This window comes from Pan troglodytes, chromosome 1, assembly GCF_028858775.2.
Source record: "Pan troglodytes isolate AG18354 chromosome 1, NHGRI_mPanTro3-v2.0_pri, whole genome shotgun sequence".
Classification (NCBI taxonomy): Eukaryota; Metazoa; Chordata; class Mammalia; order Primates; family Hominidae; genus Pan; species Pan troglodytes.
The window spans coordinates 119,607,059-119,722,187 of NC_072398.2; the positions used below are offsets into that span (position 1 = coordinate 119,607,059).

General features: G+C 41.0%; 3 protein-coding genes and 1 non-coding gene across 10 annotated transcripts; 3 read left to right on the forward strand and 1 right to left on the reverse strand.

The window, feature by feature from the left end:
* The first annotated feature begins 13,408 nt into the window (after positions 1–13,408).
* Positions 13,409–95,218, forward strand: TMIGD3 (transmembrane and immunoglobulin domain containing 3). Of its 2 annotated transcripts, NM_001302774.3 has the most exons (6): positions 13,409–13,566; positions 87,803–87,909; positions 89,547–89,894; positions 91,914–91,980; positions 92,726–92,826; positions 94,809–95,218. In NM_001302774.3, the coding sequence occupies exons 1-6, from the start codon at positions 13,460–13,462 to the stop codon at positions 94,877–94,879; spliced, it is 801 nt and encodes a 266-aa protein (NP_001289703.3). In that variant the 5' UTR covers positions 13,409–13,459; the 3' UTR covers positions 94,880–95,218. The 2 variants fall into 2 exon arrangements, with proteins under 2 accessions (NP_001289703.3, XP_016804408.3); XM_016948919.3 differs by lacking the exon at positions 87,803–87,909 and having other exon boundaries at positions 13,446–13,566; positions 89,704–89,894.
* ADORA3 (adenosine A3 receptor) lies at positions 72,872–79,162 on the forward strand. Its single transcript, NM_001302775.2, is given in 2 exon segments — positions 72,872–73,988; positions 78,036–79,162. Coding segments are annotated over 2 exon segments (957 nt in total). The 5' UTR covers positions 72,872–73,638; the 3' UTR covers positions 78,643–79,162.
* Positions 88,142–88,248, forward strand: LOC112206994 (U6 spliceosomal RNA). The gene has a single exon (XR_002941473.1). It is a non-coding gene; the product is annotated as a U6 spliceosomal RNA (small nuclear RNA).
* A 4,818-nt stretch (positions 95,219–100,036) lies between the features above and the next one.
* Positions 100,037–112,628, reverse strand: C1H1orf162 (chromosome 1 C1orf162 homolog). Of its 6 annotated transcripts, none has more exons than XM_063803773.1 (7): positions 110,300–112,628; positions 104,518–104,593; positions 102,484–102,531; positions 101,682–101,751; positions 101,121–101,215; positions 100,774–100,823; positions 100,037–100,566 (listed from the first exon to the last, which is right to left on the reverse strand). In XM_063803773.1, exons 3-7 carry the CDS (start codon positions 102,518–102,520, stop codon positions 100,426–100,428), a joined length of 393 nt encoding a protein of 130 aa, XP_063659843.1. In that variant the 5' UTR covers positions 102,521–102,531; positions 104,518–104,593; positions 110,300–112,628; the 3' UTR covers positions 100,037–100,425. The 6 variants fall into 6 exon arrangements, with proteins under 6 accessions (XP_063659843.1, XP_016787593.1, XP_063659849.1 ...); XM_016932104.4 differs by having other exon boundaries at positions 100,774–100,898; XM_063803788.1 differs by having other exon boundaries at positions 100,421–100,566; positions 101,121–101,156.
* Between the last annotated feature and the right edge of the window lie 2,501 nt (positions 112,629–115,129).

Here is a 115,129-nt window from a genome sequence, read left to right on the forward strand (position 1 = left end):
GCTCTGTTGCCCAGGTTGGAGTGCAGTGGTGCGATCTCGGCTCATTGCAACCTCCACCTCCTGGGTTCAAGAGATTCTCCTGCCTCAGCCTCCCAAGTAGCTGGGATTACAGGCGCATGCCACCACACCCATCTAATTTTGTATTTTTAGTACGGACAGGGTTTCGCCATGTTGACCAGGCTGGTCTCAAATTCCTAACCTCCAGTGATCCGCCTGCCTCGACCTCCCAAAGTGCTGGGATTACAGGCGTGAGCCACCGCACCTCAGCAAATTTCTGCTATTGTTTCATAATTCATCCTCCAACTCTAGAAAAACCACTAAAAACATAAACATCCCCAAGTATTTGGATCCACATCTGATTGCCCCATGGAACTTCCTGGGTCTCAGGGGACAAGGAAAGTCTGACCTGTGTGTGGTCAGGTACCTGGAAGGGACCACATCTTGGAGCATAGTAAGAGCCTTGGTGATGCAGATTCTGGAGCTCTAGTAAAGATGTTCATCTTAGGTAACCCAAGGTTGAGTTTGTTTTCTCTCTCCCTACTCCCGCTTCCTAAAGCTCTGGCTGCAGGCCACGTGGAGGCCTACCTCCTAGTAGCTCCGTTAATGACTTTAGAGTCTGATTGAGATCAGGTGGCCTCCAAGCTGGCACCAACACCCATTACACTCTCCAAAGATAAGGAAACCAAACATTAGCTAGCTGGAGCAAACAGTGCCATAAGCACACCCACACGTTCCTCCCTCCCCTCACCCTTCCAGAGGAGCAGCAAATGCCACCCCTGTACTTATTAGGGTAGGGAAGTAAGGAACTAAATACAACTCAACTTGAACTATTTAAGTTTGCTTTAACCCAGACGGGTTCTCCTACAGAGAATGTTTTCTTTATTTTCCCCTGCTGAATCAAGTGTCTTCCTTTCTTCCTTCAGGAATTCTCCAGATGACTTTACCTGCCTGAGCACTTTAACTCCATGGTCCTGAATTATTATATATATACTTAAGTGGCACTGCCATCTCTAGTCATGATATATACAAATATAGGATTCAATTTACTGAGTATTTTCTAGCCACTTGATGTATTTGGTTTTGTGTCTTGTGTATCCAAGGGTTTATAACTCTCCTTAGGACTCAGCAACCTATTTCTTCAGTGTTGCCTGGTGTGGTCCTGTAACCAGTAGCATCAGAATCAACTGGGAGCTTGTTTGAAATGCAGACCCTAGACCCACTGAATCAGAATTTGCATTTTAACAAGTTCTCCAGGTGATCCATATGCACTTTAAAGTTTGAGATGTTCTGGACTAGAATGTCGTTTGTGGATACACTCTTTCATGATCCCAGTGCAGAGAATAGTATGCAGGGCAGGTTCAGTTTTCTCTGTCCCCCAAGGTCCTCAGGTGTAGAAAAATAATTCTACTGATTCCCTTTTGTAGGTTTTTGTGTATATTATATATTTTTCAGTGCCCTGCTCAGATATTTTTATTATTAGAAATATTTACTGAGCATTCATGTGCTAGGTGATTTATGGACATTATTTCTTCTATTGTATTAGTTTGATAAGGCTGACATAACAAAATACCCTAGGCTGAGTGGCTTAAACAGCAGAAATTTATTTTCCCACAGCTCTGGAGACTAGAATTCCAAGATGAAGGTGTCAGCAGGTTTGGTGTCTCCTAAGGCCTCTCTCTGTGGCTTGCAGATGGCCACTTTCTCACTGTCTCCTCACATGGTCTTTTCTCTGTGTGCACGTGTGCCTGGTGTCTCTGTGTCAATATTTCCAATTCCTATAAGGACACTTGGAGGTATTGGGGGTTGACTTCAACATATAAACTTGGGCAGGGGGACACAATTCATTTAGCCCATAACAACTATGAAGTGGCTAATTATTATCATCCCCATTTTACAGATGAAGAAACAGAAGCTTAAAGATGTTTAGTACCTTCAGGCTGGGTGTGGTGGCCCACACCTGTAACCCCAGCACTTTGGAAGGCTGAGGCAGGCGTATCACTTGAGGCCAGGAGTTTGAGACCAGCCTGGCCAACATGGCGAAACCCGTCTCTACTAAACATACAAAAATTAGCTGAGTGTGGTGATGCATGCCTGTAATCCCAGCTACTCGGTTTTAGACACAAGAATCACTTGAACCCTTGCACTCTGGAGGCAGAAGTTGCAGTGAGCTGTGATCATGCCACTGCACTCCAGCCTGGGCAACAGAGTGAGACTCTATCTCAAAAAAAAAAAAAAAAAAAAAAAAGAAAGAAATTCAGTAACTTAGGTAATGTCATACAGGTAGTAATGATAGAGCCAGACAGAGCTGGAATTCATTTATTCATTTACTTCACAAATATTTATTAGAATATTTACTATGTGGCTTGCATCGTAGTAAGTGATAGAGTACAGAAATAATTATTCCTTCTCTCATAAAACATATATGTTTGTGGATTTTTATTTTGGAGTCTATATGCTTACACTATCTACTGCTATAGCAATTCATTTTTTTGGGTAGCCACATATCACATAATTATTTCTTGCCAAATTCAAAAAAACAGTATAGCAGAGCCACTGCCTTCCAAACAAAACCAGCCCCTGAATTTGGCTTCCCAAAAACCTATCTGGTACTACACTTGTTTCAGGTCAGTTCCAACTATTTCCTACAGTTACTGACTCATCTTAGTTTGTCTGGGACTTTACTAGTTTTAGCCTGAAAGTGATGTGTCCCAGGAGAAGTGAAAGATCTCTACAGTGAGAATTACAAAACACTGCTCAAAGAAATCAGACATAACACAAGCAAATGGAAAAACCTTCCATGTTCATGGATCAGAAGAATCAATATCATTAAAATGGCCAAACTGCTCAAAGCAATTTACAGATCCAGTGCTATTCGTATCAAACTACCAGTGACATTCTTCACAGAACTAGAGAAAACTATTTTAAAATTCATGTAGAACTAAAACAGAGCCTGAATAGCCAAAGCAATCCTAAGCAAAAGGATGAAGCTGGAGGCATCCTGCTTCCCAACTTCAAGCTATGCTGCAGAGCTAGAGTAACAAAAACAGCCTGGCACTGGTACAAAAACAGACACATGGACCAATGGAACAGAATAGAGAACCCAGAAATAAGGCCGCACACCTACAGCCATCTGATCTTCGACAAAGCTGACAAAAACAAGCAATGAGGAAAGGACTCCTTATTCAATACATGGTGCTAGGTGAACTGGCTAGCCATATGCAGAAGATTGAAACTGGACCCCTTCTTTACACTATATACAAAAATCAACTGAAGATAGATTAAAGACTTAAATGTAAAACTCAAAACTATAAAAACTCTGAAAGACAACCTAGGCAATATCATTTTGGACATGGGAACAGTCACATATTTCATGATGAAGATGTCAAAAGCGATTGCAACAAAAGCAAAAATTGATAAATGGTATTTAATTAAACTAAAGAGCTTCTGCACAGCAAAAGATACTATCAACAGAGTAAACAGACAAAGTATAGAATGGGAGAAAATATTTGCAATCTATGCATCTGACAAAGGTCTTATTTCCAGCATCTATAAGGGACTTAAACAAATTTACAAGAAAAAAAAACCATTAAAAAATGGGCAAAGGACATGAAAAGACACTTTTCAAAAAAAGACATACATGTGGCCAACAAGCATATAAAAAAATCTAAATATCACTGATCATTAGAGAAATGCAAATCAAAACCACATTAGATACCATTTCACACCAGTCAGAGTGGCTATTATTAAAAAGTCAAGGCCGGGTGCAGTGGCTCATGTCTGTAATCCCAGCACTTTGGGAGGCTGAGGTGGGCAGATTGCCTGAGGTCAGGAGTTCGAGACCAGCCTGGCTAACATGGTGAAACCCTGTCTCTACTAAAACTACAAAAATTAGCCAGGCATTGTGGCGCATGCCTGTAGTCCCAGCTACTCTGGAGGCTGAAGCAGGAGAATTGCTTCAACCCAGGAGGCAAAAAAAAAGTCAAAAAATAACAGATGCTGGTGAGGTCACACAGAAAAGGGAATCCTTATACACTGTTGGTGGGAGTGCAAATTAGTTTAACCATTGTGGAAAGCAGTGTGGCAGTTCCTCAAAGAGCCAAAAACAGCTACCATTTGTAACATTACTCAGTATATACCCAAAGGAATATAAATTGTTCCACCATAAGGACACATGCAAACGTACATTCATTGGAGCACTATTCACAATAGCAAATACATGGAATCAACTAAATGCCCATCAATGATAGACTGGATAAAGAAAATGTGGTACATATTCACCATGGAATACTATGCAACCATAATAAAGAATGAGATCATGTCCTTTGCAGGAACATGGATGGAGCTGGAGGCCATTATCCTTAGCAAACTAACACAGGAACAGAAAACCAAATGCTGCACATTTTTTCTTATAAGTGGGAACTAAATGATGAGAACACATGGACACAAAGAGGGGAACGATAGACACTGGGGCCTACCCAAGAGTAGAGGGTGGGAGGAGGGAGAGGAGCAGAAAAAAATAATTGTTGGGTACTAGGCTTAGTACCGGGGTGATAAAATAATTTGTACAACAAACCTCTGTGACACGAGTTTACCTATATAGCAAACCTGCACATGTACCCCCGAACCTAAAATAAAAGTTAAAAAAAGAGAAAGTTCTGTGTCCCAGTAACCTCTTCAGTCCTGAGAAAACCATGATAGTTGGTCATCCTCCTATTTCTTAGCCTGGGCCTCGAAAAGATAGAGGATGTGGAAAGATCAAGCACTGCATAAATAGGTCTAACTTCAGAATCAGAGCAGATTGATGGGGTGGTGAAACTTCGGCTTCACCCAGGCCTGTCTCTACTGCTGAAGTAGAAATAATCTGGTCCAGCCTATTGCCTCCAAAGATGAGAAGTGAATCAGGGGATAAATGGAACATCTCAAGCATTGTCCATTCTCAATGTAGGCATGCACGCTGTAAATGAACAAGATGATCTCTTGAGATACTTCAGGCTGAGGAATCCTGAGTTGCAAACCTCCAAGCATCTTTCCTTAATCTCAGCTTCAATTCACAACATGTAAGAAACTTGCATGGTAGGAAGCTGTGGGGTGGCCCAGGCAATCCTCTCTGAGTTTGCCATCTTGAGGAGAAAAGACTGTTGTGTGCTTTTTAATGCAAGAGCCTTTGGAATGTGGTGAAAGAAGCTTCTGAAAGGCAGCCAAATCCTACTACATAATTGATTGCCGCAGCATACCCTGGCTGACCTGCTCTGATACCTCCCTGGTGCTGATGCATCTTTCTGCTGCCAGTTGTCTCTTCGCAGCTTGCTCAGATGCAGCTCTGGCAAGCTTCTGCATATGGAAATAGCAGGTTTCTCAGCTGCAGAGGTGCCAAGGGCACTGTGCTGCAGCCCCTGCTTTCTGTCATTCTGTTAGCTCACAAGGATTCAATAAAGAGGGTCAGGGAATAAGGAGTAATCAGAGAGCCTCATAATTAGCTAAATCTGGGAAAACTCCTGAATAAGAAATTTAGCCTTTTTAAATTACAAAAATAGCCAAAAATGTATGCCATTTTATCTATCCTCTCACCAACTTCAAGGTTATGTATGGAGTTGGGGTTATATGTTCTTCTAGCAGAATGACCTGTCCCAAACTAAAGGGTTTCCCATAATCTTTCTGATTTTAGAGATAAGGGATTTCTTAGCCATTTTTAGCCCCTCATCAGGCTTCTTGTGTTCTAAGCTAGTCAGTGAATTAACTGATATATGTTTAATTAAGAATCTGCGTGCAATTGTGGTACAATAAAAAATATATTTAGTTTTAGTCTCTTGTTCAAGTCAAGAAGTTCCTAAAACCCTTGGAACTTCCCGACTGACAGGAGTGCCTTTTGTTATTCACAAGGAACCCCTTTAACCACATCTGGATTTGTGCTAATGAGGTGACTCAGGTTGGAGCGCCTAGATATCTCCAGGATGGAGGCTGGTCACCAGAAAGGCTGAACTTTCAGTCCCATCCCCTGAACTTCAGAAAGGGTGGGAGGCAGGGCTCTTGAAATTGATTATAAAAAGTCTTGAACAATGGGACCCAGGAAGCTTCTGGGTTGGTGAACACAGGGATGGGCTGGGACAGGGTGCACCTGGACAGAGCGTGGAAACTCTGCGTGCCCTGCCCCATACTGTGCCCCAGACATCTCTTCCATTTGGCTATTCCTAAGTTGCACCTTTTAAAATAAGCTAGTAAATGTAAACAAAGTGGTTCCCTGAATTCTGTGAGTCATTCTAGCCAGTGATTAAACCTGAGGGGGAGTCATGGGAACCCTTGAATTTGTAGTCAGGCAGAAGTGCAGGTAGCCTGGGCACCTGAAGTGGGGGCAGTCTTGTGAGACTGAGCCCTTACCCTGTGGGGTCTGTGCCAGCTCCAGTAGTTAGTGTCAGAATTGAATTGAATTGTTGGACATTGCTATGGTTTGTCTTCACCAAAACTCATGTTGAAATTTGGTCCCCATGTGGCTGAATTGGGAAGTGGCGCTTGGTGGGAGTTGTTTGAGTCACGGAGGTGGCTCCCTCATGAATGGCTTGGTGCTGCTCTTTAGTGAGTGAGTTCTTGCTCTGGCCAGACTGGGTTAGTTCCTGCGGGAGTGATTTGTTATAAAGCCAGATGTCCCTCAGGCTATTCTCTCTTCATACATGTTTGCTTCCCCTTTGACCTTCTCTGTCATGTTATGACAGCACAAAAACCCTCACCAGAAGCCAGGGCCATGCCCTTGAACTTCTTAGCCTGCAGAACCATGAGTTAAATATACCTCTTTATAAATTACCCCGTCTCAGGTATTCTTTTATAGCAGCACAAAATGGACTAAGACGGACACCAAGTTGGTGTTGGAGAATTGAAGAATCAGTGTGGAATCCCTCCTCTGCCTGCTCCCCAACATTTGGCATCAGAAAATACAATGAACATACTAAGTACCAAGGAGGAGACACAAAAATAATAGATGGTTACTTACAGAGTTTGCAATCAACTGCGGGTTCAAATGCACATGAAAAAATGCACAATTCAAAGCCATTTTGATAGGTGCCCAACCTTCAACCTTGGTTTGACCTTGAAATCCCTTTCAACTTTAGTGTATTTTCACTCTATGATTCTCAGGCACACAGACAATAGGACTGTGAAATGGCTCCTTGCCTCTTACGTGGCCTCTGAGGCTTGGTTTTGAAGCCTCAGAGGATCTGCCACACTCACCAATCACGACGCTGGCATGGCAGTGAGAGCAGGGTGCTGGCTGTTTGCTCACAGGGCATTTGAGATCTCATGCCAAAATGCAGGTTAGGTTGGCACAACTTTGCCTGTCCCCTGGGACATTAAGAAGGTTCCCCTCTCTACACAGTCAGGACATAGCACTCAAGCAGTTTCCTCCCTGACGTTTTACACTTTGCTTTTATATTTTCCCTGTCCAAGTGGAAGGAATACCACAGAGGCTCCTGTTCTCACTGGGAAAAGACTTCTTAATATTTCTTGTTAATCAGAACCTTCCAGTGAGACCTTTGAATTCCTGTGTCCCACAAACATTTTGTGGATCCAAAAGTGCTAAAAAGTGGGAGATTCTAATACTTCTGAGCAGGTAGTACAGCTACATGTACACCAAACACTATCTGAAGACTCCTGGGAAGACCTCTTGGCCAAAGGTACCTCCCCATCTTAGAGAATGATTCCTTTATGTGGGCCTTGGAGACATTCACGAAGTCTTTGGAGGCTCTTAAAAGTGAACCCCAGAAACATAACAGTTTAGAACCCTGGAGTCACCCAAGTAGAAGACAGCCTAGGAATAATCTAGCTCATGTCCTTAATTTTCTAGTACAGAGACAGAACTTGATTTGCCTGGCACCTTGCACCCAGTACAGCAGCTGAGCTAGGCTATTTCTAAGTACAGTTGACCCCTGAATAATGAAGGGGTTAGGTTAGGGGTGCTGACCCCTGGCACGGTCGGAAATCCAAGTGTAACTTTTTTTTTTTTTTTTTTGGAGACGGAGTCTCACTCTGTCTGGAGTGCAATGGTGCGATCTCGGCTCACTGCAACCTCCACCTCCTGGGCTCAAGATTCCCCCGCCTCAGCTTCCCAGGTAGCTGGGACTGTAGGTGCACGCCACCATTCATGGCTAATTTTTGTATTTTTAGTAGAGACAGGGTTTCACTATGTTGCTCAGGCTGGTCTCAAACTCTTGACCTCGTGATCCGCCCACCTCGGCCTCCCAAAGTGCTGGGATTACAGGCGTGAGCCACCATGCCCAGCCTCCAAGTGTAACTTTTGACTTTCCCAAAACTTAACTACTAACAGTCTACAGTTAACTAGAAGCCTTACTGATAACACAGTCAACATAAACAGTCAATAATATGCAAAATAAAATTTTGTATATTATATGTATTATATATTGTATTTTTATAATATAGTAAGCTAGAGAAAAGAAAATGTTGTTAAAAATCATAAGAAAGAGAAAATGTATTTGCTATTAATTAAGTGGAAGTGAATCATCACAAAGGCCTTTATCCTCCTCATCTTCATGTTGAGTAGGCTGAGGAGAAGAAGGTGGAAGAGGAGAGGTTGGTCTTACTGTCTCAGGAGTGGCAGGGGCAGAAGAGATGGAGGAAGTGGAAGGGAGGCAGGAGAGGCAGGCATACTCAGTGTAACTTTTATTGAAAAAATCTGCATGTGAGTGGACCTGTGCAGTTTGAACCTGTGTTGTTTAGGGGTCAAATGTATTACCAGAACTCTTTCAGCATTATTAGGCTACCTCCCTAATGAATGAGCAAAGAATCATTAGCTAGCTGTGATTGATATGGTTGGGATGTTCATTTCCTCCAAATCTCATGTTGAAAAATGTGAATCCCAGTGTTGGAGGTGGGGCCTGGTGGGAAGTGATTGAATCATGGGGGTGGATCCCTCATGAATGGTTTAGCACCATCCCCTTGGTGATGAGTGAGTTCTTGCTCAGTTAGTTCACTTGAGATCTGGGTGTTTAAAAGAGCCTGCCCTCCTCCCCACCACGTCTGGGTTCCTCACTGGCCATGTGACCTGCCTGCTCCTGCTTTGCCTTGCACCATGAACAAAAGCTCCCTGAGGCCTCACTAGAAGCTGAGTAGAGATGCCAGAGCCATGCTTCCTGTACAGCCTGCAGAACCATGAACCAATTAAGCCTCTTTTCTTTATAAATTACCCAGCCTCAGGTATTCCTTTATAGTAATGCAAGAACAGACTAACACAGTGACTATGACCCTTGAGGGATGACTCTAAGAGTAGCCTAGAGGGGCTAAGGTGTGAGAAGGAAGGAATAAAGCCCAATGTGGTAAAAGGACACTAAACATCATTCTTGCATTTCCCCTGAAAGTATGGACAAGGAGGCACAGCAATGGCCCACTGTTTCTGGTATTCTGCTCAGGGGCCAGGCATAGGGAGAAATGGACCATGTTTGTCTAAAGATCTTTATTAGTCTGCTCAGGCTGCCACAACAAAGTACCACAGACTGGGTGGCTTAAACAACAGAAATTTATTTTTTCATAGTTCTGGAGGCTGGATGTCCAAGATCAGGGTGACAGAAAATTTGGTTTCTGGTGAGGACTCTCTTCCTGGCTTACAGAGAGTCACTTTGTCAGTATGTTCTGGCAAGGCCTTTCCTCTGCCTTTCCACTGCCCTGCAGAGGTTGGGGATTGCGGTAGGGAAGATAGAGAAAGAGTAAGAGTGACAGAGAGACACATGTATGTCTCTGGTGTCTCTTCCTCTTCTTATAAGGACACCCAACCTATCAGCTCAGGGTCCTACCCTCAGGACTTCATTTAACCTCAGTTACCTCCATAAAGACCTTATTTCCAAATACAGTTACATTTGGGGCTAGGGCTTCAATAGATGAATTTTGGGGGGACACAATTCAGTCCACAATAGAATTGTCATTTTATTCTGGGGAGAATCTCCAGCTAGTAGTACAGAGTTAATCTTGGCAGTGATGAGACTTTTAGCAAGAACTGGATTTGCCATTTAAGGCCTTTCTACTTTTAGCTGACAAAGTTTCCAGCTTCATGGGGCACAAAATATTATCCAAAACCTATTTTCTACCTAGTGTTTAAGTAATTCACGTATCTTACACATCCTGCTGGTGTAAGATACCCAAGCACCTTTCACCTCAGGTGAGTTGAGTTCTCCTCCTCTCTGCACCCACTATACTCTGTGGATAGAGCTCTTATAACTAACTGCATTTATAATGTAGTTCTACAATGACCTATTTATCTATCTCCTGCTTTAAATGGTGGACTTCTTGAGGGCAGGGCCTATGTCTGTTCTTATTCATGTTTATATCCCTATGTCCTGCTCAGTGCCCATAACCCATCAGCTGATACATATTCAATGGGTGAAAAAATATGGCCTTCTAAAACTATCGATATACCATGACGCTAATGAAGCTTAAGTGTCAGGGCCCCTCATTTGCATGAGAACCTACCTAGTGATTTTAAATTCATAATTGGGTATTATTTTACTTAAAGAGACCCTTCCTCCTCCCCACTCCAAAAAAAAAAAAAAAAACCCCAACCAACAACTATATAAATTTTAGGCTCCACAAAACCTGGGCACGCCCCTGGGTTGCTGAGATGGAGTGTGACTCTATTTAACTTATGTTCCCTGTTTGCCATTGGAGGAGAAGGAAACACCCCAAGTACATTTCTCCTTTCCTGAGATTATTTTTGAGAGATATAATCTTGTCACTTAGCCATCATCTGATCAAAGGAAATGAAAATGCTGGAGCAGTGTACCTGGCAGCATGGAATACATTGACTTCCAAAAATTATACTAATCAAAGACAAACAAGATGCCCAGGTGAAATTCCAGGAGATGTTTCTTTATTCATAATGTTTACGGTCAGGGGGAAATATGGCCACTGAAGTCAGCCCTCACACCCCGCATCCCTTTAGGAGCTCAGTCATTTGCTTGGACACCCAGCTTTGGAGGGCAGTAGTCATTTGCTCCTCAGAGCCTACAGTGTTAGGGACTGATCTTTAAGCCATCCTGTTACCCTCATTCTTCATACCTATCCAATGACAAGTCTAGCCAACTTGACCTTTCATAATGTCTCACATTAGCCCACTTCTCTCTTCTCCACTGTCACTGCCCCCGACTATTGCCTCATTTTTGCAACCAGCACTAACTGGTTTTCCTCCTTCCATTCTTGCCCCACTTCAGTGTATGCTCCACATGATAGCCAGAATGACCTTTGCAACAATCCCAGCTGGCTGGGTGTCTTCCCTCGGTAGCTCCCTGTTATACTCACAATAAAGCTCGAATTCCCTTGAATTACACACGAGACCTTCAGACCCAACTTCTGTTTACTTTTTCTTCCTCATCTCCGCCTACCTGCTTGCTGGCACTTCAGGACTCATCATTCTGAGTTATCTGTTCCTCCTCGAAGGTGCCATGCTCTCTTTGCGATCTGGACGTTGGCACATGTAGTCCCTCTGCCTTGAGGTTTCTTCTACATCCCTGGCTTGTCTCTTCCACTTTGAGTTTAGATTAGTGCTGTCCAGTAGAAATATTATGTGAGCCACATATTTATTTAATTGTAGATTTTGTAGTAGCCACATTTTTTAAAAGTAGAAGTAAAAAGTACATGAGCACTAACAAAACAATCATGAAATCTTATGGGATGCAATGACAAAAGTAGAAGTAGTCCTACCAAAACTGTAAGGTTGAATTTAAAGGAAAAATGTTTCACACTGCTTCAGTTTTATATTTAAGTTAATTAATATTAAACATTTTGTTCCCCAGCCATACTAGTCACATTTCACATCTTTAATAACCCCATTGGGCCAGTGGTCTCCTTCTGAATGGCACAGGTTTAGACTTCAGTTTCTCTGACATCCCATCTGCAGTAGGTGCCCTCCATATGTTACTACAGGAATCAGGGCTTAACCCTCTTGCAGTACCAGTTACACTGTGATATAGCTGTCTGCTTACTTGTCTCTGTTCTTCATCAGACTCAGCTTCTTGACAGTAACGCCTTTGTCTTATTCATCTCTGTATCATCAGCACCCAACAATTCTGGCCTAAAATAATTGCTTGGTTTGTTTGAATGAGGTTGAATGCCTGAAAAACAACAATCTTCTATGGGCCTATGAGGCATTACAAAATCAGGTCCCTCACTTGCTCACTCTGACCTCACCTTCTACCACACTCCCCTTTGTTCATTCTGCTCCAGCCACACTGGCCTCCTTCCCATTCTGTGAATAACCTAAGTATGAGTGAAGCTTAGGGCCTTTGCATTATGTTCTCTGTGCCTGGAAAACCCTTCTCTTGAGGGCCAATTGGCTTCGCTTCTTCCCTTACTGCATTTAGGTGTCTTATTAAATCCGCCTTCCCTGACCAACTTCTTTCCAACATAGACCCCATTCCACCAGTTAATTTCCTAAGTTTATTTTTCATCACAATGTCCATCACCATTTGGCATGTTAATTATTTAGTTAGTCTGTCCTCACTGTTATGCAAGTTTCATGATAGCAAGCATGGGGGGCTTTTTCTGGGGTGATCAGTGATGCATTCACCCAAGTAACTTTTTTTTTTTAAGAGCTGGGGTCTCACAGGCCGGGTGTGGTGGCTCACGCCTGTAATCCTAGCACTTTGGGAGGCCGAGGCGGACGGATCACAAGGTCAGGAGATCAAGACCATCCTGGCTGACTCGGTGAAACCCCATCTCTACTAAAAATACAAAAAATTAGCCAGGTGTGGTGGTGGGCGCCTGTGGTCCCAGCTACTTGGGAGGCTGAGGCAGGAGAACGGCGTGAACCCGGGAGGTGGAGCTTGCAGTGAGCCGAGATCGTGCCACTGCACTCTAGCCTGGGCAACAGAGCGAGACTCCGTCTCAAAAAAAAAAAAAAAAAAAAGAGTTGGGGTCTCACTCTGTTGCCCAGATTGGAGTGCAGTGGTGGTGCGATCATGGCTGACTGCATCTTCAATCTCTGGGGCTTAGGTGATCCTCCTACCTCAGCCTCCCAAATAGTTAGGAATATAGGCATAAGCCACCATGCTAGGCCTATACTCCCAACTTAGAATAGTTTCTGGCACCTAACAGGTGCTTGATAAATATTTATTGACTGCAGGAATGTTAAGACTATCACAGGGAAGGTTAGGGAATGGGAAAAGGCAATAAGGTACTCAGAAGTAGAGTTCCAGAAATTTCAATGTTTCTCTCATTTCAAGTTTCACAACGTCCAAATGGCTTGGAAAGCCACACAATGACCAGATTTTCATTGATTTATGTGTAAAACTTGAGGCAGGAGTAAAAGGATAGTCATGAGTTTTAGGAGCTTGAGGCTTTATGAGTATGTCCAATTCTGTACCCCCAAAACCAGGGAATTCCTGGTTCTCTAATGGCAGAAGGGTTGGATGGGTGGAATGTGGCTGTTGGAAGCTTCTGTGGCAGTTGGTAGAGACCACCAGTTGGACCAATGGAAGGGTCTCCAGCAGGACCCATTGAGCAGAAGGAGGCCAGGTGGGAAAGCTCCTGGGAAGAGCAGCCAGACTGGACACTGGGCTGCTTGAGTCCTGAGTCACAGTGAGTCATAGCAGAAAATATAGTTGCTGGGAGGCAGAGGTTGGGGTCTGAGTCTGCATACTGACCGCTTTGGAACATTTATTCATGATATGGGGCAAGCTACTTAATCAATGCTTTGTCCTAGCTTGTAAAATAGAGATAATTTGTATTCCACAGGGTTGTGAAGATGATGTGACATAATATACGTGAAAATGCTCTGTGAACTGGAAAGTGTTTGACAAATACAAGTTATTAGCTCTGGAGGCATCTTCCCATGAATTCTCTTGTCTACCTACCCTACACCTTCGCTCACTGAATTTATTGTATATAACTCAGGGCTCTTGTAAACTTTTATTTTGTTATATAAAACTCAGGCTCGTTTCTCCCGAATGTCCCTCAAGGTTCAGAAAAACAAATCTCAATCTGGCCTTGGAGAACTTAAGGAGCCACATCCTGACATTTCAAGGAATACTGTTTTCCAATTATTTCATATGTGAATGTCTTATCTCCCCAGATAGACAGTAAGCTGCTTGTTGTTAAGAGCACAGACTTCAGTACTGGGTTTATTTATTTATATATTTATTTATTTTTGAGACAGGATCTCACTGTTTTGCCCTGGCTGTAGTACAGTGGTGCTAATCATGGCTCATTGTGGCCTCAACCTCCTGGGCTAAATCGATCCTCCTGCCTCAGCCACCTGAGTAGCTGGAACTACAGGCACATGCCACTGTGCCCAGCCTCAGTATTAGGTTTAAAGTTTAGTTTTGCTCACTTACTAGCTGTGTAGGACTTTGAGTATGCTGCTTACTCTCTTTAAGCCTTAGTTTTCTCATCCACAATATTGACATTATAATAATAATTTATAAAAGGCTGTTGTGAGAATTTCAAAAGATAATCTATCTAAAGTTCTTAACCCAGTACCTGGTACATAGTAAGAGACTAATCAGTGTATCTTCTTGGCAATAGCTACCAGCACAAGGCTAAGCATCTACTTGTATTGGGCTTTTCTAAAATACTTGATTGATTGAGAATTAAAAGCAAACCAAAGAAAGCAGAGTAATTCAAAGCTAATCTTGGTTTTAGTCTTCCAGCCTATCAAGAGGAACAGAAAGGTGTATGGCCTCCTGATCCAGGCAGAGAAGTAAACAGCAATATAGAGCCAATTTATTTTCTTGGATTCACAATGGATTAATTTCATTTGAAACATGGCAGTGGGTTTAGGTAGAGGGAGGGAATATTGGCAATTTTAGTCCTGAAATGTTGGTGGGATGTTTATGGGACACAAGTATGGGGCAAGCATGACACAAATTTTCTAGGACATTTTCCACTTCCAAATCATCTGTCACATTTTCAGACCACACATTTTGATTTTTGTTCAGGAAATCTGATGGACACAAATGCAGGTGTACATGACCAATAATGATTAACATTTTATTTCTATGGTTATTTGTTTAATTTAACCACACAGACAACAGTTTTAAAACTCTTACTGAACTCTACCAACAGGTTCTAGGGGTCAAAGATAAGGTATAATTCTTGACCTCCTATTATGGTTGAGGAAACAGACACATAACTGTATTGAAATACTGAAGTGCTGTTCTAAGGGTTGTGTACAAAATGATATGGATGTGGAACATAGGGGAAGATGTGGTGGGGTCAGAACAAATTTCACAGAGGAAATGGCGTATCTGAAGAATAGCTAAGATTTGTCCACGTTGCCCACAAGAAAAGACCATCTCATAGGAAAGAAATGGCACAAGCAAAGACCTGGAGACACATATGATGTTATTGAATCACAGGGTGGGGTGGCTGTCCCAGTTGAGAAAAAAGATTGAAAAGTTAATTCGGGTTCAGAGTGTGGAGGGTTTGAATTCTATCGTAAGCAGAAATTTAAACTAGGGATGACCTGGTGTCAGTAGGGAGGGTAAATGCAGTAGGGAGAGGCCAGGGGCAAGGAGGAGATGGGGAGGAGTGTTGAAAAAGTCCAGGCCAAAAATGCTTGGCCCTGAGTTAGGACTATAGCCATGGGAATGGAGAAAGGGGATTAAATTCAGACGTACTTCTGACAGAATGGACCCAACACAGGGCCCTCTTCCAATTATACGTACACACACATATACACAAATACACACACATATGAGAGAAAGACTCCATTAAGAGACACTTCCATAAATGAGAAGGAAAAATTACCAAAAATTCTATAGTAGTGAGCAGTAGGAGAGAAGAGTAATGGCCTATGATTGAATAAAATTCTGTGACCTTCTGCTCTGTGTTTGACCTGACCATGTGGCCTTGATGTGGAGACTATGACCTCTGTATCTCAGTTTGTATTTCCTCCTCCCTTCCTCCCTCCTTCCCCCAATACATACACAATCTGCTTCTGTGTCACATGTTAATAATAGCTGCCAGCTGGTCACCAGATCCTCCATCTAAAATTAATGATTGGAGCTGGGCACGGTGGCTCACGCCTGTAATCCCAGCACTGAGAGGCTGAGACAAGAGGATCACTTGAGCCCAGGAGTTTGAGACCAGCCTGGGAAACATGGCAAAACCCCGTCTTTACAAAAAATACAAAAATTAGCCAGGTGTGGTGGTGTGCACTTGTACTCCCAGCTACTTGGGAGGCTGAAGTGGGAGGATCATCTAAGCCTGGGAGGTTGAGGATGCAGTGAGCCACAATCATGCCACTGCACTCCAGCCTGGGTGACAGAGGGAGACCCTGTCTCAAAAACAAACAAACAAACAAACAAACCAACAAACAAAATTGTGTAGGGAGGAGCTTTGAAGATGGAAAGTCCTATTATTTTCTTCTTCAGGGTATGGTCCTCTTTCAAGTCAGCCTTGTTCGCTGGACACAAAGCAAAACTCAGCCTAGTAAAGGATGGGCTTTCAGAGGATGACAGCCCTCTTTCACCTGACTTCTGGACCAGCCAGAGATCTGGTGCGGTTGTTACAGGAGGAAGAGCAAATTGGGCTACAGGTCCTGAGGCAAGAGGAAAGGCCTGGCAAGGATTTGGGAGGATGGAGAGAAATTGGCTGGATACATTTTCCCTGGTCTCTAAGACAATCAAGAAGTATTTACCCAGCCAGGTGCTGTGGTGTGTGCCTGTAATCCCAGCACTTTTGGAGGCTGCAGCTGGAGCATTAGTTGAAGCTAGGAGTTCAAAACCAGCTCTGGCAACAAAGTGGGTCCCTGTCTCTCCAACAAATGGAAAAAAAATTAGCTGGATGTGGTGAGGCATGCTTGTAGTCCCAGCTACATGGGAGGCTGAGGCAGGAAGAGTGCTCGAGCCCAGGAGTTTGAGGCTGCAGTGAGCTATGATCGTGCCATTGCACTCCAGCCTCGGTGACAGAAGACCCTGTCTCTAATTAATAAGTAAAACATTTAAAAAGTATTTATTGGATATTGTGTACCTGCTACCAAGGGCTTCTTTCAATCTGTTCCACAAAGTCTATTCATTTACCCAACAAATATTTGTTAAGACCTTAGTGAATATCAGCCCCTGCCTTAGGCCTTAGAAATACAGAAACAATAAATGAGACCAGGACCATCTACCTCTGCCCTCACTCTCCGTTCTTGATTTTAGCCAAAAGGCTGAGAACGATTGACCTCACTCTCTTTGTTAGTTCAGCTCTAAAGATTGTAAGACGAGGTTGGGCTTGTATGTAGGTGGGGAGTCTTCTCTTGTGATCTCATGTGTTTAGATAAGTATGCTAAGAGAATCCTAGACAATTTTGTCAGCCTCACCAACTATATTGTAATCTCTGAGTTTCCAGTGCTCAGTCTATTACCTAACACATAAGCAATGCTCAGTAAAAGAGTGTTGAATGAAAAAAATTGCCTCCTCTGAGCGGCAATTTTTAACTCAGTGTTTGATGTGTCAAGAACCTTTGATCTTGAAGTGTGGGACAGGACAACTGATAAGTGCTAAATCCTACTGTGAAAATTCCACTGTTCAGAGTTGCAGAAATACAAGGCATACATGAGAGTAGACTTAGTAATTTATGCTGCATCTTTGATTTCACAGTAACACTCAACACTCAGTCTCTCCCAGCATTAAGATTTGAAGCCACCTCATAGCTAGACTCATGTTATGGCTTTTAGCCAATTGAAGGAAGGAAAGTTTTAAATGAAGCAGTCATTTTATTTCCCTAAGACCAGGAAGGCAGTGATAGCAAAAGGAACATGGATGTTTTAAATATTAATAATAATAATTTTATATTTGCATAATGCTTATACTTTCCCAAAATATAGTTTGCGTCATTGGATACCATTTGATTATATCATGATAGATAGGATAGAAATTATGATCTCCTTTCCAGATAAGAAAAAGGAGGCAAAGTGAGAAAAAATGATTTACCTAAAGACACACAGCTGGGTACTGGAGAAATTGGACTGCAACTCAAATCTCTTGATGACCAGTATTATGCTGACTTCCATATTTGGTTTTGGAGGCACTAAGTTTCATAAAGAAAAGGATTTTTTTTAGGTCACTGCTGAATCATAAATGCCTAATAGTGGGTGTTCAATAAACATTAGTTTAATGCGTGAATAAATTCCTTCCTTCCAATTCTTTGAATCTGTTTTAATTGCTTTATTCCTAATTTCTTGTGTTAGTTGATTATCTCATTAATATTTGTATTTTTTCTTGCTCATATAGGCAATTAAGACTGTGCATTTCCCTCTAAATACTAGTTTAGTTGTATCCCACAAGTTTTGATATGTATTTTCATTATTATTATTTATCACTTAGTCCTAAATATTTTCAAATTCTAAAGAAGTTTAAATACATGTTTTTTAAAAGTTATCTTTTAAAACTGGATATATATTGTAATTTAACTGCATTATGTTCAGAGAACTTGGTCTCTGTGAAACTGATTATTTTTAATATGTTAGAATATAATTTATGACCTCATATATGCTTGATTTTTGTAAAAGTATACTTTTCACTTGTTACTACGTTTTACATATAATCAGTTGGATCAAACTTATGGTGGTGTTTAGATAATCCCCTGTAGATGTTTTAAGCAGCGATTCTATCAGTTACTGAAAGAGGTATGCTAGAATCTGTCACAATGGTGGTGTATTTGTCAATTTTTTTGTAAGTTTGTCATTTTTTACTTTATATAGTTTAAATTTTATTAGGTACATAAGAGTTTAGAAGTTTATATCTTCCTGGGAAATAAAAACATTGATGGTTATGTAGTAACCCATTTATTTTAGCAAAATTTTTGTCTGATAGTCATGTATTATAACTACACAAGCTTTCTTTCAGTTACTACATTGCCATTCTTTAAGTTTCAACCTTTCTTTGTCTCTTTGTTCTGAGTGTTCACCTTATAAATAGCAAATGTGGATTTTAGACAGTGCTTTTTAAAAATTATTTCCCTCCAGGTGCTTTGGCTTATGCCTGTAGTCCCAGCACTTTGGGAGGCTGAGGCAGGTGGATTGCTTGAGCCCAGGAGTTCAAGACCAGCTTGGGCAACATGGCAAAACCCTGTCTTAAGACAAAAAAAAAAAAAAAAAAAATAGAAAAATTAGCTGGGAGTGGTGGCATGTGCCTGTAGTCCTCGCTACTCAGGGAACTGAGGTGAGAAGACCACTTGAGCCTGGGACATGGAGGTTGCAGTGAGCCAAGATTGCGCCACTGCACTCCAGCCTGGGCAGTGGAGTAAGACCCTGTCTCAAAACAAAAAGAAAAAAATTTCCATGTTGACTTTTTTAACCCAAAGAGTTTGGTCTGTTTATTGTAATTACTGTTATATTTAATTTCTATTATCTAAATGTGCACTTTCTATTTCTTCTGCTTTTTCTGTTTGCTTATTCCTATTCCTTTCTCTCTTTCTTTTGGATTCAGATTCTATGCCTTTATTCAATTTTTTCCCCTTTAATAGATGTTCTATTCTTATAATGGTTACTCTAGAAATCTTAACATGCATAATTTTCTTAATACAGGCTAAAGCTATTTGATACATTTCTCTTCTAACAATTTAAGGAAGCTTAGAGTGCTGTTCCTCAGATTAATCTCCCCCAATTTTTATGCTGTCACTGTTCACATTTCTGTTTGTTTTACTTCTTATCCCATAAATTAGCTATTTTACTTATTGTTTTATATAATCAATTGTTTTTAGATTTCTGTCTATGTCTATATACTTGTCAGGCTATTTGTTTAGTATCCCTTCTAGCATCTCAAACCTTTTTTCTGATATCATTCTACTTCTCAGAATGTATTCATTAGAAGTTCATTTGGGTCTATTAGTAAAGTTCCAATTTTTAATTATCCAAAATTTTCTTTATTTTCCTCCTTATTTTTGTAAGTTTTTTTTTTTTTTTAATGGAGTCTCACTCTATTGCCCAGGCTGGAGTGCAGTGGTGTGATCTCGGCTCACTGCAACCTCCTCCTCCCGGGTTCCAGCGATTCTCCTGCTTCAGCCTCCCGAGTAGCTGGGACTACAGGCGGGTCCCACCATGCTCAGCTAATTGTTTTTGTATTTTTAGTAGAGACAGGGTTTCACCGTGTTAGCCAGGATGGTCTTGATCTCCTCAACTCGTGATCTGCCTGTCTCGGACTCCCAAAGTGCTAGGATTACAGGCGTGAGCCACCACGCCTGGCCTTCTGTAAGATTTTTAAAATATATACATTTTTAGGTAAACTTATTTTTCATTTCAGTCTTTTGAAGAAATGATGCTTTTCCATCTGCCTTCCACTGTGGTGTTGAAAAATCAGTTGTCAGTCTAAATATCATTCCTCTGTAGGTAATATCTTTCTAACTAGTCTTAACATTTCTCTTCGTAGATCTGTGGTTTTACAAAGACATTTTACAAAGTGTCTAGATATGTATTTGTTTTATGAGGGATTCTTTGTGATTCCTTAAGTTGAATATTTGCATCTTTTATCAGTTCTGAACAATTCTTAACCATTATTTTTCCCCAAGTTTTGAAAAAACTGTGGTAATATATATATACATATATATATATAATGTAAAATGTACCATTTTAACTATTTCTAAGTGTACAGTTCAGTGACATTAAGGACATTCACATTGTTGTGCAATCATTACTACCATTCATCCCCAGAACTTTTTAAAAAGCTTCCCAGAGTAAAGCTTTATACCCATTAAACACTAACTATCCACTCCTCCCTCCCTCAAGCCCCTGGCAACCCATTATACTTTCTATCCCAATTCTAAGCACCTCATATAAATGGAATCATACAATATTCATCCTATTGTGACTGACTTATTTCACTTAGCATAATGTCCTCAAGTTTCATCCATGTCGTAGCTTGTGTTGGAATTTCCTTTCCTTTTAAGGCTGGATAATATTTTATTGTATGTAAATGCTACATTTTGTGTGTCCATTCATCCATCTATACACATTTGGGTTGCCTCCACCCTATGGCAACTGTGAGTAATGCTGCTATAAACATGGGTGTACAAATATCTGTTCAAGTCCCCAGTTCCTATTCTTCTGGGGAGTCATATGATAATTTTATTTTTAATTTTTTGAGAAACTGCCATACTATTTTATATAGCACTTGTACAATTTTACATTGACATCAGCAGTGCACAATAATTTCAATTTCTCTATATCCTCACCAATACTTGTTATCTGTGTGAGTGTTTTTTTGGTAATAGCCATACTTATAAGTATAAAGTGATATCTCATTGTGGGTTTTATTTGCATTTCCCTAATAATTAGTGATGTTGAATATCTTTTTATTTACTTACTGACCATTTGTATATCTCTTTGGAGAAACGTTTACTGAAGTCCTTTGTCCTTTTTAAAAATCAAGGGTGTTTTGTTGTTGTCATTGTTGAGTTGCAGGAGTTTCTTGTGCGTTTTATATATTAATTCCTTATCACATGCATGATTTGCAAATATTTTCTCCCATTCTGTGAGTTTCCTTTTCAATCCATCAATAGTGTCCTTTGATGCACAAATGTTTTAAATTTTGATGTAGTTCAATTTATCGATTTTTTTTCTTTTGTTGCCTTTGCTTTTGGTGTCATATCCAAGAAATTGTTGCCAAATCCAGTGCTGTGAAGCTTGTCCCCTTATGTTTTCTTCTAAGAGGTTTATAGTTTTAATTCTTATGTTTAGGCCTTTAACCCATTTTGAGTTATTTTTTGTGTATGGTATAAGGTAAGCATCCAACTTTATTCTTTTGTTATTATCCAGTTTTCCCAACACCATTTGTTGAAAAGACAGTATCTCTTTGAATATTACCTTTTTAATCCCTCTTGTGGGAAGGTGAATAGATACATACATACCTCTCACTTCATTCTCCATGTTTCTTAATATTTTGTAGTTTCCATTTCATGATTTCTCTAAGCTGAATTCTGTAAAATTTCTTCAGCTATTCTTCAATTTACTAATTCTTCTGGGTGAGTCTACTATTTAACCTGTCCACAGAGTTTCAAATTTAATTATTACATTAAAAAGTTTTTTTCTGGAACTATTTGGTTATTTTTCAAATATGTCCGGTAATTTTTTTTTTTTTTTTTTTTTTTTTTTTTTTTTTTTACCGAGTCTCAGTCTGTCACCCAGGCTGGAGTGCAGTGGCACAATCTTGGCTCACTGCAACCTCAGCCTCCTGGGTTCAAGCAATTCTTGTGCCTCAGTCTCCTGAATAGCTGAGACTACAGGAATGCACCACCACACTCAGCTAGTTTTTGTGTTTTTAGTAGAGACAGGGTCTTGTCACGTTGGCCAGGCTAGTCTCGAACCCCTGGCCTCAACTGATCCTCCTGCCTCTGCCTCCCAGAGTGTTGGAATTACAGGTGTGAGTCACTGTGCCCCACCTGCCTGATCATTTTTGATAGCCTCTTTTTCTTTTCTCCTATTTTCAATTAGTTCTCTTACTTTTAAATGTGTTATATATACTTAAAAAATATTCTGTAGCCATTAATAACTACATTTAAAGTCTCGGTAGGTCACTTTTTCCTTACATGGTGTTTCTGCTGTCCCTTACTCAGGGAATTTTGTTTCCTTGTGTATTTTGTGACTTTTGTAAATTGTGAGCTAACATTCTTTGGAACTTTTTTAGATTCTTAGATTCCTGAGTAGAGAGAATTTGTGTTTGCTTTTGCCAGGGGCTTGGGGTCTACCAAACTGAATCACTTTGAAGAAACATGAAGGAAATGTGAATTCAGGCTGTAACCTTATTTGAAGTCTCACATGTGGTTACAAATTCTCAAGAGAAGACTTTTGGACCTTGTACCAAGTGCCATTATTTTTTCACCATATTCCTTTGAGGGGTATATGTGTGTCTCTTTTAATTATTCACTGAGCATATGATCCTTTGCAATCCTGGATAAATGTTTGTGTTTCTAATCTTACTTTTGAATTTGTGTAGACCTGAGACTTGTTGTCCTGTAGCCAAGTGGCCACTGAAACAAATGCTCTGGATTACTGTGGACCAGCAAATGTTCTAGAACAGCTACCAGCTTTAGCATTCATCCTCCTCTTTAGATTTGTGCCATGCCACCTTTGACTCTGGAATATTTCCTATATTTTTTGTCAAACAAAAGATGTTTTTAATTTTTTACCTGGTAGGTTTGAGAGGTTTTTAAGAAAGGTTTTTCAAATTCCTCTGTAATACTATATACCTCCACAGGTTCTTACAGTTCTAAACTCCGGGATGTTTCTAACTTGATCTATGTTTTTATGTGTGTTAATTCAATTTTCACAAGAAGTCTATGAGATAGGTATTATCATTATAATTATTTCTATTTTAAAGATGGAGAAACTGAGGCATAGGGAAGTTAAGTAATAAGCCCAAGGCCACATAGCTAATAAGTGGTGGGGATCTAAATCTGGGAATTCTGGCTTTAGTGCATATGCACGTAACCATTCCAATCAGTCACATTCCATTTCTGCTTTGTGCCTGCACTCCTCCTTCTTGCTTACAGTCAGAATGGGGAAGCAATGCATGCCCATATGGAACCACTAGAAAATAACACAATATATATTCAAACTCTTTGTATAGATTCTTAAGTTCTACAGATGTTTGCAGAAAGAGTGATCAATGAGGAAGTTTCTTGACAGTTTTGGACTTGATACAGGTGTTAAGAGATGGATTTGAGTTGACTAAATAGGAAAAAAGGGGAAAGGAAAGGAATTCCAACAAAAGGGGGTGGAGTGGAATTTGAGCCTAATGTCAGAGGTAGAAAGGAACATCACAGTATACGTGTGAAAATACTGGTCTATGAAGCAGAAAGTCTTCTTCAAGAAGAAATAGATATTCAGCTGAGTAGGTAGGAAGGAGTCTGAAAGCCAGATAAAGAAATTTAGATGTAACCAGTAGAAATTAGGTTTAAGGAAGATGCCTTTGTAACAGCATACCGGCTAGAAGTTGTCAAAAACTGAAACACTGGAGATTTTACTCTGCATGTAAGCTAAAAAGTTATCCTGTTGCATGGATGATGGTGGAAGACATGAGACTCCTGAGTCAGAGACAAACGACTCTATTAATCATAGCATAGTGGCAGCATGAATGTCAGTTTCATATCCATTCCCCATGCTCCTCAAATTCCACAGAGGTGATGCAGAATCAATGCTGTATATGTCATGAGTTTTTGCCAGAGCTGAGGAATCCCAAGCCTAGGAAACTCAAATCTTCTATAATGGAATGTGTGCATACCTGCCTGGCCTTTGCCTTGGAGAAAGACATTTTTATTATACTGTACAATAAACAAATCTGTTCTCTGCTCCAGAGGAAGACAGTCCAAAAATAAGGCCATCTGTGCCTCTGCTTACAAGATGGGAAGAAACATGAGAAATTAATGAGAAATTGTTTCCCAGCAGAAGTCATCTGAGAAATAGCAATCTGAATATGAAGTGTTTGGGACATTTCACGTAAGCTCCACAAAAGTGGAGCTCTTACCTGTTGTCAGTCTTGCTCATTGTAATAGTCCTAGAGATGAGTATATAATCTTAATAAATTTAGCTTTAATAAATGTTTGCTGGATGCATTTAGTGCCTAACAATTTTTGAGTGTTCACTATATGCAGGCCTAGTACTAATCACTTGACAAGTGTTAACTCATTTAATCCTCATAGCAATACTTTTATTATCCCATTTTACAGATGTTAAAACTGAGGCATAAAAAGTTTTAATTGGCTTGCTCCAGGTCATGCATATAGGAAGTGGTAGAGCTGGTATTCAAACACCAACATATGATTCCAGAACTGATGGTTTTAAATAGTATAATAAATTGCCTCTCAAGGCCTGCCTGGTGGTGGTAGTGATTAAGAAAAATAGATAAAGGTGACTTTTAAAGGAATAACCGGCTGTCTTTGGTGATTTTCTGGATATAGTGGATAAAAAAATGGTGAATTGTGGTCTCTGTGAAGATGGTAGAGTAAGGTACTCTGAAAATGAACTCCAACATAAAAGCAACTACAAATTTGCCAAAAATGATCAGAATCTACTTTTTCAGAACCCTGGAAATTAACCAAATGCTTGCAGCAACTCAGGGAACACGTATTCAGGAAAAATAGCTGAGTCTTCATAGGAGGGACAGACTTGTGACATTATAACTTGCCTTCGTTCCATCTCTAGCTCCCCAGCTCAGTGGCAGATAGCCACTTGAAGATAACAGCCTGCATTCTAGCACCAGTACCAGAAGAAGGAGAATGAATGTCGTCATTTGGAAATATTTGTCCTTGGTTGATTGTCTGGTCACTCTCTAAGAGATGGGCTCAAAAGTCATGTTTTATCTTGTTTCAGAGCTTGCCCAGCCCTAAAGTCACTATCTGGAGTCATTTGTTGAAAACACAAGTAAATGTTTTAGCCTTTGCTACTGAGACAATGGATAACAGTTGGGGCAAACAATAGATTAACCAAATATCTTGGGAGAAAAGCCTAAATGAGATGCTTTGGCGAATAAGGACTTTGAAAAGCTCTTACATTTCTGGGAATTTAGAAGGCCATGTGCATGCCGAGAACTGTTCACATGCTCAAGAAAGACCAGAGAAAGTCCCGATTTCTCCCCTCTAGTTTACCTGAGCAAATAGTAAGTGAAGGCCAAGGCCGAACTGTAAACCGCTCGGCTGAGTGCTGAAGGCATGCCCCAATAAAGTTGCAGAATCCCTCTGTAAAGACTCCATCTCAAAAAAACAAAACAAAACAAAACCAAAAACCACAAAACAAAGCCAAAAAACCACTGCCACTGGTAATGATAACTACATAGATAAATATAAAAGATGTTATTAATGTATTTTTGTTTGTAACTCCCTTTTTTAAAATCTGATTTAAAAGACAGCTATAAAAAGCAATAATTATAAATTTATATTGATGGAAAAGCAATGTATTAAGAAGTAATTTGTGACAGTAACAGCATAAAGCAAGAAACTGAACTATATAGGAACAAAATTGTGTATAATATTAAAAGTAAGTTGGTATTAATCCGAATTACATTGTTATAAATTAAGATGTTAATTATAATTCCCAGGGAAATTGCCAAGAAAATAGCTCAAAAGCATGTAGTAAAAGAAATGGTAAAGGAATTAAAGTGGCCCCCTAGAAAAGTGTCTATTTAACACAGAAAAAACTAGTAATGGAGGAACTGAGGTGCAAAAAAGATATAAGACATATACATAATACATAGCAAAATGGCACAAGTAAGCCGTTTCTTTTCAATAATTACATTAAATGTGAATGAATTAACTCTCAAAAGGCAGAGGTTAGAAGAATGAATTAAAAAAAAAAACATGATCCAACTATATGCTGTTTGTAAAAGTCTCCCTTTAGATTTAAAGACACAAACAGGTTGAAAGTAAAAGAATGAGAAAAGATAAGTATTTCCTGCAAACAGTAGCAAAAAGAGAGTTGAAGTGGCTATCCTAAAACCAGACAAATGTATCAGACTTTAAGACAAAAATTGTCATGAGAGACAAAGAAGGACATTTTATAATGATAAAAGAGTCACTCCACTATGAAGATATAACAATGATAAACATGTATACATCTAACAATATGGGACATTCTCCAGGTTAAACTATAAGACAGGCCACAAAGCAAGTCTGAATAAATTTTAAAATGTTGAAATTACATAAAATATGTTCTCTGACCACATTAAGATGAAATTGGGCTGGGTGTGGTGGCATGTGCCTGTAATCCCAGCTACTCAGGAAGCTGAGGTGTGAAGACTGCTTGAGCCTAGGAGTTCAAGGCCTCCTGGGCAACATAGTGAGACCCCATCTTTTAAAATGTTGGAAGTCAATAACAGATGTAAATCAGGAAGGTTCCTAAATATATGGAAATTGAACAAATAAACTCTTAAACAACAGTGGGTCAAAGAAGAAATTGCAAGAGACATTAGAAAATATTGGGGTGAATACAAATGAAAACATAACATAGAAAAATGTATGGGATACAGGGAATGTTAATGCTTAGAGGGAAATTTACAGTTAGTTGAACACCTTCATTAAAAAAGAAGAAAGATCTCAAATCAACAACATGATCTTCCATTTTTAGAAACTAGAAAAAGAAGGGCAAACTGAACCCAAAGCAAGAAAAAGGAAGAAAATAATAAAGATTAGAGTGAAAGTAAATGAAAAAGAGATTAGAAAAATATTAGAGAAAATCAATGAAGCCAGAAGTTGGTTGTTTTAAAAGGTCAACAAAATAGGCAATCCTTTATCCATGCTGACCAGAAAAATAGGGAGAAAACTGAAATTACAAAAATCAGGAATGGGAGCAGGCACCTTACTATCAATCTTAAAGAAATAAAAAGAATTATAAGGCAATACTATGAGCAATTGAATGACAACAAATTTTATAATCTAGAGAAAATGGACAAATTTCTAAAAACACACAAAGTACTAAAACTCACTCAAGAAAGACTAGAAAATCTGGATAGATGTATAAAAAGTAAACAAATTGAATCAGTAATCAAAAAACTTCCAACAAAAAAACCCAAAACAAGGCTGGCTGTGGTGCTCATGCCTGTAATTCCAGCACTTTGGTAGGCTGGGACAGGAGGATTACTTGAGGCTAGGAGTTTAAGGCCAGTGTGTGCACCATAGCAACACCCTGTCTCTACAAAAAAATTTTAAAAAGATTAGCTGAGCATGGTGGTGTGCACCTGTAGCTCTAGATACATGGGGGGCTGCTGTGGAAGGATCTCCTGAGTCCAGGAGTTTGAGGCTTCAGTGAGCTATGATTTGTCCAATGCATTCCAGCCTGGGTGACAGAGAGAGAGAGACCTTGTCTTTTTTTTTTTTTTTTTTTTTGAAACAGAGTCTCACTTTGTTGCCCAGGCTGGAGTGCAGTGGCATGATATCGGCTCACCGCAACCTCCGCCTCCTCGGTTCAAGCAATTCTCCTGTCTCAGCCTCCCTAGTAGCTGGGACTACAGGCGCATGCCACCACACCAGGTTAATTTTTGTATTTTTTAGTAGAGATGAGGTTTCACCATATTGGTCAGGCTGGTCTTGAACTCCTGACCTCAGGTGATCCACCTGCCTCAGCCTCCCGAAGTGCTGGGATTACAAGCGTGAGCCACCGTGCCCAGCCCGACCATGTCTTAAAGGGGGGAAAAAAAGGAAAAAGACAAGAAAAAAAAAAAAAAGCCCATGACTGGATGGCTTCACTGATAAATTCTGCCAAATTTTCAAATAATTATCCTTAAGCTTTCACAAAGATTTTTTAAAAAAATAAAGGGCAGGGGATACTTCCTAACACCTTCTATGCGACCAATATTACCCTAACACCAGACAAAGACAACAGGGAAAAGAAAATAACAGACCAATATCCATTGTGAATATGGATGTACAAATCTTCAACAAAATACTAACAAATTGACTTCAGTAGCATATGAAAATGATTATCTGAGGGATCTTCAAAAGTTCATGGAAAACACATATGAGAAGAGAATGCATGGATTTCAATTTTTTGCACTAAAATAAACTTGTACTAACTTATAACATGTCTGAACAAGATCTAGATTGAGGCACTAAGAAAGATAAGGCATCAGTTTGAAAACAGCCCATATCAGAGCGACATGAATTTTGTTAAAATTGAAGCAAGAACAAACATCACATTTGTAGTGAAGCTTGAGTTGGAGAATGGTGAAATCATTGGTGCTTTACAAAAAGTTTATGGGGACAACGCCCCAAAGAAATCAGCAATGGATAACTCATTTTAAGAAAGGATGAGATGATATTGAATATGAAGCCTACGGTGGCAGACCATCCACATCCATTTATGAGGAAAAAATTAATCTTGTTTGTGCCCTAATTGAAGAGGATCAATGATTAACAGCAGAAACAATAGTCAATGCCATAAACATCTCAGTTGGTTCAGCTTACCCAGTTCTGAACGAAAAATTAAAGTTGTGCAAACTTTCCACTTGATGGGTGCCAAAACCATTGTGCCCAGATCAGCTGCACAAAAGAGCAGAGCTTTCAAAGGAAATTTTAAACAAGCAGAGTCAAGATCCTGAAGCATTTCTTTAAAGGGTTGTAACAGGAGATGACATATAGTTTTACCAGTATGATCCTAAAGACAAGGCACAATCAAAGCAATGGATACCAAGAGGTAAAAAGTGGTCCATGCCAGGTGCAGTGGCTCACGCCTGTAATCCCAGCACTTTGGGAGGCCGAGGTGGGTGGGTCGCTTGAGGCCAGGAGTTTGAGACCAGTCTGGGCAACATGGGGAAACCCCATCTCTACTGAAAACACAAAAATTAGCCAGGTGTGGTGGCACATGCCTGTAGTTCCAGCTGCTCAGGAGGCTGAGGCAGGAGAATCTCTTGAACCCAGGAGGTGGAGGTTGCAGTGAGCCGAGATTGTGCCACTGCACACCAGCCTGGGCAACAGAGTGTGGCTCTGTCTCAAAAGACAAACAAACTAACAAACAAACAAAATAAGTGGTCCAGTCAAAGCAGAAGTGAACTGGTCAAGAGCAAAGGTCACAGCAACAGTTTTTTGGGATGGTCAAAGCATTTACTTGTTTACTTTCTGGAGGGCCAAAGAATGATAGCATCTGCTTATTATGAGAGTGTTTTAAGAGAGTTAGACAAAGCTTTAGCATAAAAATACCAGGAAAGCTTCACCAGAGAGTCTTTCTCCACCATGACAATGCTCCTGCTCATTCCTGTCATCAAACAAGGTCAATTTTGTGAAAGTTCTGAAGGGAAATCATTAGGCATCCATCTTACAGTCCTGATTTGGCTCCTTCTGACTTCTTCCTATATCTTAATCTTTAAAAAATCTGTAAAAGGCACCAATTTTTCTTCAGTTAATAATGTAAAAAAATGGCATTGACGTCAGATTTCCAGGACCCTAAGTTCTCTAGGGATGAACTAAGTGGCTAGTATCATCACTTACAAAAGTGTCTTGAATTGATGGAGCTTAATGTTGAGAAATTAGTTTATATTTTATATTTTTTAACTCCATTTTCACGAACATTTGAAGTCTCCTTGTACATCACTACCAAGTGGAGTTTATTCCAGAAATGAAAGATTGATTTGATATATAAAAATTAATCAATATAATATTAATAGGATAAAGGGAAAAAATCATCATCTCAATAGATACAGAAAAAGCATTTGACAAAATCCAGTACCCTTTCATGATTTAAAAACACACCAGACCAGAAAAAGAAAGGAAATTCTTCAATCTCATAAAGGTCATCTTTGAAAAACCCACTGCTAACATTATACTTAATGGTGAAAGGTTGAAAATTTCTCCCTAGTATCATGAAAAAAAAGAAAATTACTATTCTCACTACTTCTATTCAAAGTTGAAGGATACAAGACCAATATACAAAAATTAGTTGTATTTCTATATATTAGCAATGAACAATCCAACAATGAAAGTAGGAAAATAATTTGATGCACGACAGCATCAAAAAGAACACAATCCTTGGGCATTGTTCCACTTTACACTCCTTAGGATGGCTATTATTAAAAACCAAAACAAAACAAAACAGAAAATAACAATGTTGGTGACGATATGGAGAAATTAAATTCCTTTGGAACTGCTAGTAGGAATGTAAACTGGTGCAGCCACTGTGAAAACCAATATGACAATTCCTCAAAAAAATACAAATAGAATTACCATATGATCCAGCAATTCTATTTCTGGGTATATATCTAAGATCATTAAAAGTAGGGACTTAAATAGATATTTGTGCACCCATGTTCATACCAGCCTTATTCACAATTGGCTGGAAGGTGGAAGCAACCAAGTGTCTATCAATGGATGAATTGATAAACAAAATGTGGTATATACATGCAATAGAATAATATTCAGCCTTGAAAAGGATGAACATTCTGACACATGCTACAGTATGGATGAACCTTAAGGACATTATGCTAAGTGAAATAAGGCAGTCACAAAAGGACAAGTATTATGTGATTTCACTTATATGAAGTACCTGGAGTAGTCCAATTCAGAGAGACAGAAAGGAGAAGAATGATGCTTCCCAAAGGCTGGGAGAGGAAGGAATGGGGAGTTACTGTTTAATGGGTATGGAGTTTCAGTTTGGGAAGAGGAAAACAGTTTTAGAGATGGATGGTGGTAATGGTTGCACAACAATGTAAATGTACTTAATGCCACTGAGCTGTACAGTTAAAATACTTAAAATAGTTAAAATGGTAAAACAAAACACCAAACAAATTGAAACAAGAAGAGAGGAAAAAATGATGGCAGTACTTTCTAAATTGCTCTGCAGTTTTAATGTAAAACTTATAAAAATTCAAACTGCCTCCTTGTTTTTTTGCAGAAATGGACAAGCAGATCCTAAAATCCATGTGGAAATGCAAGAGACCTTGAATAACCAAAATAGTTTTGAAAAAGAAAAAATTGAAGGACTCACAATTCTGGATTTTAAAACTTAACTACAAAGCTACAGTATTCTAAAGGGTATGGTACTCGCATAAGGCTAGACATATAGACTAATTGAATTAAACTGAAAGTTCAGAAATAAATCCATCCACCTGTGGACAATTGATTTTCAACAGGTTTCCAGGACTGTTCCGGGGAGAAAGGACAGTCTTTTCAACAAATGGTGCTGGGACAACTGAATATCTACATATCAAAGAATGAAGTTGGACTCCCAGCTTACACTGTATACAAATATTAAGTAAAAATCGATCAAATAACTAACTATAAGAGCTAAAATAACAAAGCTTTTCAAAGGAAACAGGTGTAAATCTCTGTGACCTTAGATTAGGTAATGGTTTCTTAAATATGACACAAAAAGCACAAGCAATAAAAGACAAATAGAGAAGTTGGACTTCATCAAAATTAAAAACTTTAGTGCACCAAAGGGCACTACCAAGAAAGTAAAAGTACAAACCAGAGAACGGGGGAAAATATTTGTAAATCATATATCTGATAATAGTCTAGTAGCCAGAATACATAAAGAACCCTTAAAATTCAACAATAAAAAGACAAATAATCCAATTTAAAAATGAGCAAAGGACTCGAACAGATATTTCTGCAAAGAAAATATACAAATGATCAATAAGCATGTGAAAAGATGCTTAACATCATTAGTCATTACACAAATGCAAATTAAGACTACAATGAGATACCACTTCACATCCACCAGGATGGCTTTAATTAAAAAAAAGGAAAAATAAGTGTTGGCAAGGACAGGGAGAAATGGGAATCCTCATACATTGCCGGTGGGAATGAAATGGTGCAGCTGCTACGGAAAACAGTTTGGTAGCTCCTCAAAAAGTTGAAAATAAAGTTACTGTATGATCCAGCAATTCTGCTTCTTGGTATATACCCAAGAAATTGGGTATGTACCAAATTGGATATACCCAAGAAATTGGGTATGTACCAAATTGGATATACCCAAGAAATTGGGTATGTACCAAATTGGATATACCCAAGAAATTGGGTATATACCAAAAATGGATGTTCATGTACGTTTTGAATGTATAATTCAAAAACATATGTTCACGCAAAAACCTGTACACCAATGTTCATAGCAGTGTTATTCATAATAGCCTGAAAATGGAACAAACCAAATGTTTATCAGCTGATAAGGGGATAAACAAAATGTGGTATATAATGGAACGTTATTCAACTACAAAAATGACTGATATACTGATACAATACATGTTACAACATGGATGAACCTTCAAAACATTATGCTGAAAGAAATAAGTTAGACACAAAAGACTGCACATTGTATTATTTCATCTATAGAAATGTCCAAAATAGTCAAATCCATAGAGACAGATTGTAGATTGGTAGTGCCAGGATGAGGGGAGGAGGAAATTGGGAAATATGGGAAATACTCTGGAATTGGATAGTGGTGATGGTTGTACAACATTGTGAATATACTAAAAATTACTGAGTTGTGCACCTTAAAGTTGGTAAAATGCTGAATTTTATGTAATGTGGATTTGATCTCAACTTTTTAAAATAGGGATAAATCAAAGATGAGTGACTCCACTTTAGATTTTATGCCTGCGTAAATTTAGAGAATAATATTGCATTAACAGAGATGAGTTAGTTTGAAAAGGGAGCCTGTTATTTTAGGACGAATGGCAAATTTGACTTTAAACATGTTCAAATGCTTCAAACTGAAGGCTCTACATTTGATTGGAAACTATGACTTCCAATAGATGCCTAGTGAGACTTCAGGGTTAGAAATAAAATTTAGAAACCTTCAACACAGACTCTAGTAGGGACTGGGAGTATGAAATACCTCCTAAGAAGAGAGCCCCGTCTTTGCCTATCACCGTCTACTCTCTCTCTGAGAAGGCCCAATCCTTTAAAATAAACCCTTACCAACTTCAAAATGGCCCACCCTGGGATAACAAAATGAATGAAATGTAGGAGTAGGGGTAATGCTATTTTTGTTTGAAGCTGTCCAATCTGCAGTAGGGCTTCTTCCCTCCTCTTCCTCCTCCTCTTTCTCCTCCCTCTCTTCCCCCTCCCTCTCCCCCTCCTCCTCTCCTTTTTCCTCCTCTTCTTCCTCCTCCTCTTCCTCCTCCTCCTTAAGACAGAGGGCCTAATCTTTTAATGAGGAAAATCTACTGTTCATTTTCTCAAAGCATTAAGACACCTAGAAAGGATTGTGTTAACATTTTGGTGAATACTCTCCATTGGGAGTTTTCAGCAGAAGAGTGATATGACCCAATTATGTTTCTAAGAGATCACTCTGGTTGCTGAGTGGCGAATAGACGGGAGATGGTATTTGGTGAGACCAGACAGGATGGTTTTTCCCTTTTGGCAGCGAATCTCCCTGGAAATAAAATTTGTCAGTTGCTCTTTCAAAATCAGGTTCTTCTCTGATTTTAAGGTGAAATATATATATATATTTATACAACACACACAGAAACACACATGCACACCAGAGTTCACACAGAATCACTGTAGTTTGATCTTTCATCAGTGAAAATATTCTAAAAACTATACTTCATAGTTGAGTTACCAAAGAGCTGTCACCTGCGCTGTGTGTGTGTCTCTCTGTGTATGTGTCTGTGTGTGTGTAGCAGAAATAATTTCTTCAGAAATATTCCAGATTTTATAACCCACTGGGAGAATCTACAAATAGACTTTTGATTTTAGTTTCTCATGGTTATAAAACAATACATGGCCGGGCGCCATGGCTCACTCACGCTTGTAATCCCAGCACTTTGGGAGGCCAAAGTGGGAGGATCACCTGAGTTCAGGAGTTCGAGACCAGCCTGCCCAACATGGTGAAACCCCATCTCTATTAAAAATGCAAAAACTAGCCAGCCATGGTGGTTCATGCCTGTAGTCCCAGCTATTCCAGAGGTTGAGGCAGGAGAATCACTTGAACCCGGGAGGCGGAGGTTTCAGTGAGCCAAGACAGAACCACTGCACTCCAGCCTGGGTGACAGGGTGAGACTCCATCTCAAAAAAAGAAAAAAAAAAGAAACAAAAACAAAGACAAGTTTTGAATCTAGGAACTGGTCTGGATGTAGACAAACATGTCCACTATGGTTAGTTTGCACATAAGAGAAATGCTCCCTTTACAGTGTAAGTCACAGAAGAAAGGGCATTCATACTTTTGGCTGCATGAAGTCTGTACTGCTGTAAATGAAATAAAAATTTCCCACCTTCTGTTGACTCTTCCAAAATTTCATTTCTCTCCTCCAACTCCTACACAGCCCTCAACTTGCTCTCTTAAGGGCGGAGCCCAGTTTTTTACCAAATAAATGGAGGTCCTCAGGCAGCTTCCTGCTCTACCACCTCTCAGCTGGCACAGTCCTTCACCCACGTGGAAGGAGCCACACAGACACTTCTCTTTTAACTTCTTTGCTCTTGTCGCGTGTGTTCGAACCGGCAGGTCTGATCGTGAAATACGGCCTCAATATGTGCCGCCAGTGTTTCCGTCAGTACGCGAAGGATGTCGGTTTCATCAAGTTGGTCTAAACGATCTTCCTTCAAAGGATTATCCAAGGCATCTACTCAATTAAAAACATGATAGTTCTTTGTACATAAAATAAACATTTGAAAAAACCCTTCAAAAAAAAAAAAAAAGCTTCTTTGCACCACCCTGAGTTAAGCTGTTAAGAGAGGTATTCCTCTTTAAAGAAAGGAATGCTTATGGAATGAATGGTGTTCCTGGTGACACACCTCATAAAAATGCATCACCTTGCCTTTCCTCTCCAGTTGTTTCTTTTGAAGGCAGTGGATCTTTTGTTTCAATTTTGACTTAGGACTTTCTCCACCTCTGCCATGTGCAGTTTTATTGCAGTCACTCACAGTTTCTTGATACACTCCAGTTCCTTGGTCTTGGTGATGCTACTCTCTTCTGGGGTCTTCAACTTCTCAGGCTCTTTTATGGGCCCCTCGTCCCCTGTCCCTCCACTGAATGTTGGGTTTCTTAGGGTCTGCTTTAGCCTCCTGCGCTTTCTCTCTCTCTCTCTTTCTCTCTCTCTCTCATTTTCCTTGTCATCTCTTTTATTCTTGTGATTATAACAATTGAGTATGTGTGAGTGATTTCCAAATGGACATTTCTCCCAGAGTTTCAGACTATGCATCCTACTGTCTGCCAAGCATCACCACTTGGACGCTTCATTGACACCTCCAACTTGGCATGTCCCAAATTAACTCCCCTACAAATTTATTGCTTCTTTTTAAAGTTAGCCTGCAAAACATCTACTGACTTTAGTTCAGTCATCACTGTATCAGTCAGAATTCTTTTAGAGTAATCATAGAAGAGTTTAGCTTCCTTATATAGACCTTGAGCTAAGAATGTAAAGCCCAGAGCTCATCATTTTCTTTTCTGAAGTTCTCCAGCACACTTAGAAGCAATTAATCAATCCCATTATGGTTTGTATTTTCACTGAAATATTCTATAGCAGCAAATACTTGTTCATCCAAAGCTTTCCTTCTATAGCAGAAGTCAGCAAGCTATGACTCCTGGGCCAAATCTGGCTTGCCCCTATTTTTGTAAATAAAGTTTTATTGGAACATAGCCACGTTCATTCATGCACATATGTCTGTGGTTGTTTTTGTGCTACGACCACAGAGTTGAGTAGAGACAGAGACTATGCAGAGTCTAGGTGGAGTGTATGCAGCAGAGACTATGTGGCTTCCAATGCCTAAAATATTTATCATCTGTCCCTTTTCAGAAAAAGTTTGCCAACCGTCGTTCTATAGGCATTTGATTAAAGGTGTCAATGTGATAATTTGTGTAACTGTTTGCCACTGCATAATACTAGTGTCCTCTTAACCATTGGAAACAGGGCATTAGGAAAATCAGAGGATGAATTCCAAGTAACCTGGAACCTGTTTAGACAACTCATTCTTCAGGTTCTATACCCCTGGAATCTTGTCTGCTACCAAATTCTCTATCAGGGTTTGTCAGGGAAGCAAAACCACCAGAAGTTGAACCTTACACAACTGTTAGATGTGATTATCCAGTCTCTGTGAGGCTGTTGTCTTTGTGTCTCATGCTGGAGCATGAAGTTTGCATGACTGGCAGTCAGGAAGTGGGAAGACGCGTGTAAATGCAGAAAAGGAGGAGGAACAAGCTGAATCCTAGAACCACCAACCGGAACCCAGAAAGATGGATGAATCCTGTGTCAGTCTCTCTTACCTCTAACTTTGATGATGTGGGTGTCTACAGGAGAAGCTGGCACACTTTGTCTTGGAGCTAAATACTCCCCGGCTCAAGAGTTAGAAAAGCTGAAGGAAGATCCAGGAGGAGGTGGAGAAGCTAACTGCAGGACTGGCTGCTGCCCCACGCCAAGGAGATGAAGCAGCAGATAAATGATATCACGTACACGTGAGCTGCATCAGTGCCTAGTGCTCCTGCACCAACCCTTTGCATGTCAAAACATTCTGGGTACTGCTTCACTTCCACCTTGCAGAACTCACACAAAATGTCTCTTACGGTTTACCCCAGCCAGAAACATATAAGGAAGAGCAGTCTGGGAAATAGCCATTTTAACCGAGTTAACAAATTACAAACCACCATAATCACATTCCCAATTATCAATTGTAATCAAATTATTTAAAATTTTAGTGAAAATATTTAAAATTTCTAATTAAATTATTAAATTTCAGTTTCCCTGTGTATCTGGTCTCAAGTAATGGTGCATCGCTAAGTTTCTAAAGCTAGGTACCTAGATTTCTTCCTCTTAATCTTTATCATTAGTCACGCACCAAACATATTTAGGTTCTCAATGTGTTTCTAATGTCTGTCTTTTAGCAGGGAGCTAGCTAGTTAAGGCTTTCATTATCTTTTGCCTTATTGCTGTCACTGCATCACCAGCCTCCCTGCCTCTCCTTTTGTCCTGCTTAAATCCGTCCCCTTTCTATGGCTGGAATAAGCTGCCTCAAATATAAATTAACCTGCAATATGCTTTCTCCATTTACTTCTCCAGAAAGTTATGATTGACAGTGGAGACTGGGAGTAGGGGGATATTGTGTAAGGTTATGAGTAGCTTCCTTGCTTTTTCTGTAGTTCCTTGTGTTTTTTAATTGTGGTAAAATATAATAGCATAGGCCAGGCACAGTGGCTCATACCTGTAATCCCAGCAGTTTGGGAGGCCGAGGCGGGCGGATTATGAGGTCAAGAATTGGAGACCATCCTGGCCGACACGGTGAAATCCCATCTCTACTAAAAATACAAAAATTAGCTGGGCTTGATGATGCACGCCTGTAGTCCCAGCTACTTGGGAGGCTGAGGCAAGAGAATCGCTTGAACTCGGGGGATGGAGGTTGCAGTGAGCCATGATCACACCACTGCACTCCAGCCTGGCGACAGAGCGAGACTCCGTCTCAAAAAAAAGAAAGAAAGAAAAGAGATGGGAACAATAGACACTGGGACTACTAGAACGGGGAGAGAAGGAGGCAGGCATGGGCTGAAGAACATAGTTTCAGGTACTATGCTCACTACCTGGGTGATGGGGTTCTCTGTATCCCAAACCTCAGCATCACACAACATATCCAAGTAACAAACCTGCATTTGTACTCCATGAATCTAAAATAAAAGTTGAAATTATTTTTTAAAGAATTAAAAAAATAAACCTAGGTGTCTCCAAGGCAAGGACCTCTTGCTGAGGCTGGGATATCACTACCATTGGCAAGTGGGAGAGATCCTTTAGTGTAGGTCCTGGGGATCAGGCTCATTGGGGGTGTAGAATATACGAATGCTTGCAGAAGAATGTAAGTATCACATGTAATAGAGTAGACTTGGGAAATTTCTCTACTGCCAGGTGATGACTATACAGGGCATCTATTTTAAAAAGTATATAAAGTTCAGGTCATTCCAAAGGCCACTGGGCAAAAACCCAATTCCTCTGTGGTGTAATAGTCCTTTCCTGGGGCAATGCCAGAGGCCCTGTGAACCCTTTTTTATTCCCCAGTGCATTTAGATGGAAACATGCTTTATGTAACTTCAATTCTCGAATTCTTGAGAATGTTTCTCCAAATGCCTTTCAATGACTATAGATGTTGCGATTGTTTTGTAGACAATACGATTCTAAACCCAAAGGAGACTCAGTGGGCTTGGTTCCTGGCACATGAAAGGTAAACAAATGCATTTAGGACAAAATGAATAGTGGTAGATGCCCCCCATGAAGGGCCAGATGTGGGGAGTAGGCTGACTCAGCAGCCACAACAAAAGAGAGACATCCTCACCAGAACCTCCTCCTCATGCGCTTTCAGAGCCCTTAGTCACACACAGATGTGTAGTGTTTCTAAACAGTGAGCCTGGTACTAGAAAGACCTCGCCATTTCTGTAGACACATGGAGGGGAGTGAGTGAAAAACTTCCCAGCTCAAATGCCCCTTCCCTGTATGGTCAACTTGAGAGCAAGGAGTCGCCCAGGTACAACCTGGTTTTCTGCACAGGATCTTGTCCATCATATGTATTTGATAAATGTTTGATATGAGATCCAATTCCAGAGGCACAAATTGTGTTTTTTTGGTGAAACTGATGTGGTTTTCTGCACATCATAGGAAGTGTATTTTTCATGGCTGGTATCATCCATAACATCTTCCTGATATGCTCAGTTTTCTGAGGCCAACTCTTTTTAAAAACTGTGAAAATGCCATATGAGCTAACAAATAGCAAATAAGTGGTATGATATCCTAAATGCTTAGTATTTAAGGAAAGTATTTTTAAAAAAATAGTAAGAGGGCCATTTTAGTAGTAAGGGTACAGGGAGGAAAACGCCCTTAAATAAATGAATAGTAAAGTGGTCCAACAAAAAAGATCACATCTGTTTTCATCCTGGTCATCATAGCCCCCATATGTTTCATATTGCTAATTACATTGTTTTAATTTTACTTAAAATGTATTATTCTAGATTAGGTATGCCTTCAGGCTTGGTAAAATAAGATTGCTCTTTCAGAGATGTAATATTTTTATTCCTTAGCAATTATGGAGTGAATCCAGACTACTTTCTTTCTAATTCTTTAAAATAATGGGGGCACTCCTTTAAAATAATAAAAGGGAAAGCTCCTCTTTAAAGACGAAATCTCCGGTGTCCTTTCTGATGTTCTAAGATAAATTTTAAAGTACTGCTTGGACTTTTGATCTCTTTGGTCTCATTTTCTCAAAAAGGGAAATTTCTTCTTTAAAAAAGAGTGCTTTATGAACATATCTTTTGTGTCATGATTGCTGTTTATACACCTGCCTGCATCACTGAATGATGCCCTGATGTCAGATGCTCAGCAAGTCTTCACTGAATACCGTGGAGAGCTCTGTGCTGTGCTAGGAGCTATAAACGAATCCAACACAAGATATTTATCGAGCTCCTCCACTCTGTTGGACATTGGAATACAACATTTAAAAGGATAGTCCCTATGTTCAGAAAGCTCAGAATCCAGGTGAACAAATAGGCATACAGCAATTTGGACAGTCTTGTGCTAGAAGTGAGTGCCCTGGGAGGAGTAAGAGGGAGCCATTGCTCCAATGGTGGGGAAGAGGGACTTTTTAGAGAGCAGGTGATACATGACTCTAGGCCTTGAAGGATGAGTGCAATTTCACCAGTTAAAGAAGAGTTAGGTGAAAATAGTGGGGGCATAAGTTTGGGTAGCTAAGGTGGTTGCAGGAAAACTTGAAAACCAGGGGGAAGAATTTGAACCTGAATTGCTAAGTACTAGGAAGCAGTCAACTGCAGACTTCCTGATGGCATGACTGGTGCAATGTTGAAGGAAGATTGGCCAGACATAATGTACTGGAGACAGGTGGCCTGGAGGCAACCATGTAGTTCTTGCAGCACCAGTCATTGGAAGGTGAAAAAGCTTGGGCCTGGGGGATGAATGAAGGATTGGAGAGGAAAGGAAGGGACAACCACACGGAGGAACAGTGCTTGGCACAGGGAAGGAGATGAATACATGCCTGTTGAGAGAATGAATATTTAATGGGTAATTAACAGGACTTGAAGTATCAAAAAAAGGGGTGAACATGAAGCATGGCTATGACTCTAAGGATTTGAACATAAATGACAAAAAAAATGGTTTATCATTGCATTGACAGAGATTGCGGGTATGAGCGATGAAATGGATTCAAAGAAAAAGAAATTAACTCAGTCCTGGTAAACTCCTGCTGGGTACAGTTTTGCTTCCTTCTCCTGAGTATAGGACTTAGTATACAGCAATTTATCGTAATCATTAATAGGAAGTTAATAGTGCAAGTAAGTAAGGGAAATGAGGGCATGGCTTTCAATGTTGTGTCCTAAGATGGCTCATCCTAGGGATTTTCCCGAAGTGCTGCTAGGGCTTTTAGCTTCTTTGGCCTCAGTTTCCTCATCTGAAAAATGTGGAAGTTGATCTGTGTCTAGCTAATGTCCTTCTAATATTAATAATGAGTGACTCTTCTTTTTGTTGATATCAGTGTTTTTTTTCTCCTTAAAAAAAAAAACTTAAAAAATAAACCCCAACTCTTTAGGCCTATTTCTTCCCTTCGATGTGAGCAGAGAAAACGAATGTATGAGGCACAGGAGAAGCTAAAGGACTTATGAGCTGAAGGGCTATTTCTCACTGGTTTAGAGGATCCCGTTGCCATAAATGGAAGTGGTGTTTGGAGTGTTGTTTTTGCCACATCTCCTGGACTTAAATGGAACTAAATTCTCTTGCAGAGTTGGAGAAGAGAAGGGAGGAGAGGAGGGGGTGCCTGGGCTGGAAGCTGGCTGCTGGTCTGTGCACTGAAGGTCCAAGTTCAAATATGCTTGCAGGAAAGCTTCAGTTCAATGCTCTCTCCTCATACAATGAAGCTGTTGTGTGTCTGGAGGCCGGGAGAAGGCAGCTGGATTTCTAGAGCTCAATGGCCAACATCTTTTTGATTCCTTTTGATTGTTCTCTGTTGGAGACATCACACAGGACACACTCATTTCTACGTGAGTCTGGAGAGTAAAATCCTGGCCAGTCATTGTTGTAAAGTCTCAGAAACAAGCAGCACATTCCAAACAGGAGCTATCAGCCCTCATTGGCACATGTTCTCAGTGATTGCTGAGCAATATGTGAATAACACCTTTCAGTAAGACAAGGGGCAATTAAACGCTGTATCCTCACTTTAAACATTTGCTCTGCCTACGATGACCATTTTAGGTGGGCAAGCTCTTGGACTGCTGGGTCCTTTTGCCGTGTTAGTTTAATTTTGTAAACTACCCCTACAGGAATGTGTTGAACAAATGCCCATCTGATTTCAAAAGTCCAGAGGGATTCCATGCCCTCTGCTTACAGCATCTAATCAGATGGTGCCTGAAATGGCTCTGAACCTCTCCTTGGAACAATTTCTAGAGTGATACGTATATGTATATTGCACTAAGCGTCTGTGTGATATTTTTTCTGTGATTTCTCTTTCAACAGAATGAAGTGTAAGGAAGTTAGCACAAAAGGAACCTGGAGTTTAGAGGTGGGGTGGGTGGATACATTTCGATATAATAGTTGACATTTATTCAGTGCTTCTCAGTGTCAGGCACTGTTGAGGTACTTCACGAATTTAATTCATTGAATCCTCAATATTAGTCTATAAGGTAGGTGTTATTCTCTTGATCACCTTAAAAATGGGAAAACTGAGGCACAAATAGGTTGTCATGAAGCTGATAGGTAGTTGAACTAGGCTCCTAAATCTGGTACTTAGAGCTAGATACTATACTAATTTCCTGTGAGCTGGGTGTTCCCCTAACTTTTGTGTCTCTTTGTTTCCTGATAGCCATGTTGTGTTTTAGTTCGGAATACAGCTCTTAACTGTTCATTGACTTTATGCGCTGATTCCTATACATAAGATAAGTAGAAAGTGATGGGAGAGTAAATAGGGGGTGGAGAGTAAGGGAGGAAGTCAGCATTGAGTCCACACTCACACATATGCACATGCACATTCTCATACATGCACAAACACAAAACACACACACACTCACACACAAATCTGCCCCCTTGATTTTACATTTACATCATTCATGTGCTCCCTGAGGCTCCTTTCCTGCCAGGTTATACATAGACCTTCCCTGAGGGATCAGTTCTTCCCACTTCAGGTCATGGGAAGGGGCAGGAAAAAGATGACTTCTTTTCAAAGGGCCTGCTAGAAAACCGTGTTTGGAGAGAACACTTATAAAAATTGATCAATTAAACAGCAACCGTAAACACCGAACATCTAAGAGTGAGACAATGCAATCGTCAACTCTCAGATCACAGCAGCAAACCAGTCCTGTCCTTTAGGAGCTCAGCATAGACAAAAGCAAACACCAGTTCTGACCTCTCCTCTCCCTGACATTCCTACAACCCAGGATGCCAAGATTGTCGTTTTGGGACATGTTTTGTGATATGCTGTCATGTACACTACAGTTTCTTACACCTTGGATTTAAAAACAACTCCAACTCCTGCAATCATACAATTGAATGCTGTGCTGTCATTACAATGAATGAGGTTGTATTAATATTGAAAGATACCCATGATATGTTCATTAGGTGATATAAGTTTGTAGAGCAACATGCATGGCACGATTCCATTTGTATAACGAAGATAAAAATGCATGCATAATAGCAATAATAAAATATATAATATCTATATCGTTCTTATTATATAGAGGCATTATTGTAAGTGTTTTATATTTATTAACTTATCCTCAGAACGAATCTATGAAGTGGATACTAATAGTATCTCAATTTTATATGAAGAAACCGACATATAGAGAGGTTAAGTAACTGGCCCAAAGTCACCCAACTAGTAAATGGGCAAGTCAGAATTCAAACTCAAGCATACTGGCTCCAAAGTGTTTATTATTAACCAATATGCTGTACTGGCCGGACATGGTGGCTCATGCTTATAATCCCAGCACTTTAGGGGCCGAGGGGGGTGGATCACTTGAGTTCAGGAGTTCGAGACCAGCCTGGGCAACGTGGAGAAACTCCATCTTTACGATAAATACAAAAAATTAGCCAAGTGTGGTGGCACGCTCCTGTAATCCCAGCTACTCGGGGGGCTGAGGCAAGAGTATCACTTGAGCCTAGGGAGTGGAGGCTACAGTGAGCCTAGATCATGCCATTGCACTCCAGCATGGGAGACAAAGCGAGACCCTGCCTCAAAAATAAATAAATAAAGCTCTACCGTAAGTAATGTGTAAGTACAGAAATATTCTAGACAAATACACAACAAACTGCTAATAATGGTTAGCTAAGATATGTGGAAATGACAGGTGGGATGGAGGATGGGAAAGGATATTTTAATTTTATATACTTTTATACTTTTTGGTATCATTCTTAAACTATTTTATTACTTGTTTACAATTTTTAAATTCCATTAAGGAATGCAGATAACCATTGAATCTGTGGTAGCCTAGTTAAAAATATTGAACAGATTATTTCCAGGAATCAAGGTATGGTGAGGAATTTGGATATTTAACACTGTCAGCTTCAATAACCCACACTTAAATATGAAGTGTCAGTGGAGGGGAAAAAACTTGTGTCCTCCACGTACAGAAATGAAGTATTTTGCATATTTAAAAAGTTAACCAATAATTATCCTTTTGGGGGACAGTCAGAGGGCCCTGTGGATCCAATCATAACATGCTTGGCTCCATCCTGAGACCAGATATTCTGGTTAGGAGGGGCAGTTACTGTTTTAAAGCAGGAGTGGTCTCCTTGTCTTTGAAAAAGGCAAAGACAGATTGTTCCTCCCCTCTACAGAGCAGTGTGGATAAACAGGGCCACCCACAACCACACTAGTGGGACACCTCAGGCTTCTGTGAGGTAGTCTCACTCCAATAGATTGCAGAAGCTCTTTTACCAGGTCCGCTATCAGCTCATCCACCTTCACCCTTGGACTAGAGCTGAGGTTTCTGGAAGAAGGAGTGTGCCATTGCCTTTCATGCTGGGGCCTTCCTGGTACAAGCCACGGTTAGGCAACACTCAGCCCTGAGTGGTGTCCCACGGAGACCATCACCCCTTTCCGGGGCTCACAGGGGGCACTTTTATAAGAGGGACTGAGTTTCTTTTTTCCTTTTGCTCTTTCTTTTTAAAAATCTTAAAAGTAGAGACAGGATCTCGCTATGTTGCCCAGGCTGGTCTTGAACTCCTGGCCTCAAGCGATTCTCCTGTCTCAGCCTCCCACAGTGCTTGGATTACAGGTGTGAGCCACTGCACCCAGCCCAGGGACTGAGTCTCTGGAAAAGGCAGCCTCTGAAGGACTATCAGCCAAGTCCAAGAACAGCCATTCACTTGGAATACTTCTGGCGAGTGCAAATGAGATTTTCTTAGTTTTTCCTGGGCCTGGATGGACTTCATTTTAGGGCACGGCATGTTTTCACTGTGATAAATATAAAGAGGTTCCATCTTCATATCTCCTTCCTGTGGTTGAGAAGATGGACATGGGAGTCCAGAGAAAACAAGGTGGCTAGTTTGCAGAACAGAGTACTGAACAGGAGAGAGTTGTACCCGGAGAGAGAAAGCTTTGGAGATTTGAAGAGGGTCTCCCCGAAGCCTTCAGCTGAGTGAGTGCTGGTCAGCACATGCATGTGAGAAAACTACCTTAAGCTAGGAAAGGAACCACGCCAAAGAAGCAGAGTACAGGGCTATAATCTTTCCTCCCAGCCAGAGTGAAAACCTCATAATTAATAGGGTTTTGGGTAGAATACTTAGATATTGTCTCAGTGGTAGGACAAATTAGCCTTAGACCAACAGTCACATCTAACAAAGTTTTTTTCCTTTGTTTTTCTTTATTTTTAGTTAAAACTTCTTTTTCACCTAACAAAGTTTAAAAGTAACATAACTATGTTCCAAAACAAAGCTTATAAATATTTATAGGAAGCCAGGTGTGATGGCACATTCCTGTAGTCCCAGCTACATGGGAGGCAGAAGCAGTGGGATCGCTTAAGCTCAGGAGTTTGAGTACAGCCTGGGCAACATAGAATCTGTCTCTTAAAAAATAAATAAATAAATAATTTAAAAAATAATATTTACAGGGATACAAAAATATCTAGCACTAACAAGGTAAAATTCACAAGGCCTGCCATCCAATCAGAAAATCATCTGGCATGTAAAGGAACAGAAATCTGATTCACAGTGAGGAGCAAAATAAAGAGAAGCAGACCCAGAAATGACACACTTGATAGAATTAGTAGACAACGTTTAGTAGTAGTTATGTATTTTATGTGTTCAAGAAGGCAAAGATAGAGCATGTTAGATAGAGACATGGAAGACATAAAAATAGACCTGAATGAAGTTCTGGAGATGAAAATGACAATATCTGAGATTTAACATCCAGCAGATTAAATACTGTGAATAAAAGATCAGTAAACGTGAAGACATAGCAATACAAATGATACCAAATGAAACATAAAGAGGAAAAATAATGTTTTGGGTTATTTTTTTTTCTTTTCTGGAGACAGGTGTTGCTCTGTCACCCAGGCTGGAATGCAGTGGCATGACCTTGGCTTACTGCAACCTCTGCCTCCCAGGCTCAAGCGATCCTCCCACCTCAGCCTGCAGAGTAGCTGGGACTACAGGTGCATGCCACCACACCTAGATAATTTTTGCATTTTTTGTAGAGACGAAGTTTTGCCATGTTGCCTAGGCTGGTCTCGAGCTCCTGAGCTCAAGCAACCTATCTGCCTTCACTGTGCCTGGCCTAAAAGAATGTTTAAAAGTGAAAAAGCATGAGTAAGCTATGGCAAAACTTCATACAGCCAAATATACTTGTAAATAGAGTTCTCTAAAGGAGAGGAGAAATAGGGATGGACAGCAAAAATGTTTGAAGAAGTAATGGTTGAGGAATTTCCAACTTTGATTAATGCTGTAAAGTCAAATATCCAAGAAACTTAATGAACCCCAGGCAAAATAAACAAAAAGCCTCATGAATAATTACATCAAGAAACATCATTATCAAATTGCTCAAAAGCAGAGATAAAGATAAAATCTAAAAAACATTCAGAAAAAAAACCCCTACATTACATATAGAGGAACAAAGATAACAATGGCAGAAGACATCATGTCAGAAACAATGTAAACCAGAAGACTGTGGAACAACATCTTTAAGGTACTGAAAGAAAAAAATTTGTCAAAACCCATCAAAAATGTCTTTCAACAATGACAATTTCAGGCATTTCAAATGGCTTTTCCAGACTTATAAAAAGTAAGGGAATTTGTAACCAGCACAGCTGCGCAACAATGAATGTTAAAGGAAGTTCTATTGGCAGAAGGAAAACAATATCAGAAGGAAATCTGGATCTATACAAAGGAATAAAGAGCAATGGAAATGGTAAATACATAGGTAAATATAAAAGATCTTTTATTATTTAAAAAAATCTCTTTAAAAATAATTGTGCAAAACAAAAACAATAACATTGTATTGGAAGGTTTATAACATAAAGAAGTAAAATGTATAACATTAACACAAGGAAGGGAAAATGGATATATTGTTTTAACATACTTTGTGTGAAATGGTATAATATTATTTGAGGGTAGTCTGTATACTATAAACCTTTTGTTACAAAAATAATAAAAAAGAGTTATAGCTAACGAGCCGACACAAAAGATAGAGTCATTTAAAATACTCAGTTACAGAGGGGCGCCTCTGCCCGGCCGCCCCTACTGGGAAGTGAGGAGCCCCTCTGCCCGGCCAGCCACCCGGTCCAGGAGGGAGGTGGGGGGGTCAGCCCCCCGCCCGGCCAGCCGCCCCGTCCGGGAGGTGAGGGGCGCCTCTGCCCGGCCGCCCCTACTGGGAAGTGAGGAGCCCCTCTGCCAGGCCACCACCCCGTCTAGGAGGTGTACCCAACAGCTCATTGAGAACGGGCCATGATGACAATGGCGGTTTTGTGGAATAGAAAGGGGGGAAAGGTGGGGAAAAGATTGAGAAATCGGATGGTTGCCATGTCTGTGTAGAAAGAGGTAGACATGGGAGACTTTTCATTTTGTTCTGTACTAAGAAAAATTCTTCTGCCTTGGGATCCTGTAGATCTGTGACCTTACCCCCAACCCTGTGCTCTCTGAAACATGTGCTGTATCCACTCAGGGTTGAATGGATTAAGGGCGGTGCAAGATGTGCTTTGTTAAACAGATGCTTGAAGGCAGCATGCTCCTTAAGAGTCATCACCACTCCCTAATCTCAAGTACCCAGGGACACAAACACTGCGGAAGGCCGCAGGGTCCTCTGCCTAGGAAAACCAGAGACCTTTGTTCACTTGTTTATCTGCTGACCTTCCCTCCACTATTGTCCTGTGACCCTGCCAAATCCCCCTCTGCGAGAAACACCCAAGAATGATCAATAAAAAAAAAGAAAGAAAGAAAGAAAGAAATTGTATCCATGAGGTTGACAATGGTTCTTGAGGTAAGGAAGTTCCAAAGGATAGGATAACCTTGGAAGAGTGTAGGGGTTGCTTGGGCAAGCTTCCCCTTCCTGCTTGGAAAGTCTTCTTCCAGAGTTAAATCTTGAAATTTTTGAGTTTTGTTCTACGATAGAGACAATATGGTAGTATACCCATGATCTCATAAGAATTATATAATAATAAAAACTTTATGGTTTTTCAAATTACAAAAAAATAAAAATAAAAAAATAAAATACTCAATTACAAAGACAAGGCAAGAATGTCTCCTATCACCACTGTTTTTCATTATTGTACTGGAAGTTCTAGCTAATGCAATAAGACAAGAAAAAAAATGTATACAGATGGGAAGAAAGAAACAAAACTGTCTGTTTTTGCAAATGACATGATTATAGAAAATTCCAAAGAATAAACAGGACAAAACCTCCTAGAATTAATAACCAATTATGAAGAAGTTTCAGGATGCAAGGTGAATTTTACAAAAGTCAATTGCTTCTCTATACAAGGAATAAACAACTGAATTTTGTAATTAAAAACACAATACTATTTATATTATCATCCCCAAAATAAAATACTTAGGCATAAATCTAACAATATAAGTACAATATCTATATGAGAAAAACTATAAAACTCAGATCAAAAATAAAAAAGAACCAAATAAATAAAGAGAGATTCCATTATCATGGATAGTAAGACTCAATATTATCAAGATGTCAGTTCTTCCCAACTATATCTATAGTTCTGAAACTATATCTATAGTTCTGAAAATTCCACCAAGTTATTTTGTGGATATTAACAAACTGATTCCAAAATTTATATGGAGAGACAAAAAACCCAGAATAGCCAACACGATATTAAAGGAGAACAAAGTCAGAGGACTGATACTACCTGACTTCAAGACTCACTATAAAGCTATAATAATCAAGACAGTGTAGTATTGGCAAATGAACAGACAAGTAGATCAGTGGAACAGAATAGAAAGGCCAGAAGTAGACACATATAAATATGGTCAGTTGATTTTTGACAAGTGAGCAAAGGCAATACAATGTCTCCATTGTAAGAAAGATAGTATTTTCAACCAATGATGATGAGCAAATGACATCCACATGCAATAAAATAAAATAAAATCTGGACACAGACCTTACATCTCTCACAAAAATTAACTCAAAATGGATTATAAACTTAGAAGGTAATGCAGGAGAAAATCTAGTTGACTTTTGGATATGATGATGCATTTTTATATACAACTCCAAAAGCGTGATCCATGAAAAAAAAATTGACAAGCTAGACTTCATTACAAAAAACTACTTTTCAAAAAAACAATGTTAAGAGAGAATGAGGTGATAAGCCACAGACTGAAAGATAATTTTTGCAAAAGACATATCTGATACAGGACTGTTATCCAAAATATACAAAGAACCCTTAAACCTCAACAATAAAAAAATTAACAACCCAATTAACAGATGGGCAAAAGACCTGAACAGACAGCTCACCAAAGATGATATAAGGATGGCAAATAAGCATATGAAAAGATGATCCATCTCATATGTCACTAGAAATTGCAAATTAAAACAACAATAAGATAACACTACACAACTATTAGAATGGCCAAAATTCAAAACATTAATAGCACTAAATGCTGGTAAGGATATAGAACAGGATGCATTCATTGCTGGGGGAAATGCAAAATGGTGAAGCCACTTTGGAAGACAGTTTGGCAGTTTCTGACAAAACTAAATATATTGTTATCATACAATCAAGCAATCATGTTCCTAGGGGTATTTATCCAAATGAGATGAAAATTTACGTCCACAGAAAAACCTACACATGAGTGTTTGTAACAGATTTATTTATAATTGCCAAAACTTGGAAGTAAACAAGATGTTTTACAGTAGGTGAATAGATAAATAAACTGTGGTACATGCAGACAGTAGAATTTTATTCAGTGCTAAAAAGAAACGAGCTATCAAACTATGGAAAGACATGGAGGGTCAGGCGCGGTGGCTCACGCCTGTAATCTCAGCACTTTGGGAGGCCAAGGCAGGCAGATCACTTGAGGTCAGGAGTTCGAGACCAGCCTGGCCAACATGGTGAAACCCTGTCTCTACTAAAAATACAAAAAATTATCTGGGTGTGGCGGCATGCACCTGTAGTCCCAGCTACTCAGAAGACTGAGGCAAGAGAATCACTTAAACCCGGGAGGCAGAGGTTGCAATAAGCCGAGATCACACCACTGCACTCTAGCCTGGGCAACAGAGCAAGACTCAGTCTCAAAAAAAAAAAAAAAAAAAAAGACGTTGAGGAAACTTAAATGTATATTACAAACTGAAAAAAGCCTATCTAAAAAAGCTACATACTGTATGATTGCAAATATATGACATTCTGAAAAAGGCAAAGCTATGGGCAAAGAGCAGTAAAACTAAGTAAAAACATCAGTGGCTTCCAGGTTGGTGGGCAGGGAGGGATGAAAAGATGGAGCACAGATGATTTTTAGGGCAGTGAAACTATTCAGTACGATTCTATAACGGTAGTTACATGTACTACGCATTTGTCAAAACCCAATGAATGAACAACATCAACAGTGAACCCTAATATAAAGTGTGAACTTTGGGTGATAATGATGTGTTAATGCAGGTTCTTTCATTATAATAAATGTACCACTGTGGTGGGGGATGTTCTTTCATTGTAATAAATGTGCCACTCTCATGGGAGAGTGTTTTAGTCCATTTTCATGCTGCTAATAAAGACATACCCAAGACTGGGTAATTTATAAAGGAAAGAGGTTTAATTGACTCACAGTTCTGCAGGGCTGGGGAGGCCTCAGGAAACTTACAATCATGGCAGAAGGGGAAGCAAACAAGTCCTTCTTCACTTGGCAGCAGGAGAGAGAAGAATGAGAGCCAATTGAAGGAGGAAGCCCCTTACAAAACCATTAGCTCTCATGAGAACTTACTCATTATCACAAGAATAGCATGGGGAAACTGCCCCCATGATCCAATTACCTCCCACTAGGTCCCTCCCACCACACATGGAGATTATGGGAACTACAATTCAAGATGAGATTTGGGTGAGGACATAGTAAAACCATATCAGAGAGATTGTGTGTGTGGTGGGGAGGTAGAGGGACATACAGGTACTCTGTACTTTCCACTCAATTTTGCTGTCAACCTAAGACTCCTCTAAAAAATAAAATATATTTTTAAAAAGTATTCAAAATGCTTAATTCAAAAGAATGCATAAAAAGAGGAAAAAGAACCCAAGAACAGATGGAATAGAAAAAAAATGGCCAGATGATAGATTTAAATCCAATGATATCAATAATCACATTAAATCTAATTAAAAGGCAGAGATTATCAGATTAGATAAAAAAATTAAAAATCAATTCTATACTTCCTCCAAAGAGATTAGTTTTTGTTTGTTTGTTTATTTGTTTTGAGACAGAGTCTTGCTCTGTCTCTCAGGCTGGAGTGCAGTGGTGCAGTCTTGGCTCACTGAAACCTCTGCCTCCTAGGTTCAAGTGATTCTCCTGACTCTGCCTCCTGGGTAGCTGGGACTACAGGCATGCACCACCATGCCCAGCTAATTTTTTGTATTTTTAGTAGAGACAGGATTTCACCATGTTGGCCAGGCTGGTCTCAAACTCCTGACCTCAAATGATCCACCTGCCTCGGCCTCCCAAATGCTGAGATTACAGGCGTGAGCCACTGCGCCTAGCCAAAGAAATTAGTTTTAAATATAAAGACACAAATGGGATAAAAGTAACAAGATTAAAAATCATACACCATGGTAACACTCATCAACAGAAAGTTGCAGAGGTTCTATTAATATCAAACAAAGTAGATTTCAGAGCAAAGAATATTACTAGGGATAAGGAGAGTAATTTCATAGCAATAAAAAGGACAATTCATCAATAGGACCTAGTAATTCTAAACTTTTATGTACTTAATAACAGAGCTTCAAAATACATGAAACGAAAACTGTTAGAAATGCAAGAAGAAACAGACAAATTCACAATTATAGTCAAAATTTTAAATCCTCTCCCTCAGTAATTTTAGAACAAGTAGACAGGAAGTCAGCAAGCATATAGAAAGACTGAATAACACCATCAATAAACTAGGCCAAACTGGCAGTTATAGACCTATCCACACAACAACAGTAGAATACATATCTTTTTCAAGTGCACATAGAACATTTACCAATTAAACATAAGTTTCAATACATTTAAAAGGATTTAGATCATACAAACTGTTCTCTCAACACATGGAATTAAATTAGAAGTCAATAATAACAAGATAACAGGAAAATCCTAAAATATTTAGAAATTAACACATTTTTAAATAATCTACAAGTCAAAGAAAAAATCAAAAGGTAAATTAGAGGCCAAGAGGGGTGGCTCATGCCTGTAATCCCAGCACCTTGGGAGGCCGAGTCAAGCAGATGGCTTGAAGCCAGGAATTTGAGACTAGCCTGGCCAACATGGTGAAAACCTGTCTCTACTAAAAATACAAAAGGTAGTAGAGTGTGGTGGCATGCACCTGTAATCCCAGCTACTCGAGAGGCTGAGGTAGGAGAATCACTTAAACCCGGGAGGCGGAGGTTGCAGCAAGCCGAGATCATGCCACCGCACTCCAGCCTGGGCGACAGAGTGAAATTGTGTCTCCAGAAAAAAATGGGGGTAGGGGGCATAAATTAGGAAGTACTTTGAAATAAATAAGAGTAAAGTAAAAATATAACATCAAAATTTGTAGAACACAGCTAAAGCAGTGCTTAGAGGGAAATTGATAGCACTAATTATCTGTGTTACCAAGTGTTCCAGAAAGTGACAAAACCATACTACTGACAAGTTTATTTCACCCAGTGTGGTAGAAAAGGCACAACTCCAGTAAATATGTCATTTAAAATTTTTTTTAAAGAATAAGAAAGGTCTCAAATAGATTTCCTCAATTTTCACCATAAGAAAGAAAAAGAAGGCCGGGCGCGATGGCTCACGCCTGTAATCCCAGCACCTTAGGAGGCTAAGGCAGGCAGATCACAAGGTCAGGAGATCAAGACCATCCTGGCTAACACGGTGAAACCCCATCTCTACTAAAAATACAAAAAATTAGCCAGGCATAGTGGCGGGCGCCTGTAGTCCCAGCTACTTGGGAGGCTGAGGCAGGAGAATGGCGTGAACCTGGGAGGCGGAGCTTGCAGTGAGCCAAGATTGCGCCACTGCACTCTAGCCTGGGCGACAGAGCAAGATTCCATCTCAAAAAAAAAAAAAAAGAAAAGAAAGAAAGAAAGAAACAAGAAGAGTAAACTAAACTCAGTGCAAGCAGAAGAGAAAAAATAAAGATAACAGCATAAATCAGTGAAATAGAAAACAAAAAAAATAGAGAAAATCATTGAAACAAAAGCAGATTCTTCGAAAATATTTATAAAATTGATAAGCCTTAGTCTGATTGATCAAGAAAAAGACTAAATTAATAATATCAAGAATTAAAAAGGGCACATCACTACGGCTCCCATACACACTGAAAGGATAATCAGTAAATATTATTTACAATTTTATGCCAAGAAATTCAACAATTTAGATAACATGGAACAAAAATTTTAAAGACAAACTGTCAAAGCTAAATAAATTAAATTTATATTACAAATTTTCACATAAAGAAAACTCGAAGCCCATGTAGTTTTACTGGTAAATTTTATCAAACATTTAAGGATGAAAGATTACCATTTCCACATAAACTCTTCCAGAAATTGAAGAAAATACTTCCCAGCTCGTTCTATGAAATCCACTCTTTGTGACAACCTATTCAGTTTCCAGCATTGCTTTGTTATTGAAATCAGACGACATTACAGGGAAAAAAAATCATAGACCAATAGCTGTCATTAGATAAATGGGGAAAAGAACCATAAAATCTTTAGCAACGTTGAGTCTAACAATATATAAAAAGAATAATACGGTACATAGTGTCCAAGTGGGCTTTATCCCAGAAATGAGAGGTCGATTCACTATGCAAAATCCAATTTATAATCCATATATTAACATCTAAAATAATAAAAACCATATAATTGTGTCAATAGATGCAGAAAACAGTTTTTGACAAAATCCAGTATCACCGATATAAACTCTTAGTAAAGTAGGAATAGAAAAAAACATTCTCAATGGGATATAAGGCATCTGTGAAAAAACTACAACAAACATCATAGTTAATGATAAAAGACTGAATGCTTTCCCCCTAAGATCAGGAAGAAGTAAGCATGGCCACTCTCTCCATTTCTATTTAACATTGTGCTAAAGTTAGCCAGTGGAATAAGGCAAGAAAAAGAAGTAATAGACATTCTGATTGAAAAGGGATGAGTATGACTTCTTTTTTTGCAGGTGAAATGATTGCCTGTGTAGAAAATCCTACATACGTTCAATACACAAAAAGTAATTGTATTTCTCTATTCTAGTAATGAACATGAGACACTGAAATTTAAGATCAATACCAGCCAGGCGCGGTGGCTCACGCCTGTAATCCCAGCACTTTGAGAGGCCGAGGCGGGCAGATCACGAGGTCAGGAGTTCGAGACCAGCCTGACCAACACAGTGAAACCCCATCTCTACTAAAAATACAAAAAAATAGCTGGGCATGGTGGCACGTGCCTGTAATCCCAGCTACTCAGGAGGCTGAGGGAGGAGAACTGCTTGAACCCGGGAGGTGGAGGTTGCAGTGAGCTGAGATCACGCCACTGCACTTCAGCCTGGGTGACAGAGCAAGACTCCGTCTCAAAAAAAAAAAAAAAAAAAAGCAACAAACAATACTTAAGAATACATTTAATAAAAGGTTCGTAAAATCTGAACACTGAAAACTACAAAGAATTGCTGAGAGAAATTAAAGAAAGACAAATAAAGTGGAGAGATATGATGTGTGTGTTCGTAGATTGTAAGATTATGTGTTGTTGAATTGGCAATTCTCTTCTAAACTGATTTGTCAATTTAACACAATCCAATCAAATTCCTAGAAGACTTTTTTGAAGAAATTGAAAAGCTGATTTTAAAATGTATGTGAACATTCAAAAGACCTAGAATAGCCAAAACAACTTTGAAAAAGAACCAAGTTGGAGTACCAATAAACCTGATTTCAAGACTTTCCGTAAAATGACAACAATCAAGATGATGTGGTATTGGTATAAAGATAGACAAATAGATTGATGTAACACAATACAGAGCAAAAATGGAAATAAACCCATACGTATATGGTCAATTGATTTTCAAGAAAGGTGCCAAAACAACTGAATGGGTAAAGGACAATCTTTTCAACAAATGGTGCTGAAGCAATTAAATAGCCATATGCAATAAAATGAACCTCAACCCTTACCTCATACCATATACAAAAATTAACTTGAAATGTAATATTGACTTGAATATAAGACTAAAACTATAAAATTTCTAGGAGAAAACACAGGAGAAGGTCCTAGTGGCCTTGGGTTTGGCAGATTTCTTAAATATAACACAAAAGCACAAAATATACGAGCAAAAATTAACGATAAAGATGAAATGTTTGGCCTTCATAAGGCACTCTTAAGAATGTAAAAAGTTGGCCACAAACCAGGAGAAAAGATTTGCAAATCTTATATCTGACAAAAGACTTATAACTAAAATATACAAAGAATTCTAACAACTTCATTAAGAATATGAATAACCCAATGGAAAAATGGGCACAAAATTTAATAGTTACTTCACCAAGGATGATATACAAATGTCAAAAAAGCACAAAAGAAGATGCTCAGTCTCAATGGTTAGTAGGCATATGCAAATTAAAATGAGATACCATTATGTAACCACTACAATGGCTAAAACGAAAGCAACTGACCGTTCCAAGCACAGGTGAGGATGTATGTGGAGAAACTGGAACTCTCATTCATTACTGGTGGGAATGTAAAATGATATAATCATTTTACAAGAAAATTTGGCAATTTCTTTAGTGAAATGCATCCACTGTATGATCCAGTCATCCCATAACGAGGTATTTACCCAAAAAGCATGTCCTCACAAGACTTCTTCACAAATATTTATGACAACTTTATCTGTAATAGCCCCAAACTGGAAACAATCCAGATGTCCATCAATAGGTGAATGCACAAGCAAATTACGATAGATCCACACAATGGAATCCTACTCAACATTAACAATGAATAAACCACTGATGCACACAACAAATGGATGAATGCCAAAGTTATACAGAAAACACAAACTAATCTGTAATAACAGAGAGCAGATCAATAGTTAGGGGATAGGGTGGGAAGGGGTGGGAGGGAGGGATTACAAAGAGGCATGAGGAGACTTGGGAGCGACGGCCATATTTATTATCTTGACTGTGGTGATGGTTTCACAGTTGTATACATATGCCAAAACTTGTATAAGTCAAAGCGTGCACTTTAAATATATGCAATTTATTGCATGCTAATTAGACTTCAATAAAGGTATAAAATAAGGAGAATTCATTTCAGATTACTACCTACCAGCACACAAACATATAACTGAAACAAAAATACCATTGCTATGTACAGTGTAGTCTGACATATCCATTCCACTCCATTTAACTGAAAATGCAATGTGGTCATGATCCACTAAGTTGATTTCAGGATTCCTGAATGAGTTGATACCTGTAGTTTGAAAAACACTGTTTTCAGATATATTTGAAAAATGAATGGCTTCCATCCAAAACAGTCTCTTAGTGACATGACAAGCACCTCTGAGACAGTTTCTGCCTTTACTACTAAATTTCATCTCGCCTTCTATTCATCTGGTTAAGAAATTACACAGCCTTAAAGTAAAAGTCCTAATCTTCCAGTTTCCTGCACTGGAGACTGAGATTTACTCTCACCCTTTTGCCATCATCATCTTATTATCTTGTTGGCGAGATTGTTGATTTTACGATCTTGTAATAAAAACTTTTCTGTGATGACTCTAGTCAGGAGGAACACATGGGGAGATTTTGGGGAACACTGAGATGGCAGCTACCTGACTGCACATGTACTAAGGTTGTCAAGGCCTTTGGACTTCACTAACATGGGTAGCAGCTGCTATTAACTATCGTTTCCTCCATAAAAGAAAGCAAGCTGGCTCTGGCAGTGAACCCACTCTTTATGACAACCTATTTAGTTTCCTGCAGAATTTACTATTAGTTGTTGTTGTTTTTGACTGTGCATTGAAGACCATATGGAAAGAGGTTCCTGTTCGTCCTGTTTGCTAATATACAGTATATTAACAGTGGTTAACCGGGTCTGTGCACAACAGGGCCCAGCAAAGAAGAGAAAAAGGCAGCCAGGTGCGGTGGCTTACGCCTGTAATCCCAGCACTTTGGGAGGCCGAGGCAGGTGGATCACCTGAGGTCAGGAGTTCGAGACCAGCCTGGACGATATGGTGAAACCCCATCTCTATTAAAAATACAAAAATTAGCTGGGTGTGGTGGCAGGTGCCTGTAATCCCAGCTACTCAGGAAGCCGAGGGAGGACAATCACTTCAACCTGGGAGGTGGAGGTTGCAGTGAGCCGAGATCATGCCACTGCACTCCAACCTGGGTGACAGTGAGACTCCATCTCAAAAAAAAAAAAAAAAAAAAAAAAAAAAGAAGAGAAAAGGCACTAAGCTCGGGGAGGGAAAGAGAGAACAAAAAAAATGATAAAGAAACCTGGGCTTGGGTTAGTTTCAACTCTGCTGTGAATGAGTCTTCCTGTATGCAACTTGATAATTATGTGCCTGGTGGTCTCTCTTTGATTACACATCTCTCCGTGTCACAGGCTGTGGAGTCATTTGCAAATTCAGTCAATTTTGTGTTCATAAAGATTTTAATAAATTAATCTGGAACCAAAAGGAAATGAAACTCAGGCAGAAGTTTGAGTTGTGATTCTGCCCTCAGCTCTTTTAAACAATGGCTGAAGATAAGAAACACAAAGTGCTGCCATTATTTCCCAAGACCATGATCTTCTCAGTGGTTCCAGAAGAACTAGTGGAGTAGGTGCTCAAACCAAGCCTCATAGCACACTCAGGGGACACAGGACTGTAAACAAGAGCTTAAATTCCTAGTTGGGGCTGGGTGCGGTGGCTCACGCCTGTAATCCCAGCACTTTGGGAGGCCGAGGTGGATGGATCACCTGAGGTCAGGAGTTTGAGACCAGCCTGGCCAACATGGTGAAAACTCGTCTCTACTAAAAATACAAAAATTAGCCAGGCGTGGTGGCAGGCACCTGTAATCCAAGCTACTTAGGAGGATGAGGCAGGAGAATCGCTTGAACCCGGGAGGCAGAGGTTGCGGTGAGTCAAGATCACGCCACTGCACTCCAGCCTGGGCAACAGAGTGAGACTCCGTCTCACAAAACAAAAAACAAACAAACAAACAAAAAATGAAAATATTCCTAGTTGGGGAAGGATGGCCTAGGTCACAGTTGATTTGGCTCCAAAAACCTTACATCTAGATTGTGCTCTGTTAAGTAGCCAGAGGTTGTAAGTTCAGAATTTGAACCATATTGGCATAGGAGAATCAGAATGCATTAATGGTATTGCTTCTGGGCAAATAGATTTCAGTATCTAGTTCACACCTTCCTTATTTAGGAACTAGGAGAGAGCATGATGTAATGATCCTACTTGGACCTTGGTGTTAGGCAAAGCTTGGTTCAGATTCTATCTCTGCTGCCTGCCAGGCTTGTGACCTTGGGAAAATTGCTTAGCCTCTCTGAACTTTAGGCTTCTCGTTTAGATCACTGTTTCTCAACTGGGAGTGATTCTCATTCTCCAAATTCTCCCAGGGACCATTTAGTAATGTCTGGAGACGCTTTTGATTGTCATGACTTGGATGTGGGGATGCTACTGGCATTTAGTGGGCAGAAGCCATGGTTACTGCTAAACATCCTACAGTGCACATTCAGCTCCTCACAACAAAGAGTTATCCAGTCCACAATGTCAATAGGGTTGAGGTTGAGAAACCCTGGTTTAGAGATAATGTATGCAAAGTGTCTGGCTTAAAATAAGTAGATGCTGAATGAATGGTAACTACCATTGTCAAATGATCAATTCAGTGTGGCTGATTAAAACCCAGATTCTGGGGAAATCAAGACCATCCATGTCTGTCTTATATTCAGAAAAAGTCCCTAACAGTGGGAGCCACAATCTGTCAAACAGTTAGCACAGGTATAGCAAAAAGGTTAAAAGTGGTTCCTCTGGAGCCAGCCTGCTTGGGTCCAGATCCTGGCTCTACCATGAACTGCATATGTGTTCTTGAGTAAGTCACTGAACCTCAGCCTACTTATCTATAAAATGGGTACAAAATGATATCCGCCTCACAGGGATGTGTTGAGATACAAAAGAACCCAGTCTGCATAGAAAGTACTCAACTAATATTTGCTGTTATTACTGGGGAGTCGTTATGAGGCTAATGCTGAGAGGGGCACTGGTTTTAATAAGAAGCTCTGAAGTTTTTGATGTGGAGTATGAAGGGGAACACACCAAACAGAAATAGATAATCCATGCAGCAGTAGAAAAGTGCATCAACCCACTGAGGACCCACTTTTGGTTGTTGGGCAAGGTGCCAGGTATCTATAACTAACATCTCATTGAATCCACTTCACAGCTCTTTGAAGTGGCTTTTATTAACCTCTTTCAGTCTCACTTTACAGATGTGAAAATAAGCTCAGAACAATTAAAGTAATTTGCCAAAACTCACACAGCCACTAAGTGGCAGGGCTGGGGTTTTGAATCCTAGTATGATTCTGGCATGTGTTTTTTGTGGACTGAAATTCAGAAATGCTCTACTCAGGGCAAATTCGCAGAATATGACACATTTAACCAGTTTTCTATATGTAAGGAAAGGAAGAGAAATCTAGTAGCTTGGCTGCAACAAATGGCCTGGGGTATGTAGAGAAGAGAGTGACAGGCAATCTAGACAGCAGGATGCAATTAACAGGAGCAGTCCTTGCTTTTTTTTTTTTTTCCATTGACTACTGCTAAATCCAAGGAAGTCGCCCTGTATTGCCATAGCAGCATAAAGCTACTTAGGAAGAACGTTTCTTGGAAATGTCTGAGGCCTGATAGCCTAAGAGAAAGGATATGGACTCAGTCTCTCCAGGAGAGACTTTATCGAGGGTTCCTCAGACATCCCTCTTTGCCCTAAATGTTTCCATGAGGCTAGTGTGTGCATGTGTGTGTGTGTACACATGCGCAAGCATGAGCTTGCACTCCTGCACTTGGGACAGAGGGAGGAAGGGAGAGTGAGAGTGAGAGAGTGTGGGATGGGGCCATAATAGTCTGGGACTGAGAAGCCAGCAGAACCAGGGAAAGGTTCTAGGTAGTTGCTGTCACCTTCCCCTAAGCAAACAGCTCTATTTAGATAAGAGTGAGAATGGTGCCTAGAAAAAGCCAGAAGGTCTGATTTATCCCAAGACTAGCTGTGTTAAGAGGTTTACCCATCAACACTCAGGGCTGGGGCCGTGGAACAAGTGTTGTTTTGTGGATTTCTGGCTTTCCTGAGGGCCCCCTTCACCTTATCCCGTGTTGGAAGGCATCACACACTGCTCAACCTGGGACAACCCAGCCATCTGGCCTGCCTACTCTCTTTCAAGCTGAGGTCTTCTTCAGACTTCAGCTTTGTGGCTTTCTGCCTGGAATAATAGGAGCTGAGGACTTCTCAGAAACCCTGGGCCCCACTCACCCAGCAGAAGCTGAGGAGGAGTTGGTGTCATTGTGTGTCCTGTGTGTTCTGTTGAGGGCGTAGGAGGGTCTGCTCTTCCCTGGGCAGAAATGCTCTCTCAAGTTCACTAACCTGGTTGTTTAAATTTAGGAGAGGAAACAGATGCTGGCTGGGGCGGAAGTCTAAGGAGAAGAAGGGGTCTTGGCAGTGGTTTGCTGAGGCTGATAAGAGCATGAGATGTGCTCCAAGCCCGGCCTCTGCTGATTTGCTTTTGGGCCTTTCTGACGTCGCCCTGAGCCATCACCATCAGAACTTGGCTTTTCTACAAGTTCCTCCTCCTGACTGACCTGGAGGGGGTGCTATTTTTAAGTTGATCTTTGTGACTTCCTTTTGGCTCGCATTCCCACTCCCCTCTCTCAAATGCCCTGAGAGCAGCTTCCTGCTTAGGCCAACTTTAGCACAAGGTGCTGCCTGCAAGGCCCTGGGAGGTGAGGGCCGTCTGCCCTGGACCGCGGCCCTGCCAACAGGGGTGCTGAGGGCGCTGTCCTGGCAGGCAGGGGGCAAACCCAATTGCTCTCATGACGGGGTTGTGCAGAGGACTCCCAGCCTCCTAGAGACTCGCCTCAGATCAGTCCTCCAGCAGGAATCATGCAGGTCCCCGCCGCTCCCTGACATATAAATGGTAGGAACGCCGCGGTCAGTTCCTCCAGTCTGGGCTGGGGCTGTGCTGACCTCTGCGAGCTGCGGGGAACACCCCTCCCTCCGGCCTCCCCGGCTCCCGGAGTTCCGGAGGAGTGCGTCCGGCCGGCGCAGCACCAGCATCCTCAAATTGTGTCTTGGATGAATCAGGTCGACAGTCCCGCCCCCTCCACCAGCCGCAGTAGAGCAAGGGAGAAGAGCCGACGCCACTGCGACTTCTGGGGGGTTGTCGGGGCCACAGTCCCCGGCCCCAGGGCCCCCTCAGCGCTGCTCCTGGGCAGTCTCTGTGTCCTCCTTCCCAGGCTCAGGGGAGCGGCCCGTGCTGCCGCGGAACCCAGCCGCTGCCAGGAGGCCCGGTGCTCATCGCCTCTGGCACAAGGGGCAGCTGGCTGCTGCAGAGACCTCCTTCCTTGTCATCTGCTGAAAGGGGACTGGCAGCGTCCCCAACTCCCATCGGGGAACACCAATCTCTACAACCAGGGCATGAACAGCCTCTCAGCGGCGACTCCTTCCTCACACAAGCAGGGCTGAGGACCGCAGGCCACAGGGTAGGGACCTGGCACTTCCCCAAGGCGCAAGAGAAGCCAGGCTCAGTTTTTAGTAGGTGGGAGTTCTGGTTCAGCGACCCCAGTGAAATCAGGAAGGAAGAGCTAGTCGATCTTCCCCCTTGTGCCCGCCACTGTGATGCTCAGAAAATCATTTCCAGGTTAGTCTGGGTCAAGAAACTAGGTCTCACTCTAGAGATTCCCTCCGCAGTGGAAGAGCTGACCAAGGGCTGTCTTTCTGTTGAATTCAGGATTCTAAACTCTCAGCCTCTGTTTCCCATCTGCAGAAATGAGCAAATCCCACTTCTCAAGGTTGCAATTGGATTCAATGTGGGGTTCCAGGCAGTGTAACACAGGCGGCTGGGCATGGGACTGCCTGAGGTCAAGACGGGCTCTGCCCTTTGCTAGCAGTGCAAACTTGGGCAAGTTGCTTGACCTTGCTCAATGTCAATATTCTTATCTGTGAAAAGAAGAGGTGATGAAAATGACAGGCTCTATTATAGGGCTATGTCAAGGATCCAGGGAGAGCCTCGGACAAGAGTATTCCAAGGTTAATGAAAGATTAGAGGATGTGCTAGTGTGGTCCAGGCCTGGAGAGAGCCCTGGAGTGTTACCATTATTGTGTTACTGCATGGGGAAGTCTGAACATGGCGCCTGCCTTTAAGGGAGGCATGACTCTTTTTACCATGACTTTAAGGGAGGCAGCATGGTATGATGTGTGTGTGTGTGTGTGTGTGTGTGTGTGTGTTCCCACACTGTATGCATACTCATATACTAGCAGTAAGGTAATGGCGGTTCTGGGTATGGTTTAGACTTTGCTGCTGCTTTTTTTTTTAAGTCAAGGTCTCATCCTGTCACCCAGGGTGGAGTGCAGTGATGGTGTGATCCTTGCTTACTGCAGCCTCAACCTCCCAGGCTTGACCTCCCTGACTTCCCAAGTAGCTGGGACTGCAGGTGCAGGTCTATAATTTTTTACACCACGCCCAACTAATTTTTTCTGAATTTTTTTTGTAGAGACAGGGTCTTGCTATGTTGCTTATGCTGGTCTTGAACTCCTGGGCTCAAGCAATCCACCTGTCTCGGCCTTCCAAAGCACTGGGATCACAGGTGTGAGCTGCCGCACATCCCAGACTTTACTTGTAGCTACTACATCTACTCCCTTTTTGGGCCTTTGTCATCATCTCTGAAATGGCGAGTTGCACCTATTGCTTTCTACGAGCCATTTTGGCTTTACCACACAAGAGTTTAACATCTTAAATGATATTTATAAAAGGGTGTGTGCATCCTCCCTTCATTTGGTCAAGACACTGCAAAGAGTGAATGTTTGGAAAGTAAAAGAAGGGACGGGGTTGTGAGGCCCATGTGCCTATGTGCAGTTTTCTGTTGAGGCTTCACCCTTTGCCCTCCTCCCTGAGATTCTTGGACCTTCTTCCCACAGCCCCTCCCACCAGCTCCCATGCAACCGCACCCCAACTAGGGGATGCCCTGCCTCCCTGCAGATGTTTCCAGTTTGCAGACAGCATGGAGTTCACGTTGGTCATTTGTTCCATTTGCTCAGAAACAACAGCTAGCATTATTGGCAGGAAATGGAGAGGGTGCCAACTCTGAGATAACACAAAAAGCCCTAGTCATGGGCACTAGGCGTGGGTGGGGTAGAGGGAGGGAGGGGGCATAGGATGGACCATCTGCAGTGACCTAGAGTTCTGTTGGCCCTGCTGAAGTCACGGTCACTGAAACCGTGTCGAACTTTCCTCTGGGACTGAGCAGGCCAGTTGACTTATCTTAGAGGGACAAGGACAGAATGAGATTTTATCTTGGAGGCCTGGGAGAGAATGGAGAGCCTGGCTCCCCAGCCCAGCCCTGAGGCTAAACTCCCAACCTAGAATAAATTTTATTTATTTACTTCTTTGAAAGCAGAAATGTTTCCAGGGTTAGTGAAAGATTAGAGGATGTTTTGTATTTCAGGTCAAGAGAAAATACAAATAAATGTAATGCAAATTAAATTACTGGCCTCATGTGCCTCCGTGTTTGCCGATGTGCAGTTGTTTTGGCTGGAGTTGGCTGTAATATCCCCACTTGTTGCTGTTTATTCAGCAACCCTCACACCCTGTGCAGGAGGTGGCCCCTTTATAGCAGTGAGTAGTGCTGAGTGATCCGCCAGGCCTTCTAAAATGAATGACACTTAAGAAACAGAAACTGTGATTATTGCTCTGAATACTCTAGTTCTTGATATCTGGCCCTTAGAGGGCTTCACCTGCAGCAACTGAGGTGGCCTGGGTGGCTCTTGGGGGCTGGTGACCTGGAAGACTAAATGTCTGGAAGCTGTGAACTGTCAGACCTGGGGCAGCCTTTCCCCGGGGTTCACAAAGTCCACCCAGCATGCCTGCTTATGCTGACAAACCACTGCTTCTTGGCAAGGGTGGAGAAAAGAGAGGAAAATGGTACTGCCTCCCACAGTCTCTTTTGGATACTTCCTATTTCTAAAGCTGGAGGTACCACTGGGGCAGTTGGAACAGGGATAGAGCACCTCCAGAGAAAGACTGAGACAATCAGCCCTTCAGAAACACAGGGTCTATGGAACACACCCCTGTGGCTTCCCAACAAGTCTGTATCTCACAGTTCAGTAGCCCACAGGGTGGTGGGTGTGGAATGACTTTCCTTTAATTCAACCTCTACCAAGCACCTTGTAAGTGGAAGTGGAGCACTGGTTGGGCACTGGAGTGGCTCTGATAGTGAAACATCAACCCCCAACCCCACCCAGCTGCAGCACTCACATTCCTGGTAGCTGCCCAAGGTGGTGGTGCAGGGGACCAAGTGCTGTGCCAACTGCTGTGCCTGGGTTACTTCATCCAGTCCGCAGAGGGGTATCTTATTTATCAAAGGGGGAAATGAAGGCACAGAGATTAAGCAGTTTGGCCAAGGTCATCCATTTAGACACAGAGTTCAAAATAAGAAAGACACAGCATATTCAGAAACACATGGCTGGAGCCTGACAGTGATTTCTCCTCTGGAGCGCGTTGGGGTAAGTGGAGTGGAGCGGGCCTGATGCCCAGTGAGGAGGCACTAGAGTGCGTGCTATGCTGGACGCACAGGTGGCTGTGTCTCACTGCAGCTGAACATCAATTAGGCACAGCTTGAGAGGGTCTGAAGGGCACTGCTGATGTGGGTAATGTAACTGATTAGCACCCACTATTCTACCCACTAGCATGGGTTGACTGGCCAACTGGCAAAGGGCAAGTGCAGTGATGAAGAAGGAAGGGTCAGCTGTGTGCTTGATTGGAGGGCCCTAAGCTCTTTGGCCCAGGTTTCAGAAAACGGGGACAGAGTGACAAACGAGCCAGTGAAGGGGGCTTGCTAGCAAAGAAACCTGGCTGCTTTTCTAGTTTTGACCCTGAACTGGCTACTCTGGGCCTCCGTTCCCTCTGGTGTTACATCTTACTCCAAATGTGTTGTGTCCTAAAAACCCCATCATGAACACTGTGATTTGGGGCAAGATCAGTGGTCAGTGATCAGGAGTAATGTGTCAGACTAAGCTGATAACTAGGGCCAGAGGTGGTTCCAGGTCTGGCAGATAGAATTGTGAACAAGACAAGCAAGGGGACAGACCAAAGACAAGTAAATGAACAAATGAGCTCTGACTGCGAAAGGTGTGGCATAGGAAATAAACAGAGAGGATGGAGAGAGCATGTGGACGTGTGTGTGTGTGTGTGTATAAAGGGCACCATTTGAGATAGATCACAGAGATGAGGGAATTAAATGGTTGTTATAGGTAAAAATGCTGAAATAGCAACTGTAATGTAAATATTAGACATTCTGTCTGAGGTTTCCTTTAACTAGACCCAAATAGGTCACGTGGTGTTTTCTATCTGTAGTGGTTTGTGATTGAAGTTAGAAGATGCAAAAACCTACTTTTTGTTGAGGAAGAGGTCTTCCAAATATCCCTTCTGATTCCTCACTGGACATAGAGAGGTATAGCCAGCATTCTTACAGGGAAGGAGAAGACAGACCTGAGAGTACTACATAATACATTCAACTGGAATTTATTGCAGGTTTCTTCTGTGGCAGGTATATTTTAGGATCTTCATGCTTTGGGGAGAAGGGAAGTGGGAGGAAGACACAAAAATGAATAAGACATAATTTCTACATTTAAGGAGTTTACCAGCTAGTGGGAGAAGCAGTCATGTAAATAAATAACTACAGAATAGTGTAGTAAGTGCTCCAAGAGAGGAATGTGTAAAGCGATGTGGGCGTGTAGAGGAAGAAGCCATCAACTCAGCCTGACAGTAACTTCAGTACTTTGTGGAAATAGGTGGGGTGCACATCAATAAAAATACATTCTTCCTGGGGGAATGATAGCATTATGGTTTACCCAGTGCGATTCCTAAGGAAGCATTTCCTAAATATTGCTGGATGTGGGTGCCCGTGAGTGCTGTATTAAAAGACTCACTTCAAATGAGGGGACATTTTCAGTCTCATCAGTTTTTTCTCTTTTGCCAAAATTGATCATCGAAAATGTCATTTTGGACCACTTGTGGGAGAAAAAAATCCTCACCCCCAAATCATGGGGGTAGTGACAGGTATCCCCGCATGACAGACTGGACTGATCAACCTGCAATATGCCTGAAAATAAACGCGTACTCCTTCTAATGTGAGTTCTATGGAGTCATTTCTTATACCTTGCACACTGCCAAAAATGATGTGCAGCTCCTCATGAAAAACAGGGCCTGACAGAATTACTAAAACACCGGTAGCCAAGGAATGATATGGGGCACAAGGCATCCTAGAAAACCTAAGCCAAGTGTGATTACCGAGACCGAACATCGGCTCTGACACTCCTGGCTGCTCACACACAAATGAATGAGACAAAGCTCTGCCACTAACCAGATGAACAAGGCAGTCTAGTTTATTAAGAAAAACGACCTCTTTTCTAGCACTAAAACTCCTCAGAGAAATTTATCCTATGAAACTTTATGTAAGAGACATAGCAACAGATAGTATTTTCGATCATGATGAAACACCGAGACATACTTCATAGTACAGTTTTTTTATATTAACCTTTCATAAAAAGCAGAGAGACTAAGGTCATCTGGGAAGACATTTCAGCAGGGAACTAAAGTAAAACGGTTTTGCAGTGCTGTTGTCTGATCAGGGAGTAGACGCAGGAGTTGCGGGTAGGGAGTGTAGAGGAAGGGCCTGTTGGCTGCTCTCCATGGGCCTGGAATAAAACTCTTGGCTGAGCTTTGACAGGAGCTGGAGAGTAGACAATTGACACAGAATGCACAGCCTTCAATATCTGGCCCAGCCTAGGAAGCAAGTCTACCCATTAGGATACTGAAGAATGTCTGCCCAAAATGGCAATTTGGGTTTTGGCATAATTGATATTGGACTGTTTTTGTGTGGCTCATTGAAACAGCCAGGGCTTTGCAGCCAAGATAGACTTGGGTTCAGGCCCTAGCTCTGCCATTTGCTGCTGTGCTGCCCAGAGTGAGTCAATTCTCTCCTAACCTTAGTTTTCTATCTGTGAAATGGATCTAATAATACTTCCCAGCAGGACTGATATAGAATTGTGAGTGATGTATGCAAAACACCTGGCATAGTGCCTGGCACATGTGAATTGGCATTTTATCAATGGCAGCTCTTACAGTAATAATTACGAAAGGACCTTGTGCAGTAGGAGGGGAAGACACATGCCATCAAAATCAGGAGGTTGCTTATCTCCCACTGTGGCGGTAAGGTTTGCATGCAATTCCGTAAGAAGTTTTGTCCCATTTGGTAGGTAGCAGGTTAAAAGAAGGAGACCAGGACATTGCCCTACTGTAAACATTTGGGATCAGTAGTTGGTATATCCAGAACTCATTCCTACGCCTCCCGGTGTTTAGATAAAGGGCATGAGAATCAACATCAGGATCCAAAGTCTTCCCGGGTGAAATCAAGGGATGAGGCCCTACCACTGTGATAGGGGTGGGGACACCCGGCCTGAGCACCCAGAAGCCTAGGACTGTGATAAAGAGGAGGCTGGGTGGCCAAGAGATATGAGGGCATTTGGAGAAATCTTGGAAGCTCTCCAGCAAAGGCTGGGAAAATTGACCAGTGGGACCTGAGCTCACAGGAGGGGAAGGATAGGTCAGAGGTTGACAGGTGCCAAGGGAAGGATCAATGACGTAGGTGGCTAAAAATTCCACTGCAACCCCCTACTGGCAAATCCCTCCTGGTCTTCCCCATTCTCATCTTAAGCGAGGAGACCAGGAGCTGGGCTCCCATCCTGGTGCTGCTTTTGTTTGTTTGTTTGTTTGTTTGTTTGAGACGGAGTCTCGCTCTGTCGCCCAGGCTGGAATGCAGTGGTGCGATCTCACCTCACTGCAACCTCCGCCTCCCGGGTTCAAGCAATTCTCCTGCCTCAGCCTCCTGAGTAGCTGGGATTACAGGCGCCCGCCACCACGCCCAGCTAATTTTTGTATTTTTAGTCGAGACGGGGTTTCACCACGTTGGCCACGCTGATCTAGAACGCCTGACCTCGTGATCCGCCCGCCTCGGCCTCCCAAAGTGCTGAGATTACAGGCATGAGCCACCGCGCCTGGCGGTGTATGATCCTGAGCAGGTCACTCATTCTGATGAGATTGATGATACCTGCCTTGTGGGGTTGTTGAGTTAATTCAGTAAAGTTGATTGTGGGAGGAGCTTTGCACATGACAAAGCAAAACACAAATACTGTGTTTATTGGAACAGTCACAGGTTTGAAAGGCAAAGCTGCTTCTCAACCTTCTGGAGTCAGGAGGACTGAATTTGGTACTGCCCAGGAATATTCTATGGGATTGGATTGACTTCAGGCAGTTGGCTACCTATTCTCGACCCCTTTGCCTTCCCTTGATTCTCACTTCTTTCATTTTCTGCACCATCTGAGGTTGCTGGTTAAGCAGTTTCAAAGGAGCGTTTCAAGTTCTTCCCGTTTTCTTTCTCGGCAGCAGCCTGGGTCCCGAATGACAACAGAAACGTGCTGCCCTCTGGTGGCCACCATTGAGCATAGCGCCTCAGCTGGGACGCAGGAGTCACTCAGACACTTGAAGCTGATGCTACCGTGCTAAGTCTCCGGCAGCTGAAACGCTTCCTCACTTTCTGAGTGCCTTGAGTTCAGTTAGCTGAACCCTTCTCTTTCCCCCAGGGCCTGGAGACCTCCTGACACACTCGGTGTGGGTGGGGGGGTCTGGTGGGTGAGGCTGAGCGCCCAGAGCAGCTCCCCTTCGTGGGGCAGGATTTCCTGTTGCTCAGAGTGAAGGAACCTTGACCTCCCTTTCCAGGCCTCACCCTCCCTCCCACCAACACTGGCATGGAGTGAAACTCCTTGTGCTCAGACTACAGCCTGTGAGTCTTGGGCTCCTTGGATTGGCCTCAGTGGCTGGGCCCTGGTTAGAAGGCCCGTGTGGACAGAGGCTCCAGATCAACCCCCGGCGCGGGAAAGCCCAGCCTGACCCCCGGGGCTTGATGGAGAGGCAGAGCCCGGAGAGTGGTGGGGGAGGGGCCTAGGAAGCGCCACCTTCAGGGCTGACCCTGAGCACTTGTCTTTTCTAAGCCTCAGCTGTCGGCTAGCAAACATGAAACTATAAAAATGTAAGGCTTTGGGGAAGTGGTGATGGGGCCAAGAGGAAGTGAGCAAGCTGATTTTGTGCAACTCTGCAGACGGCCGTGGGGTGGGAGACAGCCTTGGGCAGAAGCCCCACCTTTCGCCTGCCTGACATCCGGTCTTAGCTGCCCGTGGACCAGCTCTAGGGCTCCAGAGGCCTTTTCCCTGGGCTCCTGCTAACACTACATCTTGCTGTTTTTGTAGGCTGGCAACTGGGGTTTTTTAGGGTTTTCTGAGAAGCTGCAAAGGATCAGATGAATCATCTCTGCTGCCAGCCTCTCAGATTATTAAGCGGAACCCCAAGGGCAAGGTTGCAGCCTTGTGGTTGAGCTGTGCCCAGTGGCATCAGACCCAAGTAGGCCCCAGGCCAGGGTTTGGGACAGGTGAGGCCTTTCCCCTCCAGTCACTCTTCCTGTGATTTAAGCCAATGGTTTCTCCTAGATCTTCGCTTCCCTGATGGAGTTCAGGTTCTTTTAGCAGAATTTTAAAATTTATTTTTAATTAAAAAAAAATAGAGGTGGGGTCTCAGTATGTTGGCCAGGTTGGTCTTGAGCTCCTGGCCTCAAGCAATCCTCTCACCTCAGCCTCCCAAAGTGCTAAGGTTGCAGGCTGAGCCACCACACCCAGCCTCTTCTAGTAAAATTGAAAACAGCCATGGCCTTTCTTTTAGGTGGGAAATTCTCCTGAACCACAGTTAACTACAGTTAACATATATATATATATACACACACACACATATATGTGTGTGTATATATGTATATATATGTATATATGTATGTGTGTGTATATATATGTATATATGTGTGTGTATATATATGTGTGTGTGTGTATATATATATATTATATATATATATATTTTTTTTTTTTTAAGAAAAAAATCGTACCTTGATCCAATAAAAATGGTTTCCTTTCTGGCCCAGAGCTCACCTTGGGGCCCCAGCCTTACCAGCGACCTGCTCATGCAGTCATCTCTCTGGTCCTGCCATCTCTTCCTAGCTCAGAGCAGTTGCCAAATCTACATTATACTTGTGCTTTGTGCCCATAGTCTTGGTGGCTACTTTCTTTTTTAGATCTGAGAATACTGATCTCTACTGATTTTGATAGCATGGCAACATCAAACCCAGGGACTCCTTGTACTTTTGAAAGGTTTGTAGAGTTTATTTGCTCATTTACTTACTGAGGGCTGCCATTCAGAACCTGGGCTCCGAAGCAGAAGCCTGGGTTTGAATGCTGGCTTCGCCACTGCCTAGCTTACAACTTTGGGCAAGTTATTTAACCCCGCTGAGCCTCAACTTGCTCAGCATAATGGTAGTATCTATTTCATTCGAGAGCATTGAATGAGTCTGTGAATAGAAGCTGCTTAACACTGAGTAGTTGGTATGAGGCAGAGCACTTAAGAGTCCTCGCTGATTTATTGTTTCCTTATATACCCAATGCCTAGTTTATGCCACCTGATTCACTGAAGTGCTTTCCTATTCATTCATCAAAAATGTACTGAGCACCTATGATCTGCCAGGCATCATAGTAGGGGCGAGAAATGCAGAAATGGAAAGTGGTGGTCCCTGTCCTCCAGGAACTTACAGGCTAAGTGGGGAAGTCATATACACACAGCACAGTGCGGTCCCAGAGGAGAGGTGAAGACTGGGAAGTTTTCTTCAAGGTCCTTTTGGGTAACAGTCTTGGAGGAAAAGTATTTGTTTTCTAGATGGACTTCGGGGAGAAGGGCCCTGCAAACCAGACAAAGAGTGTGTGCACAGGGGAGAGGAAGTGAAAGAGAATGACTCTGAGCCACGAGTTGCTCAGTCTAGTGCAGCCAATGGTGTCTGTGCGGACCCAGGTGACAGGAGACTGCAGAGGCTGGGAGACCCATCAGAAGGGTATAAGCCACTCTAAGGAGTCTGGACTTGATCCTAAGGCAATGTGCAGACCAAATGGTTTAGAAGGGGCAGGGGTCATCCTGGGCATCGAGCTCTGGCGTGGTTCCTCTGGTTGCCTGAGGCACCGAGTAGGAGGCTGCAGCATCTCCTACTTGAGATGTGATGAGGCACATGACCAAGAGTGGCTGTGCGCCATGGGCTGTGGGTGCAGCGGTAGGAATGGGCAAATGAAGTGACCTTCTGCCCCAGCCTCTCTGTCCTCTTTCCCAGATTGCCTTTTGGTTTTCAATCTACGGTCAGGTTCCAGGCCAAAATGTTAAGTGACTGTGAAAGTCCTTCCCCTCTGTTCTCAAATCACCCCACCCAGCAGTGATGGACCTTGTCTATTCAGAGAACATGAAGGAAGGGCTTCTCTTGTTCACAGAAAAGAAACCCCCATGGTATGTGCAGAGAATTCTGAGGGTAGAATTCCCAGATGGGCAGAGGTGGCTGGGCTGGTGACCCTAAGTGTGTCTCCTGCCTTTATTCTCTCTAGTGGGTTATTCTTTCATGTGGTATCTTGCCTACAGCATGCTGTGTTTGGACACAAACCCCTTTCCTTGGTTTCTCTGACCCAGCTGAGATGGACTGATTCCAAAAGAATTTAACTAAGGTTCAAAGAGTGCTATATAGTGAGAAAGGCTTCTTTTTTTTTTTTTTTTTTTTGGCAGAGTGCTGCCTCCTAGAAATTTCTCTTGGTAACTTCCTTCTCTGAAGCACAGATAAAGAAAACAATTACAGTAGAAACATTTATGAGAGACACATTGGAGGCCGATGAAGCTTTTCAAGTTCCAGCAGTGCAGGGATGTGGGCAGAACTGACATTGGAAAATACTAGAATGATGGAAATTCAGTTGGAGAGGACTGCCCTTTTTAATGTCTGGGGAGTTTGCTCAGGGAGAAATGACAAGTCTGGCGGGGACAAGTATGGGATTTGGTAAGACTTGGATCAACTTGGGATACAGGGTGGGGGTCGGGAGTGGAATCAATGAATGATGCCAGAGCAGATCAACTAACAAGAGGACCCTGATGAGCCCCAGGCAGAAGCGTCTCCCTTATGCCCCACTCCGAAGTGTTTGTTAGTAAACACCAGAACGCCATTGTTGTTACTGCTGAATTTTATTTTGGGCTGTACATATTTAGATGCTTAAAGTAAAAATGATAAAGCCCTCAAGCCACTGTGTGGGCTTGGGTCCAAGTGTTCCTTCTTGCTGCCTCTCTAACATGCCTGGTTAAAATAATCCCTTTGGATGGTGCTGAGAAGCACCTGAACCAGGTGGGCTCCCCAAATAACAATGGCGTGCAAGTGTCTGGTTCCCAGAAGTTGGTGACTAGGTAAGCAGCTTCAGGGAGAGGGGGCTGATTCCCAGACAGTCGCCTGTTCCTGCGGGGATGGGGCTGAGGCTTGGGGAGTGTGGGCAGGAGGATATGCCATTTGATTCTGTTGCACACGTTCTTTTCCCTTCTTTCTGTATGTCTGGTCATTCTGCTATTCTGTCGTTCCCCACATAGGTTGGACATTGGCCGGCTGCCAGCGTAAGTGCCAGTGTGATTTTGCTAGGGTGTGAGCTGAGAAAGAGAGGTGGAGGCTAAGCAGATGTGATGCTTCTCAGAGGTGCTGAGTTTTTGCCCTTCTGAGCAGGGAATCTTTGCTTATCCCTTTGACCAAGGATCTTTGCTGCAAAGGCTGGGTATCGGCTGTGCTCAGCAAAGCGTCAACTCGTGCAAGAACTTAGCAGGAATAGTTCTGGCTAAGGTTAGGAGGCTGCCACCAAAGTCTCTTTTTTGTTCCTCTGCTTCTCCCGTTTGCCTCCTTATCATGAGATCTCTTTGCTAAGCTGGCAGAAAGATTGCGTAGTCAGTGCTTCCAGCTCCGCTCCCACCTGATCCTGCACTGTCATCTGGTCCCTGAATGAATGAACTCTGATACCCAATCTTGTCTCGAGCCTTCTCTGTGCCACTCATGGCTCCTCTTCTGCTCTTTCTATCTTTTTGCTGAGAGTTCTGGGCTCTGTACTTCCTCTTGGCCCATCTCACTTCCTGAAACACCCCTGAAGAGGGTTGCTTATCTTGATGGAACTCAAAAAGCCAAAAAGCTGCAGGCAGAGGCCTTGAGGACATCTGTTTGGGGAACTAAGAGCAGCAGCACTTTCAGATTCAGTCCATATAGAGCTGTCCTACAGCGTTCTGGAAACTTGAGGATGTGCGGCGCATAAAGGGGCTGGAAGTGACCCACCTGTGATGAGCCCTTTCGAAGGAGAAGGGTTTCCAAGAGATCACCCCACCAGAAAAGGGTAGGAATGAGCAAGTTGGGAATTTTAGACTGTCACTGCACATGGACCTCTGGGAAGACGTCTGGCGAGAGCTAGGCCCACTGGCCCTACAGACGGATCTTGCTGGCTCACCTGTCCCTGTGGAGGTTCCCCTGGGAAGGCAAGATGCCCAACAACAGCACTGCTCTGTCATTGGCCAATGTTACCTACATCACCATGGAAATTTTCATTGGACTCTGCGCCATAGTGGGCAACGTGCTGGTCATCTGCGTGGTCAAGCTGAACCCCAGCCTGCAGACCACCACCTTCTATTTCATTGTCTCTCTAGCCCTGGCTGACATTGCTGTTGGGGTGCTGGTCATGCCTTTGGCCATTGTTGTCAGCCTGGGCATCACAATCCACTTCTACAGCTGCCTTTTTATGACTTGCCTACTGCTTATCTTTACCCACGCCTCCATCATGTCCTTGCTGGCCATCGCTGTGGACCGATACTTGCGGGTCAAGCTTACCGTCAGGTAGCCTGCGGCGTGGGGTGGGCAGCAATTGAGGCAGCTGGGAAATGAGGCTACAAAGCCCAGAGCCCAGACTTTTTGAGTAAAAGTGTATCCAAATTGGCCCTTGATCTTGAAAGAGGGCAATAAGTGTCTTTTTGTGATATGGTCTGTGAGGGGGTTAGCAACAATGGGCTGGGATTCAGGAGCTAGAATCAGAGGAATGCTCCAATCCTTTCTCCACTGACTAGGGGTCGGTGCTCAATCCCTCCAGCTATAATTACTAATCCTTGGCTAAAAATGATGAAATCTTGATGCATCTTTAATTAGTAAAAAATGCTCTTCAGTTTTAAAAATGATAAAAGCCTACTAGATAAGACTTATTATTTTAGGAGAAGCAGGCAGATAAACATGAGAGGAGATAAACTGATGGTTCTGTTGTTTTGCAAATGTAGGTTATTATTTTATCTTTGCTTCCTATTCTGTGCCTACTTCAATGTTGAGAAAGGGATTCTTGGAATATATATATATTTATTATATTAAATATATATATCCTATATATATTTATTATAATATATATATCCTATATATATTTATTATAATAGACATATATCCTATATATATTTATTATAATAGACATATATCCTATATATATTTATTATAATAGACATATATCCTATATATATTTATTATAATAGACATATATCCTATATATATTTATTATAATAGACATATATCCTATATATATTTATTATAATAAATATATATCCTATATATATTTAATATAATAAATATATATCCTATATATATTTAATATAATAAATATATATCCTATATATATTTAATATAATAAATATATATCCTATATATATTTAATATAATAAATATATATCCTATATATTTAATATAATAAATATATATCCTATATATATTTATTATAATAAATATATATCCTATATATTTAATATAATAAATATATATCCTATATATTTAATATAATAAATATATATCCTATATATATTTAATATAATAAATATATATCCTATATATATTTAATATAATAAATATATATCCTATATATATTTAATATAATAAATATATATCCTATATATATTTATTATAATAAATATATATCCTATATATATTTAATATAATAAATATATATCCTATATATATTTAATATAATAAATATATATCCTATATATTTAATATAATAAATATATATCCTATATATATTTAATATAATAAATATATATCCCATATATATTTAATATAATAAATATATATCCCATATATATTTAATATAATAAATATATATCCTATATATTTAATATAATAAATATATATCCTATACATATTCATTATAATAAATATATATCCTATATATTTATTATAATAAATATATATCCTACATATATTTAATATATTAAATATATATCCTACATATATTTAATATATTAAATATATATCCTACATATATTTAATATATTAAATATATATCCTACATATATTTAATATATTAAATATATATCCTATATATATTTAATATATTAAATATATATCCTATATATATTTAATATATTAAATATATATCCTATATATTTAATATATTAAATATATATCCTATATATATTTAATATATTAAATATATATAGGATATATATTTAATATATTAAATATATATCCTATATATATTTAATATATTAAATATATATCCTATATATATTTAATATATTATATATATCCTATATATTTAATATATTATATATATCCTATATATTTAATATATTATATATATCCTATATATTTAATATATTATATATATCCTATATATTTAATATATTATATATATCCTATATATTTAATATATTATATATATCCTATATATTTAATATATTATATATATCCTATATATAATATATTAAATATATATCCTATATATATTTATTATATTAAATATATATATCCTATATATATTTATTATATTAAATATATATATCCTATATATATTTATTATATTAAATATATATATCCTATATATATTTATTATATTAAATATATATATCCTATATATATTTATTATATTAAATATATATATCCTATATATATTTATTATATTAAATATATATATCCTATATATATTTATTATAATAAATATATATATCCTATATATATTTATTATATTAAATATATATATCCTATATATATTTATTATATTAAATATATATATCCTATATATATTTATTATATTAAATATATATATCCTATATATATTTATTATATTAAATATATATATCCTATATATATTTATTATAATAAATATATATATCCTATATATATTTATTATATTAAATATATATATCCTATATATATTTATTATATTAAATATATATATCCTATATATATTTATTATATTAAATATATATATCCTATATATATTTATTATATTAAATATATATATCCTATATATATTTATTATATTAAATATATATATCCTATATATATTTATTATATTAAATATATATATCCTATATATATTTATTATATTAAATATATATATCCTATATATATTTATTATATTAAATATATATCCTATATATAATATAATAAATATATATATCCTATATATATGTATATTTTTCCTCCTCCTCCTGAGATGTGAGAGCTTTTTTCGTAAAAATATTCTTCATTACACGTGACCATATGAATAGAACGAACTGCCAAATGGAGAAATCTACTTCCCCGGGTGACCTAAATTGCATTGGTCTCGTGTTTCTCGTCACTTCTCTGGAGGAAAGAGCAGAGTGGGGGAGCTACAAACAAGCTTTAGATGTAGACAGTCTGGGTTCAAATCCCAGATTAGAGATCTGATCTTGAACAAGTTGTTTAACTTTATCTCCTTTGGTTTCCACTCTGTATCACAGTGGTTACGATGCTCGGAACTCAGACTTACCTTGTTTTAGTTTTAGCCCCACCACTTCTAACTTGTAGAAGTTACTTGTTTGTGTTTCACTTTTTAATCTACAAAATGGGGATAATTGCACTATCCTCATAAGATGAAATGCGTTAACATATGTAAAGCTCTTAGAAACATACCTGTCACACAGTCTGTGCTCAATAAATGGTGGCTATCATTACTATTATTTTCACAATTGCCATCAATAAAATTGAGGTTATAATAAAATATCTCCTGTTTGTTGTGAGATTTAATTGAGATAAAAATCTACTGATGCTTAACTATATTTGTTTCCTTTTTGTGGTCTGTATAGGCTGCTGTCAGGAAGGACAGTTTAAGGAGCAATGGGGACTCTTACTGTATGAGTCCTTTAAGGTCTCTGAAACACTTCAATACAATTTTGTAACTTCATTGATTCATTTAACTCAAATACCAAGTATGGATGCCCATGAAGATAGAGAAGCAGGAGCAGGCACAGGTAGAGGGGAAGTGTCGGGGAGGTATAGTATAATTTATGAGAATCTGCACAACAGCCAAACAGAACAGTGCCAACAGCAGGCAAGCTTGCTTTGAGAATGTCATTTCTCACCAGGCAGACAATCCTAGGAGACTTAGATGAATCTCAGCTCCCAGGAACTGAATAATTCTTGGGCTTACACCTTATTGGGAACAGAAGGAGTAAACTGAGTTTAAGGGGGACTTAAACTGCTGAATTCACCTGTGGATGTTTTTGAGTTAAAAAAAAAAAAAGAAAAAGAAAAGATAGGTAACAGTTGTATAGCTCTCAGTAAGTGGAGCCCTGAGTGGAGCACGTAAGCACTTGACTCTAGGCAACATCTTCCTTATCCATTCAAGAGTGTTCTTCTTTAGAAAAGTCCCCAGAGAAGTTTCCTGGATTTTTCTCCAATCGTTGTCTGCTCATCTTGTCTTCGTATCCAGTGGAGTTTAGCTGGAATCACCATAGGATATCAATGCTGCCCTCTCTTAGCAGAAGATTGGAGAATTAAGAGAGTATATGCCTTATCTCACCTCTCTCTCTCTCCTTTACCAGCTCCATCTCCCCTACCCTTTAGCAATTACTGCTGTGGACTCACTGACTCTCTTCATTCACACAGATACAAGAGGGTCACCACTCACAGAAGAATATGGCTGGCCCTGGGCCTTTGCTGGCTGGTGTCATTCCTGGTGGGATTGACCCCCATGTTTGGCTGGAACATGAAACTGACCTCAGAGTACCACAGAAATGTCACCTTCCTTTCATGCCAATTTGTTTCCGTCATGAGAATGGACTACATGGTATACTTCAGCTTCCTCACCTGGATTTTCATCCCCCTGGTTGTCATGTGCGCCATCTATCTTGACATCTTTTACATCATTCGGAACAAACTCAGTCTGAACTTATCTAACTCCAAAGAGACAGGTGCATTTTATGGACGGGAGTTCAAGACGGCTAAGTCCTTGTTTCTGGTTCTTTTCTTGTTTGCTCTGTCATGGCTGCCTTTATCTATCATCAACTGCATCATCTACTTTAATGGTGAGGTACCACAGCTTGTGCTGTACATGGGCATCCTGCTGTCCCATGCCAACTCCATGATGAACCCTATCGTCTATGCCTATAAAATAAAGAAGTTCAAGGAAACGTACCTTTTGATCCTCAAAGCCTGTGTGGTCTGCCATCCCTCTGATTCTTTGGACACAAGCATTGAGAAGAATTCTGAGTAGTTATCCATCAGAGATGACTCTGTCTCATTGACCTTCAGATTCCCCATCAACAAACACTTGAGGGCCTGTATGCCTGGGCCAAGGGATTTTTACATCCTTGATTACTTCCACTGAGGTGGGAGCATCTCCAGTGCTCCCCAATTATATCTCCCCCACTCCACTACTCTCTTCCTCCACTTCATTTTTCCCTTGTCCTTTCTCTCTAATTCAGTGTTTTGGAGGCCTGACTTGGGGACAACGTATTATTGATATTATTGCCTGTTTTCCTTCTTCCCAATAGAAGAATAAGTCATGGAGCCTGAAGGGTGCCTAGTTGACTTACTGACAAAAGGCTCTAGTCGGGCTGAACATGTGTGTGGGGTGACTCATTTCCATGCCATTGTGGAATTGAGCAGAGAACCTGCTCTCAGAGGATGCCTAGGAGATGTTGGGAACAGAAGAAATAAACTGAGTTTAAGGGGGACTTAAACTGCTGAATTCACCTGTGGATGTTTTTGAGTAAATAAAAGCTAATAGCTAACTGAAGTGTAGCTCTTTGCTGGGGTAACTTGGGGCTTAAAGACCCAGCTGGCTGTCTTTGGCACTAAGCTTGCTTGCTACTTGGAGCCATGTGTTGGCATACTCACCTTCTTACTCGTAGCCCCAGAACACCCTGATCCTTATTCCTGGGTTCATCAGAGCATTTGTCAGCTTTATGAACCATTCATCTATTGTGAGAGAAAGAATCCTATTCATTTCCCCTGGTGTTTCATTCTCACAGGAGTAGTGGGGGTAGGGCAAAAAGAGACAATGGATAGCTATTATTTGTTGAGCCCTTTTCTTTTCTTTTGTTTCTTTCTCTTTTTTTGAGACAAGGTCTCGCTCTGTCACCCAGGCTGGAGTGTAGTGGCTCGATCGCAGATCATTGCAGCCTCAACATCCCTGGCTCAAGGGATCCTCCCACCTCAGCCTCCCAAGTGACTGGGACCAGGTACATGCCATCAAGCCCAGCTAATTTTTTTATTTTTATTTTTTATATAGACAAGGTCTCTTTATGTTACTCAGGCTGGTCTTGAACTCCTGGGCTCAAGTGATCCTCCTGCCTTGGCCTGCCAAAGTGTTGGGATTACAGGTGTGAACCATTGCACCTGACCTGTTGAGCACTCTCTATACACTAAGTACTTTGCATGCATTATCTCCTTTGATCCTGACAATCTGTGAAGTAGGTACCACTATAATGATCATCTCCATTTTGCAGAAGAAAAAACTGAGGCACAGGGAAGTTAAGTAACTTGTCCATAGTTTCATGATTAACAAATAATAGAGCCAGAATTTAAGCTTAACCCTGCCTTACAGGAGAACTCAAGCTTCTTGCCACCTATTCTCAGACATAAAGAGGAACTTGTAACATTAAAGCCCAAACTTTCAAGCTCATATTATGTACAATTAACAGATAGGCACAAACTACAGCTTTGTACGCTTGAGGACTTCCAGATTTTTGCCTTAGCTACTATTGCTGATCTCTAATTAATCAGGATACTAGACAGGATAGAGTGCCAGTCACATCTTCTGAGCACTGAATGTGGCTCTAGAGATTCAAGGTGTCATCTCTGGTTTGATCTATCCAAATTTGCTGCTGTGAACTCTCACTTTCAAGAAAATATTTTAGCTAGACAAGAGCAACAAGATGGAGATTTCAATTAAACAACATCAAAGTGGGTAAGCGTATCTGAAAATGAGATTAATTCTTAGCCAGTCCTGAAGGTTTATCCTGAACCTACTTTTAGGCCAGAGCCTGATAACCAAATTTATCTTGTTAACATTTCATTTCAGCAAAGGAGCTTTGCTTCTCCTCCTGTCAGCCCAGGAATCAAGAATTCTAGGTGTTTCCCCTCTTGTGGTATTTAAAAGGCACTTCCAGGATGAGGCCCTAGGTTTATTCTAGGGCTTTGGGTGTCTCAGGCACACTGTTCACCTTGGAACAACTTTTGCCCCATTGGAGAAATGAGAGGAAGGGTCCTGCTGCCCTCAGTCTCCTGGTAATCCCCGCACCATGCTTCTTAATTTACAAACAGCTTCTAACGTAGATACGCTACGTTGTACACTACGTTGCCATAGAAACACTTAACACTGCCCTGTTTTTTAAAACTTGATTTAAATGGACCACTTCCCTCAAGACAAAACAGCGTTCTGTCCTGAGTCATTTGGTATCCTTAGCTTCCGAGTTTCAGAACTGCTTTTACTTTTTTCTTTTCTTCCCTCTTCCTCCTCCTCCTTTCTGTCTCTCTCTCTCTCTTTTTTTCTTTTCCTGATTGCCACAGCTTAGCAAGTCCACTGACGGCTTGCTGGGAGTTGTGTTTTTTATCTTTGTCTAACGGGAATCTCCTGACTTAAGGTGTTCCATAAGCCCAGGAGTCCGTACAGTGAAAATAAATGTCTTTCGAAGTAAACTCAAAAAAGATGAATGAAGAATCACTGGTGAGGAGCTTGGTTAGAAGGGACAAGATCCACTCTGGTTTCAGGTTTAGAGATTAGTGTTACAGGAGCCGGGTGCAGTGGCTCATGCCTGTAATCCCAGTACTTTGGGAGGCCGAGGCGGGCGGATCACGAGGTCAGGAGATCGAGACCATCCTGGCTAAAACAGTGAAACCCCGTCTCTACTAAAAATACAAAAAATTAGCCGGGCGTGGTGGCGGGCGCCTGTAGTCCCAGCTACTCGGGAGGCTGAGGCAGGAGAATGGTGTGAACCCGGGAGGCGGAGCTTGCAGTGAGCCGAGATCGCGCCACTGCACTCCAGCCTGGGCGACAGAACGACACTCCGTCTCAAAAACTAAAAAGAGAGATTAGTGTCACAGGAATCTCCTGGGAACCCCTCTTCTGGCTTGCTCTCTCAGCTAAATGGTAAAGAATAACTGCGGGCTTTTATTCTAAAGGAATAAGATTTAAAAGGCCACCCAGACAAAACTGAGGTTTGCTTCCTCCCTTTCCTCCATATGAATAAGCTGGAACTAGGGTGGATGTTGAGCAACTGGGTTTATTTGCCTTATTTTAAAAATCAAGACAACTGGGGGGAAAAGTAGAGACCCATCTAATGAGAAGAAGCAAAGACTTTTTATTCTGAGCTTGCTATAGCAAGGAGGTCAGCTGTAGTCACTTGCATTTTGGCAGAGACTCAAAGGTAGGCAGAAGAGTGGGAAACATTTATAGTAGCATAAAAACACGAACTTAAGCACATTAAAATTTTAATGAGTTTATTTGAGCATTCAATGATTCATGAATTCGGCAGCACCAGACTACAAGTGGTTCAGTGCTCCACCAAAGGAGGTGAGAGAGGAAACTTTCATGATGTATTTGTGAAAGAAAGACAAAGAAAATATATTTTATTGGTTAAAGTGGAAAATCCCTAGTTTGAGGTTAGTTTAGTGGTTTCTGATAGGTTAAGCTTAAGTTTTGTTTTACTGTTTGCACTGAGTTGGGTTTCAGTTTGCTTTATGTAGGAATCCAAGGCACCAGAGCCATCTTCGACTAATGGCCGTCCGATTAATTTTTTTCATCAGTGAAAAAAGGGAAAGGTTTTAGGTGTGCCTTGATTGGAGGCTGTTGGCTTGGGGAAGCTGTAGGCAGGGTAACTAGAAGTGGGGCAGCCTATTTGATTAACTGGGGGCACACATTTGGCTTTCTTGGTTGATCCTAAGTTGAAACTGGAGACAAAAATTAGGAGAGTTTTCAGTTATTAATCAAGTCCTGGGTATTTTTTAATGTCTCTTTTTAAAAATTTTAATTTTTTATGTTTTAAACTTTTATTTTAGGTTCAGGGATACCTGTGCAGGTTTGTCATATAGGTAACTTCATAGGTTTGTTGTATAGATTATTTCATCACCCTGGTTCTAAGCCTAGTACCCAACAATTATTTTTTCTGCTCCTCTACCTTCTCCCACACTCCACCCTCAAGTAAGCCCCTGTGTCTGTTGTTTCCCTCTTTTTCTCCATGTTTTATCATTATTTAGCTCTCACTTATAAGGGAGGACATGCAATATTTGTTTTTTTGTTACTGCATTAGTTTACTAAGGATAATGGCCTCCAGCTCCATCTATGTTCCTGCAAAGGACATGATCTTGTTCTTTTTCATGGTCACATAGTAGTCCATCGTGTATATGTACCACTTTTTAAAAATCCAGTCTGCCATTGATGGGCATTTAGGTTGATTCCATGTCTTTGCTATTGTGAACATACACATGTATGTGTCATTATGGTAGAACAATTTATATTTCTTTGGGTATATACCCAGTAATGGGATTGCTAGGTTGAATGATAGTTCTGTTTTTAGCTCTTTGAGGAATTGCCATACTGCTTTCCACAAATTAGTTATACATGAATTGAACTAATTTTATTTAGTAATTGGTTCAATTAGTATACTAGTTGAACTAATTTGCACTCCCACCAACAGCGTATAAGTGTTCTCTTTTCTCTGCAGCTTCACTGATATCTCTTATTTTTTGACGTTCTCATAATAGCCATTCTGACTGGTGTGAGATGGTATCTCATTTTGATTTTGATTTGCATTTCTCTAATGATCAGTGATATTGAGCTTTTCTTCACATGCTGTTTGGCCACATGTATGTCTTCTTTTGAAAAGTGTTCATGTCCTTTGTCTACTTTTTAATGGGTTGTTTGTTTTTTTCTTGTAAATTTGTTTAAGTTCCTTATAGATGCTGGATATTAGACCTTTGTCAGATGAATAGTTTGCAAATACTTTTCCCATAATATTTTTGCTGTGCAGAGAAGCTCTTCAGTTTAATTGGATCCCATTTGTCAATTTTTGCTTTTGTTGTGGTGGCTTTTGGCCATTTCATCATGAAATCTTTGCCAGTTCCTATGTCCAGAATGGTATTGGCTAGTTTGCCTTCCAGGATTTTTATAGTTTTGAGTTTTACATTTAAATCTTTAATCCATCTGAGTTGATTTTTGTATATGGTATAAGGAAGGGGTCCAGTTTCAATCTTCTGCATATGGCTAGCCAGTTATCCTAGCACCATTTATTGAATAGGGAGTCTTTTCCCCACTGCTTGTTTTGTCAGTTTTGTCAAGGATCAGATGGTTGTAGGTGTGTAGCTTTACTTCTGGGTTCTCCATTCTATTCCATTGGTCTATGTGTCTGTTTTTGTACCAGTACCATGCTGTTTTGGTTACTATAGTCCTGTAGCATAGTTTGAAGTTGAGTAATGTCATATCCTCCAGCTTGGTTCTTTTTGCTTAGGATTGCCTTAGCTATTTGGGCTCTTTTTTGATTCCATATCAATTTCATTGGTAGTTTGATAGGAATCACATTGAATCTGTAAATTGCTTTGGTCAATATGGCCATTTTAATGATATTGATTCTCCCTATCTATGAGCATGGAATGTTCTTCTGTGTTTTGTAATTCTCATTATAGAGATCTTTCACCTCCCTGGTAAGCTGTATTCCTAGGTATTTTATTCTTTTGTGGCAATTGTGAATGGGATTGCATTCCTGATTTGGCTCTCAGCCTGGCTGTTCTTGGTTTATAGGAATGCTAGTGATTTTTACACATTGATTTTGTTTTCTGAAACTTTGCTAAAGTTGTTTATCAGCTGAAGGAGCTTTCGGGCTGAGACTATAGGGTTTTCTTGATATAGCATCATGTCATCCAGAAACATGGATAGTTTGACTTCTCCTATTTAGATGCCCTTTATTTATGTCTCTTGCCTGACTGCTTTGAGTCCTGGCCATTTTGGGTTGATTGTTAAAGGGGCCATTGTTTGGCTTTCTGGCTTAAGATAGCAATCCGACTTCCTATAAGTCTGACTTACAGCAGGCTGGCTTACTATTTATTGATTAGCAGTTGGTTTCCTGAGCAGGTTGCTGCAGGTTGCAGGTCAGGATTCTATTTTCATATATGGTGTGGCCATAGTCCACTTGTATATTCAGTTTCTTTTAACCAAATGCACATTTTCTAGAGAAACTCTGCTCTTAGCTACTATAGCTGAGTATGATGGGAATAAGAACACTTGGGCTGCATCTTGCTCCAACTACTCAGATGACAGATATCTGTAAAGACCCTTTGTAAATTCTAATATGCTCTACAGTTTTACAGTATTATAACTATTGGGAAAGCAGCACAATGTTTGTTTTCCTCCCAGATTTACCATCAAATCATAGAGGCTCTACTAGCTGTGTGAATGTGGGCAAGCGACTTAAGCTTCTGAGCCTCAATTTTCTTCATTTGTAAGATCAGATTAATAATACCTGTGTCGAAGTTGTTTTTGTTTTTTGATTTTTACTTTTTCTTATGGAAAACTTCATACATACAAAAGTAGAGTGACTATGTCTTAGTCTGTGTTGCTATAAGAGAATACCTGAGGGCAGGTAATTTACGAAGAAAAGAGGTTTATTTGGCTCACAATTCTGCAGGCTGTATAAGAAGCATGGTGCTGGGACCTGTTTGGCTTCTGGTGTGGGCCTCATGCTGCTTCCACCCATGGTGGAAGGCAAAGAGGAGCCAGTGGGCAGAGATCACATGATGAAAGCAAGGGAAGCAGGGTGGGGGGAGGTGCCAGAGTCTCTGAAACAATCAGCTCTCATGGGAACTAATAGATTGAGAACTCACTCATTACCATGATGACAATGATGGCACCAAGACATTCATGAGGGATCCGCCCCCATGACCTAAACACTTCCCACGAGACCCCACCTCCAACATAGGGGATCAAATTTCAGCATGAGGTTTGGAGGGTCAAATATGCAAACTATAGCAGACTAGAAGAACGACCCCTTATTTATCTATTATCCTGTTTGGTAGTTATCAAATTATGGCCAATCTTATTTCATTTGTGCCTGTATCCACTTACCCTGCCTGACTATCTTGAAATTTTAGATATTAAGTTATTTCATCTACAAACTTTTCATTTTCTATTTCTAAAAGATGTTTTAAAAATTATTTGGCTTATTCTTATTGCCTATTTACCTTCCTATTTATACATCTAAATAGAATGAAAGTTAATTCTATGGAATTAATACACCAAGTAATATTCAGAATACTAGTAGACACATCATTCATTCTCTGTAACTCTGGCACTTTCATTTACTTTAGAGATACTTTTTTTTTTTCTTGAGACAGCATCTCACTCTGTTGCCCTGGCTAAAGTACAGTGGCGTGATCTCAGCTCACTGCAACCTCCGCCTCCCGGGTTCAAGCGATTCTCCTGCCTCAGCCTCCTGAGTAGCTGGGACTACAGGCACGCACCACCATGCCTGGCTAATTTTTGTATTTATAGTAGAGATGGGGTTTCACCATATTGGCCAGGCTGGTCTCGAACTCCTGACCTCGTCATCTGCCCACCTCAGCCTCCCAAAGTGCTGGGATTACAGGCGTGAGCCACCGCGCCCGGCTACAGACACTTTTTCATGTCTTGGGCATTTTGCTGATATCTGTGCACAATCCATTTCTCTTTTTGCTGCTTTCTTTGGTTTCATGTTGCCATCTCTGAGCAATGCTGAGTGTGTTTGTTTTGCATGAAGCATTGTCAGAGATAAGGACTGCCTCTTAAAAATATAACAACAATATTTGCATTAATTATTCATTGCTGTGCAACAAATTACACCCGAAACTTAGAGGCTTGAAATAGCAATCCTTTATCATCTCTTATGGTTTCTATGGGTCAGGAATTCAGGGGACATTTTGGTTGGGTGGTTAATGCATGGTGTCTCATGAGGGTGCTAGGTCTGCAGTTCTCTGAAGGCTTGACAGTGGCTGGAGGATCCACTTCTGAGATGACTGTCACATGTCTGGTGAATTGGTTTTTCCATATGGGCCCCTCTGTAGCCTACTCAAGAGCTTGGTGGCTGACTTTCCCAAGAGGGAGCAGCATGAGAGACTAGGGTGAAAGTTGCACGCCTTTTATGACCTAGCCTCTGAAATCACATGCCATCACTTCTGCCACATTTTATTGATCACACAGGCCAGTCCTGATTCAGTGTGGGAGGGGACTACATAAGGGCATGAATTCCAGGAGCCATCGTGAAGGTTGGCTATGGCAATGCCATTATCACATCTCAAAAAATAAATTGAAGAATTATATCCTAATAGTATCACTGTCCATATATTCTAAATTGTTTGCTTCAATCAGGATCCAAATAAGTTCCACATATTATAATTTGTCGTATGTCTCTTAAGTCCCTTTTGATTCATAGATTCTCCTTTCCTTGCTTCCTTTTTTATTCATGTAATTTGTCTGTGAAACTCATAGAGGTTTTTGATGAGGAGCAACTGAGGTGATGTAGATAAAAACCTACCATCATGAAGGCTTGCTGCTTGCCCACATGCTGACTTCACATGAATTAGAGACAGGCTCCCCTTCCTCCAGAGAGGACATTATTGCATAACCTGGACAATCTATGTATGACCCTTGATGGGATATGCTGGCTCTGGGATGTGATAAGTAGCACCCAGCTTAACTTCACCTGAGAGGTGATTCAATAATTCAAACTTTTAAAGCCAGTGGTCAGAGCACATGAGTCCCATTAGAATCAGGAAAAGCTGCTGCTGCATAGATGAATCTCCTTGCTTTGTCCCAGCTCTTCTCAGGAAAGCTTTCAGGAAGTCTGAAGACCGCAGCCCAAACTGCGGCCACCCACACTTCCACCTGCTCACGTGTTCCGGGTCCCAGGCACGCAGGCTACTGACAGCTGGCATGCGCCACCCATGGCCGTACTCCCCAGATGAGCCTGCAGTGTCCACTTGGGAGCTGGGTTAGTTAGAAATCTGATTACTAGGATTTCTCTCAACTGTATAAGAAATTGGGCCTCCAAGATTGGTAGACAGACAAAAGGAGTGGCCTCTGATGATGCCAGGACCATTGGCAGCAGGACAGGTCACAGTAGAGCACATACAAATGGGTACCAGTGATGGCTGTGTGCATGTGCTTTTCTGAGTGTGGGCCAGAGCCCATTTATGCAGGAGGGAGATCTCTACTGCCCAGAATTTTCTTAGTTGCCCCGTCAGTAAGTTTATGTCTATGAAGAGCATGTGGTGTGGTGCATTGTGCAGTGTATCTATACATGGCAGCACTGCTTGGACTAACTGGTTGTTTTCCCTTTTCACTGGTCTCTTCAAACCAGGATAAAGCCATATTAAGCTCAAGCATATCTGTTTCCCTCAAACAGATTCAGAATTCCTGGGCTCCCTGGGTGCATTCTATCATTCCAGTTGAAAGTTTGCTTCCTTCCAGTCATGTGGCTCTTCATTCTACTCTCCTTGGCTCTCATTTCAGGTAGGATGGGGGACGGAACAGCTCCAGCCCTTTAAGCTGTGGCCTTTCCAGAGACTTTGCACTGAAGTCCTCACCTACTTGGAGTCCCTGCTTATTAACTCGAACCATCTAAGGAGTGGGATGGGAAAATAAAAGGCGATGAAAATAGGTCTTGTCCATATTAGTTCTTGTTCTTAGCTCAGATAAGAGAGTTTGTGAGGAAATTGAAAAGCTTGACTAAAATGATGACTCTGCACTCACTTTGGCAGCACATATACTGAAATTAGAATGATACAGAGTAGATTAGCATGGCCCTTGTGCAAGGATGACACGCAAATTAATTATGCATTCCATATTTTTCCCCAGCATCTCCACTGGAATAAAATAAAATGAGAGCTCTGTATTTTCTTTTAGTTTACCCAGGTTCCCCCTTCCCCCTTCTCCCCTCAAAAATATATGTGCACATATATGAGGACACGACTTTCCCCTTTCCACTTGTGCTTGACCCCAAAGATGAGACTTGGAACACTGGCCTTTTCCCAGCTCTGTCTGACCTTCAGTTGTGTGGCATTTAGAGTTGCTGAACCTTTCTCTGGGTCAGCATTCATACTTATAAACTGAAGATCATGCTATCTTCCTTGTGGGGTTGTTATGAAAACAAAATGTTATAAAGAAACTGAGCCTGCATTTTAGTGGTCTTTGCTATACTTCTGGAAGGCTGAGAGAATAATGGGCTCTGCTGTCTCATCTCCTCTTCTTGGTCAGACACTTTCCCTACCATGGTCAAGCTGGACATGGTGTGCGTGACTTCCTCATTGTGCAATATCCTGAGATGATAGAGGTGCCTATGCTGGTCTTGTACGGAGGGAACATGAAGTTCTTCTCCCCTAAAGACAGAACATGACTTCCTCTGTTTTCAGCCCTGTGCAGCCAGCAGAAGCCTCCAAACATCACTTTCTTTCTGAGGGTGCTAAGGTAGGGTGGGAGCTAGGGACAGAGGGCCTCCTAACGGTAAGCCTCAGGCTCTTCAAGGCCCTCCGTCAAGCAATGGTAGGAGGCCTCCATATTTCACCCACCCTTAGGCCAGGGAAAAAGACTTCTCCAGAGTTGCTTTATTAGTTTGCTAGGGCTGTGATAACAACAACGGCAACAAAACCACAGTCTGGGCGGCTGAAACAATGGAAATTTATTTCCTTATGTTATGAAGGTGGTAAGTTCAAGATCGAGGCATTTGGCAAGTTTGGTTTCATTCTGAGGCCATCTCTCGGTTTGCAGATGATTGCCTTCTGGCTGTGTCCTCATGGGCCATTCCTCTGTTTGTATTGTCAGTGTCTTAATCTCTCCTTTTTATAAGGACATCAGCTGAATTGAATTAAGGACTACCCCAATGACCCTATGTTAACTTAATTATCTCTTTAAAGGCCTTATATCCAAATACAGTCACATTCTGGGGTCACTGGAGGTTAGGACTGAAACATATGAGTTTTGAAGGGGACATAGTTCAGCCCATAATAGTTGCCAATCAAAAAGAGGCAAAAATCAGCCTCCGATTCTTTAATTAATTATCCTTCAGGAGGGCAGGAGCTGCAATGTTTTGAGAGAACAATGGTGTGTGTGTGTGTGCACGTGTGTGTGTGTGTGTGTGTGTGTTTTCACAGATGCCATGGTCATGGATGAAAAGGTCAAGAAAAGCTTTGTGCTGGACACGGCTTCTGCCATCTGCAACTACAATGCCCACTACAAGAATCACCCCAAATACTGGTGCCGAGGCTATTTCCGTGACTACTGCAACATCATCGCCTTCTCCCCTAACAGCACCAATCATGTGGCCCTGAGGGACACAGGGAACCAGCTCATTGTCACTATGTCCTGCCTGACCAAAGAGGACACGGGCTGGTACTGGTGTGGCATCCAGCGGGACTTTGCCAGGGATGACATGGATTTTACAGAGCTGATTGTAACTGATGACAAAGGAACCCTGGCCAATGACTTTTGGTCTGGGAAAGGTAAGGAGCCTGCCTGGGGTCTGGCTGGATGTAACCCACAGCCATGGGTGTTTGCTGCTAAGAGAGCACTCTCTGAAGCCAGTGAGCCCCAACTCAGACTCCCACTGGGTACTTTGGGCCTGCCTGGCCTCTCTCTTCCTCCAGCAAACATAGGGTGGTCATTAACAGTGCTGGGGAATAGCTGGAAGTTGGGGACAAGGAGGGTGTCTGCACCCTGGGGCACTTTTAGAACTTCTCTTCCCTTACAGAAATCTGGTTTAAGGACCTTAGAAGAGGCTGACAGGGTCTAATAGATGTGAGATCTTTATGTTGAAAGGCTTTGAAGTTGTTATTAAATGTCTGTGTGAGAATCGCTTGAACCAGGCGGCAGAGGTTGCAGTGAGCCGAGATTGCACCACTGCACTCCTGCCTGGGCGATAGAGTGAGACTCAGTCTCAAAAAAAAAAAAAGTTTGTGTGCCTTGTGGGTCTAGAATCTTGAAGATTAGATTCTTGAGAGGTGTCTGAGGCTGCAAAAAATGACCCACATGCCTGGTAACTGTCAACTTAAATAATTTAATAATATACGGAGGTAGCCAGGTGCGGTGGCTCACTCCTGTAATCCCAGCACTTTGGGAGGCTGAGGTGGGTGGATTGCTAGAGCCCAGGAGTTTAAGACCAGCCTGGGCAACATGGAGAAAGCCCGTCCCTACAAAAAATACAAAAATTAGCTGGATGTGGTGGTGCCTGCCTGTAGTCCCAGCTACTTGGGAGGCTGAGATGGGAGGATCATCTGAGTCCAGGGAGGTTGAGGCTGCAGTGAGCCGTGATTGCACCACTGCACTTCAGCCTGGATGACAGAATGAGACCCTGTCTCAAAAAATAATAATAATAATTTACAGATATAAATTTCATGGTCCAACTAGTAAGCACCCTATTTTGCTTTTAAGGAATGTGCAGTTTATATTTGGAGACCACTGGGAAGGTGTGGGTGGAACTGGAACCCATAGCAGAAAAGTCTGAGTTAACAAATTACGACTCTTGGCTGGAGCTAAGACATAGGATTTCCAGATGTTCACTCAGGTTCCTTCTGTTGAATGATGAAAATCTCCTTTTGCACCAGAAAACCTCTGTCTCTCAGACAGAGGACTTATGGAAGGCACTAGCCTTTCTTTTTTTTTCTCTCTCTTTCCCCTGTGCCTTCTTCTTGTTTCCATTTCTAGAAAGGATGTCCTTTTCTATCACAGTCCAGAGCACAATGCTGGTAGGAAAACAAACCAGAAGGGCTTAAGGGGTGCCCTTGGAAACCTGTCCCCATGCTAGAAAGAGAGTTTTGCTAACACTTGACCAGCTAGTGATTGATTCAGCAAGCATCCTACGGAATGTAACATCGTTCACACCCACAGTGTTTCTACTTTGTGTTGTTCTGCTTTTACTTAACTGTGCAACTTGACCTGAATCTTAGGCTCAGACAAGAGAACGTTCCCACCTGAACGTACTCCTTAGTTTAAATGAAACACAGACCTCTCCCACGTCTTATCAGAGGGGGTATTGTAGGTGGTCGTGGTGCCACTGCTCCCATTGGGTTTTGGTGGCTGTCATAAGAAAAACATGGCAATTACATCACCAGATGAGCAGTTCTTTAAGGATAGGATTGGCCCTCTTGTGCCTCTGGCATCCCCTCCTATGGGGAGGAGACCTCAGTTTAGGACTGTAACCATGGGCCACTTCTAGTCTATGTGGGGCCTTTGTTCAAATCTGGAAAAGGGGCCCCTTCCTTCAGGTGCATGGAGTCCAGTGGTAGGGTGCATGGCCTGGCAAGCAGAGTGTGGGCTAAATGTCGGCCCCTGCTTGTCCCCTCAGCCTTGTTCCCTGTGCAGGGCACATTTATACAACTGCGCGTGGTACCTCTGCTTTACTCTGGAGTCAACCAGGGGACTCACTCTCTGGAGACAGAATGACAGGCAGAGCTGCAGCTGGGAGGCAGAGGCAGGACCTGGCTATGGGCCTCACCTGACTTAACAAATCCTTTCTGATTCAGACCTATCAGGCAACAAAACCAGAAGCTGCAAGGCTCCCAAAGTTGTCCGCAAGGCTGACCGCTCCAGGTGAGTCATAGTCTCGGTGGATGAATGGGCTTGGGGCGGTGGGGTGGAGGTAGGGGCTGGGGTGGCAGCAGTATGATATGACAGTTGATTTGCACCGACAACTTTTCTACTGCACATTATTTCTCCACCTTAACTATGTATCCTTAATCTGAGTATTTGGTTTCCTCAAAAAAAAAAAAAAAATACAGTTTAGGACTCTTGGTTGCAAGCAGCAAAAAAGCCCTCTAGCTATTTTAATTAAAAGGGGACATTTATCATAAGGAGAGAGAGGTGTTTCAAATGCAGGAGCAGGGATGTGGCCACCCTTGGAAATTGTCAGGAACATCATCACGAATTTACCTCAGTCTCTAATCTGCTTCGAATCTGTGTGTTTCCTTCCTTCTGTCTCTGTATTGCCCTTGTATATTTCTCTTTTTTCCCCTAATAGTCATCCATTTATGGTTCCTAAGTTTATTTCTCCCCCATTCAAGAGACTGGCCAGTCTGAGACTGGATTCTCCTATTCCCAATCCACAGTTAATTTCTGAGGAAGGGGTTCATTGGCCCAGCTTAGTCAGATGCTCAGCAGGTCCCATCGAGGGTGGTCCAAAGGACAGGGTCACTCTAAAGGAATACGGTTCCCAGAAGCTACTGTAACTGGGTTGGGGGGTGGGCAGGGGTGCAAATCCCAGAAAAAGGGATCCAGAGCTGAGAATCAATAGGCAGTTTCTTCCAAGCAACATGAAATCTGCTGTGGTTCCTTCTAGGACGTCCATTCTCATCATTTGCATACTGATCACGGGTTTGGGAATCATCTCTGTAATCAGTCATTTGACCAAAAGGAGGAGAAGTCAAAGGAATAGAAGGGGTAAGTAGCTATTGTTGAGGGAGGGGGTGGGCAAGAATTAGAGAAAATGAAAGAGGTCAAGGAGCAGCTTTCAAATGAGTGAATGAGAGCCTCTTCATATTGCCTGGTCACCTGGAGACCAATGCAGCCAGCCATGGGCTGGGGTAGATATCTGCTTGATGGTGACAAGGCATCACGAGAAGCGACAGAGGGAGCACTGGAGCTTTCTTAAGTGGATACATGTGTAGGTCAGGAAGGAAGGAGGTCCTGAGACAACCACACCAGGTTCCCATCTGCAGAGCCACCTACCTCCCCAGCACACAAACTTTGGGCTCCTGTCGAAGGAATGAGCTTCTGGGACCCCTGGGTAAGCAGGTATAGAAGAGTCTCCTTTTTCATATACACAGGATGTTGCCCTGTTGCCCAGGCTTGAGTGCCGAAGTGTGATCATAGCTCACTGCAGCCTCATGCTCCTGGCCTCAAGCCATCCTCTCACCTCAGCCTCTCAAGTAGCTGGGCCCACAGGCACCTGCCACCATGCCTGGCCAATTTAAATTTTTTTTTTTTTTTAAGACATTGTCAAGCTCTGTTGCCCAGGCTGGAGTGCAGTTGCTCGATCTCAGCTCACTGCAACCTCCACCTCCCAGGTTCAAGCGATTCTCCTGCCTCAAGCCTGATCTTTAGGTCTCCCCATCCCTAAATAGAGAAGGGACTGTGTGCCCACCTTTCCCTTTAGGGCAGCATCAGAGACATGACTGGTCAGTAAGACAAGGCTGGTCTTACTGTTCAGAGAATCCTCCAGCATGTGGCAAATATGCCAACCTCTGAAGTGTACACAGAGCAGAAAGAACATTGCACAGTTGCCACTGTTTGGCTAATAGTAGTTTTGCATTTTTCTTTTTATGCTCAGAAATCACAGGAACACCTTAGGCAATGAAGAGTCTGTAGGCATAATTAAAAACAGACTGCAACCTCCCTTGGGTATGGAAATGTAGAAGAACAATATTTCAGAAAAAGACAGAAAAACACTCCTAGTAACCCTTGCTAGTGATACACCAGGATCCATAGCCAGAAGAATCTGAAATGCAAAGCAAAGGCTTCAAGGCCTCATACTTTCCCTGGGATATTTTGTTCCTGTGGTCAGAATAGGAGCCCTAAAAAAAGCAAAGTAGTGGCTCCCACAGCATTCTTGACCTTTTGTCCTCTAGCAGCCTTGGGAACTGTGAAGGTGGGGCATGTGGACAAGACAATGCCTTTCTCAGGTCTGCCCAAGACCAGCCCTTCTGGACACAATTGTAGTCTAGGTTTTTGCTAAAACCATTGTCACTTTTTTAAGGTGTGACCTTGGGCAACTTTTTACTTTTCTGGGCCTGTTTCCTTTTCTATAAATTGAGGGTCTCATTCTCATACTCCCCAATATTTTTATTCATTAGTTCAACAAAAAAGGACCATGCTAGCTAGATGCTGGGGATACAAAGATGGGCAAAAGAAATGCCATCTGTGTCCATGGAACTTGTAGAGGGGGAGGAAGACAAACTATCACACATCACACATCAACACCCAAATGTAACATTGCCACCAGGAGTCAGTGCTCTTAAGGAAAGGCACATGATACTATGAAAGATGAGGCAGTAGAACTCAACGCTACTTCTTTTTAGCAAGAAGTTGTACAGCCTGTTGTAGCCATGGCCTGCTTCCTCAAACTCAGGCAGATGAAATGTGGCAGCCTGAACCAAGGCTCCTAGCTTTGACATTCTTGGGCTCTGAAGAAGTTCAGCTGTGTTCACAGAGGTGAATGCAAGCCCTGTGTACCAAGCCTTCTTATTGACTTTCCTACTGATGGGCTTTGCAGTAATGATATCTGATCTCAGCCCTGAAAATAAACTTGTGTTTAGACCCCATGAAAGCCCCATGACAGAGTTTGGAACTTTTGCTGCAGAAACACTCTTCAGGGGTAGGCAATAGATCTCAACTCCATTTTCCCTTTCTATTCCCCAACAAAGTAGGCAACACTTTGAAGCCCTTCTCGCGTGTCCTGACTCCAAAGGAAATGGCTCCTACTGAACAGATGTGACTGAAGATTTTTTTAATTTAGTTCATAAAGTGATGCTACAACAGAATAATCACCATGACAACTGGCCCACACCTCAGAGACTGATTCTGATCTCCCAGGAATTCTGAAGGACCCTCTATCCTTGACAACAATCATTTGCAGCCAGGTAGCAATGGCGGTAGTCAGAGGAGCTATGATAGACCACACCCAAGCAAGGCTGCCCTCAAATAACATCTCAAGATCTTAGTTCTTATGCATTCCATCAGTCAGAAGTGAAGAAGAGGTGGAGAATCTGGATTGGGGACCAGGAAATCACTTGTATTTTGTTAGCCAATAAATTCCTAGCCAGTGTTGAATGAACTCCAAGGTATGAGTAACTTCTTCTAGGGTATCACTGTAAAAATATTTCTGGAAAAGTTTCTTTCAAAGAATAACGTTCTAACTCATTTCTGAATTGGTATCAAATGCTGCCCAACCCAAAGAAAGGGAGGTAGACTAAATCAGTGGTTCTCAGATTCTTTTGGTGAAAAGGCCATTCCTCTCATCCTTAATGGGAAACTGCCACCTGACTAAAGGGATGCTGCTTTTGATCAATGAGAAACCAAGGTGTGATAACTTAAGTGAAATATTCATTCAAATCAGGAAATACAAATCAAGAACAAGACATCACAGCCATGGGTGTGAATGAGGTTATATTGCCATTCATGCCAGAATTACCAACACTCTTAGCTCCCACCTGCATATCTACACCCTCTCTCCCCATATAGGGTCTCTCCTGCTATTTCTGGGAATTCTCAGGGCCTCCCCCTCACTGTCTGTGCTGCCGTCATCACAAGCCTGCTTTTCATTGTGTTACGATCTCTTCTAATGGGTGTGCTGGCCAGCCTCAGTCCTCAGGATACTCAAGTGGCCTTCTGGTCTGAGCAGAGTTGGAACAGGGAGGTTGTTTGTTGAAATAATTCTGCACATGTCCTGTGTGTTTAGATCCAGACTCCCACAAAATCGTTCGTGAACACACTTCCTTCAGCTTCCACCCTAAGTCCTAATTCCCCAAAGGTAGGGAATTCAAAGCTACTCAACGGCCTGATGGGAAGGGATGAGGGTGTGGACACCACACCTCTGTGTTTCTGTACAACCCACCTCCTTGCCAGAGGCTCAGATCAAACAACATCAAAAGTGCTCTCTTTTCCCTTAGCCACAAAACAGCCCCAATTCCTCCCCTGTGGCCCTGTATTGAATTTAAACAAACGGGATCATTAACCCACCAGTTCTGCAAATAGCAATACAGTTTGGGTTCAGTTAGGACATTCCATTCTACAAGGCGAGATAGCAGACATAGACCTTCCGCAGCAGATGAAGACATCTACAGATGTCTTGGAAGATTTACATTCACGATGTCTGGAGAACCATTTCCCTGTAGGTTTGTTCTGATTCCATGATCCAGGATTCAAGAGCTTTGTTCTGCTCTTACCTAGCAAAGATCTTTGAATTTGGGGTCAATCATTTAATTACTCATTTTATCCTCCAGCAAGGCTGGCTGCATAATGTGAAGACAAAAAACAAGACTCTGTTTAGGGCTATACCATTAAAAAAAAATGGGCAGCTTCAAGAAAACAGGAAAGAGCAATTAATTTGATATTTCTTGTACAAGTAGATAGCCAAGTGACAGTGCTTACTCTACTCTTGCAGCGATGTTTATAAGGTGCTGGCCCTGAACTGGAAAGCTGATATGGCCTCTAGCTTCAGGGATGGCAGAATTGTTTGATGTCAGCCCCAAGTTTGGGAACAGCTGAAAACTCAAGAGGCCTCCCTGTGTGCACTTCCTACAGTCAGCGAACGGGAGAAGGCCATTCCTGGGTCTCTGCTGCCCTCGTGGGGTGGCTGCCCTGGTGGTGCTGTGGCCACCTCACTGAACTATCTCCCTTAAACCTGTTTTTCTTCTAGACCTGTTCACTCCCACAGAGAGACTAATTTTTTTTTTTTTTTTTTTTTTTTTTTTTTTTACTCAAACTGTCTTCCACTGGCTTCTCCCTCAAAATCCAACTTCCAGGAGCAGTTGGTCTCTCTCAGAAAGAACATGCTCTCTGGATCACGTCACCTGACTCTTTGCCTTTCTCGTCTCCTTGACACCATAAGTGCTGTGGGGCGGCTTGATGTGGAGGCCAGATGCAAGGAATTTGAAGTCAGAGGACTTGATTTAAATTTTTGTTCTGCCATTTATTTTTAGCCAGATGTCATTGAGTAAATTATTTCATCTCCTTGGACTTCAATTTTCTTAACTTGATTTTGCAAATAATAATAAGAATTATTATATTAAGACAGAGTCTCATTCTGCCACCCAGGCTGGAGTACAGTGGTGTAATCTTGGCTCACTGCAGGCTCAACCTCCTGGGCTCAAGTAATCCTCCCACCTCACCCTCCCAAGTAGCTGGGACCACAGGCATGCACCACCATGCCTGGCTAGTTATTTTATTTTTTGTAAAGATGGGACCTCCCTATGTTGCCCAGACTGGTCGCAAATTTTGGGGCTCAAGCAATCTTTCTGCCTTGGCCTCCCAAAGGACTGGAATTACAGGCAAGAGACACTACACCCAGACCCCAAAATATTATTTAATGTATTTTTGAAAGATCTGTGGTGGATGCTTCTCTCCCACTCCTGCTTCCTTTGGTGTAGACTGAGCTCCATTAAGGCAACACTCCTCAGTGACCCCCCCACCATGGGAGGTAGAGGGGGCTGTCTGACATGGCAGACTGGGAATAGGAACTGGGCATACATACTTTCTTTCTTCCTCTTCCTCTTTTACTCTTTTGGGTGCAGATTTGAAAGAGCACATGAGCTCTTCTGCAACTCCTTAGGGGAAGGTTGAACAACTGCATTGCTTGTTGGGACGGGTGGGCTTGCTCTGGTGCAGCTTATAACTCAGTAGTGGAGTTCAGTATTCTGAACTTCTTTGCAGCTGTAGTATAAGCTCTATTCTCCAATGTTGACCATGTTCATAATAAAGATGATGTTTTGGTTTCTGTCTGCTCAGTCCTCTTATTTATATCTATATGTTTAGGGATCCTCAGTCCCACAGGTAGCAATTTCCCCTCCCCAGAGGCCATCACCAAGACCATTCATTGTGTTTTCTTCCAGAGGTATACTAAATATATAGATACACATATACTCTACTACATGTGAGTAGAGCATATTCATAATTCTGTTCAACAGCTTGCAATATATCATAGATATCTGTTTTTATTAGAACATATAGAGCTGCCTCATTCTTTTTAATGGCTACATTGCACTCAATGAACCAGTCTCCTCTCCATGTACAATGAAGATTTTCTCGATCTTTTGCTGTTTCAGAGAATTGAGCATAATGTATAAACATGCAAACTCTGGAGCCAGCCTACCCAGGGTTGAGTTCCGGTGCCACTACTACTAGCAATGTGAACTTGGGCAAGTTACTTAACCTCTCTGTGCCTCCATTTCTGTATCTAAAATGAGTAATAATTGTAACCTCACAGTGTTCTGTGAGGATTCCACGAATACATGCCACGCACTTAGAATCGTACTAAAAGTGTAATAAGCCTCAGTAAGTTCTAGCCAATTTGATTACTGCTGCAGTTCAAGTTACGCAGGCAATTTTCCATGTATTTGAGTAGGCTAAATCCTTAGAAATAGGATTATTTATAAATTCTTAGAAAAGAATTTAGAATGTTGTTGGCTATTGCCAAATGGTCTTCTGTGGTAGCTGTACCAACGTGCTCTCCCACCAGTAGTGTATGTGTGTCTTGGTTCCCCCCAAGTCTTGCCCACACAGGTAGCAAACTTTTTGAATTTTGCCAGTCTTACTGATAGAAAAAATTATGTAATTTTAGTTGTAATCATTATTTCCCTTATTATGAGTGAAGTCGAGTATCTTTTCATATATTTGAGCCATTTATATATTCTTTCCTACAAATTGCCCACCCCTATCCCTTGTCCTTTCTATTGAGTTGTTCATTTTTTCCCCTGTTGATTTACAAATGATCTTTATATGTCTATAAGATGCTTTGCAAGTGTTTTCTAAGCTTGTCATTTGCCTTTTGACTTTTTAATGGTACTTTGGACTTTTAATTGTACTTTAGAAGTCAAGTTAATCTTTTCTGGTTTCTGGGATTTGTGACATACATTCAAAGGCATGCTCTACAAAAATATTTTTAAAAATTCTCCCATATTTTCTTCTAGTGCTTTTATGATTTTTTTACTGTTAAATTTTTCACGTCTGGGATTTATTTTCATATAAGAAGTGAAATATGGATCCTACTTTATTTTCATTTACATGGTTATCTAGTTATCTTACTACCACTTATTGAATAAACCAATTTCTCCCAAATGATTTCATATGCCATCTTCATCATACTCTAAATTTCCTTATATATTTTGATGTATTTCTGGTCTTTAAATTCTATTCAATTGATTTATTTATTCAGGTACCATTAACATATTGCTTTAATTAGTGATGCTTAATAAAACAAGTACTTTTAGTTAGCTACTAGGGCTAGCCTTCCCATATAACTTTAATTATTTATTTTTATACATTTTTCTGGATTTGCTGTCTTGTTTATGGTTTACATAGGAAATTTAGAGTAAGCCTGCCCGGTGAAAAATAATCTTATTGATATTTTGTTGTAGTTCACCTTTGGGAACTCATCTGATGATATTTTTAATGGGATTTTTATATGTGATTATTCATTGGGATTTTGGGGGAATTAATGTTTAATCTTTATCTTTGGTTCTCATATAATGTTGTTATGCATACCTCTTATGCTATAGGATGGAGGTAGAAATCTCCATTTGCATAGTGCTTTATACAGTAGGGACCTTGTGTTTGTGTAGAGCTCTTGGATGTATAGAATGTTTATGTATAAGATATTTCATTTAATCTTCACACTAAATATTAGTGGTAAGTGTTATCTCTGTTTTCAAGATGAAAGACTTCAGGCTTGAAAAGTTTAACAAGTTTGCCTAAATGAATGCTGCTAGTTAGTGGCAGAGTTTGGTACCTGCACCCCAATCAAATCTGAGCTTGTTTCCAAGTGCCATCACCTTTGGTGGTGTTTTTGGCTGTGAATGAGCTCTGGACTTTTAATCTTGACCTTTGGAGAAGGTGGCAGGAACAGACAAACAAATAATAAAGATGGAGGCAGCACTGTGGGGGGTTTGACTTTATTTGAAATTTTTGGTAGATTGTTCATTTGGTTGACTCCTCCCAAGTTGATTCATGATGCTGGGTGAATACTCTGTGCACTGAGCTCCGTACCACACACTTTGGAAGGGTCCAAGGAAGGCAGTCTATGCTCCCAAGGGGCTCACAGGCTGTCAGTTCAAGTGGGAGGGCCATCAGTCTTTCCTCTGGCCAGGAAAAGACTGACCATTGGTCTCCAAAGATGCTGGATAGCATTGCCAGATCACATCTAAACAACTCCGACTGCAGTTTCACACAGGTGGTGGTCCAAAATTTGTAAAAAAGTGAAAGTGATGTGTGAAGATAGGGCTGAGATGAGAGGAAATGGATTCAAGCCTCATTGGAAAAGCTGAGTTAGTTTGTTACTTTAATTTGAGCATAGACAATGGGGTCAAAGTCTGCAGAATGGTTCTCAGCCAAGTGATTGCTCTTTTCTTCTGAGAGTTTGAAAGTTGTGCTGGCATAGGTAAGTGATTCCCCTGGGATGGATGAAAGCTGCAGAGGGAGAAAAAGGAGGAATGAGTGAGTCCAGTCTGGAGCAAAAGGTTGCTCTTTAGAAGCAACCTGAGCACTTTGGTCAAAGAATCACTTGCCCAGTGTCTGGAAATCAATACCACCATTCTAGCAGATAATGAAGAGTATGGAGGGGAATTCCAATGACGGTAGCCCTTCAGTGTCCCCAAAACAGTGTGGTCATCTTACCTTGGCTGGAGGATCTGAGTGAGGATCTGGGGCCTGGGGCTTGGAGTGATCTGCCATGGTGCCAGAAAGAAGAGGGACCCATCTCAGCAATGGGCCTGGGGAAATGGGAAGCCTCTCCCTTCGATCTTGGGTGAAGGGTGGGGTGGGGAGGAGGTGTTGGCAGGTGGGTGGGGGGCAGGGCGGAAGAAAAATGAAGGGATTTGAATGTTCAGTCTGCAGACAGGGTGGGCTAAGCAGGTTTTATCACACTGCACCCTCCCCTACCTCCTCCCATTACTCACTCATAGCTAATTCTAGTATCAATGGCAGAGAGAGAAGGGCTGTTCTATCCCTTGGAGACCACTTACATTTTCTGTAGCTCTTTATGATGAGGAAGATAAAGGCTATCAGCAGCAGTGTCAGTAGAACCCCAGCACAAAAGGCAAGGATTAAATGTTTTTTACTGTTTTGGCAAAGAAAGGCAGGGGATAAACTGTTGGGCTTTTGAAGGCCTTTCCTAAAGAGTGAAACCTTTCCTGCCTATGGATGGACTCCTGAAATGGTTTTCACACTGATTAATGAACTTTCACCCAGTGGTTTTCAGCTTTTGCTTTTGAGTTTCACATCCATTTGAGGCCTCAGAGGAAGCTGTGGCCTCTTCCTCTCCCCCTCCCTCAACCCACACAATGTTCATAATTCCCCACCCAGCAAATTTTACCTATAAGCTTAGGGGATCCATGGATCTCTTGAAGCTTAGGGGATGCCAAATTAAGAGCCATACTCCTGAGATCACAAACTGACTTTATTCTTTTACTGTTTCTAGTCCTTTCTCCCCAGTCTCCCTGCCCAAATCCCCAAGCCGAGGCTGTCAACACAACATCAAATCCCACGTGGTACAAGATGAAACAGATAGGAGAATGCTCATTTACTTGTGGTGGTTAGAGAGACAGGGTGCAGGGCTAGTTGTTGGGGCTGCTGTGGAGAGAGTGCCTTGTCTTTCTACAAGAAAACACAAAAGGAATTAGTGTATCTGTCACTTTTCATGATACCCTTCCAGCTTAAGTGTCCCCAGGTGCCCCATTCTACCCAAGCAACCAGTGGAAATTAAGGATGGGGCTGCAGTTCTTACAAAAATGAGAGAACATTGTTTTTTAGATTCCAAGTACTTTTAAATGAAAAATAGAACTTAAAAATCAACTACATACATGAAATACAAGCCTAGTGTTCCTTTGATTAAAAAAAAAAATCTCATATGTTGCCCTCCTCAAAGATTTTAATAGGAACTCCTGAAGAGATATGCTCCCTCTGGCCTAAGGAAAGCATCTCCCAGCTAGGGAGAAACAACAAATGCTTCCCAAAGTCCTTGGGGAATTTGACCTTGAAACTGCTGCCCTTTTATGTTTGCCCTTTTTGCAGAGCAGCTATTAGCAGTGCCTAGCCAAAAACAGCCACAGTGGTTTTCCCAATGCCTACACCACAAATAGGGGAGCAGGACCCACCTAGTTTGATATTGAGCAGAGACACCCTTTACTCAGATTTGGAGGGCCAGGCAGGTCTCTGTGGTTCCCCCTTTCACCCCTCCTGGCATTAGATTCTGTGTCCTGGTAAAATTGGATTCTTCCAATTTCAGAAATGCACTAGCTAGTGCCTTTCCATTACAGCCCTTCAGCACAATTTCTAGTTATTTTAACTCAGACGTTTGGCAGGTAATTATTCCTGTCGTAAACTCACCAGTGTCGGGTTTACATGTGGAGCCATTTCCTCCCATGCTGTCATCCCCTGAGAATAAAACAAGGTATCTCTTAGAAAGCTTGGAAGGGAGAGCCGGCTTAAGGGCCAGCTCTGAGACTGTGATTGTCATATAAGAGTAGTAACAATGAGAGGCAATTTGTGGGTGTTCTAGTGCCATCAGTGGTCACAGATCACTCATCAGTGGTTAACAATTCTGGTGTTGTTTCTGCAGCTCAGCAGCCAGCCTTCAGGTTTGCAGGTCCAGAAATTTGATCTTATCAGGGCACCAAGAAATGACTGATTTCTCCAGAACTGATTCCCACCAACCAACTCACAGGAGACTGATGTATAAGCCGAAATAACATAAGGTACATGTTGGTGCAATCAGTGAATTTTGCCTATCAGGGGAACATATAAGAATGCCAATGAAAATCATAAATTTGCTTGGTAAGCACTGAACTGAAGTAAGTATGAGAGAAGATGAATGGATGATTTTTATAATGACTGCCAACTGGGTCTGATGTATCAATCTTACTCTTCCCTGGCATTGCTACATAAACTTTGACAAACTTGCTCTTGGAGACCCTTACTCTAGACCTCATTAGACACTTCTAATCTGTTCACGTATTATCTTCTCAAGTTTGCCAATATTCTTGTTTAGGCTTTATATCAAAATGTATAAAATATCTAAAGGCAGGAAAGTGAAATCACCCAAACTCCTACTACTCATTAATGTTTTTAGTGTCTTTCCTTTTAGTCAGACTTCCATGCATTTTTTAAAAAGCTACTTGAGATATTTCTTTTTATAAGAGGTTATATCTTCCTTTTACACTCAGCATTTTACCATACACATTCTTCTATGTCACTAAAAACTTTTTATAACATTTTTAGTGGTGATAGGTCTTTCCATTATAGCTATGTATTATAACTTGCTTAACAAATTCCCCACTTACTGATAGAATTGTTTCCATTTTTATTTAAATCAATAACAATGAAAGAGATATTTTTGTGCATAAAACATTGTATGCATCCCTGATTTTTTTTTTTAGGAGGCTAAAATTTTACTTTGTATTTAGGCAAACTCATGGGAAAATGTTTTGGCTTTGTTATTTCTTCTATATTTTAAGGTCATTTCTTTAAACAAATGTCATCAATTATTTATTGTTTTATTGTTCAGCTCTCAAAAGTTAACTTCCAAGTCCTTGGACCTGTGGGAGGGTTGGGAGAAGGACACCTCATCGCCCTGTACCTGTTACAATAGCAGCAACAACAACATTACCAAGTACCTTACAATTCACCAAACATTTTTAGATCATGCAATGTCAGATAAGAAAAGGGCCAACGGGAAAATGTGTTGAGGAATCTGAGCCATGAGAATAGGAGGCCCACAGTCCGCAGCAGAATCGGCAGTGGTAATTTTTCTCACACTTTTTGCTCCTTTTCTAACTTGTAAGTCAGTGGTGCTCTTTGCAGACCATCATAAAATACTGACATAATATTTTTAAAATATTGAAATATATGCTGGTGCTAAACAGAGTATGAGCTTACACTAGGCTTTGCCACTGGAGAGGTGGAAGAAGATAGGATCATAGGTTTCTGTAAAATCCTGAAATTCACAGTAGCAGTTCTGAATTTACAAAAATGTTACCATAGCCGCTGTGAAAACATTAGGCCACCCCACCCTAACTTTCACATAAATGGACAAAATCATCGCACAATACCACAGGGAAATAGCTACTCACAAATCCAGGCCAAGAAAAGCAGGAAATATATTTCCCTTTCAGCACAACCCAAACAGTTGGCAGAAGCATAAATTAAAATAGAAGCGGTGCTATATATACTTTTTCACGTTTCATCCAGCACTGGAGAATCTTACTGATAGCGTAAAATCCATCAACTTAATAGAACCATTCAAATACAACCCTTCCTGCACCAAAGAAAACAAGTGATAGAAACCACTAACAATTAGACGACACTTTCTTTTGGTGAGTGATTATTTAATCTAGATTAAAAGCATGTGGTAAATGCATTTACCTTTCAAGAAAAAGTCCGGTCATAGCACGACGCAGTCGTCTAAGACTGAGCATTTCACTTGCTTCCGTTACGGCTTCTATGTTTCAAAAATGACGAAATAAAGATTACTGCCCCTGCCACTGCCAGCATCACATTGCGTGTAGCAAAGATCTTACTAAACTCAAGGGTAGGCTTCCTCTTTGAGGTCAACATTATGATTTATTTATTTTATTTTTTGAGACGGAGTCTCGCTCTGTGGCCCAGGCTGGAGTGCAGTGGCGCGATCTCGGCTCACTGCAAGCTCCGCCTCCTGGGTTCACGCCATTCTCCTGCCTCAGTTTCCCGAGTAGCTGGGACTACAGGCGCCCGCCACCACGCCCGGCTAATTTTTTGTATTTTGTTTAGTAGAGACGGGGTTTCACCGTGTTAGCCAGGATGGTCTTGATCTCCTGACCTCGTGATCCGCCCGCCTCGGCCTCCCAAAGTGCTGGGATTACAGGCCTGAGTCACCATGCCCAGCCCAACATTATGATTTTTTAATCTTTCTTTTGTACCTTTTCTTTGTGTCTGACACATGAATGACAGAACATAAGGAGGCAAGACAGGTTTCTTGCTAATTAAATATTTATTAAGTGTTTACTTTAACCACTGTGCCAGATTTACTGTGGAGGTTGCATCAGTATGACATTGTCATCAAAAACCTTATAATCTCATCTCTTCTAACCAGGGAGATGAGGCTGATAATGAAAAATGAAGAGCAAACAGTGCTAAGAGTTAAGTACTAGCTGTGCAGACTTCAAATGTGTTAAGAGTGTTAAGATCCCTTCAAAGGGAAGGCGAATCATTTCTTTATAAATATTTATTTGTAAAATAATATTAATAAATATACTCATTAAGTAAATGCTATAGGCCATACAGTGAGCTAGTATTATAGGTTTTTTTTTCTTTTTTTTCTTTCTTTTTTTTTTTTTGAGGCAGAATTTCATGCTTGTTGCCCAGGCTAGAGTGCAATGTTGCAACCTTGGCTCACTGCAATCTCCACCTCCTGGGCTCAAGCAATTCTCCTGCCTCAGCCTCCCAAGTAGCTGGGATTACAGGCATGCGCAACCATGCCCGGCTAATTTTGTATTTTTAGTAGAGACGGGTTTCACCATATTGGTCAGGATGGTCTTGAACTCCTGACCTCAGGTGATCCGCCTGCCTTGGCCTCGCAAAGTGCTGGAATTACAGACGTGAGCCACTGTGCCTGACCAGGTTATATAGGTTTAATAACTGACCAGATTATTACAGGTTTTTCGGAGAGCAAAGCAGAACAGTTCCTTGCCTCACAGACTCTACCACATAATTGAGAAGAGAAATGAAAAACAAGTAAATGATAAGTCAATGACACATTGTATTAAGGGCCTTGAGGGAAAAAAAAAGAGTGCTAGCTAGACAGAATACACTGGGAGAATGTCTTCAGAGAAGATGGAGGACTGGGGAAGGCTTCTCTAAGGAGTGCACATTTCCACTTAGAGAACTCGAAGATGAGAAGGAGCTAGCCAGGCACAGAGTCTGGGGAAGAGGTTTCCACGTGGAGAAGAGTAACTCACAGCTGGCAGAGCTGGAGAAATCAGGCAAGGAAGTATTCAGGTAAACCTTGAGCGCGGATAGGCTTTGGATGGATGGAGGGAGAAAGGGCTGTGGGAGGGGTGCCCTAGGCCCAGGGTTGGTTGCTGAAATTCAAGTGATGTACTTCTGGGATATTAGCACAGTTCAAGAGTGGAACATTTTGGCTGGGTGTGGTGGTTGATGCCTGTAATCCAGCACTTTGGGGGGCTGAGGCAGGAGGATCCTTTGCGCCCAGGAGTTTCAGGCTACAGTGAGTCACGATCATGCCATTGCACTATTAGCCTGAGTGACAGAGTGCTTAAATAAATAAATAAATAAATAGGGAGGGGCATTTGGAGAGGGTGGGAGATGAAAAATAGTTGACTTAGATGGATTGCAGCCAGATGGTGGGGAGCTTTAAGTCCAAGCAAGATATATTTGAAATATTTAAAAAATAAACACTAAATATTTTTGATTGAGATATAACATGATAAACATAGCCTTTATGACAGATTGTACCATATCATATAAGATAACTTGTGGGTAGAGACAAAGAAGCTAGATGGTATGGTGATATTCTGGGTATTGTGTAGTAAGGGTATAGGCTGAAACCACAGGGATCATAAAATTGGAGGACATATAACTTGGGACCTGGATATGGGGAATAAAACAGTAGGACGAGTCAATGATTACTTCAAGTTTTTGAACCTCAGTTGCTGAGATAATTCATTTCTTCATTCACTTACTCCAAAACATTTATTGAACATTTACTATGTGCTGTGTACCATTCTAAGCTTTAAGGATATTATGACGAGCGTGAGGGGCTGCCTTCATGGAACTTTCAGACTAGTAAAGGAGGCCCTTACCACACAAAGAAATGGTAAATTGTGATTGTTAAGTGTGCTGTGAAGGATCAGGACCCTGTGCCATGGATGCCTACAACAGAGGGGAAGAGGACCAGGGAAGCCTTCCTAGAGCCAAAAAACATAACAAAATGACCCAACACTTAAGCTGAAATCTGAAATGTGAGTTGCAGTTCCACTAGAACAAGAGGAAGGGAAAGTTCAGAGGGAACAGAACATTTAAAAATCCTGTGCCAGAAGGAAGGTAGGAAGTTGAAGGGCAAAAAAAAAAGACTAGTTTGACAAAAGCTGAAAGAGGAAGTATGTGAGGTGGCACTGGGTTGTGGGCAGAGGGTGGAGCATGATGAGAATGAGGTTGAATAGGCAGGAAGGGGCCAGTCCATCACAACTTTTGTCTTTAAGAGAAGTGGGTTTATCTGTACTAAAGATATTTAAGCAAGGGTGACATGATCAGGTTTGCATTACGGAACAATCACTAAAACTGGAGCAAACAGATTGGAAGTTAGCCAGAATAGATATGAATAGACCGGCTGAGAGATTACTGCAGTGATACAGTTGAGGAGGGTAATAGTAATGTGGACTAGGATGGTAGCACTAGAGATGAAGAGATATATATGGATTTGGGAGATATTTAGGAAGGTGGCAGCAAAAACAAGGGGGGATAAAAGATTAGACAATGATCAAAGACACAACCAAAGGGCAAGAAGGAGGAAGAGGAGCCACAGAAGGAAACAGCGGTATTTCAAGACTTAGAGGGAGGATTAACTAATTAATCAGACATTTAGTTAGCACCTATGCAAACACCCTGTCAAGCTCTGGAGGTTCAATAATGAGTAAGACAACAGTTCTTGACTTGCAGGATCTGTCCGTTGCAGAGAGACAGATATCTTCATTCATCTACAAAAGCATGTTCCAGACTGGCCAGTCACATAAATAAGCATAATGAAATATTGTAGATGTGAGACATCTGTACAGGATAGAGTGAGATGCAATGAACAAAGAGGTCAGGCTACACGATAAGGAGGGAGGATAGGTGTCAAGAAAAGCCTCATAGAGGAGACAATGTGTGAGTTGCACCTTGAAAGATGAATAATTTTCTAGGCAGAGCGAGGGAGGAAGTGTATTCCAGGTAGAGGGACAGGGTAAACAAGGGCATGCTTTGGCACGATGGTTGAGTTTAGGGAAATGCAAGTATTTCACCATAGGTGGTGCTATGGGGAATGAGGATAGGATAAGGGTGGGTAATGGAAGAGGAAAGGCTGGAGAGGATAGATAAAACCAGGTAATGGCGGGCCCTAAACATATTCTACCCGTATAGGCAATGGAAAGACTGCTGAAGAGGACTAACACAAGCACATTTGGGTTTAGGCAACAGAGTGTAGGGGGGACTGGTGAGGTGCCAGACAGTGGGTGAAGAATCCTTTGGTGTTGCAGAGTTCCAAGTGAGAAACTAGGATGATCTGAATAGCGGCAATGGCCATGGGGAAGAGGTAGAGCAGATAGGTGATGAGTCTAGTCATTTATTAGGTGTGAGAGGAAAGTAAGAGAGAGAGGGGATGTGGCAATAACTAGGTTTCCTGCGTTGTATCCATCAACTAACGTTGATAATATAAAATAAGGGGTTATAGGATTGGGAAAAAATAATGAGTTTAATTTTGGACACATTGGGTTTGGGGTGCCTGTGGAACATTTAGGTAAAGATGTTGAGAGAGCAGTTGGATGCACAGATCTGGGGCTCACAAAAGAGATCTAGATTTGTGTGGTAGACAGTACTAGTTCTCACCAATAACCAGTTCTCCTCTCCTTCTTGTGTGGAGCCTTCCTTGTGGTTGGGTAATGTCATGTGACAAGTTCTGGCCAGTGGGTAGTGAATGAAGTGATGCATGTCTCATTTAGCCAAAGCATTTAATTGCTAATGCAAAACCTGCTCTGACCCCCTCCCACAACAATGGAGATTTTATGATGGGAAGGTGAAGGTAAGAGTTCTAACCCTGGATCACTGAGTCAACATATGGAGGACAGTTTCTCTGCGGAGTCACTTGGACCCGCAGTAGACTCTATATGAGCAAAAAGTAAACTTTTCCATATTGAGCTACTGAGATTTTGGGTAGATCTTTTCTTTTCTTTTCTTTTCTTTTTTTTTTAAGACAGGTCTTACTATGTTGCCCAAGCTGGTCTTGAACTCCTGAGCTCAAGCTGTCCTCTCACTTCAGCCTCCCTAATAGCTGGGATCATTGCACCTGACACGTGCAATGTCACACACCTATGATCCCAGCTATTGTCTCATCTCACTGAACCTAATCTATCTTTCCAAATACAATTTGAGGTATAGATTAGGAAGTCACCAGCATACTCATGATAGTAGAAGCCATGGGAATGGATAAGGTAATCCACGTACAGTATGTATTACAGAATGAGAATAAAATTCCTAGGATAGAACTCTGAGGAGCACCAAGATTTAAGAGGGAGGCAGAAAAAGTAGAGTCAGCTAAGGAAATTGAGAAGAAATGGTGACAGCAGAAATAGCATAAACATATGTGATTAGGAGCCAGAGGAGGAAAGAAAGGAAGGAAAAGCTGTGGCCACCTGTGCCAAATGCTGCTGAAAGAGAGAGGCCAATTAACATGAGGACTGGAAAGAGTTGACTGGATTTGGCAATTAAGAGATCATAATCTCTTTTGCTTAAGTAGCCTGGGGTTTGGTAGTAGTAGGAAATTTACCTTCAATGGGCTGATGAGTAATGGAAATTCCCAGGTGTATAGCAGATTAGGTATGTAAGGAAATCCTCTTGTTAAAAAACATAACACTTGTTGGATAAAATATTTTAAACACCATAATTTAGAAGCACATGGCTAAAGTAGATGTGGGAAATAAGAAAGAAAGTTGATTGAGACCTGAAATGGGTGTTTGCTCTGGATATAGCTACCAATTTTTGGTGACCTGAAGGTTGGGTTTAAAGGCCATGTGTGCAAGGTTAGGAAACCAAGTCTAGAGCCTGCACAAACGTGGCGATTTGGATTGTACCCTCTGAAAAGGGACCCCTGGTGGGTGAACGAGGAAAAAAAAATCCATGCCACAGATGGAGATGGTGGAGACCTTTGCTGTATTAGTTTTCTATTGCTGCCTAACATATCACACATTTAGAGGCTTAAAACAATACACATTTATCTTATAGCTTCTATGGGTTAAAAGCTTGGACATGTTTTATCAAGGTTCTCTGCTTCAAGGTCTCACCAGGCTGTAATCCAGGTATTGGCTGGGGTTGTGTTCTTATCAGAGGCTTGACTAGGAGAAGATATACTTCCAAATTCCCTCTGGTTGTTGGATGAACTCATTTCCTTGTGACTTACATGACTGAGGGCCCTGGCTTCTTACTGGTTGTCAGCTGGAGTCTGTTTGCAGGTCCTAGAGGCTGTCTACAGTTCCCTGCTTTGTGGTTCTCTCCACAGGCAGTTCACAACATGGCAGTTTGAATGCCACGGAAGAGTCTCTCCAGCCTGTTAAGACAAAGTTGTATATAACGTAATGTCATGATGGAAGTGACAGCCTGTCACCTTTGCCATATTCTGTTGATTAGATGCAAGTCATAGATTCCACCCACATTCAGGGGAGGGAGGATTATACTTGCAGTAACACAAGGGAGCAGAGATCATGGGGCATTGTAGAATTCTGCCTGTCATACTTGCTTATCTCAAGCTTGGCTCTGGATAGAAGGGGACAAAAAGAAAAACAAAACAAAATACGCTTTCCTTGGACATTCCTAACCACAAACCTAACTTTAGGAGGTTTTAGGCCAGACTTTGTACTGTCTGTGGACCTCAAAATTCCAAGTTTAAATTGGTTGTTTAAGTTGGACGCTGGGAGAAGAAAATGCAAGTTATCTGTAGAAGAATGCCTCTTCGACCAGGTGTCAAAGACTTCCACAGACACATTTCCAATAAATATAAGCTAACAACAAGACAAATCACAAAAACACAAAAAGTAATCAAGCCATCATGAAAGAGACAGCAGAAATAACAAACCACAAATGTTAGAGACAGAGACCTGCAAAGGCTGTAGGTATAAGAATGATCAGATCCAAAACAAAAGTATGCTTAATATTTTTAAGTAAATAAAGTGGATATTGAAAGTGTAATGAAGGAACAAAAAAGTACTAAAATAATCAGGCAAATTTGCAAAGAAATAAGTAGAATGTAAAGATATTAAACCTATCATTGAAATTAGAAATTGCTGTGTTTGGATGTGTCCCCTTCAAAATTCATGTTGCAACTTAATCGCACTATGATGGTTTTGAGAGGGAAAGCCTTTTGGTAGATGATTAAGTCATGAGGACCTTGTCCCCTGAATGGATTTAGCATCCTTACAAAATGGCTTAAGGTTGAAAAGAGTCCTCTCTTGCCCTTCTGTCCCTTCTGCCATGTGAGGACACAGTATGCCTTCCCACCAGAAGGTATAGAAGCAAGGTGCCATCTCAGAAGCAGAGAGCAGTCCTCACCAGATACCAATCTGGCTGCCACCTTGATCTTGGGCTTTCCAGCTCCCAGAATTGTGAAAAATTAATTGTATTTTCTTTATAAATTATCCAGTCTCAGGTACTCTGTCATAGAAGCATAAATGGACTAAGATAGAAATTCAATAGTGGGGATAAATAACAAGTTTAAAACATTTGAAGAGAAAAATAGTGGACAAGAAATATAACACAGACAACAATATAAAACATAAAAGAGAGATTAAAATATTAAAATTTCTAGAGTGATCATTATAACAGAAATAGAGTAACTCAAACTATTAGAGAAAAAAACAATTGGAATTAAATTAGTCAATCCAAAACAATGAATAGCAAAAACCAGAATAGGCCACAAAACAGAAAATATAAAATATATTAGTGGGAATGAATCAGAATAGAACAGCAATTGCTAATTACGATAAATGAAAATGGACTATACTCTTTAGTTAAAAGTCAAAGATTGCCAGATTGAATAAAAAATCTGCTATATACTGTTTGAAAATATGTATCTAGAACTTAAACAGCCATAAAGGTTGAAAAAAGGATGAAAAGTTACACCAGGAAAATGTTAACAAGATAGCTGGTATATTCATATCAGGCAAAATATACCTTAACGTAGACACTATTCGTTAAAAAAAGAGATCATCATTACATGCTGATAAAAGCTTAACTCAGTGAGAAGAGATAACAATTCTAAACTTATTTGCTTCTAGTTACCTAAACTATAAATTTATAAAGTAAAATTGACAGAACTATAAAAAAAGCCCCAAAACAAACAAACAAAAAATACAAACTTAACAGATCCACTGCCAAAGTAGGAAATTTAGTTTACATTTCTCAGTATTTGGTAGATTAAGCAGACAAAATGTTGTAAGTATATAAATTTGTGTAATACAGTCAGTAAGATTAATCTAATAAACATATATAAAACCCTGCATATGTTATCTGGAGAGTACAGATTTTTTTCAAGAACACCTAAAACATTAAAAATTGAACACGTTGGAAGCCAGGGGCAGGTAAACTTTTTCTGTGTGAAGGGCAGATAGTAAATATTTTGGGCTTTGTGGAGCATATGGTCTCTGTTGCTAGTACTCAGCTCTGCCAACATGGTAACAAAGAAGCCGCAGACAATATGTAAATGAATGAGTGTAGCTATGTTCTAATAAAACTTTATTTATGAACACTGAAATTTGAATTTTGTATAATTTTTATGTATAATATTTAAAATGTAAAAATCATGCTTAGCTTCCAGGCTGTACAAAACTAGGTGGCAGGCCAGATTTAGCTCACAGGTTATAGTTTGCTGACACCTGTTTCAGGCTGAAAGTGACTCTCAATCATTTCAAGTTGATATCATACGGACCACATTCTCTGACCAGCCTGTAATTAAGTTAGAAATCAACAATAAAAAGAACTAAAAGAGCAAATATGTTTAGAAATTTCAAAAACATACTTTTAAGTAAATCATAGGTCAAAAAAATGATAATTGAAATTGGCCCTTTCTCACCAGTCTCCTTTGCCTGCTTGATTTCCTCCATCCAATCTGGCTGAGACAGCCCTCTCTTCTTACTCCATACAATTTTCCTATGTTACCTCAGCCATTCCCTGGACTTACTATCTATATGCTAACGATGCCCTACTTTATTTTTTTGGCCATTACTTTTACCAGATCTGAAGCTCATTTCCTCATGTTGCCAAAGAACCATCTAATCGTCAACTTACATTCAACAATAAAACTGAATGCAGTAGCTTCCCCCTTAAAACCTGCTTCTTCTCCTCTATTTTGTATCTTAATTAACAGTACCACACAGCCAGAATCCCACGAGGCAATTTACATGCTTTCCTCAATCTCACATCCTCCTCTCCTCCTATCTACAAGCAAGCTTTGTCAATTCAGACTCTTAAAATCTTATGGCAAGTCTCTTCTTTCTCATTATGGCCATTCTCTCCCAAGCCATATCAGGTCCTCCTTAGACTACTCTGATAGCTTCCTAGATGCTCCCGCCACCTACTCTTACTATTTTCTACAGTTTTACGGGGGTCAAACAGTTGTAAAAAGAAAACACAACAAAACATAAAGACAATTATGTAGCACAGACTGTATGTGGCCGTCAGAGTCTGAACCATTACAATCTGGCCCTAAAGAGGAAAAGTTTGCTGGCAACTCTTTTAATACATTATCCATACTTACCTTGCATAAAGTCTCTTAAAAAAAAAAAAACTGGTTTTCCATTATTTAAAAAAAAAAACAACATAGAATTCTTTAGTATGGTCAAAAAGGCCATAAACGTGCATAATCTGGATGATCCACTTCTCCAGCATTATCTCTCACACCCTCTCTTCCCCTCTCTGTGCTCCAGTCATTCATTTCTAGGGTTTTCAAGGTGCCATGTTCTTTCCTATCTCAGGCGCTTTGCACAAGGTATTAATATTTCCTCTGTTTGATGATCTCTCTTTTCTACAGATACCAATTTAAATATTACTTGCTCCAGAAGGGCTTTCATAATCTCCTACACTAGATTAAGTTTACTTATATGTGCCCCTATCACCCTACAGTTTTAACAATGGCAACCCTTATACTACTCTATGTCTAGATTGCTAGACTGTAAAGTCTGTGGAGATGAGATGACATATTGTCTTAATTTCTAGCAGTAAGCATGACACATGGTAATTTTTTTTTATATAAACGATTGTTGAATGAGCTTCCTGTTCCCCCACTGAAAAACTTCATTCTTTCAAGGTCCATCTTTATCTTTCTAGTTTCAATGGAAGATGTTTACCTTCTGTTAATTCCTGTCATCTGAATATTATTCTCTCACTTAGGGATTTTACTATGTGTATCCTCCTTCACTGTTTTCTTTTCATCCTCTTCTTCCATTGACTTTTTCTTCATTCAAGCCTCTTATCTTAAAACAACATTCCCCTGAGCCAACCTTTGGTTCCCTCTAGTTACTGGGGTGAGAAATGTTCTGGAAATTATTCTATATTTAAGTCAATTTCTTCATTGCTGTTCAATCCTTTTAACCCCATGTAATCTTCTTCTGTCCCTACCATTCAACCAAACAAAAACAAAAAAACCCAAAAAACCCTTTGGGAAGCTGAGGTGGGCGGATCACGAGGTCAGGTGATTGAGACCATCCTGGCAAACACGATGAAACCCCATCCCTACTAAAAACACAAAAAATTAGCCAGGCATGGTGGCAAGCACCTGTAGTCCCAGCTACTTGGGAGGCTGAGGCAGGAGAATGGCGTGAACCCGGGAGGAGGAGCTTGCAGTGAGCAGAGATGGCACCACTGCACTCCAGCCTGGGCAACAGAGCGAGACTCCGTCTCAAAGAAAAAAAAACAAACTAAAAAAACCCATTAATATAATTTATTAAATATTTATATTTCACTCAAACTTAAGAGTTTTTAAAATGTCACACTCTCCTACATCTATGCTGTTCCATCTTCCTGGACTCTATCTAATCCCTGAGACACCCTCTTGGCTAACTTCCAAATGCCAGCTCAGACACCATTTGTTTTCGAACCTGTCACTTTCCCTCTCTCTCTCTGTTTTACTTGATCTCCTGGGGCTGAAATTTTTAAGCATTATTCATTCAGGTTAACAATTATTGATAGGATAGTTATTGTGGTGGTTTGTAATGTCAGCTTGGTTAGGCAGAACTACATT

Bases quoted from the DNA above. Each gene is read 5' to 3' on its own strand.
- TMIGD3 (NM_001302774.3), top strand. From the start codon at position 13,460: ATGGAAGGGTCTCCAGCAGGACCCATTGAGCAGAAGGAGGCCAGGTGG. The intron at 13,567-87,802 runs GTGAGTCATAGC...TCCCTCAAACAG, and splicing joins TGCTTGAGTCCTGAGTCACA to ATTCAGAATTCCTGGGCTCC. The intron at 89,895-91,913 runs GTAAGGAGCCTG...TTTCTGATTCAG, and splicing joins TGACTTTTGGTCTGGGAAAG to ACCTATCAGGCAACAAAACC.
- C1H1orf162 (XM_016932104.4), bottom strand. From the start codon at position 102,520: ATGGGAGGAAATGGCTCCACATGTAAACCCGACACTG. The intron at 101,752-102,483 runs GTGAGTTTACGA...GTTTTCTTGTAG, and splicing joins CACATGTAAACCCGACACTG to AAAGACAAGGCACTCTCTCC. The intron at 101,216-101,681 runs GTAAATGAGCAT...TTGCCAAAACAG, and splicing joins TGTCTCTCTAACCACCACAA to TAAAAAACATTTAATCCTTG.